Genomic DNA, 144,179 nt, shown 5'->3' with positions numbered 1-144,179 from the left:
TGGAAACGAACTGGGATCCTCTGTCCGACACAATATTCTCAGGGATGCCGTGCAAACGAACCACGTTCTGGAAAAACACAGGAACCAGATCGGAAGAGGAAGGCAGCTTAGGCAAAGGAACCAAATGGACCATCTTTGAGAAGCGATCACATATCACCCAGATAACGGACATGCCCTGAGATAGCGGAAGATCAGAAATGAAATCCATGGAGATATGTGTCCAAGGTCTCTTCGGGACAGGCAAGGGCAAGAGCAAACCGCTGGCACGAGAACAGCAAGGCTTAGCTCGAGCGCAAGTCCCACAGGACTGCACAAATGACCGCACATCCCTTGACAAGGAAGGCCACCAAAAGGACCTGGCCACCAGATCTCTGGTGCCAAAAATTCCCGGGTGACCTGCCAACACCGAGGAATGAACCTCGGAAATGACTCTGCTGGTCCACTTATCCGGGACAAACAGTCTGTCAGGTGGACAAGACTCAGGCCTATCAGCCTGAAATCTCTGCAACACACGTCGCAGATCCGGAGAAATAGCTGACAAGATAACTCCATCTTTAAGAATACCAACAGGATCAGCGACTCCAGGAGCATCAGGCACAAAGCTCCTAGAAAGAGCATCGGCCTTCACATTCTTTGAACCTGGTAAATACGAGACAACAAAATCAAAGCGGGAGAAAAACAATGACCAGCGGGCCTGTCTCGGATTAAGGCGTTTAGCAGACTCGAGATACATCAGATTTTTGTGATCAGTCAAGACCACCACACGATGCTTAGCACCCTCGAGCCAATGACGCCACTCCTCAAATGCCCATTTCATGGCCAACAACTCCCGATTGCCCACATCATAATTTCGCTCGGCAGGCGAAAACTTCCTAGAGAAAAAGGCACAAGGTTTCATAACAGAGCAACCAGGGCCTCTCTGCGACAAAACGGCCCCTGCTCCAATCTCTGAAGCATCCACCTCAACCTGAAAGGGAAGTGAGACATCGGGCTGGCACAAAACAGGCGCCGAAGTAAACCGGCGTTTCAACTCCTGGAAAGCCTCCACAGCAGCAGGAGCCCAGTTAGCTACATCTGAGCCCTTCTTGGTCATATCCGTCAAAGGTTTCACAATGCTAGAAAAATTAGCGATAAAACGACGGTAGAAGTTAGCGAAACCCAAGAACTTCTGAAGACTCTTAACTGACGAGGGCTGAGTCCAATCAAGAATAGCTCGGACCTTGACTGGGTCCATCTCCACAGCAGAAGGGGAAAAAATGAACCCCAAAAAGGGAACCTTCTGTACACCAAAGAGACACTTTGAGCCCTTGACAAACAAAGAATTTTCACGCAAAATTTTAAAGACCAACCTGACCTGCTCCACATGCGAATCCCAATTATCAGAAAAAACCAAAATATCATCCAGATAAACAATCAAAAATTTATCCAGATACTTCCGGAAAATGTCATGCATAAAGGACTGAAAAACTGAAGGCGCATTGGAGAGCCCAAAAGGCATCACCAAGTACTCAAAATGACCTTCGGGCGTATTGAATGCGGTTTTCCATTCATCACCTTGCTTAATGCGCACAAGGTTGTACGCACCACGAAGGTCTATCTTGGTGAACCACTTGGCACCTTTAATCCGGGCAAACAAGTCAGACAACAGCGGTAAAGGATACTGAAATTTGACAGTGATCTTATTTAAAAGCCGATAATCAATACAAGGTCTCAAAGATCCGTCCTTTTTTGCCACAAAAAAGAATCCCGCACCAAGAGGGGAAGAAGACGGACGAATATGTCCTTTCTCCAGAGACTCCTTGATATATGAACGCATAGCGGTATGTTCAGGTACCGACAGATTAAACAGTCTTCCCTTAGGAAATTTACTGCCTGGGATCAAATCTATAGCACAGTCACAGTCCCTATGAGGAGGCAGTGCACTGGACTCAGACTCACTGAAGACATCCTGATAATCAGACAAATACTCCGGAACTTCCGAAGGCGTAGACGAAGCAATAGACACAGGCAGGGAATCCCCATGAATACCCCGACAGCCCCAACTTGAGACTGACATAGCCTTCCAGTCCAGGACTGGATTATGGGTCTGTAACCATGGCAGCCCTAAAACAACCAAATCATGCATTTTATGTAAAACCAGGAAACGTATCACCTCGCGGTGTTCAGGAGTCATGCACATGGTAACCTGTGTCCAATACTGCGGTTTATTTGCTGCCAATGGCGTAGCATCAATACCCCTAAGAGGAATAGGATTTTCTAATGGTTCAAGAGTAAAACCACAGTGCTTAGCAAATGACAGATCCATAAGACTCAGGGCAGCACCTGAATCTACAAACGCCATGACAGGATAAGATGACAGTGAGCAAATCAAAGTTACAGACAGAATAAATTTAGGTTGCAAATTACCAACGGTGACAGGACTAACAACCTTAGCTATACGTTTAGAGCATGCTGAGATAACATGTGTAGAATCACCACAGTAGTAGCACAAGCCATTCCGGCGTCTATGAATTTTCCGCTCATTTCTAGTCAGGATTCTATCACATTGCATTAAATCAGGTGTCTGTTCAGACAACACCATGAGGGAATTTGCGGTTTTTCTATCACATTGCACCGAATTAGGTGTCTGTTCAGACAACACCATGAGGGAATTTGCGGTTTTGCGCTCCCGCAACCGCCGGTCAATTTGAATAGCCAGTGCCATAGTATCATTCAGACCTGTGGGAATGGGAAAACCCACCATAACATTCTTAATGGCGTCAGAAAGGCCATTTCTAAAATTAGCGGCCAGTGCACACTCGTTCCAATGTGTCAGCACGGACCATTTCCGAAATTTTTGGCAATACACTTCAGCCTCGTCCTGCCCCTGAGACATAGCCAGCAAGGCCTTTTCTGCCTGAATCTCAAGATTGGGTTCCTCATAAAGTAAACCGAGCGCCAGAAAAAACGCATTAATATCAGCCAATGCCGGATCTCCTGGCGCCAGCGAAAAAGCCCAATCCTGAGGGTCGCCCCGTAAGAACGAAATAACAATTTTTACTTGCTGAGCAGAGTCTCCAGATGAACAGGGTCTCAGGGACAAAAACAACTTACAATTATTCATGAAATTCCTAAACTTAAACCTGTCTCCGGAAAACAGTTCAGGAATCGGTATTTTAGGTTCTGACCTAGGATTTCTGATAACATAGTCTTGTATGCCCTGCACACGAGTAGCCAGCTGGTCCACACTTGTAATCAAGGTCTGGACATTCATGTCTGCAGCAAGCATAGCCACTCTGAGGTAAAGGGGAAGAAGAAAAAAAAAAAAAAAACTCAGAATCTTCTTTCTTATAATCCCTCTTCTGCAATGCATTAAACATTTAATACTGGCCTGGCAAACTGTTATGACCCCAATGGCGAGGGTCTCAGAGGAACGTGGAAGTCTGCAGAATACAAAAATCCAGCTCATAGGGCAGTGGTAACTGGGTTGACCATATATCTACTCCTAACGCCAACACTAGAAGTAGCCGGGGATCATTCCTACGTTGATTCTAGATGACACGCTCCAGCCGGAGAATCTAGCTACCCCTAGTAGAGGAAAACAAAAGACCTTTCTTGCCTCCAGAGAAGGGGACCCCAAAGCTGGATAGAAGCCCCCCACAAATAATAACGGTGAGGTAAGAGGAAATGACAAACACAGAAATGAACCAGGTTTAGCACAGAGAGGCCCGCTAACTGATAGCAGAATAAAGAAAGGTAACTTATATGGTCAACAAAAACCCTATCAAAATCCACACTGGAAATTCAAGAACCCCCGAACCGTCTAACGGTCCGGGGGGAGAACACCAGCCCCCTAGAGCTTCCAGCAAAGGTCAGGATATAGATTTGGAACAAGCTGGACAAAAATACAAAACCAAAACAAATAGCAAAAAGCAAAAGGCAGACTTAGCTGATATAACTGGAACCAGGATCAGTAGACAAGAGCACAGCAGACTAGCTCTGATAACTACGTTGCCAGGCATAGAACTGAAGGTCCAGGAAGCTTATATAGCAACACCCCTAACTAACGACCCAGGTGCGGATAAAAGGAATGACAGAAAAACCAGAGTCAAAAAACTAGTAACCACTAGAGGGAGCAAAAAGCAAATTCACAACAGGCGTGGGCGTGGAGCAGGGAGAGGACGTGGGGATTCTGTGCCTGCTGCGGGCACCGGTTACTCATCAGCACCCACTTTCACCAGGGAACAGTCGTTCATGCGCAGCTTTGTCACAGAGCACCGTACACCGCTGCTGCGTGAAGACCAAATTGAATCCGTTGTCGGATGGATGGCAGCTAATGCATCGACTTCAATTAGTGCCACATCCTCTCAGACACAGAGCACTGGAGAGCAGCCATCTGTCTCTTCACCACCTGCCAAATTGCCCAGGCAGACAGAGATCCCAGGACAGGAGCCGTCTCTACTTCTGTTCTCTGAATCATCTCTTGGCTTGGAAACAGGGGGCCAGCCAAGCAGCATTGGAGAAATGGAAGAAGAGGCAGGGTGCAGTGATGCCCAACCGCTTTTTCTCTCTTCCTCTGAAGAGGCGGGTGGGCCAGTGCCTCTGGTCACCACATCGCAGGCCGCATCCGCTGATGACACTCAGGTGCCACTTTCTGGTGCGTGCTCTGCTGCTGAGACTACCCAGGAGGAGCAGTTGGGGGCAGAGGGTAGTGTAGATGATGAGGTCCTTGACCCATCTTGGCGTGAGGGACAGGAAGGTGGTGGGAGCAGCTCTGAGGAAGAGATTCCCCGTACGGCCCAAAGAGGGAGAGGGAGGGGGAAGACTGCGGATCCTGCAGCCTCCGCTTTGGCAGCCGTTAGGAGCATGTCTCTTCCAAAAGCCAAAAAGGGCGCTCCCAAGACTTGCAGTGCCTGGTCCTTTTTTGACACAGTTGCAGCTGACATTTGCTATGTCAAATGCAAGGTGTGTCATCACAAAGTCAAAAGAGGTCGAAATGTCAGCAACCTCAATACCTCCAACATGTGGAAACATGTGCGCACCAGGCACCCGGCGGAGTTAGAAAAACACACTGAAGAGCTAGGCCAACCAACAGCGGCAGCTACCACCTCTTCAGCTCGTGTTGCCTCTTCCTCCAGCTCACACGCAGCTGGTTCGGCTTCCTCCCAGGATCGCCGTGGAAGAACCTCTGGCCCTGTTGTCCAGAGACCCGCTGTAATTCCACCCGCAGCACCACTTTCCCAGTCATCCACACACTCCCAGCCCAGTGTACAGCCATCGGTAGTACAGGCATGGGAGAAAAGGCGGCCTTTCTCGTCAAACCACCCACGAGCACAGGCTCTGACTGCAGGCATTGCCAAACTTCTGTCACTGGAAATGCTGTCATTCAGGCTGGTGGAGACTGACAGCTTCCGTGACTTGATGTCATTGGCAGTCCCACAGTACAATGTGCCCAGCCGCTTTTACTTCAGCAGGCAAGCCGTCCCTGCCCTGCACAAGCATGTGGAGGGACACATAAAACACGCACTACTGAACGCCGTCAGTAGCAAGGTCCACCTCACCACCGATGCGTGGACCAGTCAACATGGACAAGGGCGATACCTTTCCCTCACTGCCCATTGGGTTAATGTCATTGAGCCGGGTACAGATCGTGCGAGTGGCGCAGGACGTGTCCTGCCCACTCCAAGGATTGCAGGAATCCATTCTGTACGCATTGACTCCTCCTCTTACACCAGTTCCTCAGAATCATCGCTGCAGGAGCCGTCACAGTCCACCTCCACATGGACCCGTGATGACCGTTTACCTGTTACGAACGACATGAGCACAGCCGTGGCCAAATGTCAACAGGCCGTCTTGAAATTAATTTTTTGGGGGAATCGAAGCCACACAGCGCAGGAGCTCTGGAATGCCATCAAGCAGGAGAGCGATGTGTGGTTTGTGCCAGCGAATCTCCAACCAGGCATGGTAGTGTGTGATAATGGCCGAAATCTGGTGGCAGCTCTGGGCCTCGGCAACCTCACTCACATCCCATGTCTGGCACATGTGCTCAATTTGGTCGTGCAGAGTTTTTTGAGGGACTATCCGGATCTTGATGCGCTGCTGCACAAGGTCCGCCTAGAGTGTGCTCACTTGCGGCGTTCCAGCACTGCAAAAGCGCGCATTGCGGCTCTGCAGCGCCGACACCACCTGCCGGAACATCGCATCATATGTGACCTACCTACCAGGTGGAATTCCACGTTACATATGTTGGAGCGGTTGTGTGAGCAGCAGCAAGCTGTAATGGAGTACCAGCTGCATCAGGCGCAAAGAAGTCGCACTCCGCGCCGTACAGACTTCACAACCACAGAGTGGGCCACTATGAATGACGTCTGCCAGGTTTTGTGTCCCTTTGATTATTCCACGCGGATGGCGAGTGCAGATGATGCACTAGTCAGCACGACTGTCCCCCTTATCTGCCTGCTTGAAAAATCACTGCAAGCGCTAAGGGATGATGTTGTGGAAGAGGTGGAGGATGAGGATTCATCATTTCCATCATCTTCTGGACAGTCAGCGCCACGTGGTTCCTCACAAACGCGTAGGCAGGGGACAGTTTGTGAGGAGGATGAGGAGGAGTCAATGGAGGAGGAAGACATCCATCCAGAGGAGGGAGTTACACAATTGTCCAGTACTCAGTGTGTACAGCGAGGGTGGGGTGATGACGAGCGGGCAGAGATCACGCCTCCAGCAGGGGACAGCGTTTCTTGGGCAGTTGGCAGTCTGCAGCACATGGTGGATTACATGCTGCAGTGCCTGAGAAACGACCGCCGCATCGCCCACATTCTCAACATGTCTGATTATTGGGTGTTCACCCTCCTCGATTCTCGCTACCGGGACAACGTAGAAAGCCTCATCACACCGTTGAACCGGGAGCGAAAAATGCGGGAGTACCAAGACACACTGTTGAATTCCATCATCTTCTCCATTCCAACTGAGAGAAGTGCTGCTAGTGCATTACAAAGCAGCTCAGTGCGTCCAGGCAGTGATGGAGGCTCTGCACAAAGAGGGAGCAGAAGCAGTGCCTCTGCCCAAGGCAAGATCAGTATGGCCCAACTGTGGCACAGTTTTCTGTGCCCGCCACAAAAGTCTACACCATCACAGACAGCTCCAGTCAGCAGGAGGCATCGGTTCCGTCAGATGGTGACAGACTACATGTCTTGCCCTCTTGCTGTACTCCCAGACGGCTCTTCACCTTTCAAGTTTTGGGTCTCAAAGCTGGATACATGGCCAGAGCTAAGCCAGTATGCATTGGAGGTGTTGGCTTGCCCTGCGGCTAGTGTATTATCGGAACGCGTCTTTAGTGCTGCAGGTGGTGTACTAACTGACCGTCGCATGCGACTATCCTCCGATAACGTTGACCGGCTTACTTTCCTGAAAATGAACAAGGCCTGGATCTCGAAGGAATTTGCCACTCCTCTTCCTGATTAAATAATTAGGTGACTGTCTACGTTATCCAGGTCTCCTGTTGTGTTCATCTTTCTACCACCTGAACTTAAATTCCTGGGCTCCAACACCGCCAGTTGAGGCTCAGAAGTGCCGTCTGCACAGTCAAAACATACGACCCAGTGTTATTGGGTTTCAGTAACGTCAGCTGATCCCCAGCTGTGTAGCCGGAAATATGTCCTGCGACCGCCACGCTGACACAACAACTGAAATGTAAGGGAACCTGTCCCCCCCCCCCCAAGGCGTTTGTTACTGAAAGAGCCACCTTGTGCAGCAGTAATGCTGCACAAGGAAAAGGTAGCTATTTTCATTATGCTCCTTGCAAACGCAGAACTTAACACTTATAAAATGTGTCCACTGATACCGTAAAACCGTCCCGGAGGTGGGACTTTCCTTCGTAATATGACGCAGCACAGCTGTCATTCCTACCCCCTCGGCGCCGTGCCCCGGCTCCTCAGCGTTGTTTGATTCCGTCCCGGAGCCTGCGCTGTTATGTTATCCCTTGGCCAGGCACACTTAGCGCTGCCCATCTTCTGACATCATTTGGTGTCAGGCTGGCTGCGCCTGTGCGGCCGCGCTGGCCGAGAGCCCGCCTCGCATTGTCTTCTGATTTAATCCCACTGGGGGGCCTGAGATCCATGGACATGCGCAGTGCATATCTGAACCTCCGCCTCTCACTCATCTCCCTACGCCTTTTTCAGACTGTGCGCCGTCAGCTGATCCCAGGCCCGCGGTGGGATTACATTAGACGACACTGCGAGGCGGGCTCTCGGCCAGCACGGCCGCACAGGCGCAGCCAGCCTGACACCAAATGATGTCAGAAGATGGGCAGCGCTAAGTGTGCCTGGCCAAGGGATAACATAACAGCGCAGGCTCCGGGACGGAATCAAACAACGCTGAGGAGCCGGGGCACGGCGCCAAGGGGGTAGGAATGACAGCTGTGCTGCGTCATATTACGAAGGAAAGTCCCACCTCCGGGACGGTCTCACGGTTTCAGGGGACACATTTTATAAGTGTTTAGTTCTGTGTTTGCAAGGAGCATAATGAAAAGAGCCAACTTTTCCTTTTGCATCTTTTGTGCTGCACAAGCTGGCTCTTTCAGCTACAAAAGCCTTGGGGGGGGGTTAAAGGTTCCCTTTCGACTTTCTCCAATCAGGCTTCGGCCTACATTGTGTTCCTCTGCTTCTCCTGCTGTCCCTGGGCTCCAACACCGCTAGTTGTTGCCTGGTAGTGCTGTACGCACAGTCCCAACAGTCCCTCCTCTGTTATTGGGGTTCAGTAACGTCAGCTGTTCCCCAGCTGTGTGTGTGGCAATCCCTCCTATCTCCTCCACCTCCTCCTCCTCCTCCTGTCCCTGGGCTCCAACACCGCTAGTTGTTGCCTGGTAGTGCTGTACGCACAGTCAACAGTCGCTCCTCTGTTATTGGGGTTCAGTAACGTCAGCTGTTCCCCAGCTGTGTGTGTGGCAATCCCTCCTATCTCCTCCACCTCCTCCTCCTGCTGTCCCTGGGCTCCAACACCGCTAGTTGTTGCCTGGTAGTGCTGTACGCACAGTCAACAGTCGCTCCTCTGTTATTGGGGTTCAGTAACGTCAGCTGTTCCCCAGCTGTGTGTGTGGCAATCCCTCCTATCTCCTCCACCTCCTCCTCCTCCTCCTGTCCCTGGGCTCCAACACCGCTAGTTGTTGCCTGGTAGTGCTGTACGCACAGTCAACAGTCGCTCCTCTGTTATTGGGGTTCAGTAACGTCAGCTGTTCCCCAGCTGTGTGTGTGGCAATCCCTCCTATCTTCTCCACCTCCTCCTCCTGCTGTCCCTGGGCTCCAACACCGCTAGTTGTTGCCTGGTAGTGCTGTACACACAGTCAACAGTCGCTCCTCTGTTATTGGGGTTCAGTAACGTCAGCTGTTCCCCTGCTGTGTGTGTGGCAATCCCTCCTATCTCCTCCACCTCCTCCTCCTGCTGTCCCTGGGCTCCAACACCGCTAGTTGTTGCCTGGTAGTGCTGTACGCACAGTCCCAACAGTCCCTCCTCTGTTATTGGGGTTCAGTAACGTCAGCTGTTCCCCAGCTGTGTGTGTGGCAATCCCTCCTATCTCCTACACCTCCTCCTCCTCCTCCTGTCCCTGGGCTCCAACACCGCTAGTTGTTGCCTGGTAGTGCTGTACGCACAGTCAACAGTCGCTCCTCTGTTATTGGGGTTCAGTAACGTCAGCTGTTCCCCAGCTGTGTGTGTGGAAATCCCTCCTATCTCCTCCACCTCCTCCTCCTGCTGTCCCTGGGCTCCAACACCGCTAGTTGTTGCCTGGTAGTGCTGTACACACAGTCAACAGTCGCTCCTCTGTTATTGGGGTTCAGTAATGTCAGCTGTTCCCCTGCTGTGTGTGTGGCAATCCCTCCTATCTCCTCCACCTCCTCCTCCTCCTCCTGTCCCTGGGCTCCAACACCGCTAGTTGTTGCCTGGTAGTGCTGTACGCACAGTCCCAACAGTCCCTCCTCTGTTATTGGGGTTCATGTTATGATTTTCCCAATGGCAGGGAAATCAAAATAACGAACGGACTAGCTCTCGGGTGATGGGAACTAAAGTGACCGTGACCTGAACCTGACACAACACTGGAAGTAGCCGGGGAGTGTTTCCTACGATGCCCTAGACACCACGCGTCAGCCGGAGATCTAACTACCCCTATCAGAGGAATATACAGGCCTGCCTTACCTCCAGAGATGAACCCCAAAAGGAGATAGCAGCCCCCCACAGATATTGACGGTGAGTCAAGAGGAAAAGACATACGTAGGATGAACAGCAGATTTAGCACAGTGAGGTCCGCTTACTAGATAGCAGAAGTACAGGAAAGAGTCACTTCACGGTCAACTTCAAAACACTACTCAAAAACCACCATCCTGAAATTACTTTAAAACTCCAGTGACAACTCATGCCACTGGAGTGGCAATTCCAGTCCACGAGAGCTTCCAGCTACAGAGAGTCACATTGCAAATAGCTGGACAAAAATAGAATAAACTAGAAACAAAATTCAACTTAGCTGAACAGGATCTTGAGGCAGGAGAATGCAACAGAATGCTACTGATACATTGTTGGCCGGCATCAGACCAGCAGCCAAGCAGCCTTAAATAGGAAACTCCCCTAATGGGTGTCAACAGGTGATCAAGGATAGAAGAAGGCAAATAAGTGGCACTACCATAAAACACCACCGGGGGAGCCCACAAACAGAATTCACAACAGTACCCCCCCCTTAAGGAGGGGGCACCGAACCCTCACCAGAACCACCAGGGCGATCTGGATGAGCACTATGAAATGCACGAACCAAATCAGGAGCATGAACATCAGATGCTGTCACCCAAGAATTATCCTCCTGACCATAGCCTTTCCACTTAACCAGATACTGAAGTTTCCGTCTGGAAACACGGGAGTCCAAGATCTTTTCCACCACATACTCCAACTCACCCTCAACCAGCACAGGAGCAGGAGGATCAGCAGACGGAACAACCGGCACCTCATACCTCCGTAACAATGACCGATGAAAAACATTATGAATAGTAAAAGATGCTGGGAGGTCCAAACGAAAGGACACAGGATTGAGAACCTCCAGAATCCTATAAGGGCCGATAAACCGAGGCTTAAACTTAGGAGACGAGACCTTCATAGGAACTAATCGAGAAGACAACCAAACCAGGTCCCCAACACAAAGACGAGGACCGACACGCCGATGACGATTAGTGAACTGTTGAGTCTTCTCCTGGGACAACTTCAGATTGTCCACAACCTGTCCCCAAATCTGATGCATTCTATCAACCACAGCATCTACTCCAACCTGGAACGGGAGCGAAACATCAGGCTGGCGCAACACAGGAGCAGAAGAAAAGCGGCGCTTAAGCTCCCGAAAGGCCTCCACAGCCGCAGAGGACCAATTAGCAACATCAGCACCCTTCTTGGTCAAATCAGTCAAAGGTTTAGCAATGGCAGAAAAACCCGCTATGAATCGGCGATAGAAATTAGCAAATCCCAAGAATTTCTGAAGACTCTTTAGAGAAGTAGGTTGTACCCAATCACAAATAGCCTGAACCTTAACAGGGTCCATCTCCATAGATGAAGGGGAAAAAATATATCCCAAAAAGGAAATTCTCTGAACCCCAAAAATACACTTTGAGCCCTTCACAAATAGAGAATTAGCTCGTAAAACCTGAAAAACTCTCCTGACCTGTTGAACATGAGATTCCCAGTCCTCCGAAAAAATCAAAATATCATCCAAATACACAATCATAAATTTATCCAGATATTCACGGAAAATATCATGCATAAAGGACTGAAAAACGGAAGGGGCATTCGCGAGACCGAAAGGCATTACCAAATACTCAAAATGGCCTTCAGGCGTATTAAATGCGGTCTTCCACTCATCCCCCTGCTTAATCCGCACCAAATTATACGCACCACGTAGATCGATCTTAGTGAACCACTTCGCCCCCTTTATGCGAGCAAAAACATCAGTCAGTAAAGGTAACGGATACTGGTATTTAACTGTAATCTTATTCAGAAGTCGATAGTCGATACAAGGTCTCAATGAACCATCCTTTTTACCCACAAAGAAAAACCCTGCCCCCAGTGGAGACAAAGAGGGGCGAATATGACCCTTTTCCAAAGATTCTCTGATATACTCCCGCATAGCAGTATGTTCAGGTACAGACAAATTAAACAAGCGACCCTTAGGAAATTTACTACCGGGAATCAACTCAATAGCGCAGTCACACTCTCTGTGAGGGGGGAGAGAATCAGTTTTAGGCTCCTGAAAGACATCATAAAAATCTGACAGAAATGCTGGGATCTCAGAGGGAGTAGATGAAGAAATGGGAACCAAAGGTGCATCCCCATGAATCCCCTGACATCCCCAGCTCAGCACAGACATTGATCTCCAGTCCAAGACTGGATTATGAATTTGTAACCATGGTAATCCAAGTACTAATACGTCATGTAGATTATATAACACAAGGAAACGAATAATCTCCTGATGGTCTGGGGACAGATGCATAGTCACTTGTGTCCAATATTGTGGTTTATTGCTAGCCAAAGGTGTAGAATCAATACCCTTTAAGGGAATAGAAACCTCCAGAGGCTCTAAATCAAACCCACAACGCTTGGCAAAGGACCAATCCATGAGACTCAGAGCGGCGCCAGAATCCACATAAGCATCCACAGTAACAGATGATAAAGTACAAATCAATGTCACGGACAAAAGAAATTTAGACTGCAAGGTACCCATAGAAAAAGATTTATCAACCTTTTTATCAACCTTCTTTATGCGTTTAGAGCATGCTGATATAACATGAGCTGGATCTCCACAATAGAAGCACAACCCATTTTTGCGCCTGTAATTCTGTCGTTCGCCTCTAGACAATACACTATCGCATTGCATATGCTCTGGTGCCTTTTCAGAGGTCACCGCCAAATGATGCACAGGTTTTTGCTCAGAAGATACCGCCATATGGTGCACAGGTTTTTGCTCAGAAGATACCGCCATATGGTGCACAGGTTTTTGCTCAAAAGATACCGCCATATGGTGCACAGATTTTTGCTCAGAAGATACCGCCATATGGTGCACAGATTTGCGCTCCCGTAAACGCCGATCAATCTGGATAGCCAATTTCATGGCATCATTCAGACCTGTAGGCACAGGGAACCCCACCATGACATCCTTCACGGCATCAGAGAGACCTTCTCTGAAATTAGCTGCTAGAGCGCACTCATTCCATTTAGTAAGCACCGACCATTTACGAAATTTTTGGCAGTATATCTCAGCTTCATCTTGCCCTTGAGAAAGAGCTATCAAGGCTTTCTCAGCCAAAATCTCTAAATTAGGTTCTTCATAAAGCAACCCCAAAGCCAGAAAAAACGCATCTACATTTAATAACGCAGGATCCCCTGGCGACAATGCAAATGCCCAACTTTGTGGGTCACCCCGCAATAGAGAAATAACAATTTTAGCCTGTTGCGCAGGATCACCAGCAGAGTGAGATTTCAGAGACAAAAACAATTTACAATTCTCTCTGAAATTCAAAAAACGGGATCTGTCTCCGGTAAAAAATTCAGGCATAGGGATCTTAGGTTCAGACATTGGAGCACGTATAACAAAATCTTGTAAGTTCTGGACCTTTGTAGCCAGGTTATTCAGACCTGCAACCAAACTCTGTGGACCCATGATTCAAACAGGTGTAACCAAAGCCATTCAGAGATTAAGAGGAGAGGAAAAAAAAAAGGCTGAAGACTGCAGTTTAAGCAAGGAGTACAAATAAGCACTAAGGTGCACTTTCCAAACACAGAAGGAAAAAAAACCTTTTCATATCCTTTCCTGCTTTAGTGCATAGTTTTAACACATGTGGGCCGGCCAAACTGTTATGATTTTCCCAATGGCAGGGAAATCAAAATAACGAACGGACTAGCTCTCGGGTGATGGGAACTAAAGTGACCGTGACCTGAACCTGACACAACACTGGAAGTAGCCGGGGAGTGTTTCCTACGATGCCCTAGACACCACGCGCCAGCCGGAGATCTAACTACCCCTATCAGAGGAATATACAGGCCTGCCTTACCTCCAGAGATGAACCCCAAAAGGAGATAGCAGCCCCCCACAGATATTGACGGTGAGTCAAGAGGAAAAGACATACGTAGGATGAACAGCAGATTTAGCACAGTGAGGTCCGCTTACTAGATAGCAGAAGTACAGGAAAGAGTCACTTCACGGTCAACTTCAAAACACTACTCAAAAAACACCATCCTGAAATTACTTTAAAACTCCAGTGACAACTCATGCCACTGGAGTGGCAATTCCAGTCCACGAGAGCTTCCAGCTACAGAGAGTCACATTGCAAATAGCTGGACAAAAATAGAATAAACTAGAAACAAAATTCAACTTAGCTGAACAGGATCTTGAGGCAGGAGAATGCAACAGAATGCTACTGATACATTGTTGGCCGGCATCAGACCAGCAGCCAAGCAGCCTTAAATAGGAAACTCCCCTAATGGGTGTCAACAGGTGATCAAGGATAGAAGAAGGCAAATAAGTGGCACTACCATAAAACACCACCGGGGGAGCCCACAAACAGAATTCACAACAGGTTCAGTAACGTCAGCTGTTCCCCTGCTGTGTGTGTGGCAATCCCTCCTATCTCCTCCACCTCCTCCTCCTGTCCCTGGGCTCCAACACTGCTAGTTGTTGCCTGGTAGTGCTGTACGCACAGTCCCAACAGTCCCTCCTCTGTTATTGGGGTTCAGTAACATCAGCTGTTCCCCAGCTGTGTGTGTGGCAATCCCTCCTATCTCCTCCACCTCCTCCTCCTGCTGTCCCTGGGCTCCAACACCGCTAGTTGTTGCCTGGTAGTGCTGTACGCACAGTCCCAACAGTCCCTCATCTGTTATTGGGGTTCAGTAACATCAGCTGTTCCCCAGCTGTGTGTGTGGCAATCCCTCCTATCTCCTCCACCTCCTCCTCCTGCTGTCCCTGGGCTCCAACACCGCTAGTTGTTTCCTGGTAGTGCTGTACGCACAGTCCCAACAGTCGCTCCTCTGTTATTGGGGTTCAGTAACGTCAGCTGTTCCCCAGCTGTGTGTGTGGCAATCCCTCCTATCTCCTCCACCTCCTCCTCCTCCTCCTGTCCCTGGGCTCCAACACCGCTAGTTGTTGCCTGGTAGTGCTGTACGCACAGTCCCAACAGTCCCTCCTCTGTTATTGGGGTTCAGTAACGTCAGCTGTTCCCCTGCTGTGTGTGTGGCAATCCCTCCTATCTCCTCCACCTCCTCCTCCTCCTCCTGTCCCTGGGCTCCAACACCGCTAGTTGCTGTCCAGAAGTGCTGTACGCACAGTCAACAGTCACTCCTCTGTTATTGGGGTTCAGTAATGTCAGCTGTTCCCCTGCTGTGTGTGTGGCAATCCCTCCTATCTCCTCCACCTCCTCCTCCTCCTCCTGTCCCTGGGCTCCAACACCGCTAGTTGTTGCCTGGTAGTGCTGTACGCACAGTCCCAACAGTCCCTCCTCTGTTATTGGGGTTCAGTAAAGTCAGCTGTTCCCCTGCTGTGTGTGTGGCAATCCCTCCTATCTCCTCCACCTCCTCCTCCTCCTCCTGTCCCTGGGCTCCAACACCGCTAGTTGTTGCCTGGTTGTGCTGTACGCACAGTCCCAACAGTCCCTCCTCTGTTATTGGGGTTCAGTAACGTCAGCTGTTCCCCAGCTGTGTGTGTGGCAATCCCTCCTATCTCCTCCACCTCCTCCTCCTCCTCCTGTCCCTGGGCTCCAACACCGCTAGTTGTTGCCTGGTAGTGCTGTACGCACAGTCCCAACAGTCCCTCCTCTGTTATTGGGGTTCAGTAACGTCAGCTGTTCCCCTGCTGTGTGTGTGGCAATCCCTCCTATCTCCTCCACCTCCTCCTCCTCCTCCTGTCCCTGGGCTCCAACACCGCTAGTTGTTGCCTGGTAGTGCTGTACGCACAGTCCCAACAGTCCCTCCCCTGTTATTGGGGTTCAGTAACGTCAGCTGTTCCCCAGCTGTGTGTGTGGCAATCCCTCCTATCTCCTCCACCTCCTCCTCCTCCTCCTGTCCCTGGGCTCCAACACCGCTAGTTGCTGTCCAGAAGTGCTGTCCGCACAGAGCCAAACACCTCGCCAATGTGTTAGTGGGGTTCAGCACCGCCAGCTGTTCCCCTGCTGTGTATACGGCAACGTGTACTGCGACCGCCACGCAGGCACAACAAGTTAAATTTAAGGGAACCTGTCCCCCCCCCCAGGCGTTTGTTACTGAAGGAGCCACCTTGTGCAGCAGTAATGATGCAAAGGGAAAAAGTGCCTCTTTTCGTGGTGCTCCTTGCACATGCTGAACCTAACACTTATGAAATGTGTCCCCTCCCACCGTGATACCGTCCGGTTGGTGGAACTTTCCTTTGTGATGTGACGCAGCACAGCCGTCATTCTTACCCCCTTGGCGCCGTGCGCTGCCTCCTCAGCGTTGTTTGAATCAGTCCCGGAGCCTGCGTTGTTAGGTTAGCCCTTGGCCATGCACACATTTTGCGCTGCCCGTCTTCTGACATCATTTGGTGTCAGGCTGGCTGAGCCTGTGCGGCCGCGCTGGACGAGGTCCCGCCTCTTAGTGTCTTCTGATTTAATCCCACTGGGGGCCTGAGATCCATGGACATGCGCAGTGCATATCTGAACCTCCACCTCTCACTCATCTCCCTACGGCTTCTTCAGACTGTGCGGTGTCAGCTGGTCCCTAATAGCATGCCACGGCCGTGACGCCGCACAGTCTGAAGAAGCCGTAGGGAGGGGAGTGAGAGGTGAGGATATGCACTGCGCATGGCCACGGATCCCAGGCCCGCGGTGGGATTACATTAGACGACACTGCGAGGCGGGATCTCGGCCAGCGCAGCCGCACAGGCGCAGCCAGTCTGACACCAAATGATGTCAGAAGACGGGCAGCGCAAAATGTGTGCATGGCCAAGGGCTAACCTAACAGCGCAGGCTCCGGGACTGATTCAAACAACGCTGAGGAAGCGGCGCACGGCGCCAAGGGGGTAAGAATGACGGCTGTGCTGCGTCACATCACAAAGGAAAGTTCCACCAACCGGACGGTATCACGGTAGGAGGGGACACTTTTCATAAGTGTTAGGTTCAGCATGTGCAAGGACCATAATTAAAAGAGCTAAGTTTACCTTTTCCAGCATTAGTGCTGTACACGATGGCTCTTTCAGCTACAAACGCCTGGGGGGGGTTAAAGGTTCCCTTTCAACTTGCTCCAGTGCAGGCTTCGGCCTACACTCTGCTCCCTCTCCTCCTCCTGCTGACCCTGGGCTCTAACACCGCCAGTTGGGGCCCAGATGTGCTAGCTGCACAGAGAAAAACACCAGCCAATGTGTCAGTGGGGTTCAGCCCCGCCAGCTGTTCCCCTGCTGTGCAGCCAGCAACGTGTCCTGCAACAGCCACGCAGACACAAGAACTGAAATTGAAGGGAACCTGTTCCCCCTCCCCCAGGTGTTTCTATGTTTTACAGCCACCTTGTACAGCAGTAATGCTGCATGTGTGCAAGGTGGCTCAGAAACTTATTCTCCTTGCCCATGGGGAACTGAACACGTCTAAAATGTGTCCTCTGTGACCATTTAACCGTCCCGGAGGTGTGACTTTCCTTTGTAATGACACGCTGCAACCCCCTTGGTAGCGCTGCCCGTCTTCTGGCATCATTGTTTGGCTGCCTGCGCCTCTGCGGCCGCCTTGCCCCACACAACGCCCCTCGGTGTCTTATTTATTTGGACTGCGAGGGTGTGATTGACGGGCATGAGCAGTGCATATGTTCGCCTGTCCCTCATCTCCTTCCTCCTTCTTCAGACTGTGCGGCTTCATGGCCGTGGCATGCGATAAGGGATCAGCTGACGCCGCATAGTCTGAAGCAGGTGTAAGAACCCAAGCGAGAGGCGAACATATGTACTGCGCCAGGCCATGAATCCCAGCCCCGCAGTGTTTTAACAATGTTAAGACACTGCGGGGCTGGGATTCATGGGCATTGCGAACCGCACCGGCCGACATCAAATGTTGTCAGAGGACGGGCAGCGCTAACAGCGCAAGGCCAAGGGATAACACGACAGCGCAGACTCCTGTGCAACAAATAACAATGCTCAGGAGGCCGCGCAAAGCACCAAGGTGGCATTTTTGTCAGCTGTGCTGCGTCTCATTGCGAAGGGAACTCACGCCTCCAAAACAGTTTGACTGTGTAAGGGCCTAAATGTTATACGTGTTCCTTTCAGCGTGTGCAAGGAGCAAAATTAAAAGAGCAACCTTTGACTTGTGCAGCATTACTGCTGCATAAGCTGTGGCTCTTCTAGTTTGTAACCCCTGAGGGGGGGTTAAAGGTTACTTTTAAAATCGGTTCAATTAGGCTTCGGCCTACACTCTGCTCCACCTGCAGAGCCCGGGCTCCAACACCGCTAGTTGCTGTCCGGAAGTGCTGGCTGCACAGAGCCAAACACCTCGCCAATGTGTCAGTGGGGTCCAGCACCGCCAGCTGTTCCCCTGCTGTGTAGCCGGCAACGTGTCCTGCGACCGCCACGCAGACACAACAGACCCAAAGCTGCCGCCAGTGCAGGCTTCGGCCTACACTCCGCTCCCCCTGCTCCTCCTCCTGCTGACCCTGGTGTTGTGAATTTGGATTCTGGGCTCCCCCGGTGGCTACTGGTGGAATTGAACTGGTGTTTTCATCTTCTTTGTTCACCTGTTCCCATCAAGATGTGGGAGTCGCTATATAACCTTGCTGCTCTGTTAGTTGCTTGCCGGTCAACAATGTTATCAGAAGCCTCTCTGTGCTTGTTCCTGCTCCTAGACAACTACTAGATAAGTTGGACTCTTGTCCATGTTTGTTTTTGCATTTTTGTTCCAGTTCACAGCTGTAGTTTCGTTACTGTGTCTGGAAAGCTCTTGTGAACAGGAATTGCCACTCTGGTGTTATGAGTTAATGCCAGAGTTTTAAAGTAATTCCTGGATGGTGTTTTGATAGGGTTTTCAGCTGACCATGAAAGTGTCCTTTCTGTCTTCTGCTATGTAGTAAGTGGACCTCAAATTTGCTAAACCTATTTTCATACTACGTTTGTTATTTCATCTTAATTCACCGCCAATACAGGTGGGGGGCCTCTGTCTCCTTTTGGGGTATTTCTCTAGAGGTGAGCTAGGACTAATATTTTCCTCTGCTAGCATTATTTAGTCCTCCGGCTGGTGCTGGGCATCTAGAATCAACGTAGGCATGCTACCCGGCCACTGCTAGTTGTGTGTTAGGTTTAGTTCATGGTCAGCTCAGTTCCCATCTTCCAAGAGCTAGTTCCTATATATGCTGATGCTATGTTCTCTTGCCATTGAGAACATGACAGTTTGACCGGCCAACAAAGTGTTAATTGTTTGGGCTGAAGCAGGAGAAAAAGAAGTGTTTAAGGGAATTTTTTTTTTTTTTTTTTTCCCCTCAGAGTTTTGCTGCCTAGCCCTTAATTGCTGTCTAGCTGCTTCTTACCTCCTCTTAACCCTTGAATGGCTCTGTGTCCACCTGTTTGTAATGGATCTTCAGAGTGTAACTGCAGGTTTGAATAATCTCGCCACGAAGGTACAAAATTTGCAAGACTTTGTTTTTCATGCACCTGTATCTGAGCCGAGAATTCCTTGGCCGGAATTTTTCTCGGGAAATAGATCTGGGTTTCAGAATTTTCGAAATAATTGCAAATTATTTTTGTCCCTGAAATTTCGCTCTGCCGGAGACCCTGCACAGCAGGTCAGGATTGTGATTTCCTTGCTCCGGGGCGACCCTCAAGACTGGGCTTTTTCATTGACACCAGGGGATCCTGCGTTGCTCAATGTGGATGCGTTTTTTCTGGCCTTGGGGTTGCTTTATGACGAACCTCATTTGGAGCTTCAGGCAGAAAAAACTTTGATGTCCCTATCTCAGGGGCAAGATGAAGCGGAAATTTACTGTCAAAGATTCCGTAAATGGTCTGTGCTTACTCAGTGGAATGAGTGCGCCCTGGCGGCGACTTTCAGAGAGGGTCTCTCTGATGCCATTAAGGATGTTATGGTGGGGTTCCCTGTGCCTGCGGGTCTGAATGAGTCCATGACAATGGCTATTCAGATCGATAGGCGTTTGCGGGAGCGCAAACCAGTGCACCATCTGGCGGTGTCCACTGAGAAGTCGCCAGAGAGTATGCAGTGTGATAGAATTCTGTCCCGAAGCGAGCGGCAGAATTTTAGACGGAAAAATGGGTTGTGTTTCTATTGTGGTGATTCTACTCATGTTATATCAGCATGCTCTAAGCGCACTAAAAAGCTTGATAAATCTGTTTCCATTTGCACCTTACCGTCTAAGTTTATTCTATCTGTGACCTTGATTTGCTCTTTGTCATCTATTACCACGGACGCCTATGTCGACTCTGGCGCCGCTTTGAGTCTTATGGATTGGTCCTTTGCCAAACGCTGTGGGTATGATTTAGAGCCTTTGGAGACTCTTATTCCTCTGAAGGGGATTGACTCCACCCCATTGGCTAATAATAAACCACAATACTGGACACAAGTAACTATGCGTATTAATCCGGATCACCAGGAGATTATTCGCTTTCTGGTGCTGTATAATCTACATGATGATTTGGTGCTAGGATTGCCTTGGCTGCAATCTCACAACCCAGTCCTCGACTGGAGAGCTATGTCTGTGTTGAGCTGGGGATGTCAGGGGACTCATGGGGATGTACCTGTGGTTTCCATTTCATCATCTATTCCCTCTGAAATTCCTGAGTTCCTGTCTGACTATCGTGACGTCTTTGAAGAATCCAAGCTTGGTTCATTACCTCCGCACCGAGAGTGCGATTGTGCCATAGATTTAATCCCGGGTAGTAAATACCCAAAGGGTCGTTTATTTAATCTGTCTGTGCCTGAACATGCTGCTATGCGAGAATATATAAAGGAGTCCTTGGAAAAGGGACATATTCGTCCATCGTCATCTCCCTTAGGAGCCGGTTTTTCTTTGTGTCAAAAAAAGACGGCTCTTTGAGACCATGTATCGATTATCGGCTTTTGAATAAAATCACTGTAAAATATCAATACCCATTGCCGTTGCTGACTGATTTGTTTGCTCGCATAAAGGGGGCCAAGTGGTTCTCTAAGATTGACCTTCGTGGGGCGTATAATTTGGTGCGAATCAGGCAGGGGGATGAGTGGAAAACCGCATTTAATACGCCCGAGGGCCACTTTGAGTATTTAGTGATGCCTTTTGGTCTTTCAAATGCTCCGTCAGTTTTCCAGTCCTTTATGCATGATATTTTTCGCGATTATTTGGATAAATTTATGATTGTGTATCTGGATGATATTCTGATTTTTTCGGATGACTGGGACTCTCATGTCCAGCAAGTCAGGAGGGTTTTCCAGGTTTTGCGGTCTAATTCTTTGTGTGTGAAGGGTTCTAAGTGTGTTTTTGGGGTACAGAGGATTTCCTTTTTGGGATATATTTTTTCTCCCTCTTCCATTGAAATGGATCCTGTCAAGGTTCAAGCTATTTGTGATTGGACGCAGCCCTCTTCTCTTAAGAGTCTTCAGAAATTTTTGGGCTTTGCTAACTTTTATCGTCGATTTATTGCTGGTTTTTCGGATATTGCTAAGCCATTGACCGATTTGACTAAGAAGGGTGCTGATGTTGCTGATTGGTCCCCTGACGCTGTGGAGGCCTTTCGGGAGCTTAAGCGCCGTTTTTCCTCTGCCCCTGTGTTGCGTCAGCCTGATGTTGCTCTACCTTTTCAGGTTGAGGTCGACGCTTCTGAGATCGGAGCTGGGGCAGTGTTGTCGCAGAAAAGTTCTGACTGCTCCGTGATGAGGCCTTGTGCCTTCTTTTCCCGTAAATTTTCGCCCGCTGAGCGGAATTATGATGTTGGGAATCGGGAGCTTTTGGCCATGAAGTGGGCTTTTGAGGAGTGGCGTCATTGGCTTGAGGGGGCCAGACATCAGGTGGTGGTATTGACTGACCACAAAAACTTGATTTATCTTGAGACCGCCAGGCGCCTGAATCCTAGACAGGCGCGCTGGTCATTATTTTTCTCTCGGTTTAATTTTGTGGTGTCATACCTACCGGGTTCTAAGAATGTTAAGGCGGATGCCCTTTCTAGGAGTTTTGAGCCTGACTCGCCTGGTAACTCTGAGCCCACAGGTATCCTTAAGGATGGAGTGGTATTGTCAGCCGTTTCTCCAGACCTGCGGCGGGCCTTGCAGGAGTTTCAGGCGGATAGACCGGATCGTTGCCCACCTGATAAACTGTTTGTTCCTGATGATTGGACCAGTAGAGTCATCTCTGAGGTTCATTCTTCTGCGTTGGCAGGTCATCCTGGCATTTTTGGTACCAGGGATTTGGTGGCAAGGTCCTTCTGGTGGCCTTCCCTGTCACGAGATGTGCGAGGCTTTGTGCAGTCTTGTGACGTTTGTGCTCGGGCCAAGCCTTGTTGCTCTCGGGCTAGTGGATTATTGTTGCCCTTGCCCATTCCTAAGAGACCTTGGACGCACATCTCGATGGATTTTATTTCAGATCTGCCTGTTTCTCAGAAGATGTCTGTCATCTGGGTGGTGTGTGACCGTTTCTCTAAGATGGTCCATTTGGTTCCTCTGCCCAAGTTGCCTTCTTCTTCCGAGTTGGTTCCTCTGTTTTTTCAAAATGTTGTTCGTTTGCATGGTATTCCTGAGAATATCATTTCTGACAGAGGGACCCAATTCGTGTCTAGATTTTGGCGGGCATTCTGTGCTAGGATGGGCATAGATTTATCTTTTTCGTCCGCTTTCCATCCTCAGACGAATGGCCAGACCGAGCGGACTAATCAGACCCTGGAGACATATCTGAGGTGTTTTGTGTCTGCTGACCAGGATGATTGGGTTGCTTTTTTGCCATTGGCAGAGTTCGCTCTCAATAATCGGGCCAGCTCTGCCACTTTGGTGTCCCCGTTTTTCTGTAATTCGGGGTTTCATCCTCGATTTTCCTCTGGTCAGGTGGAATCTTCAGATTGTCCTGGAGTGGATGCTGTGGTGGAGAGATTGCATCAGATCTGGGGGCAGGTGGTGGACAATTTGAGGTTGTCCCAGGAGAAGACTCAGCTTTTTGCCAACCGCCACCGTCGTGTTGGTCCTCGGCTTTGTGTTGGGGATTTGGTGTGGTTGTCTTCTCGTTTTGTCCCTATGAGGGTCTCTTCTCCTAAGTTTAAGCCTCGGTTCATCGGCCCGTATAAGATATTGGAGATTCTTAACCCTGTTTCCTTCCGTTTGGACCTCCCTGCATCCTTCTCTATTCATAACGTTTTTCATCGGTCATTATTGCGCAGGTATGAGGTACCGGTTGTGCCTTCCGTTGAGCCTCCTGCTCCGGTGTTGGTTGAGGGTGAGTTGGAGTACGTTGTGGAGAAAATCTTAGACTCTCGTGTTTCCAGACGGAGACTCCAGTATCTGGTCAAGTGGAAGGGATACGGCCAGGAGGATAATTCTTGGGTGAATGCATCTGATGTTCATGCCTCTGATCTGGTTCGTGCCTTTCATAGGGCCCATCCTGATCGCCCTGGTGGTTCTGGTGAGGGTTCGGTGCCCCCTCCTTGAGGGGGGGGTACTGTTGTGAATTTGGATTCTGGGCTCCCCCGGTGGCTACTGGTGGAATTGAACTGGTGTTTTCATCTTCTTTGTTCACCTGTTCCCATCAAGATGTGGGAGTCGCTATATAACCTTGCTGCTCTGTTAGTTGCTTGCCGGTCAACAATGTTATCAGAAGCCTCTCTGTGCTTGTTCCTGCTCCTAGACAACTACTAGATAAGTTGGACTCTTGTCCATGTTTGTTTTTGCATTTTTGTTCCAGTTCACAGCTGTAGTTTCGTTACTGTGTCTGGAAAGCTCTTGTGAACAGGAATTGCCACTCTGGTGTTATGAGTTAATGCCAGAGTTTTAAAGTAATTCCTGGATGGTGTTTTGATAGGGTTTTCAGCTGACCATGAAAGTGTCCTTTCTGTCTTCTGCTATGTAGTAAGTGGACCTCAAATTTGCTAAACCTATTTTCATACTACGTTTGTTATTTCATCTTAATTCACCGCCAATACAGGTGGGGGGCCTCTGTCTCCTTTTGGGGTATTTCTCTAGAGGTGAGCTAGGACTAATATTTTCCTCTGCTAGCATTATTTAGTCCTCCGGCTGGTGCTGGGCATCTAGAATCAACGTAGGCATGCTACCCGGCCACTGCTAGTTGTGTGTTAGGTTTAGTTCATGGTCAGCTCAGTTCCCATCTTCCAAGAGCTAGTTCCTATATATGCTGATGCTATGTTCTCTTGCCATTGAGAACATGACACCCTGGGCTCTAACACTGCCAGTTGGGGCCCAGATGTGCTAGCTGCACAGAGAAAAACACCAGCCAATGTGTCAGTGGGGTTCAGCACCGCCAGCTGTTCCCCTGCTGTGTAGCCGGCAACGTGTCCTGCGACCGCCACGCAGACACAAGAACTGAAATTGAAGGGAACCTGTCCCCCCTCCCCCAGGTGTTTCTATGTTTTACAGCCACCTTGTAAAGCAGTAATGCTGCATGTGTGCAAGGTGGCTCAGAAACTTATTCTCCTTGCCCATGTGGAACTGAACACGTCTAAAATGAGTCCTCTGAGACCATTAAAACGTCCCTCAGGTGTGATTTTCCTTTGTATTGACACGCAACAAGCTCCTTGGTAGCGCTGCCCGTCTTCTGGCATCATTGTTTGGCTGGCTGCGCATCTGCGGCCGCCTTGCCCCACACAACGCCCCTCGGTGTCTTATTTATTTGGACTGCGAGGGTGTGATTGACGGGCATGAGCGGTGCATATGTTCGCCTGTCCCTCATCTCCTTCCTCCTTCTTCAGACTGTGCGGCTTCATTGCCGTGGCATGCAATAAGGGATCAGCTGACGCCGCATAGTCTGAAGCAGGTGTAAGAACCCAAGCGAGAGGCAAACATATGTACTGCGCCAGGCCATGAATCCCAGCCCCGCAGTGTTTTAACAATGTTAAGACACTGCGGGGCTGGGATTCATGGGCATCGCGAACCGCACCGGCCGACATCAAATGTTGTCAGAGGACGGGCAGCACTAACAGCGCAAGGCCAAGGGATAACACGACAGCGCAGACTCCTGTGCAACAAATAACGATGCTCAGGAGGCCGCGCAAAGCACCAAGGTGGCATTTTTGTCAGCTGTGCTGCGTCTCATTACGAAGGGAACTCACGCCTCCAAAACAGTTTGACTGTGTAAGGGCCTAAATGTTATACGTGTTCCTTTCAGCGTGTGCAAGGAACAAAATTAAAAGAGCAACCTTTGACTTGTGCAGCATTACTGCTGCATAAGCTGTGGCTCTTCTAGTTTGTAACCCCTGAGGGGGGGTTAAAGGTTACTTTTAAAATCGGTTCAATTAGGCTTCGGCCTACACTCCGCTCCCCCTGCTCCTCCTCCTGCTGACCCTGGGCTCTAACACCGCCAGTTGGGGCCCAGATGTGCTAGCTGCACAGAGAAAAACACCAGCCAATGTGTCAGTGGGGTTCAGCACCGCCAGCTTTTCCCCTGCTGTGTAGCCGGCAACGTGTCCTGCGACCGCCAAGCAGACACAAGAACTGAAATTGAAGGGAACCTGTCCCCCCTCCCCCAGGTGTTTCTATGTTTTACAGCCACCTTGTAAAGCAGTAATGCTGCATGTGTGCAAGGTGGCTCAGAAACTTATTCTCCTTGCCCATGTGGAACTGAACACGTCTAAAATGAGTCCTCTGAGACCATTAAAACGTCCCTCAGGTGTGATTTTCCTTTGTATTGACACGCAACAAGCTCCTTGGTAGCGCTGCCCGTCTTCTGGCATCATTGTTTGGCTGGCTGCGCCTCTGCGGCCGCCTTGCCCCACACAACGCCCCTCGGTGTCTTATTTATTTTGACTGCGAGGGTGTGATTGACGAGCATGAACGGTGCATTTCTTCGCCTATCCCTCATCTCCTTCCGCCTTCTTCGGACTGTGCGGCTTCATGGCCGTGGCATGCGATAAGGGATCAGCTGACGCCGCATAGTCTGAAGCAGGTGTAAGAACCCAAGCGAGAGGCGAACATATGTACTGCGCCAGGCCATGAATCCCAGCCCCGAAGTGTTTTACCTATGTAAAGACACTGCGGGGCTGGGATTCATGGTCATCGCGAAGCGCAACGGCCGACATTAAATGATGTCAGAAGATGGGCAGCGCTAACAGCGCAAGGCCAAGGGATAAAACGACAGCGCAGACTCCTGTACAGCAAATAACAACGCTCAGGAGGCTGCGCTCAGCACCAAGGTGGGATTCTTGACATCTGTGCTGTGTCCCATTACGAAGGGAACTCTCGCCTCCAACACAGTTTGACTGTATAAAGGGCTAAATGTTATGCGTGTTTCATTCAGCGTGTGCAAGGAGAAAAATTAAAAGAGCAACCTTTGACTTGTGCAGCACTACTGCTGCATAAGCTGTGGCTCTTCTAGTTTGTAACACCTGAGGGGGGGTTAAAGGTTACCTTTGAAATTGGTTCAATTAGGCTTCGGCCTACACTCCGCTCCCTCTCCTCCTCCTGCTGACCCTGGGCTCTAACACCGCCAGTTGGGGCCCAGATGTGCTAGCTGCACAGAGAAATACACCAGCCAATGTGTCAGTGGGGTCCAGCACCGCCAGCTGTTCCCCTGCTGTGTAGCCGGCAACGTGTCCTGCGACAGCCACGCAGACACAACAGACCCAAAGCTGCCGCCAGTGCAGGCTTCGGCCTACACTCCCCTCCCCCTCCTCCTCCTGCTGACCCTGGGCTCTAACACCGCCAGTTGGGGCCCAGATGTGCTAGCTGCACAGAGAAAAATACCAGCCAATGTGTCAGTGGGGTTCAGCACCGCCAGCTGTTCCCCTGCTGTGTAGCCGGCAACGTGTCCTGCGACAGCCACGCAGACACAACAGACCCAAAGCTGCCACCAGTGCAGGCTTCGGCCTGCACTCCCCTCCCTCTCCTCCTTCTGCTGACCCTGGGCTCTAACACCGCCAGTTGGGGCTCTAGGAAGACAAGCTTGAATAGGTCCCCATCCTGGTTCCAGTACCGTCAGCTGGTTCCGGGCAGAGCCTTTGGCTTAGGTGCCTCCCTCTGGGTATCCGAGTTCCACCAACGTCAGGTGGTCCTTGGTAGTGCTTTCAGGCATGGGTACCTCCTGCTTAGTAACCGGGTTCCAGTAACGTCAGCTGGTCCACGGTAGTTCCATTGGCTCTTGGACCTTCGGGTAGCCATCCGAGTTCCAGTTCCATCAGCTGTTTCTCGGCATTTTCTCAGCCTTCTTGTACCTTCTGTTACATTTCCAAGTTCAAGACCCTAAAGACGATGACCCGGAAGACCACCCCTAAGATGATGATGACACCAGAGACGACAACCACCGAGATGACGACGACCCTGGAGACGATGACCCTGAAGACGACCCCGGAGACGACGACCCTGGAGACAACGACGACAACCTGGAAGACCGAGAAGCAGAAGAACAAGAGGCTGCAGAACAAAGAGCAGAAGAACATTAAGCATAAGACTAAATATCAGAGCAAAAGATATTATCTAAATTATAAGCAGAAGAAGACTAAGCAGTGTATGGGGGTGAGTCCGTTCCTCCTCGTGGTGCCCCTGGATAAAGCCTGATGCTGCAGGCCAAACTGAACGCGGACAAATGTAACTCTTTTGTGACAGGCAGAACGGAAGGTGTAATCTTCAAACTTTTATAGATAACAACTACGGGAATGCCTGTCACAAATAAGAATATGATGAAGAAGTTGAATACGAAGAAGATAATAGTTAAATAAAAAGAATATGAACAATGTAACAAAAAAAAAAAATAGGTAGAAGATGAAGAAGAAGATGAATAAGGTGAAGAAGTTGATGTCAAAGAAGCTGATGATGAGGATAATGAAGAAGAAAATGTCGGAGAAGTAAAAAAGAAGGTGAAGGGCGTGGAAGTAGTGAAACGTCAATATCTGACAAAATAAGTAAAAAATTAACATAGTCAAAATCTTTCTAACGCCGAACGTCATAAAAAAAATAAAAATCCTGCTATTCTATTTGATTGGGCTAAACCTCTGTGCCTTTAATGTCTCCGCCACCTCCCCCAATACATCCTACATTATTCTTAGTTGTTTTCCTTCATGTAGAATTAACCTACAAGGAAAGAAAGGGTTTAGTTTAATTCCGATATTTTCGTCCCATTGACTTGCATTGGGATCGGGTATCGGTATCGGATTAGATCCGATACTTTGACGGTATCGGCCGATACTTTCCGATACCGATACTTTCCGATATCGGAAGGTATCGCTCAACACTATCAATGAGTGCTTGAAAAAAAGCTGCAGCAGGATTGTAATTTACAAGGCAATAATCCCTGACTAAATGCCTGTCATATACTATATCTACTGCCACACTTCACCGTAGACAAATTGCAGATAAGATATTATTGTAGAATATAGAAGAGATTTCAACCGACCCTGAAAAGATATTTTCTTGTGCATGGCAGCAACAAACTGTGGAAGAACGCAAGTAACACGGCCAGCTTTGATGAATTTATGAGTACATATCCCCGTAAAAACATGAATCAGTCAATGAGTCCATGGAAAGTAGCAGTAGCAAGGCATATAATTTATAAGGCAATAATCCCTGACTAAATGCCTGTCATAAGCTGTACCTACTGCCACATCGCACCCTACATGAATTGCAGATAAGAGCACTATTATTATAAAATATGGAAGGGATTTGAACTGGTCTTGAAAAGATTTTTTCTTGTACGTGGCAGCATCAAACTCTTGGGGAACTCAAGCAACACTGCCAGCTTTGATGAATTTCAGAGTACAAATCACCATAATAAACATGAATCTGTTAATGAGTGCATGGAAAAGAGCAGCAGCAAGGATTATAATTTGTAAGGCAATAATCCCTGACTAAATGGCTGTAAAACAATCTACTAAGTGCCACACCTCACCGTAGACAATCTGAGGATGACGGAATTGGCCCTGAAAAAAGGGATTAGTTTAATGTAGCAGCATCAAGGACTGTTATTTCATCAACCCTGCTGGGGAATATAGTGGAGCGTTTTGCATCTACTCAGCCTGATATGGAGGAGACCAGGATATTCTGTATTACTATGCAAAGTTTCCTGTCTCGGCTGTGAAATCCTGTATGCAGTATGAGAACTTGCTATGTGACGACCACCTGACAGCCTACAAGGCACTGGATCATATACTAAGAGAACCCACTGGCTGTTTTGGTTTCCAAAACTGTTCTCTCAAACAGAAGGTATAGCCTCGGAAAAGCATTTTTTCCCTATTACGAAGGAGTGGGTCTCCTACACTGGTAAAGCGTATGCACTAAGTGCAAAAGATGCCAAAAATTAGAAGTAGGCACTCCAATACCCTTTTGAAGAGATGTAGTGGAGGGCCTCAGAAAAAATTTTTAAGGAGTGGGTATCCTACACTGGTAATGCCCATGAACTAACTGCATGGGCTGAAAACATTTACCCCTGGGGGTATACATATATATCAAAGAATGTTCAGGGTAGGCCTTTAAAAATGACAGCATCATAAGTACTCAAAAAAATTATAGCAAGGGTAGCGTGATCACATTGTTGATATGGTGATGAAGGAGGACACTAGAAAGACGAGATGTTTGAGTGGGGAGGGGTGCATGCAAATAGAATAAAAAAGCACACTGAGTTTGTGTTTTGGGCCAATCCAGCCCTTGTTCATTTTGATAAGAGTCAGCCTATCAGCATTTCCATTTGACAGGTGGTCGTGCCTATCTGTTGTAAAATCCCCCGTGGCACTAAAAATCCGTTCTGACAAAATGCTAGCGGCAGGGCAGGTTAGGACCTCCAAGGTGTAGAGAGACAGTTCATGCCATGTGTCTAGCTTTGACACCCAATAGTTTTAAGGCACAGAGGAATCGTGGAGGACGCTGGTACGGTCAGCAAAGTACTCCCTCAGCATCTTTCAAAACTTTTCCTTCCTTTTCAGAGTACCCCAGGCATCCTGGCTACAGAGAAATACTTCATAGTACGCCGGCGCATGCGAAGTAATGCTTTTCGGCTTTGCTGCAGATGGGCAAAGCATACTGCGCGTGCGCGAGACAAGATTGCATTGCGCACGCGTGAACTATGGAGGACACCTACTCCAATTCCGGAAAATATTGCGGACAGGGGGAAGGATGGGGTGGAGGAAAAAAGAAGAAAAATAGCCCATCGGACCGAAAACAGTGCATTTACATAGGCCTGCCAAATTTAGGTGACAGAGTCGCTTAAAAAATTCTTTGAAGTAAATCCTGATGGAAATCGCTACAAATTGGAGCTGTCAAATAATAAGTCTGAAAAAAATGCTTAAGGAAAAGAACTCTTCCAAAAGACTTCAAAGACTATTCATAAAAGGAAAAGTTCATAAAGGAACCAAATTCCATCTTAAATCTGGTTTTTAAGGTATGTGCACACAGCGTCCTTAAGACACCGGTGGAAATGCCAAGTTTTTCAAGGTGAAAATGCTTCAGGAAAATTGTGGCATTTGTTTTCCTGAAGCGTATTGGCAAACTATAGTTTTGTTATTTTTTGAGACAGCTCCGCCATCGATGTCTTTACTCTATGCGGTTTACACAGAAAGCCACACAGAGAATGGACATATTTCTACTATTAACCAGTTTCCGAATGCACAGACACGACATAAGATGCAACATATGCACAGCAATGACACTTGTTCATTGTGTTTAAAAGCCTCATAAAACTCTGCCTGCGCATCGTCTTAGTCAATATTCTCCAAAGCCAGCGCAATGCAGAAAGCATCACCTCCGGCCTTTATTGTGAAGGCAAAAAAATACAGATATTTGTAGGTTATAAAGTTTCTTTAAATTAATCTTTTTTTATTTTTCCTATTTATGTTTTGTAGATTTGCAAACAATTTTTTCCTGTCCTTATGATTGCTGTTGACAGACTCTCAGGGTCTTCTCCCAGCATCTGTTACATGTTCCCAAGTCACTGGCAAATGGTTGCCATCTAAGTGGCTATTGGTTAGGTGTTTGACTCCTTGTACGCAAGGAGCTGGCATTGGGAAAACTCTTTTGTGCAAATGTTTTTTTGTGACACTATTCATGGGGTTCCTGTTAGAAACCATTTATAGAAAAATTGTGCTGAATTACCAGCTCATTTATTTTTACTAATTTATATAGCACCATTAATTCCACAGCACTTTATAGTCATTGTCCCCATATATATCAGTATGTCTTCGGAATGTAGGAGGAAACCAACGCAAATATGGCGAGAACATACAAACTCTTTGCAGATGTTGTCCTTGGTGGGATTTAAACCCAGGACCACCTCATGGTGCCCCATTGTCACAAGTGTGTCACCCAACCTGGGAGATCCAGGTGTAGAAGATCACAATATATTGTGAATTGCAGATCTTCCATTTGTGTGTTTGTGTTCCATATTAAATGGATCTGGTTTCCTTTAGTGCTGAAGAAGTTAACGACCTCTTCTAGGCTGGTCAGAAACCTTTCAGCTGCTTCTGATCTCGTCATTACCTCTCCCTATAAAACTTGGCCAGACCCTCTCTGCCTTGCCCGTGAAAGCTTTGCTTCCTAGCTCTTTGGAGACACTGTGCTGAATAGGAGTTTGTTGTTGCTACTGGAGATTCGTCTTCTTGTGCTGAGTAGTAAAGCGAAGTGGCTGGACTGGATTTGTTGTAGCAGTGATCTTTAGTTTGCTATAGTATGTCCCTATTCCACATATACAGTGGGGCAAAAAAGTATTTAGTCAGTCAGCAATAGTGCAAGTTCCACCACTTAAAAAGATGAGAGGCATCTGTAATTTACATCATAGGTAGACCTCAACTATGGGAGACAAACTGAGAAAAAAAAATCCAGAAAATCACATTGTCTGTTTTTTTATCATTTTATTTGCATTTTATGGTGGAAAATAAGTATTTGGTCAGAAACAAAATTTCATCTCAATACTTTGTAATCTATCCTTTGTTGGCAATGACAGAGGTCAAACGTTTTCTGTAAGTCTTCACAAGGTTGCCACACACTGTTGTTGGTATGTTGGCCCATTCCTCCATGCAGATCTCCTCTAGAGCAGTGATGTTTTTGGCTTTTCGCTTGGCAACACGGACTTTCAACTCCTTCCAAAGGTTTTCTATAGGGTTGAGATCTGGAGACTGGCTAGGCCACTCCAGGACCTTGAAATGCTTCTTACGAAGCCACTCCTTCGTTGCCCTGGCGGTGTGCTTTGGATCATTGTCATGTTGAAAGACCCAGCCACGTTTCATCTTCAATGCCCTTGCTGATGAAAGGAGGTTTGCACTCAAAATCTCACGAAACATGGCCCCATTCATTCTTTCATGTACCCGGATCAGTCGTCCTGGCCCCTTTGCAGAGAAACAGCCCCAAAGCATGATGTTTCCACCACCATGCTTTACAGTAGGTATGGTGTTTGATGGATGCAACTCAGTATTCTTTTTCCTCCAAACACGACAAGTTGTGTTTCTACCAAACAGTTCCAGTTTGGTTTCATCAGACCATAGGACATTCTCCCAAAACTCCTCTGGATCATCCAAATGCTCTCTAGCAAACTTCAGATGGGCCCGGACATGTACTGGCTTAAACAGTGGGACACGTCTGGCACTGCAGGATCTGAGTCCATGGTGGCGTAGTGTGTTACTTATGGTAGGCCTTGTTACATTGGTCTCAGCTCTCTGCAGTTCATTCACTAGGTCCCCCCGCGTGGTTCTGGGATTTTTGCTCACCGTTCTTGTGATCATTCTGACCCCACGGGGTGGGATTTTGCGTGGAGCCCCAGATCGAGGGAGATTATCAGTGGTCTTGTATGTCTTCCATTTTCTAATTATTGCTCCCACTGTTGATTTCTTCACTCCAAGCTGGTTGGCTATTGCAGATTCAGTCTTCCCAGCCTGGTGCAGGGCTACAATTTTGTTTTTGGTGTCCTTTGACAGCTCTTTGGTCTTGACCATAGTGGAGTTTGGAGTCAGACTGTTTGAGGGTGTGCACAGGTGTCTTTTTATACTGATAACAAGTTTAAACAGGTGCCATTACTACAGGTAATGAGTGGAGGAAAGAGGAGACTCTTAAAGAAGAAGTTACAGGTCTGTGAGAGACAGAAATCTTGATTGTTTGTTTCTGACCAAATACTTATTTTCCACCATAAAATGCAAATAAAATGATTAAAAAAACAGACAATGTGATTTTCTGGATTTTTTTTTCTCAGTTTGTCTCCCATAGTTGAGGTCTACCTATGATGTAAATTACAGACGCCTCTCATCTTTTTAAGTGGTGGAACTTGCACTATTGCTGACTGACTAAATACTTTTTTGCCCCACTGTACCTCTTTTCCTTTGGTGAGTGTTTGTATGATTGTTGCTTCCTGTTATCCCTGTTTTATCTTTGTGCCTTGTTTATCTTACATTTCTGTCCTATGCCTCATGTAGTGGGAGAAGGGACATATCAGGGTTTAACAGGAGCATAGTAGGGACGGAGACTCGGGCCTCTCTACCATCAAGAGTACCCTAGGGATAGGGATAGTTAGGCTTCCAGTTCCAAGGATAATTTGAGCCCCCTTTTTATTACCAAGGACCGTCATAGCGTGACACCCATATTCTAACTATGCCCCTAACTTTTACAGAGATAGTGCAAATCAATTTGTCACAATTTTGCAATAATCCAAATTTGGCCAATGAACATTGTATTATATTGTCCAATGGATTCTACAATTTGTGAGAATTAGTTAACTGGTTGAATTGATCAATTAGCTCAACATGAGTTCATACTTATAAGTCTTTCACAAATGACCTTTGACCCCCTTCCATCATTTATAACAATCTTTCTCGATCCTATAATATCTACCTGTGGATTTTACATTATCTGAATGGACACTGGGTGATAACATTAGACATCTCTATACATATTAACTGTTTTTTTAATGTTTTGTTTTTCTTTCTATGGATTCTAATTTTTCCTTTTGTGGGTTTGACTTTTTTTGACTTTTTTTATATACCACCATTTCACTGCCTAAAATACATACAGATAGAGATCGTAGATAAATCTTAGAATAGCACTAGGTAACATCATCAGTAGACGTTCAGATGGGCTAATTTGGTCATTTAGTTTTTACATAGTTTAAAATATTTTTTATTGATGAGTGAATTTGTTCAAATTCAGATATTTTATTTTGCTCCAATTTATCCAGGAAATTCAATCTTATTGTATGCAAATCGAGTGTCCTTTTGTTATTTTCCTGTTACTTTATTATTATTTTTTTATATATATAAATGATTTTAGAAGCTGCCTTTGTCCATAAACTGAAGTTAGTGATAGGCTTTACAGGAGGCACATGGACCACTGACTGCAGAGGACGAGCTCTAACTCACTGACATCTATAGGACAGTTTTCTAGCAATGATTTGTGAAAATTCCTGAGTAAATGGAGGGAATAGATGATCTGTTACCATCCCTTCCATAGGAGAGCGCTGTGGGCATGCTCTGTGATCTATGCAGAGGTCGCTGTGCAGGGTTAGGAGATAAGCTGCAATCCTGTGTATGTGTGTTATCTCCTGTGCGTAGAGATGAAATCGGTCCTTATTCTGCCCATGTAGGTAAAAAGATGACTGCAGAAAAAAGATCTGTACGGACCAGGAAGTACGAGCCAAATATTAGCGCTAAAGGGGTTGTTCCCAATCAAATATAATTCTTCCCTTGGTTAATTTTGTAAAAAAAAAATGGAATGTGTCATTGGCTGCAACGTCATCTTCACAGCACAGCAGCCAATCAGCGAGCTCAGCAGCTATGACTGAGGCATTCCAGAGTAGCCTTCTTCACTGCTCACTGATTGGCTGCCGCACTATCGACGTGAAATCAGCATCACATTCAATGTAAAACACCACTAGAAGTGGTGAAGACTCACCTGTGGACCCACAGAGCAGGAGAACAGCTCAATTTATTTTTTTTTTAAACAAAATGCTGTGAGGTGCAAATTATATTTGAAGGGGAGCAACCCCTTTATTGGCCATTTAAAGTTCAATATTTCAGTATTAAATATAAATATATATGTTTATAGAAGTTGTCCATTTCTTGGACAGCTTCTTCTCATGCTCCTCGCTTGGCCCCGATAACATAATAAAGCCTATACTCCGCTCCGTGCCAGTGCCGTTCCCGCGGTGTAGGCCCTCACTTTTCCTGGGGCTCTAGTGCAGTGTTGTGACACCGGCACCCAGTAAGCGCTGGCATCACTTTCTCAGCCTTCGGATGTTTTGAGCAGGAAGAGGAAGCCAGGGATCAGCTGCAGCCCGGACTTCCTCTTCATGTTCAAAATGTTCGAAGGCGGAGACAGCGATGCCAGTGCTGATTGGGCACCAAACATCGGGGCCAAACATTTCGATCAAGAAGAGGTTGTCCTAGTACTAGACAACCCCTTTAATTAAAGGGAATCTGTCACCCCAAAAATCATATATGAGCTAAGGCCACCGGCATCAGGGGCTTATCTACAGCATTCTGCAATGCTGCAGATAAGCCTCCGATGTAACCTGAAAGGTAAGAAACACAGGTTAGATTATACTCACCCAGGGGCGGTCCCGGTTCGGCGCCTCCTATCTTCATACGATGACGTCCTCTTCCTGTCTTCCTGCCACGGCGCCGGCGCAGGCGTACTTTGTCTGCCCTGTTGAGGGCAGAGCAAAGTACTGCAGTGCGCAGGTGCCGGGCCTCCCTGACCTTTCAAGTTACATCGGGGGCATTACAGAATGCTGTAGATAAGCCCCTGATGCCGGTGGCCTTAGCTCACATACGATTTTCTGGGGTGACAGCTTCCCTTTAAAAGCTTGATTCATTGCTTTCTGTTAAATTTCTGTTGCCTTTAAAGTGCACATAAATATCAGAGAAAATTGCAAAAAATCTAATGTTCCTAAAAGTAACCCAACTGCACTATGAGAAAGAAAGAAGGGTCGGGCATGTTGAATTTCCACACACCCAATCTTTTATCCCCAAATAACATAAGCTGCTAACAAAATTGTCTGGTAGCATTGTCCCATTTCAACATACGTGCATGCTCATTGCTCAGCCAAGCCAAGGGGAATACATGAGGTATTGTGAATTTCAGTGGCACATCTTGATGACTCAAAGAGCCAAGGATCTCCTCAGGCTACTTTCACACATCAGGTTTTTTGCACAAGGCACAATCCGGCGAATTTAAAAAAAAAAACGGATCAGTTTTTTTCTTTTTCCGCTGGATCCGTTTTTTCGTCATAGAGTTGTATTAGCGCCGGATTGCACCTGATGTCCCAACGTTTCATCGTTTGCCGGATCCGTCAAAAATTAGTTTTCCGGCGGATGGAGAAAACGTCCAGAAAAACGTTTTTTATGTCCGGTGGAAAAACGCACAGCGACTGATCCAGCCAAAAATGTATAAAGCACAGGTAAAAATGGCCGAATCCAGCAACCAGATCCAGTTTATTACAGAAATCATTAATTTTCCATTCTGGAATCTCTCTCTCTCTCTCCTCCACCCCAGAACAGGAAGTCACTATATTTCTGGGTGAAAAACAAAAAACGGATCCAGCAGAAAAACGGATCCATCACACCAGTTTTTCACTATTTGCGACGGATCCGGGTTTTTTTTCAATTTTCCAGATTGTGCCTGAAACCAAAAACCTGATGTGTGAAAGTAGCCTAAGGCTTCTTTCACACTTGCGTCGGTACAGGTTCGTTGCTAAGCGTCGGCGCGACGTACCGACGCACGTTGTGAAAATTTGGTACAACGTGGGCAGCGGATGCAGTTTTTGAACGCATCCGCTGCCCATTGTAAAGTCCCGGGGAAGAGGGGGCGGGGTTCCGGTCACGCAAGCGCGGTAGGAAATGGCGGACCCAACGTACGAAAAAATGTTCCCTTGAACGTTTTTTCATGCCGACGGTCCACCAAAGCACGACGCATCCAGTGCACGACGGACGCGACGTATGGCCATACGTCGCGATCCGTCGGCAATACAAGTCTATGGGCAAAAAAACGCATCCTGCGGGCACATTTGCAGGATCCTTTTTTACCCAAAACGACGCATTGCGACGGACGTCACACGACGCAAGTGTGAAAGTAGCCTAACCAGAAGCCCAACAATCATGGTGTTTGAAAGTCCACCAAGAACGTCTACATTCTAGCAATCTGATGTGGTCCAGGCTCATGGATAACACCCAAACCAATGGCTATCTTCTGATACACCTTGACATCCCTCCAAAGGGTATCAGATGTCTACAAATAAACCTAATCAATGAAAACACCCTTGGGGTATTTACCACCTCGCTTACATCTCTCATCCAATGTTTTATTAGTTCAGTCATCTATATTCGCTTTCATCAGTTTTATTGATCAGGTCTGTGTCATTATTTTTTATGGGATTTTTATGATCACTTGCCTGATTTTAGTATAAGTAACAAATATCACAGGGGTCATACTACTAATCCCAATGATAATTGACATAATGATAAATAATAATAGCTTAGATATATCTCCAGCGTTGGAATCTAACACTAACTGGATAATTTCATAGAAATCAATGGAAATTACCTTAGTTAATTAAGACACATAGAGACGAGGTGGTCATGGGTCATCAGTTAGGAGATGTCTTCATGGTGACTGGATGTGTCATCTCTATGCCATTAACATTGGAAAAACAAAAGGAAATAGGCACCATTGTCTAAAAGTGAATTTACGAATTTCAAAAGTGCTAACATCTCATGGACAATCATATTATAGTGACCTAAGTTCATTTGAGATAAATGTAGTTGGCTGATAAAGCATATCAGCGTGGTGAATAATTTCTAAGAGTAGACATCTGAGATTTAAGGTGTACATTGAGGATGTCCAGTCTTCTACAAACTGAGGGCTTCTAGAAAATTTGTCTAAATCTTACGAGTAGCTGTCAGACCACTTTGGATCATTTCAGTCTTCATGGATCTTGAAGGCTGGCTACAGTATACACCTCAGATATCTTCTAAATAAATGTTCATTCCACCAACAACTCTAACTCCAATCCACCCCATGCCAAACTTGTATGTGCTCCCAATCTAGAGGGAGTAAGATACTGGATCAAGCCTACACATGTTTCTCCTGCCATTGACCATTGGGTGGTAGTCAGGAGGACACCCCCATGCTAATATGACTGTCTGCAAAGGTCAACCAAACGTAGTGGTTTTGTCCATCATTCAACTAATATAAATCGTAATGACCTCTGAGGGGCTCTCTTAGACCTTGGTTAATGTACATTAAAAATCAACAAAGAAAAAAAAAGAAGGATGAATAACATCAAACTGAGATCGTTCTATGTGTTAGAAAATATCAATGTATGAAAATTGGGTGCTGAAATGGATGAGAGAGACCACCCATTATTCCAAGACTCACCCAACTGGCACAATGAAAGATGTCATCCAGTCATGGAAGTGGATCTGTTGAGACCAAAGGCATGTTCACCAAAAAGGCCGTCTATGCTACTACACTGGGGCCATTCAAGAGTGATGCCCCAACTCTGTTTCGATCCATTCCATTGGTGTTGAGAACCTGAGCAGATCTCTTGCATCCATAAGTATTGCATTGTAAGAAAGTAAAGGAGTCATAGAAAAGGAGAAGCAGGGGAAAATATGAGTAGCAGAAACACCATCGTGTGGGAGGGTAGGATTTGGAATTTTTGCGGTGAATATACACCAGTCAACCATTCATTAAGATCACTGACAAGTGAAGTGAAGAAAATTGATTTTGCAATTCAGTTGCATCATTACCTGGAGTAGAGATGGCAATAATATTCACTAAGGGGAGAGGACAAGCCAGTGAAGGCAACGTGATGGGGCAAAGTTAGAAAACTTGACCTCGATTTACCAAGATCTGCATTTTTCATAACGGTCTTGATGAAGGGGTGTGGTGGAGTGTGAGGTGCCTAATTTCTTAAGAGGCATGATGTGGCGTGTGCCTCTGTACCGGCCCATCTCCACCCATGTTTTTCGGAGCTGGTTAATAATGGTGTGAAAACGCCCCCAAATTTGTGACTTTTCAAAGCTTTTTACAACAGTTTTATGGTATTTATGTGACACGTACAATCCTAATAATGTAGACACCAACTGCCTCTCCTTCATGGTAACGGTATTTTTATATTTGCACTGCTTATTTTAGCAGAATAATGGTCAGTCAGGAATGGCCTAAGAAACATGACAAAGTGTGCCACAAGTTGACTCTCCAAATTCCCAGTTTTCAATCTGATTGATCTTTGAGATGTGCTGGAAAAACACATATGATACATTGAGACGGAACCTGTAGGATCTGTGATACAACTGACTACCACTCCATCTTGATACATCATTCTCCTTCTTGCCCGGAAATTTAAGGTTGCTCAAAAGTCTTGAAACCTGAGAAGTGAACCATGAAAATCCCATTATACGTATCTCCGGAGGTTACCATATACTCTATGCTCATGTGACATTTATTCCATAAGCAGGTAGGGTTTACGAGCCAACTCATACTACTACTGAAGACCTTGTCCTTTCATAGTCATTATCTAGAGCATTTTGGCTTCTACAAATTGCAATGTTCCCGTAATATTTCCCTGAAGCATATGAAATCCACTGAATAATGTCACTGAAAATGGCTTTATCATATTACGCGTTCCCTTGAGGAAATGGATGACAGATATTACAAATAGAATAATTATAATGCAAGCTTTACCTAATTACACAGATATTCCTGTGTGCGCACAGAACATCCTCGTTCTCCACTCGCGTGTAGGGTTAGACAGGACAGGAAATGAAATGTATCCTTCTTATCGCGGCAGAGGTGGAATAGGATCATTTCATCCATACTAGCATGTTTCATTCAATTATATTAGCATAAATAGGTAATTGTCTGACATGATTGGCTGGAAAGTATATATCTCCGGCCTCCACTATGCCATTATCATTACCGGCTATGAATTCTCCACCATATCCAGTGGATTTTTCATTCCCCAGGACTAAAACATTCATAGAATATTGAAGACCATAAAATCAAGGAGATCTCTAGGTAAAGTATTTTTAACTTTATTTTTGCATTTCAACTATTTTGGTTGATGCTATCTGTTTTGTGCATATCTCAGCAGATAACTAAGACCAACGCTTCCTAGAAAAAACAATGCTTGGAGCTTCACACTGCCTCCACCAGATTTCTTCTTCCCATAGTGGATCCTGGTGTCAACTTTACCATAAATAAGGGACACACCTCCACTTGTACCTGGCTGTCTACATCATATAAAATAATTCATTAGCCCAACTTGTTCCATAGCCCAATGGTCCAGTTCTAACACTCATGTGCCCATTGCAGACACTTTCAGAGGTACACATGGGTCTGCAAGGCAGTGCAAACAAGTCTGCAGCTACATAGCCCCATATACAGCAAACAATGATGCTTTGCGTGTCCTGACACCTTTCTATCATAGCTGTGATGCTCTATGTGTCCTGACACCTTTCTATTATAGTTGCGATACTGTGTGTCCTGACACCTTTCTATCATAGCTGTGATGCTCTGTGTGTCCTGACACCTTTCTATCATAGCTGTGATGCTCTATGTGTCCTGACACCTTTCTACCATAGCTGTGATGCTCTGTCTGTCCTGTTACTTTTCTATCATAGCTGTGATGCTCTGTGTCCTGACACCTTTCTATACTAGCTGTGATGCTCTTTGTGTCCTGACACCTTTTTATCATAGCTGTGATGCTCTATGTGTGCTGACACCTTTCTATCATAGCTGCGATGCTCTTTGTGTCCTGACTCCTTTCTATCATAGCTTTGATGCTCTGCATGTCCTGACTCCTTTCTATCATAGCTGTGATGCTCTGTGTGTCCTGACACCTTTCTATCATAGCTGTGATGCTCTGTGTGTCCTGACACCTTTTTATCATAGCTGTGATGCTCTGTGTGTCCTGACTCCTTTCCATCACAGCTGTGATGCTCTGTGTGTGTGCTGACTCCTTTCTATCATAGCTGTGATGCTCTGTGCATCCTGACTCCTTTCCATCACAGCTGTGATGCTCTGTGTGTGTGCTGACTCCTTTCTATCATAGCTGTGATGCTCTGTGTGTCCTGACACCTTTTTATCATAGCTGTGATGCTCTATGTGTGCTGACACCTTTCTATCATAGCTGCGATGCTCTTTGTGTCCTGACTCCTTTCTATCATAGCTGTGATGCTCTGCATGTCCTGACTCCTTTCTATCACAGCTGTGATGCTCTTTATCTCCTGACATCTTTCTATCATAGCTGCAATGCTCTGCATGTCCTGACTCCTGAAACCTTTCTATCATAGCCACCATTAATATTTTCATCAGTTTGTTGTACAGTTGTTCTTCTGTGAGATCCAACCAGATGAGCTAGCCCCCTCTCCACTGTACAGTTAGAACATCCCACAACACCTACTATATATTGAGAACAATCCAGAAGACCTGCCACATACCTGGAACACCCTACTACATGACCCAATACCTGCTGTAAGCTTGGAATAGCACACAAGACCTGCTGTTCTAGTCCTTACGTTTCCTGCTTTTGACAGATCAACTTCCAGGACTGACTGCTCACTTGCTACCTAAGATGTCCAACCTCCAACAGGTGTCATTGTCATGAGACAACTCGTGTTTTACACTTAAAGCAGCACTGTTACTAAGTTTCAAAATGCAACCTCCAAGCATTATTAAATACATAGATCTGAAAATACTAGTGTACTTACTTTGAAAATCCTTATCTGAATAACTAAGTAATCTTCTTCAAGGACTAATTTGTAGGTATTGTTTTTTGGGCATTTTTTACTACTAACTTTCCATGAAGAAAAATATGAATCCTTGGGTGCATTCACCTTTTTTTACATGAGCGACGTCATGTGGATTCCGAATATAATGGGTGTCCCATTGAGTTCTCGTTAACCTTGGCATGGAAGAATAATAGTCACAAGATACAGAGAAGAACTTTGTAAAACTTACCGTATTTTTCGGACTATAAGACGCACTGGACTATAAGACGCACCCAGGTTTTAGAGGTGGAAAATAGGGAAAAAAATATTTGAAGCAAAAAAAAACTGGTAAAATTGAATAACATATGGTATATACAGGCAGGAGGATGGGGTAACCAAAGACACCTCTTTATACCTTCCAAAATCAAAGTTCACTTAAAGAAATTTTTTAAAAATTCCATTTGCTAACACGTCTTATTTCCAGTGTTTAATAGCCTCTGTCATTTATGTTCTCCGAGAAGCCTTCTCTGGAAATATCTGTGAATACTGCAAGATGGAGACATTTTATTGGGCATTTGATGTTACTTAATGGGACAGCTATACAATTTTATGTCATTTCTACAAAAAAAAAGTATTTTGGAAGTGTAAATGTCTCCTTTTGTTCTACTTAATCCTTTGGTCTTTTTTACGGGAAATGGACATTTTAATACTCGTTCTTTCTTCTCTTCAGACAAGACAATTTTCCACTTTCTCATTTAGCTTGAAAATTAATTCCCCCAAAAGTCAACATTGTGAGCGCCAGACACGACTGACAGCTAATTACCCAAACCGCACCTATTGTAAAACCGCAAATAATTCAATTAACACGTATTTCAGAACTCAAAGACCAGGACAATCTCTACTGCAGGAGAATCAAGGAAAGAGTAAATGGGGAGGAAAAATTTCAGCCAACAATAGTGTTAGCATTTTCTGGCTATTTTAACCCTGCCCTAACTCGGGTTTGACCCTAACTCCACCGACACCACCTATTTGTGGGTGCAGTTTGTGTTAGCCTCATTAGCTTGAATCATCCCCAAATTTATCCCCTTCCCAATGTAGGATGTAATAGTCCATCCTCCATTGTGTCCACATCAAGAGCTGACCCCGCACCATAACTGGCAGATACCAGGCTGTGTTATCTGCCTGTACATAGCGTCCGGCTGCATCTCTGCTTTTTAACCATTTACAGTAAATGGGTCCATTATTCATTGACAGTGGCACTTAGATGTAGATGTACCAGAGTATACGAGCACCAGGGCCCACCACAACGTGATCAACGGGATCATTAATTAATTATAAATTATCTGACATTATTTTACTTGATTTTTGCACATATTATCTAGACTTTTGCATTCCCAACATGATGGACCTTACCAACCTACCAACCTTATGTGAAAGTCCAAAAAAGGTTAAAAAACCTTCATCCATCACGTTTTGTCTGCTCTTTTCTCCTTCTACAGAAATAAGCACTGATAGAATAAAAATAAAATAATTGCTTCATAGAACCATGTTCCAAAATATGGCTTTTCTTTTGATCCATTTTCTATATTGTGATTATTACTGTGATTGACTTTTGGATACCTTTTCTATAGTTCTGTGATAGATGACACCGATTATGTCCTCAGCGGAAAAATAGAAGGGGAAAAGCAAAAACGTATCCCCTGTATGAGGCCATCACAAGTCTGGATCTATTTGATACATTGTATCTATCACCATGCAGAGAGGAGAACCGGCAATGAGAAGTTAGGCTGCCGGAGATACTTTGTAACATTCTGTAAAAGATATTTCCCGTATATTCCTTTACATCATGTTCTCCACATTCCAACCTTGCGATGATTCAAGCGTTCAGTGCTGCTCGGTGTGGGCGCCAGTCCAGTTTGCGAGGGACGTGTATTTCATCATACGTGTTCATGCTGGCATCGGAGCCCATTTTTTTGCCAAATTATAAATCCCGTGATATTGTTCACAAGATGAGAATGGATTGCAAACCCTCAAGTAAAACCAATTGCCTGTAACGGGAAGAACATAGAGCAATTAGCGCATTGCCAAAAATAACACTAATTATGAGCAAAATTTATTAATAGGGCAAAGTGTTTTTGAAGATATGATGACAAAAATGATAAATAATTTCCAATTATCTGGCATACGCAGGACGGGTCTGTGCAACAGTTCACCTTGTCTTACTAATGGGAGATAAGTCGCAACAGGAAATAAAAATCACAGGATAAAAATGGTCTTAACAAAGAAAAATATTTAATTAGCGTCCGTATCTGTCCGAAAATGATTCAACGACATTATTACTGTATGTCACGCTGCTGCAATACAGATAGGTGCTGGCTCCACTAGATGGCGGTAGAGTGGAAGCAGGACTGCACCTAAACAGAGCAGTGAGGCTACCACAGGTGGCAGCAGAATAGTCAAACAAGCTGGGTCAAATCCTAGACTGTAACGCACTACAAAAGGAATAATCAAACTCACGGTCAGAGACAAGCCAGGAAGTCAGTAACGGTCAGGAGTGGATAAGACAAAAGACAAAAGACAGAATCAGGTCAGGATACAAGCCAAGTCAAAACCAGGGAGTCAGTACACTAAAGGGGAACACGGAGTCAAGACGGAAATAGGGGGAAACAGGGACATGGGTTCAGACGCAGCAGGACAAATCAGAGCAATCAGAGTCAGCTACAGCAGCGTTAGGCAAAAACTATAACTGACATCGCCTGTCAGAAGCAGTGACAATAAATAGCCAACCTGGACCCAGACAGAGGCTGAGAAAGGTTAACTCTTGACATGACCATACCGGGAAAAGGGGAAAACAGGACTCAAAACCCGGTCTGGATCATGACACTGTAATGCGATTTCTATGTCTGACATTATCACCTGTGTGTGTAAACAGTGTTTAAAGAAGGTAATAATAAAAGTATCTCTATTTTTAACATGAATAAGACTCTTCTTAATCTTCTGTAAACTAATTATTGAATTACACTTTGTAGCTGATCTCATTTCTATTCTTAACTTTGCTCTGGACAGACAAGGTGGATTAGTAAAAATAAGTATTAAAAATGTGGATGTTTTTATGTCTTGGGCCTTGGTAGATACAGGCTTATTCAACCTGTTTTATCTGCAGATCCCCAAATGTTTAGGGCTCTGTGACATCATTAAGCATTGAGGTTACCAATACATAAATTCTTATTAGAACAATTTTCAGGTGTCCGGATGGCATAGTAAAGGGGTTGCCTGAAATGTAGCTGAATTTTACAGTATATGATCCATTATCTTTTTAAAGTAAAAACAAGGAATCACTTTTGTAGCATACTTCAATTAAAAAATCCCTTCCCTCTCTACTCTAACGTCCGTGTTTTTTGTTTCTAACATCTGATGATATTTTATTTGTGTCTCCCTGCATGCACTGGGGATTCTCAAATGAGATGTCGTCGTGGGGCTATGATCACTGCCTTAGCTGATGTGCCAACCATAAAATGGATCATAATCAGAGATGACCTTTAAGGGACTGGACTATACTCTGGTATACTGAGCATGCGCCAGATTTCAATTCCAATGCATGCTCAGTATATTGTCCCCACTTGCATTGGGGTTACCTTCATAGCGTATTGACAGTGCACTCCCTCACCAGCTCTGAAGAGAAGTAACGAACGATCCAGCAGTAGAGAGATCCAATGCCAGCTATAAAAAGAAGTGACGAGCTTGTTGGCATGGGAGTGTACTGTCAGTGTTGAACTGAATGTTGCAAATTAGTCACTTCTCTTTAGAGCTGGTGAGGGAGTGCACTGTCAGTGATGAGCTGGCATGAGAGCGTTCTACAGCTGCATTGTCGGTTTTCTTTAGAGCTGATGAGGGAGCGCACTGTCATGGATGAGCCAGCATGAGAAATGCTCCATTGCTGGATCGCAATACTCTTTACGATTGGTGATGGAGCACAGTATGAGTGTGCAATGAAACTAACACAGTGGCGAGCAGGGACAACGTACTGAGCATGAGTCGGTACTGACACAGAGAAGAATTGCCATTGCCCATGCCCTCCCTGATGATCATCCATTTCAGGCAGTGACCGCAGAGGCAGCCATCTGATAATGTTTCATTTGACAATCCCCAGGGCACGCTGGGAGACTGGAACAAAACATCATTGGAAGTAAGAAAAAAATATTGAAAAGTGCTTAGTTTTTTACATTAATGAGATAGTGAATCATTAAATTCAGTTAAGTTCCTGGTTCAAAATGTCACAATATCTGAAAATATTGAGATGAATTTGGGGGGTACCGTTATAAGAGGTGCAGAGATAGCAATCACATCCAAGCTCTGCGGCATGAGGGGACTCAATGTCACGGTCAGTCCAAAAGTAACAAGTGTAATAACACTTTTTCATGCTATCAGGATTCAGGAATCAATATCCTTACTTTCTCTGTAAAGGCGGGAGTGTCAGAGTTCATTGGCACGAGGTCATAAAATGGGACACGATGGGGTGCAAAGTGGGGTGTTGAGTGCAGAGGCTGTACGAAGACAAGATCCATCAACAGCAGCTTACTGAGTGTTTCCAAGTAGATACATCAGAAATTACAAAATCCCCTTCGCTTTAGAATGGGAATGCAAAACTAATATTAAAGACGAACCCTATTAAGGGGTATAAATGTCGTACAGGCGGGTCCTCATCTCATAACACCCATTAGCCAGCCAAAACAGAGTAACAATCGGTAAGATATTCTGTGAATTTCTAGAATAGAATATTCAGTCTTAGAATTTGCCAATCGTCTTGTCGGATCTGACGAGACTCTTGCACTCAGACGAGCATCTTCTCGGAAAATCTCTCAACTCCAATAAAACTTTCTCCATCTCGTCGGCTATAGATTCCTGCATAAAAATGTAAAGCAAATCTATAATTAGGATCTGCATTCTTTATTCTGTTCTTGTGTACCGTGACCCGTGATGTAAACGGCTTATTGTTTTTGCCATAAAGAGGAAAGCATTGAGATATTTTATCATACAAAATTGAAACACAATTTCATTAACTGCTGTAAATGATGTCTCTTTATGTAGAACTAATAAAATAAATATAATAAGCATATAAATATATACTGCACTACTTGGCGATGGCTTTCTTCGGTTGCAGTAGCTTTCCGTCATTCGCACGAGCGATGAAGGGACGTACTTCCCGGGTTATAGCTGCTCCATTAATCTGGAAATCCCTATTACCGACGAACAAATGGAAATACATAGTTTGAGTCAATTTGGTAACGATAACTCAGTGCAAATTCTGACCAAACCGAAATAGCTACAGAGGCTAGAACTGAGTTACAAGGAGTTATATTCTCATGCCAAAGCCAAAGTTAGAGAATAGAAAAAGTTGTGAGAATCTCTAAAAAAAGGCTCTTGGTTCTTCTCACTTTCTAATTTGTAGAGTTAACTTGAGATTATGAGAAGTTGATTTTCTGGATGAACGAGCCATGTAAGAAATATTTTGATAACCCCAGGTCATTCTCACATGGCTCCATTGATTGATAGGAGGCTGAGAATGACCAGTTGTATCTACTTGGTTCTCCTGGCTTCTCTCATTTTATGATCAGATGAGTAATCTTGACTGGATAAATAAGTAATGTAAGAAATGTTGGGATTACCAAAGGTCATTCTCACATGCCTTCATTAATTTGTAAGGAAGTGAGAATGTTCCTTTGTACCTACTTGGTTCTCTTTATTCTTTTTATCTTCTATTTAGCTTTCTTATGTGAATCGGCAGTTTAAGAAATGTTAAGGTTACCCCAGGTCATTCTCACATCATTTGATTGATTAATACGAGAATGAGAACGATGCTTTGTATCTACTTGTTTTTTCCAATGTTCTTATCTTACCCGCAACTGAGCTATCTATATAGTGTGAGAAGTATGAAGAATAGGAATCTTTAGGGTTATCAAGGTCATTCTCACATAATCACATTAGTTTATAGGAGAGGGACGATGGTCTCTTGTATCCACTTAGTTCTTTGGGTTCTTTTTACATTGTATTCAGCTTTTGACAGAGTGTGAGATGTCTATATTATAGTCAATTATGAATGAACAGAATAAGGAATGTTAGGGTTTCCCCTGATTATTCCCATATCACCCATTAAATCTCCGGAGAATCTGAATGATGCTTTGTATCTACTTGGTTCGTTTGGTTCTTCTTTCCATATTCCTATTTTCAATTCAACAGCTTTGGGTTATTAGAGATCATTCTCACATCATTCCACTAACTCCCAGGAGAATGAGAATGACCTGTTGTATCTGCTTGGTTCTCTTACTTCTTTACATCCAATGATTAGCTATCTTTGTCACATATTAATTTCACATTCTGTCTAAAGGAGTCATGTAAGCAATCTTAAGGTTACTCTAGATCATTCTCACATCATTCCATTGATTGACCCTGTAGATAAGAGAATGAGAATGACCTGCTGTATCAGCTTGGTTCCCTTATTCGTTTACAACTACTGATTAGCTACTGTTTATTACTATCATTTCATATTCTGTCTAAAGGAGTAATGTAAAAAAAATCTTTAGGTTACACGAGATCAGTGTCCCCAAATCTGGTCCTCAAAAGCCACCAACAGGTCGTGTTTCGGGATTTCCTTAGTATTGCCCAGGTGATAATTGCATTACTTGTACGGACAATAACTCCATCACCTGTTGGTGACTCTTGAGCACCGATGTTGCGGACAAACGCTCTAGATCATTCTCATATCATTCCTTTGATTTATAGATAAGAGAATGAGAATGACCTTCTGACAATTTTCCCATTACCCCAACTGACCTAACTTCACTGTGGGAGTGGATAACATATTGGATAAAAGAGCAGAATAAGAAATGCTAAGGCTACACGGGGTCATTTTTAGATTATTAATTGATAGGGAAGTGAGGATGATCTCTTGTATCTGCTGGGTTTGTTTGCTTTTTTCCATAATATCATGCCAGCAAGAGACGTTGACATTTTGTCAGATGGAGAAGGCTAAGAAGCGTTACGGATAGCCAGGTCAAACTCATTGATACATTGGAGAATGACAATGATAAGTTCTATCAACCTGGTTCTCTTGGTTCTTTCCCCATTTTTATCCTCACCTCGAGTAAGCTATCTATGCAGTGTGAGAAGATCACATTCTGGAAAATGACCAGAGTAAGAAATATCAGTTACCAAAGGTCATTCTCAACTCATAGGAGGATGAGAATGGTCTACCAGATCTATTTGGTTGCTTTTCTTTCCAGCTTCTATTTTATCAGCACAAGAGGCTTATATTCTGTCTAAAGGAACAGTGATCTACTTGATTTGTATCTACTTGATTCCCATAGTTCTTCTCACCTTCTAGCCTCAGCTGAGACTTCCACTCTGGCCACCTGAGCACAGTTGGGAATATTGGGGATATCTCAGATCATTCTTAGACTTTTCTACTAGTAGGACACCTAAACACCAAGAAAAGGGTCGATGTACACAAAACGACATAAAATTGAATATTTCAATAATTTATTACAATAGGATCATTATATAATAATAAAGATATATATATGTAAAACACAGTCTCGAGTTGGCTTGAAAGCAATTGAACACGTGCAGAGAAGTGTATATCAATGATCATATACTAGTAAAGTGCTGGCAGAATAAACACGAAATTTTTGAGAAAAATGAATCCTTTTTTTGAACAGAAAATAATATTACAACTATCCTGAAAAATTGCTCAAAAAAGAGTGGGAAGGTAATGACAGACAATATATAACAATAAGCTAAATGTTGTAAAGAGCTGGGTACAAATGAAAATAATGTTGGAATAAGAAAGCTCCTACCACACCCCTGTTAACATGCCAAGTGGTCTAAATTAAAGTGTGTAGACTTTTTTATATCCTAGATCTTCAGAGATTGAGATATTGATATATGTTTTATCAAGGCTTCATGAATAAAAACAAAGTTGCCCGACCTTGTCTGTTCCAAGGGCCACAGGTCATGTGTTATCACTTCCAAGGGCTACATTAAAACTTACAGGGGTATTACCATCTGAGACATTTCTGACATATCAAAATTATATGACATAAATGCCTGATTGATGGTAATCCAAAAAATTGGAACCTGCACCTATGAGAAAAATAAAGGGCCCCTTTTACCCACAGTTAGCACTATGGAAAGGACACCATGAATGTGATTCTCCCAATTGTAAAGTAAAATGTCATAAACTAGAGAGACACAAGAAGTGGCGAAATTAAAGTTCGATGGGCCCCGGCACAAAAGTTGGGCCTTGGGTCCTTGTAGCCTTCTAAATTCTTTAAAGATATACGTGTTCACCCCACTTCATTATGTAGTTACGTAGTCCCCCATTACATAGTTCATTATGTAGTCCCCCATATGACAGCGTGAGAATGACAGAGTGAGATTGACCTGTCGTTTATGCTAATTGTTCCATGCAACATTTTTAACAAAAACTACAAAATTAGTTTCTTAAAGTTACAAATATTGCCACCTTTGCATTATAAATGCATTTATTTGCATCTTACTGAAAGGATTTATTAGATGTCGGGCACTACAGACGTATCTTGAATCACCAAAGCCACAATGAAAAATCTATAACCGGGCTTCCCACCATAAATCTACTAACTATGGTGCCGGCATCTTCTCGAGTGGTAAAGAGGACACTTGGCTACCGGAAGCACCATGGTCTGACTGTGACCGCTACCTCTGAACTATCTCTGTTATTAGAATTTGGTCTGTTTTCCTTCATGTCTATGTAGTAGCCTCCCCAAGTTTCTCTTCAAAGGCAGGTTTGATTTGGTTTGAATAAATTCAAATATTAAACTATAACAAATACTGTACACTCACATTTCCTCCCCTGTTCTTACACTTCCACAGCAGCTACCCCTCTGTGGCTAGTCTTCTGGTCTTCTGACCTTCTGTACTTCCTCCATCCCAACAGAACGTCAATTTGAAGCTTATGATTGACCTTACATGGTCACTTGGAGTTTTGACATGTTATGATGGGTTTTTTTACCCAACAGGACCTCATGAGGCCAACCACATGCCTCTGCTTGACGTCACGTAGCTACTTGCATCATCTTTTCCCATTTGAGAAAGTGAGGAAAATCACAGGCAACAGATTGACCTCAAGCGCCATGAATCGAACAAGAACAAAAATCCAGAAGAACAAGACATCAACATGAAGGACCGGGAACCTGTGGCAGAGACGCCAGAGGAAAAGGTGAATAAATGTGAGCATAAAGTTTATTTTACCCTTCTCCTATTCCAAAAGAATGCAGCAAAAGGGCAACTGGCTGGCTGTCATTTAGCCAGATTTTAGCAAAATGAATCCTAGAATACGTGGTGCATGCTCATTGAAGACTGTGACCTCACACTGATCCTAAAAGACAATGAACAAGGTTGGTCAAAACGTTGACCAACTTCGAAAAGTGTGGCACCCTCCAACATGACCTACTCACAGATTTTTTAAATGTAATGTTCCTCACTGCCATTAAGGAGTTTTTAGCTTTTCATATATTTATAAACTTAGACTATGTATCATATTTTGCCCCTACATCTACTATTGTTGACATCAGCATTGGGTTACGCCCAATATCAGTAGCTTTCTAGCAATGTTGTACTTGCAGGAGTAGAGCTAATCCTTGGATGAAAGTCTATGTTCTTCCATTGAGGTGTTGAAATCATGTTTTCGTACCAAAAAATATAGAAGAAAAAAACAACAACACCTAATCGAATGGTGACCGAATGGTAAATCTCGCAGTACATCAGGAAAAACGCAAACAATATAAGACAATCTATTTCCCCTCTTTACTTATGCTTCTTTCCAGAGAAAGAAACATTGTATTCCCCCTTGGTTTGAGTCCTATTATCCTGTACCCCTAAGGTGATTACCTCCATGGTCTAACCTTTGTCCGACCCGGCATTTTCTTTTTTTTTGCACTGGATATAAAATTATAAAATAGAAAATGATATAAACCAGAAACAGTAAAAGCTGACACACAATAACCCCATAGAGTGCGTGATAAAGTAAAGACTCTCCACATAGTGACACTTGTTGTGAATTTGCTTTTTGCTCCCTCTAGTGGTTACTAGTTTTTTGACTCTGGTTTTTCTGTCATTCCTTTTATCCGCACCTGGGTCGTTAGTTAGGGGTGTTGCTATATAAGCTCCCTGGACCTTCAGTTCAATGCCTGGCAACGTAGTTATCAGAGCTAGTCTGCTGTGCTCTTGTCTACTGATCCTGGTTCCAGTTATATCAGCTAAGTCTGCCTTTTGCTTTTTGCTATTTGTTTTGGTTTTGTATTTTTGTCCAGCTTGTTCCAAATCTATATCCTGACCTTTGCTGGAAGCTCTAGGGGGCTGGTGTTCTCCCCCCGGACCGTTAGATGGTTCGGGGGTTCTTGAATTTCCAGTGTGGATTTTGATAGGGTTTTTGTTGACCATATAAGTTACCTTTCTTTATTCTGCTATCAGTAAGCGGGCCTCTCTGTGCTAAACCTGGTTCATTTCTGTGTTTGTCATTTCCTCTTACCTCACCGTCATTATTTGTGGGGGGCTTCTATCCAGCTTTGGGGTCCCCTTCTCTGGAGGCAAGAAAGGTCTTTGTTTTCCTCTACTAGGGGTAGCTAGATTCTCCGGCTGGCGCGTGTCATCTAGAATCAACGTAGGAATGATCCCCGGCTACTTCTAGTGTTGGCGTTAGGAGTAGATATATGGTCAACCCAGTTACCACTGCCCTATGAGCTGGATTTTTGTATTCTGCAGACTTCCACGTTCCTCTGAGACCCTCGCCATTGGGGTCATAACAGTTTGCCAGGCCAGTATTAAATGTTTAATGCATTGCAGAAGAGGGATTATAAGAAAGAAGATTCTGAGTTTTTTTTTTCTCCTTCCCCTTTACCTCAGAGTGGCTATGCTTGCTGCAGACATGAATGTCCAGACCTTGATTACAAGTGTGGACCAGCTGGCTACTCGTGTGCAGGGCATACAAGACTATGTTATCAGAAATCCTAGGTCAGAACCTAAAATACCGATTCCTGAACTGTTTTCCGGAGACAGGTTTAAGTTTAGGAATTTCGTGAATAATTGTAAATTGTTTTTGTCCCTGAGACCCTGTTCATCAGGAGATTCTGCTCAGCAAGTAAAAATTGTTATTTCGTTCTTACGGGGCGACCCTCAGGATTGGGCTTTTTCGCTGGCGCCAGGAGATCCGGCATTGGCTGATCTTGATGCGTTTTTTCTGGCGCTCGGTTTACTTTATGAGGAACCCAATCTTGAGATTCAGGCAGAAAAGGCCTTGCTGTCTATGTCTCAGGGGCAGGACGAGGCTGAAGTGTATTGCCAAAAATTTCGGAAATGGTCCGTGCTGACACATTGGAACGAGTGTGCACTGGCCGCTAATTTTAGAAATGGCCTTTCTGAAGCCATTAAGAATGTTATGGTGGGTTTTCCCATTCCCACAGGTCTGAATGATACTATGGCACTGGCTATTCAAATTGACCGGCGGTTGCGGGAGCGCAAAACCGCAAATTCCCTCATGGTGTTGTCTGAACAGACACCTAATTCGGTGCAATGTGATAGAAAAACCGCAAATTTCCTCATGGTGTTGTCTGAACAGACACCTGATTTAATGCAATGTGATAGAATCCTGACTAGAAATGAGCGGAAAATTCATAGACGCCGGAATGGCTTGTGCTACTACTGTGGTGATTCTACACATGTTATCTCAGCATGCTCTAAACGTATAGCTAAGGTTGTTAGTCCTGTCACCGTTGGTAATTTGCAACCTAAATTTATTCTGTCTGTAACTTTGATTTGCTCACTGTCATCTTATCCTGTCATGGCGTTTGTAGATTCAGGTGCTGCCCTGAGTCTCATGGATCTCTCATTTGCTAAGCGCTGTGGATTTACTCTTGAACCATTAGAAAATCCTATTCCTCTTAGGGGTATTGATGCTACACCATTGGCAGCAAATAAACCGCAGTATTGGACTCAGGTTACCATGTGCATGACTCCTGAACACCGCGAGGTGATACGTTTCCTGGTTTTACATAAAATGCATGATTTGGTCGTTTTAGGGCTGCCATGGTTACAGACCCATAATCCAGTCCTGGACTGGAAGGCTATGTCAGTCTCAAGTTGGGGCTGTCGTGGTATTCATGAGGATTCCCTGCCTGTGTCTATTGCTTCTTCTACGCCTTCGGAAGTTCCGGAGTATTTGTCTGATTATCAGGATGTCTTCAGTGAGTCTGAGTCCAGTGCACTGCCTCCTCATAGGGACTGTGACTGTGCTATAGATTTGATCCCAGGCAGTAAATTTCCTAAGGGAAGACTGTTTAATCTGTCGGTACCTGAACATACCGCTATGCGTTCATATATCAAGGAGTCTCTGGAAAAAGGACATATTCGTCCGTCTTCTTCCCCTCTTGGTGCGGGATTCTTTTTTGTGGCAAAAAAGGACGGATCTTTGAGACCTTGTATTGATTATCGGCTTTTAAATAAGATCACTGTCAAATTTCAGTATCCTTTACCGCTGTTGTCTGACTTGTTTGCCCGGATTAAGGGTGCCAAGTGGTTCACCAAGATAGACCTTCGTGGTGCGTACAACCTTGTGCGCATTAAGCAAGGTGATGAATGGAAAACCGCATTCAATACGCCCGAAGGTCATTTTGAGTACTTGGTGATGCCTTTTGGGCTCTCCAATGCGCCTTCAGTTTTTCAGTCCTTTATGCATGACATTTTCCGGAAGTATCTGGATAAATTTTTGATTGTTTATCTGGATGATATTTTGGTTTTTTCTGATAATTGGGATTCGCATGTGGAGCAGGTCAGGTTGGTCTTTAAAATTTTGCGTGAAAATTCTTTGTTTGTCAAGGGCTCAAAGTGTCTCTTTGGTGTACAGAAGGTTCCCTTTTTGGGGTTCATTTTTTCCCCTTCTGCTGTGGAGATGGACCCAGTCAAGGTCCGAGCTATTCTTGATTGGACTCAGCCCTCGTCAGTTAAGAGTCTTCAGAAGTTCTTGGGCTTCGCTAACTTCTACCGTCGTTTTATCGCTAATTTTTCTAGCATTGTGAAACCTTTGACGGATATGACCAAGAAGGGCTCCGATGTAGCTAACTGGGCTCCTGCTGCCGTGGAGGCTTTCCAGGAGTTGAAACGCCGGTTTACTTCGGCGCCTGTTTTGTGCCAGCCTGACGTCTCACTTCCCTTTCAGGTTGAGGTGGATGCTTCGGAGATTGGGGCAGGGGCCGTTTTGTCGCAGAGAGGCCCTGGTTGCTCTGTTATGAAGCCTTGTGCCTTTTTCTCTAGGAAATTTTCGCCTGCCGAGCGAAATTATGATGTGGGCAATCGGGAGTTGTTGGCCATGAAGTGGGCATTTGAGGAGTGGCGTCATTGGCTCGAGGGTGCTAAGCATCGTGTGGTGGTCTTGACTGATCACAAAAATCTGATGTATCTCGAGTCTGCTAAACGCCTTAATCCGAGACAGGCCCGCTGGTCATTGTTTTTCTCCCGCTTTGATTTTGTTGTCTCGTATTTACCAGGTTCAAAGAATGTGAAGGCCGATGCTCTTTCTAGGAGCTTTGTGCCTAATGCTCCTGGAGTCGCTGATCCTGTTGGTATTCTTAAAGATGGAGTTATCTTGTCAGCTATTTCTCCGGATCTGCGACGTGTGTTGCAGAGATTTCAGGCTGATAGGCCTGAGTCTTGTCCACCTGACAGACTGTTTGTCCCGGATAAGTGGACCAGCAGAGTCATTTCCGAGGTTCATTCCTCGGTGTTGGCAGGTCACCCGGGAATTTTTGGCACCAGAGATCTGGTGGCCAGGTCCTTTTGGTGGCCTTCCTTGTCAAGGGATGTGCGGTCATTTGTGCAGTCCTGTGGGACTTGTGCTCGAGCTAAGCCTTGCTGTTCTCGTGCCAGCGGTTTGCTCTTGCCCTTGCCTGTCCCGAAGAGACCTTGGACACATATCTCCATGGATTTCATTTCTGATCTTCCGCTATCTCAGGGCATGTCCGTTATCTGGGTGATATGTGATCGCTTCTCCAAGATGGTCCATTTGGTTCCTTTGCCTAAGCTGCCTTCCTCTTCCGATCTGGTTCCTGTGTTTTTCCAGAACGTGGTTCGTTTGCACGGCATCCCTGAGAATATTGTGTCAGACAGAGGATCCCAGTTCGTTTCCAGGTTCTGGCGATCCTTTTGTAGTAGGATGGGCATTGATTTGTCGTTTTCGTCTGCTTTCCATCCTCAGACTAATGGACAGACGGAGCGAACCAATCAGACTTTGGAGGCTTATTTGAGGTGTTTTGTCTCTGCTGATCAGGACGATTGGGTGACATTCTTGCCGTTGGCTGAGTTTGCCCTTAATAATCGGGCTAGTTCCGCCACCTTGGTTTCGCCTTTTTTCTGCAACTCTGGTTTCCATCCTCGCTTTTCTTCGGGTCATGTGGAGCCTTCTGACTGTCCTGGGGTGGATTCTGTGGTGGATAGGTTGCAGCAGATCTGGAATCATGTGGTGGACAACTTGAAGTTGTCACAGGAGAAGGCTCAGCGCTTTGCCAACCGCCGCCGCGGTGTGGGTCCCCGACTACGCGTTGGGGATTTGGTGTGGCTTTCTTCCCGCTTTGTTCCTATGAAGGTCTCCTCTCCCAAATTTAAACCTCGTTTTATTGGGCCTTACAAGATATTGGAAATCCTTAATCCTGTATCTTTTCGTCTGGATCTTCCTGTGTCGTTTGCTATTCACAATGTATTTCATAGGTCCTTGTTGCGGCGGTACATTGTGCCTGTAGTTCCTTCTGCTGAGCCTCCTGCTCCGGTGTTGGTTGAGGGCGAGTTGGAGTACGTGGTGGAGAAGATCTTGGATTCTCGCCTCTCCAGGCGGAGGCTTCAGTACCTGGTCAAGTGGAAGGGCTATGGTCAGGAGGATAATTCCTGGGTGGTCGCCTCTGATGTTCATGCGGCCGATTTAGTTCGTGCCTTTCATGCCGCTCATCCTGATCGCCCTGGTGGTCGTGGTGAGGGTTCGGTGACCCCTCACTAAGGGGGGGGTACTGTTGTGAATTTGCTTTTTGCTCCCTCTAGTGGTTACTAGTTTTTTGACTCTGGTTTTTCTGTCATTCCTTTTATCCGCACCTGGGTCGTTAGTTAGGGGTGTTGCTATATAAGCTCCCTGGACCTTCAGTTCAATGCCTGGCAACGTAGTTATCAGAGCTAGTCTGCTGTGCTCTTGTCTACTGATCCTGGTTCCAGTTATATCAGCTAAGTCTGCCTTTTGCTTTTTGCTATTTGTTTTGGTTTTGTATTTTTGTCCAGCTTGTTCCAAATCTATATCCTGACCTTTGCTGGAAGCTCTAGGGGGCTGGTGTTCTCCCCCCGGACCGTTAGACGGTTCGGGGGTTCTTGAATTTCCAGTGTGGATTTTGATAGGGTTTTTGTTGACCATATAAGTTACCTTTCTTTATTCTGCTATCAGTAAGCGGGCCTCTCTGTGCTAAACCTGGTTCATTTCTGTGTTTGTCATTTCCTCTTACCTCACCGTCATTATTTGTGGGGGGCTTCTATCCAGCTTTGGGGTCCCCTTCTCTGGAGGCAAGAAAGGTCTTTGTTTTCCTCTACTAGGGGTAGCTAGATTCTCCGGCTGGCGCGTGTCATCTAGAATCAACGTAGGAATGATCCCCGGCTACTTCTAGTGTTGGCGTTAGGAGTAGATATATGGTCAACCCAGTTACCACTGCCCTATGAGCTGGATTTTTGTATTCTGCAGACTTCCACGTTCCTCTGAGACCCTCGCCATTGGGGTCATAACAGACACTGTTACATATGAAATGTTGAGGTGAGTCAAAAATGTTCTATTTCCCTCAAATACAATTTAAGTAGATTTCTTTAGAAAAAAATAGAATAGTGAGTAATGCACTTTCCCGATGACACAATGTTCCCTATGATGAAAAATGTTTTACTTTGATGAATTTGACTCATTTCTCAGCATCCGAAGGTTCGATCATTTCAATATGACATCTGCAGCTGCCTTTTAAGGTGATGTGTGGTTGAAGACTGTGATTATTATTACCTTGCTGGAGAATTCAGTACCGGAATCAATTATAAGAGCATCTACAATGATGTCTATCCCTCGGGAATCCCCGTCACTTCTAGGCACTACATGTATTACTAGACCCAATGTTATGCTAATTTTGCCTGCTACTATAACTTCTTTAGAAAAAAAAGACAAGGACTGGACATCTAAGTTTAATTCATTGTTCTGCTGCAGCTAAGAATATTTTTCTAGACTGAACAAGAGGTTGTTAGTTAATATTTTGATCAAATTGCATAAGCCCACTGCCATATCACTGCGAATCTCATCTGTGGGTCCATATGCTACGGAGTGTAGCACTGCATGGTGACCACCGTCACAGTGACACTGTGTCAGCAATTGGAGTGGCCCAGGTGCCCAACAACACCTATGCAGACAGAATCACACGACCCCACAGATACAGCACCCCCACAATAATGGCCATTAAAAAGCTCTAACACCAAGTGGACTGATCTAAAAAAACCTCACCTCAATGTGGCCTCGAGGTCGTTGTGCTACACAAATAGAGCAGATCAATCAGATGGGTAACCAATTGTATGTAAAACAATTCTGTCAAGCACAATTTATCAAACAAATCCTCCCAAGAATTTTGTGCAAAAAAGACAATAAATATTAATTAAAATAATTTTTTATTCAATTATAATATTAAAAAGTATCAGATAAATATAACAGCTGATAGAAGTACAATTAATAATAATCTCTAGGTATGGGAACATACAAAAATTATATTAATACAAAAATCCAGGTATTTGCAATAATAAAAATAAAAGACTGACACAAAGGACTCCTGAATGAATATATACTTTAACAATGCAAAATTAATATGTGTATATCTGACTGTGTAAAACGATGTTACATATAAATGCTCCAGCCACAAAATGCATGGGTTACTAGTGCTGAATAAGGAAAGACATATATATCCTAGAAAAAAACAAAAACATCTAATAAAAGTGCAAATTACAAATAAAGTGCAATGATATGTGCATAGCAGCAAACTAAATTTACGCAAAATGTGGTACAACCACAAAAAAGTGCTGAAAGTGCAGTAATAAACTAAGTTTGTGCAAAACCAACCTATATCATATGCTCCAGGACCTATATATATATCCTATCAATCCTATAAACCACTAAAAAGCCCATATAAAGTGCTGCAGTGCCTGAGACTATATATAGTCTGTGTAAAACACAGCCGAGAACCCGTAGAGTGTCGTAGTGCTAAATAGGCAAAAATAGCAATAACCTGGCAAAGTACATATGCGAAATCAAAAGATTATAAAAAATTCCTCATACCCAAATGCTCCTGGATCCCTACGTACGTTTCGGCGTTTGAGCCTTCTTCCGGGGGGCGTATACAATCAAGCCCAGGGTGTGCATATTTAAGCAAATGGCCACCAATCAGAAACCAGATTCTGAGTGCCGGGTGATGTAATGCGGCGCATGCGCAGATGCCCCGCCGCTGAACACATCCGCCCGGCGTCACCAAGACAACGCACACCAAGCCAATCCCCAAGCCACGTGACATGACCGGGGAATCGCCAGGGGCGCGCTACCAAGGAAACAGACGCCGGAACAAATGCGGCCAGCAGCAGGGAAAACCACGCAAGCGCACAACCGCCCGTACTCAGGTCTGGAAAAAGGTGAAAAAACTATTCTAGGTCCGTTTATACCACAATCATAATGGATACCATCCACAAGGACCGCATATTAATAAACCTATAATATAACCAACTAATTGTGTGCACATAAGAATTATATATATATACATAAATCTACACAAAAAATATATATATAATATTATATAGTAAATAAAGTGTATAAAAAAGAAAGAAGAAACATATATATGCTGAATTATACATAAGTATACATAGTGTGATTAATATAAAAAATATATAATAATAATGATAATAACAATGAAAATAATAATAATAAGTGATCAGTACATATTAGTGTATAGTGATGAAATTAATAAATAATTTAATCAATACCATTATATCAAAATATTATAAACACATACATATATAATAAATACAAATACCCATGTTATAGAAAAATATAATATATACTACATGTATAAAAATTATCAGTGATCAGTATATCTAAGTGTATAGTGATATGGACATGACATTAATAAATAATTTAATCAATACCATTATTATAGACACATATATATATAATAATAAATACAAATACCCATATTATAATTATGAAAATTATTATACTACATATATAAACAAATTTTATCATGTGCATAAATATCTTCTGATTAGTTGATAGCAGTAACAAATTCATACAGTCTTCTCACTGCTCATAGGCTGGAAACCAATCCCAGAATAGATAATATAACTAAAAAATATATATAAAAAAAATTATTAGTTAACATGTTAAAACAAAACATAAAATATGCAATGTAATTAAGAATGAATACAAAAGATGATCAGAGAAAAGGTGAGTAGCTTATATTCTCATTAAGACCCAAAGGTTGAAGAGTACGGAGGGTCCAGATCCACCTGGTTTCTTTCTGAGCAAGTCTGCGACTAATGTTGCCACCACGTAGGTCTGAGATAATTCTGTCTATACCAATTACACGAAGGCCGGTTGGATCACAATTGTGATAAATCTTATGTCGTATGTATGAACAAGAGATGAACCGGCTTTTAAAAGACCGTCAATGTTATAAGAAATTAACATTTAACCATCTTACTTCATATAGGGCTCAACTTGGGGGACTATTACAGACTGCACGTGATTCTAATATTATCACTGAAGAGATACAGGAGTTGCTTAACGTTAAAGAACCATCGATACCCACGATATATTTATTACCGAAGATTCACAAAGATCCCACATGTCCACCAGGTAGGCCTATTATTTCTGGTGTTGGAGGCCTAACAGAAAATGTCTGCCGATATATTGATTCCCATTTAAAACCTCTCGTGGAGACGTTACCGTCATATTTATGTGACATGTCTGACTTACTTCGTAAAATAGAGTCAATGGTTATTGATGATGACATGATATTGGTAACTTGTGACGTAGAAACACTGTACACAAGTATAAAACATGATGATGGTCTTAAAGCTTCCAGATATTTTTTAAGTATGTTAAATTTTAATATTGAGGAAATTGATTTTCTTATTCTACTTTTAAATTTTATTTTAACTCATAATTTTTTTACTTTTAATGGCTCCTTCTTCCTGCAGCTCCAGGGAACAGCAATGGGTGCAGCTTGTGCACCCTCTTATGCCAACCTGTTCCTGGGGCTGTGGGAGAGGGAGCATTTCTCTACGGATACCATGGAACGAGTTGTTTTTTGGACTCTGTCATGGTTCCCAATGGCAAGGGAACGTAAAAAACAAATAAGTAACGAACGAGCTCTCGGGTGATGGAAACTCGAGTTGACCGTGAGCTAAATCTACCACACAACTAACAGTAGCCAGGGAGCATACCTACGGCTTCCTATATGCCACGCGCCAGCCGGAGGACTAACTACGCCTGGTAGAGGAAGAAACAGACCTGGCTTACCTCTAGGGAAATACCCCAAAAAATGATAGCAGCCCCCCACATGTAATAACGGTGAATTAAGAGGAAAAGACATACACAGTATGAAAGTAGATTTAGCAAAGAGAGGTCCACTTTCTAGATAGCAGAAGGATACAAAAGAGGACTTCACGGTCAACTGAAAACTAGTGTTGAGCATTCCGATACTGCAAGTATCGGGTATCGGCCGATATTTGCTGTATCGGAATTCCGATACCGAGATCCGATACTTTTGTGGTATCGGGTATCGGGTATCGCAACAACATTAATGTAATAATGTGTAATAGAGAGAATTAAAATTAAAAATATTGCTATACTCACCTCTCCGACGCAGCCTGGACCTCAGCGAGGGAACCGGCAGCGTTGTTTGTTTAAAATTCGCGCGTTTACTTGGTTACGTGAAGTCCCGGCTTGTGATTGGTCACGGCGGCCATGTTGCCGGGACGCGGACCAATCACAGCAAGCCGTGACGAAATTACGTCACGGCTTGCTGTGATTGGTCCGCGTCCCGGCAACATGGCCGCCGTGACCAATCACAAGCCGGGACGTCACTGGAGGCTGGACACGCGCGCATTTTAAAATGTGCGCGTGTCCAGCCTCCCGTGACATCACGGCTTATGATTGGTTGACCGCGGCACAACCAATCACAAGCCGGGAGGAAGGAAAAGCGCGCATTTTAAAATGCGCGCGTGTCCAGCCTCCCGTGACGTCACGGCTTGTGATTGGTCACGGCGGCCATGTTGCCGGGACGCGGACCAATCACAGCAAGCCGTGACGAAATTTCGTCACGGCTTGCTGTGATTGGTCCGCGTCCCGGCAACATGGCCGCCGTGACCAATCACAAGCCGGGACTTCACGTAACCAAGTAAACGCGCGAATTTTAAACAAACAACGCTGCCGGTTCCCTCGCTGAGGTCCAGGCTGCGTCGGAGAGGTGAGTATAGCAATATTTTTTATTTTAATTCTTTATTTTACACATTTATATGGATCCCAGGGCCTGAAGGAGAGTTTCCTCTCCTTCAGACCCTGGGAACCATCAGGGATACCGTCCGATACTTGAGTCCCATTGACTTGTATTGGTATCGGGTATCGGTATCGGATTGGATCCGATACTTTGCCGGTATCGGCCGATACTTTCCGATACCGATACTTTCAAGTATCGGACGGTATCGCTCAACACTACTGAAAACCCTTTCAAAAAACCATCCTGAAATTACTTTAAGACTCCTGTGTCAACTCATGACACAGGAGTGGCAATTTCAGCCCGCAAGAGCTTCCAGCTACAGAGAATCACAAAAACTGCAAACTGGACAAAAGGTACAAAACAAAAGGACAAAGTCCACTTAGCTGATCAGCAGACTAGTAGCAGGAACATGCAACCGAAGGCTCTGGTTACAATGATGACCGGCAAGGAAATGACTGGAGAGCAAGGCTAAATAGGAAACTCCCAAACACTGATGGAAGCAGGTGAACAGAAGAAGCAAAGTGCAAAAAAGTCACCAGTACCACCAGCAACCACCAGGGGAGCCCAAAAAGCGGATACACAACAGTACCCTCCCCTTAAGGAGGGGGCACCGAACCCTCACAAGAACCGCCAGGGCGATCTGGATGAGCCCTATGAAAGGCACGAACCAAATCCGAGGCATGAACATCAGAGGCAGTTACCCAAGAATTATCTTCCTGACCATAGCCTTTCCATTTAACCAGATATTGAAGTCTCCGTCTGGAAATACGGGAGTCCAAGATCTTCTCCACGACGTACTCCAATTCACCCTCCACCAGCACAGGAGCAGGAGGTTCAGTAGAAGGAACCACCGGTACCTCATATCTCCGCAACAACGACCGATGGAACACATTATGGATAGCGAAAGATGCCGGGAGGTCCAAACGAAAGGAAACAGGGTTAAGAATCTCCAAAATCCTATAAGGACCGATGAACCGAGGCTTAAATTTGGGAGAAGAAACCCTCATAGGGACAAAACGGGAAGACAACCACACCAAGTCCCCAACGTGAAGGTGGGGACCAACACGACGACGACGGTTAGCAAACTGCTGAGTCCTCTCCTGGGACAATTCCAAATTATCCACCACTTGTCCCCAAATCCGATGCAACCGATCCACCACCGCATCCACTCCAGGACAATCCGAAGATTCAACCTGACCAGATGAAAAACGCGGATGAAACCCTGAATTGCAAAAGAAAGGAGAAACCAAAGTGGCAGAACTAGCCCGATTATTAAGAGCAAACTCCGCCAACGGCAGAAAGGCAACCCAATCATCCTGATCCGCAGACACAAAACACCTCAAATAAGTCTCCAAAGTTTGATTAGTTCGCTCCGTCTGGCCATCGGTCTGAGGATGGAATGCAGACGAAAAGGACAAATCAATGCCCAACCTAGCACAGACTGCCCGCCAAAATCTAGACACGAACTGGGTACCCCTGTCAGAAACGATGTTTTCCGGAATACCATGCAAGCGAACCACATTTTGAAAAAACAGAGGGACCAACTCAGATGAGGAAGGCAACTTAGGCAATGGCACCAAATGAACCATTTTAGAAAAACGGTCACACACCACCCAGATGACAGACATCTTCTGAGAAACAGGGAGATCCGAGATAAAGTCCATAGAGATGTGCGTCCAAGGCCTCTTCGGAATAGGCAAGGGCAACAACAACCCACTAGCCCTAGAACAACAAGGCTTGGCCCGAGCACACACATCGCAAGACTGCACAAAAACACGCACATCTCGAGACAGGGAAGGCCACCAGAAGGATCTAGCCACCAAATCTCTGGTGCCAAAAATTCCCGGATGACCTGCCAGTAGGGTTGAGCGACTTTCATTTTTTTAAGATCGAGTAGGGTTTTGGGAAACCCGATTTTGTCCGGAGTCGAGTCGAGTGCAGTCGGCCGATTATCACTAAAAGTCGGGGATCGACCGAAACACGAAACCCAATGCAAGTCAATGGGGAAGCATAGTCGGCAGTGAGTGGAGGCCAGGAAAACACCTACAGTGCCCATTTTAATGCCAAAAACATCCATTCTTGTTTCTGAAGCTTGCCAATCTTAATTAACTGTATAATAATAGTTGGGCATAGGGAATTGGGGGAAAGTTGTGGGGGGAGTAGGGCTGGCTCAAGTTTTTCGTGGGCCCAGGAAATGCGGACTACGTCACGGCGGTGTTGCAGGGAAAGGTAAGTATTTAAAAGTTGCAAGTGCTGTGATCCTGAGCAAGCAGGGGGGGGCCCACTCGTTCGCATTGCCACTGGCACAGGGCCCCTCAAAGTACGGCGGTGTGTTTGCATGGTGGGGGCGCCTCCCACCAGCAGCGACACTTTTGCGTACTCTGAGGGGCCCTGTGCCAGTGACGTCGCCAACGAGTATGCCCCCCCACCTGATGAAGGAACCTGCACTTTCATCTGCACCTTCCTCTTTGTCCCTGTGTAAGGTGGTATAACATGCGGGAAGGGGAACCTTACTTTCAGCAGGGACAGATTCTGGCTGTGTAGAGTACAACGGGAATGTAGTGGTCTAGGTCAATGTACCAGCAGACTCATTTAGCAGTGGCTGGGCAATGGGCAGGATGAGGAGGAAACAGATATAGGGCCAAAGAATAAAGTAGGCTACATGCAGTTCAAAATTGGTAACAGGACTAAACAGGCGGCATTGCTTTGTTCAGTGGAGTAGCAAACCCAAGAGCAGCAGACACTGTTTCAAGGGCCTAACCACACTAGTAGGCCAAATGCAGTTTAATATCTGATAGTATAGGGCGAAAGCCAGAATGTGGAAGCTCAGCTTTGTTCAGTTGAGGACAACACCAGGGAGGGGCAGACACCTTTAGTAGGCCGGAAAAGCCTATTGCATTTTTTAAAATGGTAATTTGGAGCAGAAGGTTGAAGCTCAGCTTTATTTAGTTGAGGGCAACACCAGGGAGGGGCAGAAGCCGTTAGTAGGCCCTAACCACCATTTTTTTTTTTTAAAACCACTTAATGAGAGCCGGAAGGTTGAAGCTCAGCTTTATTTAGTTGAGGACAACACCAGGGAGGGGCAGAAGCCGTTAGTAGGCCCTAACCACCATTTTTTTTTTTAAAACCACTTAATGAGAGCCGGAAGGTTGAAGCTCAGCTTTATTTAGTTGAGGACAACACCAGGGAGGGGCAGAAGCCGTTAGTAGGCCCTAACCACCATTTTTTTTTTAAAACCACTTAATGAGAGCCGGAAGGTTGAAGCTCAGCTTTATTTAGTTGAGGACAACACCAGGCAGGGGCACACAGACAGACACCTTTAGTAGGCCCGGAAAAGCCTATTGCATTTTTCAAAATGGTAATTTGGAGCAGAAGGTTGAAGCTCAGCTTTATTTAGTTGAGGGCAACACCAGGCAGGGGCACACAGACAGACACCTTTAGTAGGCCGGAAAAGCCTATTGCATTTTTTAAAATGGTAATTTGGAGCAGAAGGTTGAAGCTCAGCTTTATTTAGTTGAGGGCAACACCAGGCAGGGGCACACAGACAGACACCTTTAGTAGGCCGGAAAAGCCTATTGCATTTTTCAAAATGGTAATTTGGAGCAGAAGGTTGAAGCTCAGCTTTATTTAGTTGAGGGCAACACCAGGGAGGGGCAGAAGCCGTTAGTAGGCCCTAACCACCATTTTTTTTTTTTAAAACCACTTAATGAGAGCCGGAAGGTTGAAGCTCAGCTTTATTTAGTTGAGGACAACACCAGGGAGGGGCAGAAGCCGTTAGTAGGCCCTAACCACCATTTTTTTTTTTAAAACCACTTAATGAGAGCCGGAAGGTTGAAGCTCAGCTTTATTTAGTTGAGGACAACACCAGGGAGGGGCAGAAGCCGTTAGTAGGCCCTAACCACCATTTTTTTTTTAAAACCACTTAATGAGAGCCGGAAGGTTGAAGCTCAGCTTTATTTAGTTGAGGACAACACCAGGCAGGGGCACACAGACAGACACCTTTAGTAGGCCCGGAAAAGCCTATTGCATTTTTCAAAATGGTAATTTGGAGCAGAAGGTTGAAGCTCAGCTTTATTTAGTTGAGGGCAACACCAGGCAGGGGCACACAGACAGACACCTTTAGTAGGCCGGAAAAGCCTATTGCATTTTTTAAAATGGTAATTTGGAGCAGAAGGTTGAAGCTCAGCTTTATTTAGTTGAGGGCAACACCAGGCAGGGGCACACAGACAGACACCTTTAGTAGGCCGGAAAAGCCTATTGCATTTTTCAAAATGGTAATTTGGAGCAGAAGGTTGAAGCTCAGCTTTATTTAGTTGAGGGCAACACCAGGGAGGGGCAGAAGCCGTTAGTAGGCCCTAACCACCATTTTTTTTTTTTAAAACCACTTAATGAGAGCCGGAAGGTTGAAGCTCAGCTTTATTTAGTTGAGGACAACACCAGGGAGGGGCAGAAGCCGTTAGTAGGCCCTAACCACCATTTTTTTTTTTAAAACCACTTAATGAGAGCCGGAAGGTTGAAGCTCAGCTTTATTTAGTTGAGGACAACACCAGGGAGGGGCAGAAGCCGTTAGTAGGCCCTAACCACCTTTTTTTTTTTAAAAACCACTTAATGAGAGCCGGAAGGTTGAAGCTCAGCTTTATTTAGTTGAGGACAACACCAGGCAGGGGCACACAGACAGACACCTTTAGTAGGCCGGAAAAGCCTATTGCATTTTTCAAAATGGTAATTTGGAGCAGAAGGTTGAAGCTCAGCTTTATTTAGTTGAGGGCAACACCAGGCAGTGGCACACAGACAGACACCTTTAGTAGGCCGGAAAAGCCTATTGCATTTTTTAAAATGGTAATTTGGAGCAGAAGGTTGAAGCTCAGCTTTATTTAGTTGAGGACAACACCAGGCAGGGGCACACAGACAGACACCTTTAGTAGGCCGGAAAAGCCTATTGCATTTTTTAAAATGGTAATTTGGAGCAGAAGGTTGAAGCTCAGCTTTATTTAGTTGAGGACAACACCAGGCAGGGGCACACAGACAGACACCTTTAGTAGGCCGGAAAAGCCTATTGCATTTTTTAAAATGGTAATTTGGAGCAGAAGGTTGAAGCTCAGCTTTATTTAGTTGAGGACAACACCAGGCAGGGGCACACAGACAGACACCTTTAGTAGGCCGGAAAAGCCTATTGCATTTTTCAAAATGGTAATTTGGAGCAGAAGGTTGAAGCTCAGCTTTATTTAGTTGAGGGCAACACCAGGCAGTGGCACACAGACAGACACCTTTAGTAGGCCGGAAAAGCCTATTGCATTTTTTAAAATGGTAATTTGGAGCAGAAGGTTGAAGCTCAGCTTTATTTAGTTGAGGACAACACCAGGCAGGGGCACACAGACAGACACCTTTAGTAGGCCGGAAAAGCCTATTGCATTTTTCAAAATGGTAATTTGGAGCAGAAGGTTGAAGCTCAGCTTTATTTAGTTGAGGGCAACACCAGGGAGGGGCAGAAGCCGTTAGTAGGCCCTAACCACCATTTTTTTTTTTTAAAACCACTTAATGAGAGCCGGAAGGTTGAAGCTCAGCTTTATTTAGTTGAGGACAACACCAGGGAGGGGCAGAAGCCGTTAGTAGGCCCTAACCACCATTTTTTTTTTTAAAACCACTTAATGAGAGCCGGAAGGTTGAAGCTCAGCTTTATTTAGTTGAGGACAACACCAGGGAGGGGCAGAAGCCGTTAGTAGGCCCTAACCACCATTTTTTTTTTAAAACCACTTAATGAGAGCCGGAAGGTTGAAGCTCAGCTTTATTTAGTTGAGGACAACACCAGGGAGGGGCAGAAGCCGTTAGTAGGCCCTAACCACCATTTTTTTTTTTTAAAACCACTTAATGAGAGCCGGAAGGTTGAAGCTCAGCTTTATTTAGTTGAGGACAACACCAGGCAGGGGCACACAGACAGACACCTTTAGTAGGCCGGAAAAGCCTATTGCATTTTTCAAAATGGTAATTTGGAGCAGAAGGTTGAAGCTCAGCTTTATTTAGTTGAGGGCAACACCAGGCAGTGGCACACAGACAGACACCTTTAGTAGGCCGGAAAAGCCTATTGCATTTTTTAAAATGGTAATTTGGAGCAGAAGGTTGAAGCTCAGCTTTATTTAGTTGAGGACAACACCAGGCAGGGGCACACAGACAGACACCTTTAGTAGGCCGGAAAAGCCTATTGCATTTTTTAAAATGGTAATTTGGAGCAGAAGGTTGAAGCTCAGCTTTATTTAGTTGAGGACAACACCAGGCAGGGGCACACAGACAGACACCTTTAGTAGGCCGGAAAAGCCTATTGCATTTTTTAAAATGGTAATTTGGAGCAGAAGGTTGAAGCTCAGCTTTATTTAGTTGAGGACAACACCAGGCAGGGGCACACAGACAGACACCTTTAGTAGGCCGGAAAAGCCTATTGCATTTTTCAAAATGGTAATTTGGAGCAGAAGGTTGAAGCTCAGCTTTATTTAGTTGAGGGCAACACCAGGGAGGGGCAGAAGCCGTTAGTAGGCCCTAACCACCATTTTTTTTTTTAAAACCACTTAATGAGAGCCGGAAGGTTGAAGCTCAGCTTTATTTAGTTGAGGACAACACCAGGGAGGGGCAGAAGCCGTTAGTAGGCCCTAACCACCATTTTTTTTTTAAAACCACTTAATGAGAGCCGGAAGGTTGAAGCTCAGCTTTATTTAGTTGAGGACAACACCAGGGAGGGGCAGAAGCCGTTAGTAGGCCCTAACCACCATTTTTTTTTTTTTAAAACCACTTAATGAGAGCCGGAAGGTTGAAGCTCAGCTTTATTTAGTTGAGGACAACACCAGGCAGGGGCACACAGACAGACACCTTTAGTAGGCCGGAAAAGCCTATTGCATTTTTCAAAATGGTAATTTGGAGCAGAAGGTTGAAGCTCAGCTTTATTTAGTTGAGGGCAACACCAGGCAGTGGCACACAGACAGACACCTTTAGTAGGCCGGAAAAGCCTATTGCATTTTTTAAAATGGTAATTTGGAGCAGAAGGTTGAAGCTCAGCTTTATTTAGTTGAGGACAACACCAGGCAGGGGCACACAGACAGACACCTTTAGTAGGCCGGAAAAGCCTATTGCATTTTTTAAAATGGTAATTTGGAGCAGAAGGTTGAAGCTCAGCTTTATTTAGTTGAGGACAACACCAGGCAGGGGCACACAGACAGACACCTTTAGTAGGCCGGAAAAGCCTATTGCATTTTTTAAAATGGTAATTTGGAGCAGAAGGTTGAAGCTCAGCTTTATTTAGTTGAGGACAACACCAGGCAGGGGCACACAGACAGACACCTTTAGTAGGCCGGAAAAGCCTATTGCATTTTTCAAAATGGTAATTTGGAGCAGAAGGTTGAAGCTCAGCTTTATTTAGTTGAGGGCAACACCAGGGAGGGGCAGAAGCCGTTAGTAGGCCCTAACCACCATTTTTTTTTTTAAAACCACTTAATGAGAGCCGGAAGGTTGAAGCTCAGCTTTATTTAGTTGAGGACAACACCAGGGAGGGGCAGAAGCCGTTAGTAGGCCCTAACCACCATTTTTTTTTTTAAAACCACTTAATGAGAGCCGGAAGGTTGAAGCTCAGCTTTATTTAGTTGAGGACAACACCAGGGAGGGGCAGAAGCCGTTAGTAGGCCCTAACCACCATTTTTTTTTTTTAAAACCACTTAATGAGAGCCGGAAGGTTGAAGCTCAGCTTTATTTAGTTGAGGACAACACCAGGCAGGGGCACACAGACAGACACCTTTAGTAGGCCGGAAAAGCCTATTGCATTTTTCAAAATGGTAATTTGGAGCAGAAGGTTGAAGCTCAGCTTTATTTAGTTGAGGGCAACACCAGGCAGTGGCACACAGACAGACACCTTTAGTAGGCCGGAAAAGCCTATTGCATTTTTTAAAATGGTAATTTGGAGCAGAAGGTTGAAGCTCAGCTTTATTTAGTTGAGGACAACACCAGGCAGGGGCACACAGACAGACACCTTTAGTAGGCCGGAAAAGCCTATTGCATTTTTCAAAATGGTAATTTGGAGCAGAAGGTTGAAGCTCAGCTTTATTTAGTTGAGGGCAACACCAGGGAGGGGCAGAAGCCGTTAGTAGGCCCTAACCACCATTTTTTTTTTTTAAAACCACTTAATGAGAGCCGGAAGGTTGAAGCTCAGCTTTATTTAGTTGAGGACAACACCAGGGAGGGGCAGAAGCCGTTAGTAGGCCCTAACCACCATTTTTTTTTTTAAAACCACTTAATGAGAGCCGGAAGGTTGAAGCTCAGCTTTATTTAGTTGAGGACAACACCAGGGAGGGGCAGAAGCCGTTAGTAGGCCCTAACCACCATTTTTTTTTTTTAAAACCACTTAATGAGAGCCGGAAGGTTGAAGCTCAGCTTTATTTAGTTGAGGACAACACCAGGCAGGGGCACACAGACAGACACCTTTAGTAGGCCGGAAAAGCCTATTGCATTTTTCAAAATGGTAATTTGGAGCAGAAGGTTGAAGCTCAGCTTTATTTAGTTGAGGGCAACACCAGGGAGGGGCAGAAGCCGTTAGTAGGCCCTAACCAAAGTTGAAGGCCAAATGCAGTTTAATTTCTGATACTATAGGCCGAAAGCCAGAAGGTGGAAGCTCCGATTTAGACAGTGGAGGACAATTTGAATTAGGGACTGCAGACAGACTTAGTAGGCTGTCCCCTGTGGACCATGCATCCACCACATTAACCCATTGCGCCGTAATGGACACGTAATCTTCCGTGGCCATGCCTACAGGTCCATGCGTCTGTTGTCAGGTGCACCTTTGTACTCACAGATTGCCAGAGTGCATGGACAATGCGGTCTTCTACATGCTGGTGGAGGGTTGGGATGGCTTTTCTCGCAAAAGAAGTGTCGACTGGTTAGCTTGTAGCGTGGTACAGCGTAGTCCATCATGGCCTTATTAATAGTAAATAAAATATATAACTAGGCTCTATGAACTTTTAAATAGGTTCCAGGGGTACACGGGCAGCATTGGTGTGGTCAGTGGAGGAGTATTGCAAGTAGGGGCTGCAGACAGGCTATCAAAGGCCTAAAATAACAAACAGTAGGCAGTCATGGCAGTTTTACATCGGTTACATGGATACACAGGCAGGCACTCCAGGCAGCATTGTGGTCAGTGGAGGAGTATTGCAAGTAGGGGCCGCAGACAGGCTATCAAAGGCCTAAAATAACAAACAGTAGGCAGTCATGGCAGTTTTACATCGGTTACATGGATACACAGGCAGGCACTCCAGGCAGCATTGTGGTCAGTGGAGGAGTATTGCAAGTAGGGGCCGCAGACAGGCTATCAAAGGCCTAAAATAACAAACAGTAGGCAGTCATGGCAGTTTTACATCGGTTACATGGATACACAGGCAGGCACTCCAGGCAGCATTGTGGTCAGTGGAGGAGTATTGCAAGTAGGGGCCGCAGACAGGCTATCAAAGGCCTAACATAACAAACAATAGGCTCATGGCAGTTTTACAGCGGTTACATGGATACACGGGCAGGCAGCTTGGTGGTCAGTGGAGGAGTATTTAAAGTAGGGACCGCAGACAGGCTTCAAAGGCCTAACATAAGAAAATGGGCTGGCTGTAGGCACTTTATAATTGGTTCCAGGGGTACACGGGCAGCAGTGGTCTGGCCAGTGGAGGACTAGTGGAAGGAGGGACCGCAGACAGGCTTCAAAGGCCTAACATAAAAAAACGGGCTGGCTGTAGGCACTTTATAATTGGTTCCAGGGGTACACGGGCAGCAGTGGTCTGGTCAGTGGAGGACTAGTGGAAGGAGGGACCGCAGACAGGCTTCAAAGGCCTAACATAAAAAAACGGGCTGGCTGTAGGCACTTTATAATTGGTTCCAGGGGTACACGGGCAGCAGTGGTCTGGTCAGTGGAGGACTAGTGGAAGGAGGGACCGCAGACAGGCTTCAAAGGCCTAACATAAAAAAACGGGCTGGCTGTAGGCACTTTATAATTGGTTCCAGGGGTACACGGGCAGCAGTGGTCTGGTCAGTGGAGGACTAGTGGAAGGAGGGACCGCAGACAGGCTTCAAAGGCCTAACATAAAAAAATGGGCTGGCTGTAGGCACTTTATAATTGGTTCCAGGGGTACACGGGCAGCAGTGGTCTGGTCAGTGGAGGACTAGTGGAAGGAGGGACCGCAGACAGGCTTCAAAGGCCTAACATAAAAAAATGGGCTGGCTGTAGGCACTTTATAATTGGTTCCAGGGGTACACGGGCAGCAGTGGTCTGGTCAGTGGAGGACTAGTGGAAGGAGGGACCGCAGACAGGCTTCAAAGGCCTAACATAAAAAAATGGGCTGGCTGTAGGCACTTTATAATTGGTTCCAGGGGTACACGGGCAGCAGTGGTCTGGTCAGTGGAGGACTAGTGGAAGGAGGGACCGCAGACAGGCTTCAAAGGCCTAACATAAAAAAATGGGCTGGCGGTAGGCACTTTATTATTGGTTCCAGGGGTACACGGGCAGCAGTGGTCTGGTCAGTGGAGGCCTAGTGGAAGGAGGGACCGCAGACAGGCTTCAAAGGCCTAAAATAACAAACAATAGGCTCATGGCAGTTTTACAGCGGTTACATGGATACACGGGCAGGCAGCTGGTGATGAGTGGAGGAGTATTTAAAGTAGGGACCGCAGACAGGCTAGCAAAGGCCTAAAATAACAAACAATAGGCTTATGGCAGTTTTACAGCGGTTACATGGATACACGGGCAGGCAGCTTGGTGGTCAGTGGAGGAGTATTTAAAGTAGGGACCGCAGACAGGCTATCAAAGGCCTAAAATAACAAACAATAGGCTCATGGCAGCTTTACAGCGGTTACATGGATACACAGGCAGCTTGGTGGTGAGTGGAGGAGTATTTAAAGTAGGGACCGCAGACAGGCTATCAAAGGCCTAACATAACAAACAATAGGCTCATGGCAGTTTTACAGCGGTTACATGGATACACGGGCAGGCAACTTGGTGGTGGTGAGTGGAGGAGTATTTAAAGTAGGGACCGCAGACAGGCTATCAAAGGCCTAAAATAACAAACAATAGGCTCATGGCAGTTTTACAGCGGTTACATGGATACACGGGCAGGCAGCTTGGTGGTCAGTGGAGGAGTATTTAAAGTAGGGACCGCAGACAGGCTTCAAAGGCCTAACATAAGAAAATGGGCTGGCTGTAGGCACTTTATAATTGGTTCCAGGGGTACACGGGCAGCAGTGGTCTGGTCAGTGGAGGACTAGTGGAAGGAGGGACCGCAGACAGGCTTCAAAGGCCTAAAATAACAAACAATAGGCTCATGGCAGCTTTACAGCGGTTACATGGATACACAGGCAGCTTGGTGGTGAGTGGAGGAGTAGTGCAAGGAGTGTCTGTCCCAGTACTCCCAAAATATAAATAGATGTTAATGTCTCGCAAAACAACCACAACAAAAAAAAAGGTGGCATACTTAGGTACAGGGGTGGGCTCATCTACTGAGTTTCTGACATAGTAATTTGGCAGTAACTATTTAATGGTGCCAATATAGGACACAGACACAGACTACTTTAAGTTGCATCATAGATGTCTACAAATTTGTATTGTCAGTGCCAGACATTGAATGATGTCAGCGAATAGACTAAAGATTGGTGGAGCTGTGCGACATAATTTTGGACGTGGTAGAGCACATTTTGAGCTGGGGTAGGGGGGAACTCTCTTGAGGCCGGCGGGACCGCCCCAGGGCCCCTCATGTTACAACGGTGTGTCTGACGTTGGGTGCGCACCACCACCGCCAGAGACACTACATTGTACTATGAGGGACCCAGTAGCAATGCCGTCAACCAAAAGCGAGCACACCCACCTCTTCAGACAAACAGCAGTCTCACGGGTGCTTGCGCCAAGTCGCGATACCACGGCCCCGTGTGGGGAGTTTTGCCATTTAGGGAGGTGTAAACATGTCGTATGCTGTACAATCAGCTGCAGCAAATTAGACATTAGAAAAGTAATTCACAGGCAAGAGCCTTTCATAGGAAAGCTAGGTGTCGGCCGGGCAAGGTGGGGCAAAAGATTTCGAAATCCAGTTGTGGTTCATTTTAATGAATGTTAGATCGTCAACATTTTGGGTAGCCAGACGAGTCCTTTTTTCGGTTAATATTGAACCTGCAGCACTGAATACTCTTTCTGATAGGACACTTGCTGCCGGGCAAGCAAGCTCCTGCAATGCATATTCTGCCAATTCTGGCCAGGTGTCTAATTTGGAGGCCCAGTAATCAAATGGGAATGACGGTTGAGGGAGAACATCGATAAGGGATGAAAAATAGTTAGTAACCATACTGGACAAATGTTGTCTCCTGTCACTTTCAATTGATGCAGCAGTACCTGTCCTGTCTGCGGTCATAGCAAAATCACTCCACAACCTGGTCAGAAAACCCCTCTGTCCAACGCCACTTCTGATGTGTGCACCCCTAACACTCCTAGTCTGCTGCCCCCTGGAGCTCGTGTGAGAACGATCACGTGCGCTGTGTGCTGGGAATGCCTGAAGCAAACGGTCAACAAGAGTTGATTGTTTGGTTGCTAATATTAGTTCCAAGTTCTCATGTGGCATAATATTTTGCAATTTGCCTTTATAGCGTGGATCAAGGAGGCAGGCCAACCAGTAATCGTCATCGTTCATCATTTTCGTAATGCGTGTGTCCCTTTTTAGGATACGTAAGGCATAATCCGCCATGTGGGCCAAAGTTCCAGTTGTCAAATCTCCGGTTGTGATTGGTTGAGGGGCAGTTGCAGGCAAATCTACGTCACTTGTGTCCCTCAAAAAACCAGAACCCGGCCGTGACACGCAACCAATTTCCTGTGCCCCCGGGAAAGGTTCGGCATTAAAAATATACTCATCCCCATCATCCTCCTCGTCCTCCACCTCCTCTTCGCCCGCTACCTCGTCCTGTACACTGCCCTGACCAGACAATGGCTGACTGTCATCAAGGCTTTCCTCTTCCTCTGGTGCAGACGCCTGCTCCTTTATGTGCGTCAAACTTTGCATCAGCAGACGCATTAGGGGGATGCTCATGCTTATTACGGCGTTGTCTGCACTAACCAGCCGTGTGCATTCCTCAAAACACTGAAGGACTTGACACATGTCTTGTATCTTAGACCACTGCACACCTGACAACTCCATGTCTGCCATCCTACTGCCTGCCCGTGTATCCTCCCACGAATAAATAACAGCACGCCTCTGTTCGCACAGTCTCTGAAGCATGTGCAGTGTTGAGTTCCACCTTGTTGCAACGTCTATGATGAGGCGATGCTGGGGAAGGTTCAAAGACCGCTGATAGGTCTGCATACGGCTGGCGTGTACAGGCGAACGTCGGATATGTGAGCAAAGTGCACGCACTTTGAGGAGCAGGTCGGAGAACCCAGGATAAGTTTTCAATAAGCACTGCACCACCAGGTTTAAGGTGTGAGCCAGGCAAGGAATGTGTTTCAGTTGGGAAAGGGAGATGGCAGCCATGAAATTCCTTCCGTTATCACTCACTACCTTGCCTGCCTCAAGATCTACTGTGCCCAGCCACGACTGCGTTTCTTGTTGCAAGAACTCGGACAGAACTTCCGCGGTGTGTCTGTTGTCGCCCAAACACTTCATAGCCAATACAGCCTGCTGACGCTTGGCAGTAGCTGGCCCATAATGGGACAACTGGTGTGCAACAGTGTCATCTGCCGATGGAGTGGTTGGCAGACTGCGTTCTGTGGAAGAGCTGTAGCTTCTGCAGGAGGAGGAGGAGGAGGAGGGGGTGCGAACGCCTACAGCCAACTGTTTCCTAGACCGTGGGCTAGGCACAACTGTCCCTAAATTGATGTCGCCTGTGGACCCTGCATCCACCACATTCACCCAGTGTGCCGTGATGGACACATAACGTCCCTGGCCATGCCTACTGGTCCATGCATCTGTAGTCAGGTGCACCTTTGTACTCACAGATTGCCTGAGTGCATGGACGATGCGCTGTTTAACATGCTGGTGCAGGGCTGGGATGGCTTTTCTGGAAAAAAAGTGTCGACTGGGTAGCTCGTATCGTGGTTCAGCGTACTCCATCAGGGCTTTGAAAGCTTCGCTTTCAACTAACCGGTAGGGCATCATCTCTAACGAGATTAGTCTAGCTATGTGGGCGTTAAAACCCTGTGTACGCGGATGCGAGGATAAGTACTTCCTTTTTCTAACCAGAGTCTCATGTAGGGTGAGCTGGACTGGAGAGCTGGAGATCGTGGAACTTTCGGGTGTGCCGGTGTACATGGCAGACTGAGAGACGGTTGGAGACGGTATTGTTTCCGCCGGTGCCCTAGATGCAATATTTCCTCCTACAAAACTGGTGATTCCCTGACCCTGACTGCTTTTGGCTGGCAAAGAAACCTGCACAGATACTGCCGGTGGTGCGGAAAATGGTGGCCTTACAGTGACGGAAGGGATGTTGCGTTGCTGACTAGCTTCATTGGCCGAGGGTGCTACAACCTTGAGGGACGTTTGGTAGTTAGTCCAGGCTTGAAAATGCATGGTGGTTAAGTGTCTATGCATGCAACTAGTATTTAGACTTTTCAGATTCTGACCTCTGCTTAAGCTAGTTGAACATTTTTGACAGATGACTTTGCGCTGATCAGTTGGATGTTGTTTAAAAAAATGCCAGACTGCACTCTTCCTAGACTCGGATCCCTTTTCAGGGATTGCAGACTGAGCTTTAACCGGATGGCAACGCTGTGCTCCAACAGGTTTTGGCTTTGACACGCGTTTTGGGCCAGATACGGGCCCGGCAGATGGAACCTGTTGCGATGTTGATGCCTGCTGCGGCCCCTCCTCCACCTCCGCTTCTGAACTACTGCCGCCTGCACCCTGTTCCCCCAATGGCTGCCAATCGGGGTCAATAACTGGGTCATCTATTACCTCCTCTTCGAGCTCGTGTGCAACTTTGTCTGTGTCACTGTGTCGGTCGGTGGTATAGCGTTCGTGGCGGGGCAACATAGTCTCATCAGGGTCTGATTGTGGATCTGTACCCTGAGAGGGCAATGTGGTGGTCTGAGTCAAAGGAGCAGCATAGTACTCTGGCTGTGGCTGTGCATCAGTGCACTCCATGTCAGAATATACTTGTAATGGGCATGGCCTGTTAAATGTTTCACTTTCTAAGCCAGGGACGGTATGTGTAAAGAGCTCCATGGAGTGACCCGTTGTGTCGCCTGCTGCATCCTTCTCTCTTGTTGTAGTTTTTGCTGAGGAGGACAAGGAAGCGACTTGTCCCTGACCGTGAACATCCACAAGCGACGCGCTGCTTTTACATTTACCAGTTTCGGAAGAGGAGGCAAAAGAGCTAGAGGCTGAGTCTGCAATGTAAGCCAAAACTTGCTGTTGCTGCTCTGCCTTTAAAAGCGGTTTTCCTACTCCCAGAAAAGAGAGCGTTCGAGGCCTTGTGTAGCCTGACGACGAAACTGGCTCCACAGCTCCAGACTTAGGTGGAATATTTTTATCCCCACGACCACCTGATGCTCCACTACCACTACCATCATTACCAGCTGACAATGAACGCCCACGACGACCTCTTGCACCAGACTTCCTCATTGTTTTAAAATCTTAACCAAAGTAACTTTATTTGTTGCTGTCAAACAACTTACACGGTGAGCTATAACTTCAGTATGATTTCAATATCCCTTAACAGGTTGGTGAGACCACAAGGAAAATCAGGCACAATGTTACACACTCTGTTTTCTGTGGCACAAAATCACAGAGATGACACACACGCAGGACTGTCACTCAAGCACTAATGTCAATATTAATCTCCCACCTAATTTATGTTTTTTTTTTTTTCAGGGAGACTTTAGAAACCAAATAATATTAAAAAAAAAAAAAAAAAAAAAAAAAGGCTTTCTATGGCCCACAATTAGAGAGAGAGAGGTGGCACACCCAGGAGTCAAGACTGGCACACAAGCTGAAAGGGCAATATTACTCTCCCACTGTTTTTTGTATGTTTTTTTTTTTTTTTTCAGGGAGACTTTAGAAACCAAATAATATTAAAAAAACCAAAAAAAAAATAGCCTTTCTATGGCCCACTGAATGAGAGAGAGAGGTGGCACACCCAGGAGTCAAGACTGGCACACAAGCTGAAAGGGCAATATTACTCTCCCACTGTTTTTTTATGTATTTTTTGTTTTTTAAGGGAGACTTTAGAAACCCAATAATATTAAAAAAAAAAAATAAATAGGCTTTCTATGGCCCACTGAATGAGAGGGAGAGAGGTGGCACACCCAGGAGTCAAGACTGGCACACAAGCTGAAAGGGCAATATTACTCTCCCACTGTTTTTTTAGGTTTTTGTTTTTTTTTCAGGGAGACTTTAGAAACCAAATAATATTAAAAAAAAAAAAAAAAAAATAGGCTTGCTATAGCCCACTGAATGAGAGATAGCACACACAGCAGTGGCACACAAGCCCTGACTGAGGCCAATATTTTTCTCCCACTGATTGATGTAGTGTTTTTGTGTTGAGGTAGATTTTAGAACACAAATCACGGAAAAAATAAATAGGCTTTCTATGGCCCACTCAGTGAGAGATGGCACACACAGGGATGGCACTGTAGCAGAAATGCCAATCTTAATCTCCCACAAAAAAAAACAAAACAAAAAAAAAAACTGTCCTACAATTACTATCTCCCTGCAGTAATGTAAGCCAGGTATGGCAGGCAGCAATAGGAGTGGACTGATGCACAAATTAAATAAAAAGTGTGGACAAACAAAAAAGATAGCTGTGCAGAAAGGAAGGAACAAGAGGATATGTGCTTTGAAAAAAGCAGTTGGTTTCCACAGTGGCGTACACACAGCAATACAGCTATCACGGAGCCTTCTAGGGCAGCCCAATGAGCTACAGCGCTGAGGGGAAAAAAAAAAAAAAATAGCTTCCACAGTCCCTGCACACCGAAGGTGGTGTTGGACAGTGGAAATCGCTGCAGCACAAGCGGTTTGGTGGTTAGTGGACCCTGCCTAACGCTCTCCCTGCTTCTGACGAAGCGGCAGCAACCTGTCCCTAAGCTCAGATCAGCAGCAGTAAGATGGCGGTCGGCGGGAACGCCCCTTTATAGCCCCTGTGACGCCGCAGACAGCAAGCCAATCACTGCAATGCCCTTCTCTAAGATGGTGGGGACCAGGATCTATGTCATCACGCTGCCCACACTCTGCGTTCACCTTCATTGGCTGAGAAATGGCGCTTTTCGCGTCATTGAAACGCGACTTTGGCGCGAAAGTCGCGTACCGCATGGCCGACAAGCACAGGGGTCGGATCGGGTTTCATGAGACGCCGACTTAGCCAAAAGTCGGCGACTTTTGAAAATGATCGACCCGTTTCGCTCAACCCTACCTGCCAGAGTAGAAGAATGAACTTCCGAGATGACTCTAGTGGTCCACTCGTCAGGAACAAACAGTCTACCAGACGGACAACGATCAGGTCTATCCGCCTGAAATTCTTGCAAAGCACGTCGCAAATCTGGAGAGACAGCAGACAAAACCACTCCATCCTTAAGGACACCAGCAGGTTCAGAATTCCCAGGAGAGTCAAGCTCAAAACTCCTAGAAAGAGCATCTGCTTTCACATTCCTAGAACCCGGTAAGTACGAGACCACAAAATTAAACCGGGAAAAGAACAACGACCAACGTGCCTGTCTAGGATTCAGGCGCCTGGCAGACTCCAAATAAATTAAATTCTTGTGATCAGTCAAAACTACCACCTGATGTCTGGCACCCTCAAGCCAATGACGCCACTCCTCAAATGCCCACTTCTGTTGTGAATTTGCTTTTTGCTCCCTCTAGTGGTTACTAGTTTTTTGACTCTGGTTTTTCTGTCATTCCTTTTATCCGCACCTGGGTCGTTAGTTAGGGGTGTTGCTATATAAGCTCCCTAGACCTTCAGTTCAATGCCTGGCAACGTAGTTATCAGAGCTAGTCTGCTGTGCTCTTGTCTACTGATCCTGGTTCCAGTTATATCAGCTAAGTCTGCCTTTTGCTTTTTGCTATTTGTTTTGGTTTTGTATTTTTGTCCAGCTTGTTCCAAATCTATATCCTGACCTTTGCTGGAAGCTCTAGGGGGCTGGTGTTCTCCCCCCGGACCGTTAGACGGTTCGGGGGTTCTTGAATTTCCAGTGTGGATTTTGATAGGGTTTTTGTTGACCATATAAGTTACCTTTCTTTATTCTGCTATCAGTAAGCGGGCCTCTCTGTGCTAAACCTGGTTCATTTCTGTGTTTGTCATTTCCTCTTACCTCACCGTTATTATTTGTGGGGGGCTTCTATCCAGCTTTGGGGTCCCCTTCTCTGGAGGCAAGAAAGGTCTTTTGTTTTCCTCTACTAGGGGTAGCTAGATTCTCCGGCTGGAGCGTGTCATCTAGAATCAACGTAGGAATGATCCCCGGCTACTTCTAGTGTTGGCGTTAGGAGTAGATATATGGTCAACCCAGTTACCACTGCCCTATGAGCTGGATTTTTGTATTCTGCAGACTTCCACGTACCTCTGAGACCCTCGCCATTGGGGTCATAACACACTTCATGGCCAAAAGCTCCCGATTACCAACATCATAGTTTCGCTCGGCGGCCGAAAAGTTTCGCGAAAAGAACGCACAAGGTCTCATCACTGAGCAGTTGGAACTTTTCTGCGACAAAACCACCCCCGCTCCGATCTCGGAAGCATCGACCTCAACCTGAAAGGGAAGAGAAACATCAGGCTGGCGCAACACAGGGGCAGACAAAAAGCGGCGCTTAAGCTCCCGAAAGGCCTCCACGGCAGCAGGGGACCAATTGGCAACATCAGCACCCTTTTTAGTCAAATCCGTCAGAGGTTTAGCAACGCCAGAAAAACCAGCTATAAATCGACGATAAAAATTAGCAAAGCCCAAGAATTTCTGGAGACTCTTCAGAGAAGTAGGCTGCGTCCAGTCGTAAATAGCCCGAATCTTGACAGGGTCCATCTCAATAGAAGAAGGGGAAAAAATATACCACAAAAATGAAATTTTTTGAACCCCAAAAACACACTTTGAACCCTTTACACACAAAGAATTCTCCCGCAAAACCTGAAAAACCCTCCTGACCTGCTGAACATGAGACTCCCAGTCATCAGAAAAAATCAAAATATCATCCAAGTACACAATCATAAATTTATCCAAATATTCCCGGAAAATATCATGCATTAAGGACTGAAAGACAGAAGGTGCATTAGAAAGGCCGAAAGGCATTACCAAATACTCAAAATGGCCCTCAGGCGTATTAAATGCGGTCTTCCACTCATCCCCCTGCTTAATTCGCACCAAATTATACGCCCCACGAAGATCAATCTTAGAGATCCACTTAGCCCCCCTTATGCGAGCAAACAAATCAGTCAGCAAAGGCAACGGATACTGATATTTGACTGTAATTTTATTCAGGAGACGATAATCAATACAAGGCCTCAGAGAGCCATCCTTTTTAGAGACAAAGAAAAAACCGGCTCCTAAAGGTGATGAAGAAGGACGAATATGTCCCTTTTCCAGGGACTCCTTAATATACTCGCGCATAGCAGCATGTTCAGGTACAGATAGGTTAAACAAACGACCCTTTGGAAATTTACTGCCAGGAATCAGATCTATGGCGCAATCACAATCCCTGTGAGGAGGGAGTGAACCAATCTTAGGCTCTTCAAAAATATCACGATAATCAGACAAAAATGCCGGAATCTCAGATGGAATAGATGACGAAATGGACACCATAGGAGTGTCCCCATGAGCCCCCCGACATCCCCAGCTTAACACAGACATAGCCTTCCAGTCAAGGACTGGGTTATGAGACTGTAACCATGGTAATCCAAGCACCAAAACATCATGTAAATTGTACAACACAAGGAAGCGAATCACCTCCTGATGGTCTGGAGTCATACGCATAGTCACTTGCGTCCAGAACTGTGGTTTATTACAAGCCAAAGGTGTAGAATCAATACCCTTCAGAGGTATAGGGACTTCCAGAGGCTCTAAATCAAACCCACAGCGCCTGGCAAAGGACCAGTCCATAAGACTCAGAGCGGCGCCCGAGTCCACATAGGCATCCACGGTAATAACTGATAATGAACAAATCAAGGTTACAGACAAAATAAATTTGGACTGTAAAGTGCCAATTGAAATGGACTTGTCAACCTTCCTAGTACGCTTAGAGCATGCCAATATAACATGAGCAGAATCACCACAATAGAAGCATAATCCATTTTTACGCCTATAATTCTGCCGCTCGCTTCTGGACATAACTCTGTCACATTGCATTTTCTCTGGCGTCTCTTCAGAAGATACCGCCAAATGGTGCACGGGTTTGCGCTCCCGCAAACGCCGATCAATCTGAATTGCCATTGTCATGGACTCATTCAGACCTGTAGGCGCAGGGAACCCAACCATAACATCTTTAACGGCATCAGAAAGGCCCTCTCTGAAATTTGCCGCTAAGGCGCACTCATTCCACTGAGTAAGCACAGACCACCTACGAAATTTTTGGCAGTATATCTCCGCTTCATCTTGCCCTTGAGATAGGGCTATCAAAGCTTTTTCAGCTTGAATCTCCAAATTAGGTTCCTCATAAAGCAACCCTAAAGCCAGGAAAAACGCATCCACATTGAGCAACGCAGGATCCCCTGGTGCCAATGAAAATGCCCAATTTTGAGGGTCACCTCGCAGCAAAGAGATTACAATCTTAACCTGCTGGACAGGATCTCCTGAGGAGTGAGGTCTGAGAGAAAGGAATAATTTACAATTATATTTGAAATTCAAAAACCGAGATCTATCTCCGGAAAACACCTCTGGTGTAGGGATTTTAGGTTCAGAAATAGGAGCATGTATAACAAAATCTTGTAAATTTTGAACCTTCATAGCAAGATTATTTAAACCTGCAGCCAAACTCTGGACATCCATGTTAAACAGCTAAGGTCAGAGCCATTCAAGGGTTAAGAGGAGGTAAGAAGCAGCTAGACAGCAATTAAGGGCTAGGCAGCAAAACTCTGAGGGAAAGAAAAAAAAAAAAAAATTCCCTTCAACACTTCTTTTTCTCCTGCTTCAGCCCAAACAATTAACACTTTGTTGGCCGGTCATATTGTCATGGTTCTCAATGGCAAGGGAACGTAAAAAACAAATAAGTAACGAACGAGCTCTCGGGTGATGGAAACTCGAGTTGACCGTGAGCTAAATCTACCACACAACTAACAGTAGCCAGGGAGCATACCTACGGCTTCCTATATGCCACGCGCCAGCCGGAGGACTAACTACGCCTGGTAGAGGAAGAAACAGACCTGGCTTACCTCTAGGGAAATACCCCAAAAGATGATAGCAGCCCCCCACATGTAATAACGGTGAATTAAGAGGAAAAGACATACACAGTATGAAAGTAGATTTAGCAAAGAGAGGTCCACTTTCTAGATAGCAGAAGGATACAAAAGAGGACTTCACGGTCAACTGAAAACCCTTTCAAAAAACCATCCTGAAATTACTTTAAGACTCCTGTGTCAACTCATGACACAGGAGTGGCAATTTCAGCCCGCAAGAGCTTCCAGCTACAGAGAATCACAAAAACTGCAAACTGGACAAAAGGTACAAAACAAAAGGACAAAGTCCACTTAGCTGATCAGCAGACTAGTAGCAGGAACATGCAACCGAAGGCTCTGGTTACAATGATGACCGGCAAGGAAATGACTGGAGAGCAAGGCTAAATAGGAAACTCCCAAACACTGATGGAAGCAGGTGAACAGAAGAAGCAAAGTGCAAAAAAGTCACCAGTACCACCAGCAACCACCAGGGGAGCCCAAAAAGCGGATACACAACAGGACTCGGTTTATTGATGATATTTTTTTTATTTGGCGTGGTACTCCGGAGGAGCTTTTAAATTTTATCAGTGTTTTAAATTGTAATCAACTCAATATTAAATTAACATGCAATTTTGATTTTAACCATGTCGATTTTTTAGATGTCACAATTCAACGTGATAATTTCGGTATCCTACAAACTGATATTTTTCGTAAAAAAACGGCCGTTAATTCGTTGTTACATGCTTCTTCAGCACATCCCAAACATGTCATCAATGCCATTCCAACCGGGCAATTTTTGAGACTTCGGCGTCTATGTCGTCATTTGATGATTTTAAATTGCGAGCTGATGACATGAAAAAGAGATTTATTGATCGAGGATATAGCCATAGAAGTATCAAGAAGGTTTACTACCGTGCCATGAAGACTGAACGTGGGAGTTTAATCTTTCCAAAACATAAATCACAGAATGACACTAGAGTTAGACTAATTACGGAATATCACTCACAGTGGGGCATGATGCAGGATATTTTATCTAAACATTGGACCATACTCACCAGTGATCCCATTTTGAGGGCATACTTACCAGAGCGACCCTGTATAACAGCACATCGGGCCCGTAATCTAAAAGATCATCTAACTAAGAGCTTTTATCCAATCAACACTCAATCTACTCTGTTTCCCTCAATAATTCCTAAACCCATTGAGAAATGGGGTTGTGCTCCATGTGGCAATTGTATTGCTTGTTCCAACATAGATCATGCTTCTACTTTTGTTGGTTCGGATAAAAAATTTTACAAGATAACACAGTCTATTACGTGCAATACTAAAGCTGTTGTATATCATGCCACATGTCCTTGTCAAAAAATATATGTTGGGCTCACAACCAGAAATTTAAAGTTGCGTGTACGAGAACATGTTAGAGAGATTATTGCTGCGGAAAAGGAAACAACATTAGAATATCTGAAAACCTTACCAAGGCATTTTAAGATTTATCACAATTGTGATCCAACCGGCCTTCGTGTAATTGGTATAGACAGAATTATCTCAGACCTACGTGGTGGCAACATTAGTCGCAGACTTGCTCAGAAAGAAACCAGGTGGATCTGGACCCTCCGTACTCTTCAACCTTTGGGTCTTAATGAGAATATAAGCTACTCACCTTTTCTCTGATCATCTTTTGTATTCATTCTTAATTACATTGCATATTTTATGTTTTGTTTTAACATGTTAACTAATAATTTTTTTTATATATATTTTTTAGTTATATTATCTATTCTGGGATTGGTTTCCAGCCTATGAGCAGTGAGAAGACTGTATGAATTTGTTACTGCTATCAACTAATCAGAAGATATTTATGCACATGATAAAATTTGTTTATATATGTAGTATAATAATTTTCATAATTATAATATGGGTATTTGTATTTATTATTATATATATATGTGTCTATAATAATGGTATTGATTAAATTATTTATTAATGTCATGTCCATATCACTATACACTTAGATATACTGAACACTGATAATTTTTATACATGTAGTATATATTATATTTTTCTATAACATGGGTATTTGTATTTATTATATATGTATGTGTTTATAATATTTTTATATAATGGTATTGATTAAATTATTTATTAATTTCATCACTATACACTAATATGTACTGATCACTTATTATTATTATTTTCATTGTTATTATCATTATTATTATATATTTTTTATATTAATCACACTATGTATACTTGTGTATAATTCAGCATATATATGTTTCTTCTTTCTTTTTTATACACTTTATTTACTATATAATATTATATATATATTTTTTGTGTAGATTTATGTATATATATATAATTCTTATGTGCACACAATTAGTTGGTTATATTATAGGTTTATTAATATGCGGTCCTTGTGGATGGTATCCATTATGATTGTGGTATAAACGGACCTAGAATAGTTTTTTCACCTTTTTCCAGACCTGAGTACGGGCGGTTGTGCGCTTGCGTGGTTTTCCCTGCTGCTGGCCGCATTTGTTCCGGCGTCTGTTTCCTTGGTAGCGCGCCCCTGGCGATTCCCCGGTCATGTCACGTGGCTTGGGGATTGGCTTGGTGTGCGTTGTCTTGGTGACGCCGGGCGGATGTGTTCAGCGGCGGGGCATCTGCGCATGCGCCGCATTACATCACCCGGCACTCAGAATCTGGTTTCTGATTGGTGGCCATTTGCTTAAATATGCACACCCTGGGCTTGATTGTATACGCCCCCCGGAAGAAGGCTCAAACGCCGAAACGTACGTAGGGATCCAGGAGCATTTGGGTATGAGGAATTTTTTATAATCTTTTGATTTCGCATATGTACTTTGCCAGGTTATTGCTATTTTTGCCTATTTAGCACTACGACACTCTACGGGTTCTCGGCTGTGTTTTACACAGACTATATATAGTCTCAGGCACTGCAGCACTTTATATGGGCTTTTTAGTGGTTTATAGGATTGATAGGATATATATATAGGTCCTGGAGCATATGATATAGGTTGGTTTTGCACAAACTTAGTTTATTACTGCACTTTCAGCACTTTTTTTGTGGTTGTACCACATTTTGCGTAAATTTAGTTTGCTGCTATGCACATATCATTGCACTTTATTTGTAATTTGCACTTTTATTAGATGTTTTTGTTTTTTTCTAGGATATATATGTCTTTCCTTATTCAGCACTAGTAACCCATGCATTTTGTGGCTGGAGCATTTATATGTAACATCGTTTTACACAGTCAGATATACACATATTAATTTTGCATTGTTAAAGTATATATTCATTCAGGAGTCCTTTGTGTCAGTCTTTTATTTTTATTATTGCAAATACCTGGATTTTTGTATTAATATAATTTTTGTATGTTCCCATACCTAGAGATTTATTATTAATTGTACTTCTATCAGCTGTTATATTTATCTGATACTTTTTAATATTATAATTGAATAAAAAATTATTTTAATTAATATTTATTGTCTTTTTTGCACAAATAGAGCAGATGATTGGAATGGCGTGACTGTGGGCTTATACACTTTGATCAAAGTCTGAAGGACTTCGTGTTTAGTTTTGTAAATTTTCCTTTGCTATCGTAGATCTAATATTTAGATGCATGGTCAACATTTTTTCTCTACAGCTATGGAATATTTCAGTCTGTCACTCATTTTTGCTTGATACCAGCATTCCCCCCATTTTGGCAAAATCTTCTTAAATTAGCAGGAGACTGCAAAAAAGAGTCTCGACCATTTTGTCCTCAGTCTGTTGCCCAAGATCTCATGGAAGCTAAGTTTTCTTAGATCAGTTCGCTTGGTGAAGGTGCTGTGTGGAGACCATTGTTGCTGTTGTACTGTATTCATGGGGTTGCGTGACTTAGAGCTACGAGACTTTGTCTTTCAGCATGGGTACTGTTGGACACCCGGGTCGCTCACTGGTCAGGTCTTCCCCAAATAGAGCAACGAATCACAACAGAGGTTCCACGTGATGTGGCAGTGGGCTTATATATTTTGATCAAAATGTTAACTAAGAACTTTGTGCTTAGTTTTGAAAATGTTATCTAGCTGTATTAGATCAATGTATAATATTTGCGGTCCATAGCTTTTTTTCTACAGTTTATGGTAGTTTTTACTTTAGACAGTGCTATGTGAAAATTTGCTCATAGGAACAGGAAAACAGGTTCTCAAATTGTAAAGTAAGTCATTGGTAACTGCCAAAACAGTGATGTGCTGTTTGTGACCATTGAAGAAATGACCGAGTTAGACCGCATATTTTTATCCTTGTGTTGTCCACCAGAACAATGGTTTCCCTAAATCTATGAACTCCAGGCTGCCACTAGTTCATAGTAAAAAGGTGCTGCTATTAGCATCTGGAGAGCCACATATGGCTTCTGGACCACTAGTTGGTGGACTCTAAATATAACTGCTGGAAAATTCTATGAAAAGCTTATTAAGAAAAAAAAATAATTTTCCAAAGTCGACAACCAGTTTACGCCGACATAAAATCAGTTCTATCCTGTATTCTAAAGACTACCCTCAACTATATGAGTTTATATGTCAAAATCCAACTAATATTACACTTAAGAGTTATTGCTTATATTACAAGCTATACAAGCTATAAGACTGGTGAAAGTCTGACCCCTGGAATCCCAAACATGCTCAAGAACTGGGCTCTAAATTGACCTATGGAACTGCGAGAGGTTGCTGAGCACACCTTGGAGCCTCATCGATCAGCAAGTTATTAATTATCCTGTGGATAGGCAATATATTACAATGGTGGGATAGCCTTTTAGGGAAACCCATTCTAATTTCCTCTAAAGAGCCAGAATGTCCACAAATGTCTTCATAAAACTATCGAATTGGACCGAAAGAGAAATCATTCTCACTATATGGCAAAAATGCCTAATGGTTTGACAAAAATGCTAAAAAAACCCATTCTAAATGGATAACACATGGTTGGACAGCATCTGCCATTACTCAAAGGCTATATGAGCTCTATAAGGTTTTATTAACTAAAAATGGATTTAAAAAAATCCTAAAACTGCTATGCTTTGTGGCAACATGGATCAGTTTTCTTATTGTTTTGGCTCACCGGGTGAGGTGAATCCTCCAAGCTCAAGGTCCAGGTGGGCACACATGCCATGGGTGTCAGTGCAGCAGGTATGTGAGGCAAGTGGAAAACAGGTAATGGAAGCCGTGAAGACTGCAGGCAGACATGAGACCGGGAAGCAAGTAGCAGAGGTACTGGATGCTGCAGGCAGACAGGAGACTGGGAAGAAGGCAGCAGAGGTACAGGAGGCTGCAGACAGACAGGAAACCAGGAAGCAGGTAGCAGAGGCACTGGAGGCTGCAGGCAGACAGTAGACTAGGAAGCAGGTAGCAGAGGTACTGGAAGCTGTAAGCAGACAGGAGACTGGGAAGCAGATAGCAGAAGTACTGGAGGCTGCAGGCAGACAGGAGACCAGGGAGTTGAGATATGGGAGGCTTCAGGACTCAAGACCACTAATAGTCTTAATACCAAGACACAAGTGTGTGTCTGGGTGGGCCCTAGCAGATGATCACATGGGAGCATGCCTAGCCACCTTTAAAGCCCAACATGAAGCACAACAGAGATCAGTGGACCTGGGTACCTGGAACAAAGCCCACATACAGGTCAGGTGTGTTTTTGAAGATCTTAATAGAATTATAAGTATTCAAAGTGGATTTCCCTTTTAAAGATCCTCATTTATTCCTTATGATACACAGAGCATCTCTATAAGGAGGACCCAGAACATACATGCATTACCTATCTATTGGTTAAATTGCAAACTGTGCAATACTTCTTTTCCCCTGTGGAGGCACTGCAGGGTCACTGAATACTTACTATCAGGTTTTCAAAAAGATTACAGCATATCTGTAGGATTACGTACCAAAGAAGACATACCCTGTGATCAGCTTTGGAATGATGTAACCTTCTAGGGTTAAAAATATCTGTCCTATCTGTGGATGGGTCAGTCAACTATCCTACAACTGGAAGAGATATCTGTGAGCCACTAGACCTTATCAAACCAATAAGTTTTAAACTGGATATAATGTTAGGGAAAACTTTGGAAGAAGAAGATGAGGTCCATGTTGATTATTCATTTTGTCATGATTCACAAAGCTCTATAAGGAATCTTCATATAGCTAAAATCCATGCATTAAGAATCAATAAATCAGGAGATATCAAGTTCAAACTGTAAATTACTTCATGATTTAGTTTAAGCAAAAACTAAATAAAAAACAAGACATTACAATTGAAAGTATACCAAAGAAGTATCAAGTTCTAATAAACTTTCATATGTGTTATCGAAACTGGATGAGCTTGTCCACGTAGAAAACACGTTGGATCTTCAAGAAGAAAATGAAAATGTATTCCAGGTATCGAAAGCCAAAGCTGATTTACAAACTTTAGAGTTCGAATATAGAGAATCAAATCTTAAGTTCAAGACCCCATTTGGCGTTGGATTATCAGTTCACCACCACCAAAATATCATTTACGAAATATATTGAAATATGTATTTGAATGGTGTAGTGGTTTTTCTTCCAGTGAGTTCATAGTCTGAGCTCTTCTACACACACAGCAGACTTATAACGCTTTTTGTAATTTTTTGAAAGTGTTATCACTTCTTAAAAAATAAGACATTCATGTCTGCGCTCTACTGTCTTACAGCTCTCAGCATTTTGTACCCAGATGTAACTCTCCTATACTTATAGAGCAAATTAGTGGTCATCTTCCACACTCAAGGCTCCGATTCCGAGAAGTGTATTTATCAGAACTTGTTTGGTGGAGAGGTACAGCTTCACTTCGTCGTTGTCAGCATGATGCTTTTAGTTTTTGGAACTGTACTCGTCTTTAGAAAGATTTTCCTTTTGTGGTTAAGAGGATTAAAATTGAAATGTTTTTACAAATCTCTTGCTGATGGAAATTAAAAAAAAATGAAAAAGAAACATGGGGGTTCGAAATAAGATAAAGTCAAGTCTGAAAGCTCATCGATTGGTCAATAAATTACGAATCCAAGCAAAGCCACCCAGGTTTATCAAAGAAATTGTGTCCTCATGCTGACGGCATTGAGAACGTGAAGGTTGATGGGACATTAAGGGATCAGGGACTTCTAACTATATATGGCAAAAATTGCCACTACTTTAACAAAAATTTCTAAAAAGACTTACAAGTTGGAAACACATGGTTGAACATCTTCTACCATTACCCAAAGGCCATTAGCTATGTACAGTATTGGTTTACCATCCACATCCCCGATAAAAATGGACAAAGTGTCACAAAATGTATATGGTATACTCGCGCCTCTGTGGCTCCATTGACAAGAATTTGCAAATTTCTATCATATTGAAGATATTATAACGAGTTCCGAGTAAAAAAAAAAAGATCTTCTAATTTAAGATCTTCATCAATCGTCGATATCTTCATACCTCCAATTAGGGACACATTGACACTTACATGATTTTTTTACTAGGTGGTTTCTAAGAGTATTGATTCTCAATCTGGAGACTATATTACAGTACTCAACATAAATGAGTACACCCCCTTTGAAAAGTAAGATTTCAATCAATATCTCAATGAACACACAAACAATTTCCAAAATGTTGACAAGACTGAGTTTCGTAAAACATTTTTAAACCATAATTCTAACATCTATGGTATTTTTTCCATTCTTCAGAACGAGGTCTTTTAGAGACTGGTTGCTGGACGAAAAGTGATGACAACTTGTCTCTTCTGATCTCCCCATAGGTGTTCGGTTGGGTTCAGATCAGAACTACTACAATACATTTTGTTCACCTTTCTGTTATAATTACATTTTTAGCAACTTTTTTTGTCAGGTTGAGTAATAAACAGCAATTTAGATGGGCAATAACTTTTTTTACATATATGTAGCTATTTTCTTTCTTGATATCGCTTTATTTTTTTATTTAACACCTTGCGGCTGCTCTCAGGTCAAGTCCTTGGAAAGTTAGGGGGGCATTTCAAAACTAAAATATTTAAAAAAAATTTTGTTTGATGATTTTTCCTGGGGCTAACATAGCAAACCCAACTTCCTGGCTGCACAGCAGAGCTGACCTGGGTCTGGTGAGAACCAGCATCTCCTGCTCCTTCTCAGCACCTGGTAATCACATGATCAGTTCTTCCTATACTGTGTACACAGCACTTGTTCAATGCTGCGCATTCAGTGATCAGGAAGGCAGAGATGGTAATACACCGCCTCTGCCTTCTCTGCGGGGAGTCTGGCTGTGTCTGACAGTGGCTCCCCACTGCTCTCATTGCAGCTGCAAAGGACATTATAAAACATCCTTAAAGAGTCAATGTGTTTAGAATAATGTAATATATTATGGCTAGATATTTTAGATAAATTATGTTCACTTAATGGAAAATATATTCACAAATACAAATATAACTTACCATTTAAAATGGTTGCAGTGAGGATCGGACCGAAGTTAGATACATGTATATGTCAGATAGAGTCTTTATGCACACTCAGATCAATAAACAGTAAGTACAGAGTTTACAATTAAAAAATTTTCATGTATACTCTTCCTCCTAGTGGTACAGGATAAGTACCTGGTAGTTTGTGATGAAGTCCGATATTCCGTAGGCAAAGTCTTGTGTGTGCTCTCTCTTAGGCGCCGCCCCGGCTGGCAGGGAGAGCTGATAGTGAATATCTTTCTCTGCTGGACGGATCAAGCTTCTTACCAACACGTTTCAGAAACTTCGGTTCCCTTCCTCCGCGATGCTCACTGCAAAACTCCTCAAAAAGAAACTAAATAGTTGAAAAAATAGATCCATCCTATATTTGAGCCCAATTCACAGTGATATTTTTCAAAAATGATCCAAAGAATGGGAAATGTATTTTTTTTTAAATCTTTTTCTTTGTTATATTTTTGTCGTTCTAAAATAAAAAGTAAATCTCTTTTGATAGTTGTAATTCTTAAAATGCATGAATTGTAAGAAAAGCTTTGTCTGAAGTCACATTTTTGGGATGGTGACAGTTTTCTATAGTTTCTTTGTTTCATATATATGCAAATTAGCGGCGGAGAAATGAGAACTAGTTCTCCAGTGCCACCTACAGAAGAGGCCGCTTTACGCTAAGTTCTCACGATGGGTGTTTGGAACGTTTTTTTGGCACCAATTACCTAAATTCGGCTTCTTGCATTTTTTCATTTATTGCTTTTTTTTTTAACATGCGTTTATTGTTGTTTTTTTATTTCTTTTTGATATGTCATGTTTTAAATAAAACTACATTGATTTGGAAACTTCCTGTTTGCTAAGTTACAATGCTTTGATAAAAATTTAATGATAAAATGATTGCATTTCCAATTCAGAAAAGCGCTTTTAACAGGCACGTGCTTTTTATCTGCAGATTTTCCTCATCTCATTCCAATCTATGTACATACAGTATATCTGGTGGAGGCAAATTTGTGGAATCCCTTAACTGAAAGCCATGAATAGGCAGTGTAAGCGGTTTATACCTTGTGGGAATAAAAGGACAAGAAATAGGAAAAACCCAATGTGGCTGAACAAAGAAGTAAGACAGGCAATTAACAGTAAGAAGAAAGGATTTACACTACTAACGCAGGATGGCACCGCTGAAGCTCTAAAAATTATAGGGAGAAAATACTTTATCTAAAAAACTAATTATAGGAAACAGAGGAGCACATTGCTAAGGAGAGTAAAACTAACCCCAAACTTTTCTTCATCTATATCAATAGTAAAAGAATCATAAGTGAAAGTGTAGGAAAGAATGTTTGTAGATGACGAGGAAAATCTAATATATTTAACACCTTCTTCTCTACGGTATTCACGGTGGAAAATGAAATGCCGAGAGACAAAGAAAACCCCAATATTAAGGGTCACCAATCTAACCCAAGAAGAGGTGCGAAACCGGCTAAATAAGATTAAAATAGATAAATCTCCGGGTCCGGATGGCATACACCCATGAGTACTAAGAGAACTAAGTAATGTAATAGACAAGCCATTATTTCTTATATTTAGAGACTCTATAGCGACGGGGTCTGTTCCACAGGACTGGCGCAAAGCTAATGTGGTGCCAATATTCAAAAAGGACTCTAAAAGTCAACCTGGAAATTATAGGCCAGTAAGTCTAACCTCTACTGTTGATAAAATATTTGAAGGGTTTCTGAAGGATGTTATTCTGGATTATCTCAATGAGAATAACTGTTTAACTCCATATCAGCATGGGTTTATGAGAAATCGCTCCTGTCAAACCAATCTAATCAGTTTTTATGAGGAGGTAAGCTATAGGCTGGACCACGGTGAGTCATTGGACGTGGTATATCTTGATTTTTCCAAAGCATTTGATACCGTGCCGCACAAGAGGTTGGTACACAAAATGAGAATGCTTGGTCTGGGGGAAAATGTGTGTAAATGGGTTAGTAACTGGCTTAGTGATAGAAAGCAGAGGGTGGTTATAAATGGTATAGTCTCTAACTGGGTCGCTGTGACCAGTGGGGACCGCAGGGGTCGGTATTGGGACCTGTTCTCTTCAACATATTTATTAACGATCTGGTAGAAGGTTTACACAGTACAATATTGATATTTGCAGATGATAAAAATCTATATAAAGCAGTTAATACAAGAGAAGATAGTATTCTGCTACAGATGGATCTGGATAAGTTGGAAAGACCTCTTTCAGGTCTCGTGTCTCTTTATGCGGTAAATATATTTTGAGTAGTGTTGAGCATTCCGATACTGCAAATATCGGGTATCGGCCGATATTCGCTGTATCGGAATTCCGATACCGAGTTCCGATATTTTTGTGATATCGGAAATCGGAATCGGAAGTTCCTATAATTTCCCAGGCGTGTGCGGTGCGTATGGTTCCCAGGGTCTGGAGGAGAGGAGACTCTCCTTCAGGCCCTGGGATCCATATTCATGTAAAAAATAAAGAATGAAAATAAAAAAATGGATATACTCACCCTCGGACGGGCCCTGGCTCTCACCGGTGCAAGCGTCTGCCTCCGTTCCTAAGAATGCAGTGAGTGTAGGACCTGCGATGACGTCGCGGCTTGTGATTGGTCGCGTGAGCGGTCACATGAGCGGTAATGCGACCAATCACAAGCCGCGACGTCATCGAAGGTCCTTCACTCTGCATTCTTAGGAACGGAGGCAGACGCTTGCAGCGGTGACAGCCAGGGCCCGTCCGAGGGTGAGTATATCCATATTTTTTATTTTTATTCTTTATTTTTTACATGAATATGGATCCCAGGGCATGAAGGAGAGTTTCCTCTCCTTCAGACCCTGGGAACCATCCAGGATCGCTTCCGATATTTGTGTCCCATTGACTTGTATTGGTATCGGGTATCGGTATCGGCGATATCCGATATTTTTTGGATATCAGCCGATCCAATCCGATACCGATCCTTTCAAATATCGGAAGGTATCGCTCAACACTAATTTTGAGGTCTTTCCATGGCTGCATATCACACCCGCAATTATTAGGCATTGTAATTAGGTGTTTTTTGGTTTGACACTAGTACCAACGTTAGGGTTTCACCCTTGGTACTATTACCTTCAGTCCTCCATATATATGATCTGTATGCGAGGTTGTTTATATGCACGTAGCACTTTCCATATGGGTGCTTTCCCTTAGGTTTTCCTCATATATACTTCTCTTAATCATTGTGCTTATTTATGTGACATATAGCCATTTTATGGCATACTTAAAATTTGCATTGTTACTGACACATTGATATTATTATATATCTACATGTGACCTGTTTTAGATCGGAGGTAATTTTTTACATCTTGATTGAATTGTGTATTATAGCTTGAGGTTTTTTTTATCCGTTTGATTAAATAAATTGATATGTGTTTTTGAACTATACATTTTTGTGGCCTGTCTTAATTCCTTAGGCGTGGTCTTTGTGTGTCTAGGTTCTTCAAAGTAGCCACCTTTTGCTTTGATGACTGCTTTGCACACTCTTGGCATTCTCTTGATGAGCTTCAAGAGGTAGTCACCGGGAATGGTCTTCCAACAATCTTGTAGGAGTTCCCAGAGATGCTTAGCACTTGTTGGCCCTTTTGCCTTCACTCTGCTGTCCAACTCACCCCAAACCATCTTGATTGGGTTCAGGTCTGGTGATTGTGGAGGCCAGGTCATCTGGCGTAGCACCCCATCACTCTCTTTCTTGGTCAAATAGCCCTTACACAGCCTGGAGGTGTGTTTGGGGTCATTGTCCTGTTGAAAAATAAATGATGGCCCAACTAAACGCAAACCGGATGGAATAGCATGCCGCTGCAAGATGCTGTGGTAGCCATGCTGGTTCAGTATGCCATCAATTTTGAATAAACCCCCAACAGTGTAACCAGCAAAGCACCCCCACACATCACAACTCCTCCTCCATGCTTCACAGTGGGAACCGGGCATGTAGAACCCATCCATTCACCTTTTCTGCGTCGCACAAAGACACGGTGGTTGGAACCAAAGATCTCAAATTTCGACTCATCAGACCAAAGCACAGATTTCCACTGGTCTAATGTCCATTCCTTGTGTTTTTTAGCCCAAACAAGTCTCTTCTGCTTGTTGCCTGTCCTTAGCAGTGGTTTCCTAGCAGCTATTTTACCATGAAGGCCTGCTGCACAAAGTCTCCTCTTGACCGTTATTGTAGAGATGTGTCTGCTGCTAGAACTCTGTGTGGCATTGACCTGGTCTCTAATCTGAGCTGCTGTTAACCTGCGATTTCTGATGCTGGTGACTCGGATAAACTTAACCTCAGAAGCAGAGGTGACTCTTGGTCTTCCTTTCCTGGGGCGATCCCCTTGTGAGCCAGTTTCTTTGTAGTGCTTGATGTTTTTTGCCACTGCACTTGGGGACACTTTCAAAGTTTTCCCAATTTTTCGGACTGACTGACCTTCATTTCTTAATCATGGCCACTCGTTTTTCTTTACTTAGCTGCTTTTTTTTGCCATAATACAAATTCTAACAGTCTATTCAGTAGGACTATCAGCTGTGTATCCACCAGACTTCTGCACAACACAACTGATGGTCCCAACCCCATTTATAAGGCAAGAAATCCCACTTAATAAACCTGACAGGGCACACCTGTGAAGTGAAAACCATTCCCGGTGACTATCTCTTGAAGCTCGTCAAGAGAATGCCAAGAGTGTGCAAAGCAGTCGTCAAAGCAAAAGGTGGCTACTTTGAAGAACCTAGAATATAAGACATAATTTCAGTTGTTTCACACTTTTTTGTTAAGTATATAATTCCACATATGTTAATTCATAGTTTTGATGCCTTCAGTGTGAATGTACAATTTTCATAGTCATGAAAATACAGAAAAATCTTTAAATGAGAAGGTGTGTCCAAACTTTTGGTCTGTACTGTATATAAGGGGACAATACAAATATCTTTCCAAGAAAATGTTTATACCAAGGAAGGTGACGGTCACAAGGGGGCATTCTCTGCTTCTGGAGGAGAGAAGGTTTTTCCACCAACATAGAAGAGGATTCTTTACAGTTAGGGCAGTGAGAATCTGGAATTCCTTGCCTGAGGAGGTGGTGATGGTGAACTCAGTCAAGGGGTTCAAGAGAGGCCTGGATGCATAACAATATTGCATCTTACAGTTAATAGGTTCTTTAGAAGGACTTAGATCTGGGGATTAATTCTGATGGAATATAGGCTGAACTGAATGGACAAATGTCTTTTTTCGGCCTTGCTAACTATGTTACTCTGTCATGGTCTTATTAGGTTGTCAGCTCAAACTGGGGGATAAGAGGTTACAAGGGTGAGGCCCCTTCGGGCCACATACCTGCAGCCATTCCCTGCAATTTCATGTAATATGTCATCTTGGTTAGTAACAGGTAATTACTTTTTTATGATTGATTTGATCTCATTGAATTGTGAGCTGAACGATGTTGATAAAGTAACTTGGAAATGTGTTTTTTTATTATTATTGTTAAAGGGACTTATCATGAGATACAATGGACCTGGGTGTCTTTGCTACCTTATTGAAGGTATGGGAAATGTCTCGATTCCCGTAGGCCCTGTTTTTGTGTCGTTTGTTTATGAATTTGCTCTCACAAATGAAAGAATCATTTGTGGAGCAAATTCACTTAGCTCGATTAAACTCACCCTATGGTATGGCACGTACGGTGTGGTGAGGATGTGAAGAGGAAGATAATAGAACAGTGTCGCCAGAAAAATCTTTTCTGTATACAGATGCTTCAACTCTGTTGGCAATGGAATTTCCAATTAAATACATGTCCAAAAAATGACTTTTTACAGTTGGAACATCAACAGTGAATTTGAGATTCAGTTTGTTAGAATTCAAATAAACGTTGGAAGTTTTCAACATCAGTGGAACTACCCTGCCGTACAAGTAGCAGGTCATCCACATATCTTCCAAAGCAATCAATGGCATCAAAGAAAGGATTGTGGTCAGTAAAAATGCATAATTCCTCCCACCATGATATGGATAAAATAGCGAAGGAAGGGGAAAATCTCGAACCCATCGGGGCACCCAGTGTTTGAAGAAAAAATTGAAAATCAAACATGAAAAAAATTGTGATATAAAAGGTATAAAAAGAATTTGATACTGAAATGTTTAAAATTAAAAGAATAATTGCTGTATTTACCCAAATGAAACTGAATGGCTTTAATAGATAAATTTGGTGGAATGGTGGAATGTAAATTGACCACATCACATGCGATTAAAGTAAACATTTTTTGGCACTGAAATTTATCATACACCTGTAGAACTGATGTGGTATCTGTCACGAGTGTGTCAGATGCTGCAGAGGAGGCACTCTGTAATGCATTTGGCATTACACGTGCCTCCTTAATCATTCTGACAGTTGGACCGAGCGGCAACCTCCCTCCGGCTCTAGTTGACACTCCTGGTCTTGGGTGTTTATAAATCCCCAGTCTGCTGCAGAGAGTCGCCAGTAATATTCACATTTTTCCCTTGTGAAGGTTTGGAGCTATAGCAGTTGGTTAACTTCCTCTCTGGAGCTGTTTGAGGACGTTTGGTGTTACCTCTCTGAGTTTGCTCAAGCTAAGTTCATTCCCCTTCTCTGTCTACCTTTTGTCTTTATTGTAGTTTACAGTGGGGATTTACCAGTGTCATCCCCACCCCTCCATATCCAAGGCTTTGCTCTAGGGAGATACAGGGCTTAGGTTTCCTGCTCGACTATTGGTGAGGAACCAATTTAGGGATGGTAGGGCAGGTAGGGTGTTACCAGACCTGCCTAGGGGTCTCCACTCACCCTTTACCTAGTGTCTGGGTTTCCTTCTCCTCATCCCTTCGTGTTGCACTTAGTCTTTCCACATTGTGCACGACAGTATCTTTGAGGTAGCCTGGAATTCTAGTAACTAAGTGTTGGAAATGTTCACCCACCCATAGACTTAAATTCTCATTGAGGGACCCAATGCCAGAAATAATAGGACTGAGGGGGGAAATGTGCCTTTGTGTGTTTTGGGAAGCACGTGAAAAATAGGTGTTATAGGATAATCAGGTAAGAGCCATGTATGAAATTTACCATTAATGATGCCGAATCTTACACATTCATCCAAGATTTTGGACATTTTGCACTTGTATGGCAGGGTAGGATCAGAAATCAAAGGTCTATATGTGGATGAATACGGTGCCACACAAAAGGTTGATACATAAAATGAGAATAATGGGGATAGGGGACAATATGTGTAAGTGAGTTAAGAGCTGGCTCAGGGATAGGAAACAAAGGGTTATTAGTGGAGCACACTCGGACTGGGTCACGGTTAGCAGTGGGGTACCACAGGGGTCAGTATTGGGCCCTCTTCTTTTTAACATATCTATTAATGACCTTGTAGGGGGCATACAGAGTAGAATCTGAATATTTGCAGATGACACTAAACTCTGCAGGGTAATCAATACAGGGGAGGACAATTTTATATTACAGGATGATTTATGTAAACTAGAACCTTGGGCTGATAAATGGCAAATGAGCTTTAATGGGGATAAATGTAAGGTCATGCACTTGGATAGAGCAAATAAGATGTATAACTATGTGCTTAATTCTAAAACTCTGGGCAAAACCGTCAATGAAAAAGACCTGGGTGTATGGGTGGATGACAAACTCATATTCAGTGGCCAGTGTCAGGCAGCTGCTACAAAGGCAAATAAAATAATGGGATGTATTAAAAGAGGCATAGATGCTCATGAGGAGAACATAATTTTACCTCTATACAAGTCACTAGTGCGACCACACTTAGAATACTGTGCACAGTTCTGGTCTCCGGTGTATAAGAAAGACATAGCTGAACTGGAGCGGGTGCAGAGAAGAGCGACCAAGGTTATTAGAGGACTGGGGGGTCTGCAATACCAAGATAGGTTATTACACTTGGGGCTATTTAGTTTGGAAAAACGAAGGCTAAGGGGTGATCTTATGTTAATGTATAAATATATGAGGGGACAGTACAAAGACCTTTCTGATGATCTTTTTAATCATAGACCTGAGACAGGGACAAGGGGGCATCCTCTACGTCTGGAGGAAAGAAGGTTTAAGCATAATAGCAGACGCGGATTCTTTACTGTAAGAGCAGTTAGACTATGGAACTCTCTGCCATATGATGTTGTAATAACAGTGATTCATTACTAAAATTTAAGAGGGGACTGGATACCCTTCTCGAAAAGTATAATGTTACAGGTTATATATACTAGATTCCTTGATAGGGTGCTGACCAGGGAACTAGTCTGATTGCCGTATGTGGAGTCGGAAGGAATTTTTTATGCTAGGCTATGGGTTGAACTAGATGAACTTAAAGTCTTCCTTTAACCTTAATAACTATGTTACTATGTTACTATGAGGTTGTGAGGTACTCCAAGACTTACAGCAGAAACCATCAGGACAGCTGGACTACATGTAACCTGTCTGTCCAAATACCCAGGAGACACAGTGACGCATAGAACCTGGGTCGTGATAGAGACCCTGTAAAAAGGCTCGAGCCACCTGTCATACGGGTTTGTGTCCTACCTTTAAGGAGGACAGAGAGGACTGTGAGGACCTTGCCAGAAGCCATAGGCAGTAAGGGACTACAACACCATCGCGCTACTAGGACGGCTTCTAACTCCACCTGGTAAAGGGGACTCTGAACTTGCTTTCAAGCTGGCCAGACCCTGACTGTACCTGTGATCTGGTGCCCTGGACTGTGGCGGCCTGAAGTCTTCAGTAAACCAGGTAAAGAGAATGCAAATCGGTGTCCTCCGTACTTTACTGCACCACCCACCATCCTCATCTATACACCGGGAGCCCTGGGGACCTACTTCACCTGTGGGAAGTTATACCATCTCTGCTGCCTTAACATCACCCCAGTGGACCCCTTTAAGCAGCGTCGGTCCCCACTGACCGAATACCACAGGTGACGTCACAAACACAAACTTTATTCAAAACCCATTTAAAGACATTCCCTTTTACATGGGCTCCCAGGGCCATGGATCGGGTCGCCACCACCGTGATATCCCCCTCTAAGTACCAGACCTGGTACCGAGTACCCCACGGCCCTGGCGGGTGACTCATTTTGGCATCGTGAACAGGATGGACCAACCCTAAGAATCGGGTCATGTGTGCCTAAGAGACTGTGTTGTGCTGAGAGACTGTGAACTGTGAATTGCCGCCAAAACCACTGCCAATATAGCGCCACAAGGAGTGCAGGAGAAGAAAGGCGGGCCATCATGGGCGGAGACCAACTGCGGCGAGAAAAGCCATAAGTGCCCCCTTCAACTGTTACTATATGATGAGGACATGTCCATCAGCCCGGGAGGTCCGCTTCCTCATCTGTTATGGTGGGGACCAGTAAGAAAAAGAAGCTCCGCCCCCAGAGAACAGAGCAGGAGCAGGGCGGATGTGCAGCTGCGGACCCGGAGGAAAAGATGGCGACTGGTGGCCACCCAGAGGGTGGAGAAGCAGCCGAGGACTGTCCCAGATGATGGGAGGAGGACCTGGACCTACCGGTGCTTGAAGATCTGGACTTCCTGGGAGCGCAAGTGGAGGAACTGAGCCGCCAGCTCCTGACTACGGAGCTGGCTGCGGTGAAGTGATGGAAGGTGGCCATGCGCAGGAAGACCATGCTGGAGGAGTCGCGGCCTGTCCTGCGACCAGAGACTGCAATTTCAGCAGCGGAGCAGACCATCACTGGAAGGATCACATCAGAAGCAGGTAAGGAGAACGACCCTGCCCTGGTGACCGAACCTGCTCCAGTGACAGCTCCTGCCCCAGTTACTGCATAAACCGGCAGGACAGCTGGACTACATGTAAACTGTCCGCCCTAATACCCAGGAGACACAGCGGCGCATAGAGCCCGGGTCATGATAGAGACCTGTAAAAAGGCTCGAGCCACCTGTCACATGGGTTTGTGCCCCACCTTTAAGGAGGACAGAAAGGACTGTGAGGACCTTACCAGAAGCCATAGGCAGTAAGGGACTACAATACCACTGCGCTAGTAGGAATGCTTCTAACTCCACCTGGTAAAGGGGACTCTGAACTTGCTTCCAAGTCCCTGCCTATACCTGTGATCTGGTGCCCTGGACTGTGGCTGCCTGAAGTTTTCAGTAAACCAGGTAAAGAGACCGCAAATCTGTGTCCTCCATTCTTTACTGCACCACTCACCATCCTCATCTATACACCGGGAGCCCTAGGGACCTACTTCACCTGTGGGAAATTATACCATCTCAGCTGCCTTAACATCACCCCAGTGGACCCCTTTAAGCAGCGTCGGTCCCCACTGACCGAATACCACAGGTGACGTCACAAACACAAACTTTATTCAAAACCCTTTTAAAGACATTCCCTTTTACATGGGCGTCCAGGGCCATGGACCGGGTCGCCGCCACTGTGACATCCCCCTCTAAGTACCGGACCCGGTACCGAGTACCCCACAGCCCTCGTGGGCGACTCACAAGCAAACATATATAGAGGAAATGATCCAATCAAACAGATTTCACAAACTTGATTACATTGTTAATGCACCAGGAGTGCATTTGACTGATGTGGTAGAAGAACTTGCAAAATGAAAAGAAAAGAAAGAAAATAAAAATATTTAATAAATATAAAATATAAAATTAACACTAGCATTCAAATCAGCTTTCACCTCTGCTAAACAGGTCTACTTTACATCCCTTGTATCTTCCTTATCCCACAACCCCAAACAGTTGTTCAACACTTTTAACTCCCTCCTCCGCCCACCATTGCCCCCTCCAACTTCCCTAATCTCTGCCGAGGACTTTGCCACGCACTTCAAAAATAAGATAGAGCAAGCAAGGCAAGTCTTTGTTGTCCGACCACCACAACCCCTTTGTATACCAGACCAATGCCCTAACCCCATAACTTCCTTCTCCAAAATCACTGAAGGACAGCTTGCTCATCTTCTCTCCAAATCACACCTCACCACTTGTGCCCTTGACCCCATCCCATCCCACCTCCTCCCCAACCTCACCACTACACTTATCCCATCCTTAACCCATCTCTTCAATCTATCACTAACTTCTGGTACCTTCCCCTCTGCTTTCAAACATGCCACAATCACACCTATCCTCAAAAAGCCTTACCTTGACCCAAGCGCTATGTCCAGCTATCGCCCCAAATCTTTGCTCCCATTTGCTTCCAAACTACTTGAGCAGCACGTCCACGCTGAACTTTCCTCTCACCTTGCATCTAACTCGCTCTTCGACAACCTACAATCTGGCCTCCGTCCCCACTATTCCACTGAGACTGCCCTGACCAAACTTACAAACGACTTACAGCTGAAGCTAACACACAATTCTCTATACTCCTCCTTCTAGACATGTCCTCTGCCTTCGACACAGTTGAACACTGCCTCCTACTACTGATCCTCTCTTCCTTTGGTGTCAAAGACCTTGCCCTATCCTGGATCTCCTCATACCTTACCAGCCACACATTTAGCTTTTCATACTCCCATACTACCTCTTCAACTCGCCCCCTTTCTGTTGGTGTCCCTCAAGGCTCTGTCCTAGGACTCCTTCTCTTCTCAATCTATACCCTTGGCCTGGGACAACTCATAAAGTCCCATGGATTCCAGTACCACCTTTATGCTGATGACACTCAGATCTACCTCTCTGGCCCAGATGTCACCTCTCTGCTCTCCAGAATCCCAGAGTGTCTGTCAGACATATCCTCCTTCTTCTCCTCTCGCTTCCTCAAACTCAATGTGGACAAATCTGAACTAATCATCTTTTCTCCTTCTCACACACCTTCCCTATCTGATCTCTCTATCACAATAAATGACATCACACTTTCGCCTGTCCCGGTAATCCGCTGCCTCGAAGTAATCCTTGACTCTGCCCTGTCCTTCAAACCGCACATTCAATCTCTCACCACTTCCTGTCGCCTCCAGCTCAAAAATATTAGGGCTTGTGCATGTCCTAATCATCTCCTGCCTCGACTACTACAACATCCTTCTTTGTGGCCTACCTTCTAACACTCTCGCACCCCTCCAGTCCATTCTTAACTCTGCCGCCTGACTAATTAATCTTGCTCCTCGCTACTCTCCTGCATCCCCTCTTTGCAAATCCCTTCACTGGCTCCCAATTTCCCAGCGTATCCAGTTTAAACTACTAACACCGTATATTTCTGAACTAATCTCTCAATATCTTCCCTCACGTAATCTCTGGTCTTCCCAAGACCTCCTTCTCTCCTCCACGATTATTCGCTCCTCACCCAATCACCTCCTATCTCCTTCCCCATAATCCTGCAGAATGTATGCCCACAAGGGCAGGGTCTTCTTCCCTCAGAATCAGTCTGCCATTGTTAGTTTTCTTTACTGTAAGTGATATTTGTATCTTGATGTAACCCCTTCTAATGTACAGCACCATGGAGTTAATGGTGCTATATAAATAAATAATAATAATAAAATAAATTGTTTCTAAAGTTCATCCCTTTTGGATAGTTAGTGTCCAACTTTAAGATTCAAAAGGCTTCTCTAATGGTAAGTTGTTTTGTCTGTTGCCGCCATGTGTGGGATGGACAACCTTTTCAAAGCCCAAAAACGCAAAGTGTGTAAGGTCACCTTTGTGGACATTCACAAAATGTTTGAATGCTCCTGAATAAGAGATATTTTTATTGCCGACATTGGACAGATGTTCAGCTATTCTTGTTATTTTGTTTTATTTTTTTTTTAATTTATGGATAGTGCAGCCGATGAATCTCAAATTACAAGAAAGACATGTGCTACAATAGACGACATATTTTCAGATCCTATTTTCAGATTTCTAATCCTACCCTGCCATGCAAGTGCAAAATGTCCCAAATCTTGATGAAGGTGTAAAATTGGGCATCATTAATGGAAAATTTTGCACATGGCTCTTACTTGTTTACCCCATGACACCCATTTTTCCCCATAAATTAAAAAAAGAATGCCTGCTGCCATTTTCCGCGACCTGCTTTCGGTCGGTAATTCACGCAGACTTAGAGAGAGTTTGGCCCCAAGCATAGATTCTCAGCTAGAGACATTTGTAGAGACATGGGGAAACAGCGGGTGCTCTAGTCCGCTGGCCCGAGACCACATGGACCAGGGCTCATCCCACTGAACACCCTTTCTTCTTTTCCCGTGGGCATAATACTACTCAGACAACACAGGGTGAGGGTAAAAAAGCATGGCAATATTTAATTGAAACACAATACAGACAATAACATATAGAACAAAGTCTCAGTAAAATACCCAAGATGGTGCAAAATTATAGCCTCACCATTCCGCTGACTCACTAGGATTAGAACAGCTTGACTTTGGAGATTCCAGGGCTGACTAACCCCAGCTGTGGCAAGCACAGAGAGGAGGTAATGACAATCTTAGGAAGCTGACCGAGAGCAGTGAGATATGTGGCCAGGTGACCTGATTGTCCCAACCTGGATTCTTCAAGACATCTCTCAGAATTCAGCAATGGCCAATAGAGCTGATCTGTGTTCTTCCAGTTAGGGCCATATTCCCCAAGGTGACATCCTGTAGAATGTTCCTGGTTGTGGTCTTGTAAAGTCCCTGGACTCTCCTATATATAGTTCACATCTGTTGTCCTTCAAGGTATCATCCAGAGGTCAAGAGGAAGGTGTGATGAGACTAACTCGCATTGTTTGACTATTTAATCAATCTGCATAGTTCCTTCCTCTCTGTTTTGCAGGTTAACAAGTCACATGATCCACACAATGTTCAATCAACATATTAAGCAAACATCCATTGTTCAATGATCCTGTATCCCTGTTTTGCAAAGATACACAGTAAGTTACAATAAGCATCAATTGAGAAGTCAACATAAAGATAATAGTCTATGTCTTTGTGCCTACTGAATTTATATCTGGCATCATTAAAAAGAAATGCTGTGTCCTGACAACATTGTTTACTATTAGGACTGAATGAAACATATAGATAGCCTAACAGAATTGTAATATTAGAGAATTGTTAAGTTTGTGAATGGTTGCATTGCACCACTGCAGGGGCCACCTCTTGCACCCATCTAATTACAACCTTGTCCTTGGCTAACTCTCGGTCACTGCATTAGGTGGAACCACAAATTAGAGTGTATCCAATAGAACATCCTGTGCTTATCAGTTGGCTAGGTGTGTGAAATGTAACTGTGATTCTTGCGTTGTTGGGGTAACTCTGGTTCCATTGTTAGTAAAAAGAAGTACTAAACAAATTGTCTGGTTGTGTTCTTTGTCCTTGGCCCACTATATTCCGGGAGAAACCACCTCGGTACATGGCCTACAGGAGTAGGAGAAATCAGATACAGTGGTCTTCTGGCTCTTCTCTGGATAAACCTGTAACAGGGGGTGTACTCATTTATGCTGAGCACTGTATATGTGTGAATATACCTGAATATCTGTATGTATCCAAGAACATATGTATGTGTGTATGTGTAAGTGTGTATAGGTGTGTGTCTGCCTACACAAGGAGAGCAGTGAAAACAAAGGCCATGTATTGAAGATTAGTGCCGGTGATACAGATTTGTGTCCCCCAGGAAGATGATGGCACTTTATTATGTGACAATAGACATCACAGAGGAATCTGGACATTGTACAGAAACAGAAAATCCAATCTCGCAAACATTTGATGTGCGACACAACATGACTGCGTGTTGTCATAGTAACACAGTCAGGCGGAAAATGGCACATAGATCAGTACCACATCACATCCAGCCACAGGAAGAAAGCCTTCCATATTCCTACTACAATAAGGTTAATTACAGATGTGACATCCTCTGCGATGAGTACACTTACACAACACGCTGGATGACCCAGGAGCACAACGTGGAGGCACACATGCCAGGGGCCCAGCGGAAAACAGGGCATTACATTGTTCCGAGGTCTGTATGACAGAAAATGTGCAAAAAAAACCTTTAATGTTTACAAATGCCCGGAATGGAAGGGGGGAATGGAAGCAAATCTGTCAGCTATCTCTCAGATAACGCCCTACTTGACCCTCTATAATCTGGGTTCCGCTGTTTACACTCTACTGAAACTGTCCTCACTAAAGTCTATAATGATCTACTATCAGCTAAATCTACTGGATCTCTCTGCTGCATTCAGTACTGTGGATCACCAGCTCCTCCTCACTATGCTCTGCTCTATCGGGCTCAAGGACACCGATCTCTCCTGGTTCTCCTCCTACCTCTCTAACTGCTCCTTCGCTGTATCTTCTGCCATCTCTTACTCTGCTTCTCATCCCCTCAATATTGGCGTTCCTCAGGACTCAGTCGTAGGCCTTCTCCTCTACTCTCTATGCACCGCCAATATTGGACAAAACATCAGCAGATTTGGTTTTCAGCACCATCTCTATGCTGATGACATCCAACTATAGACCTCTTGTCCTGACATCACCCCCACCCTAAACCAAAATACCACAAAATACCAGGTATTGTCTGTCTGCTGTTTATAACAATGTCCCTCCCTCTATCTGAAACTGAATCCCTCCCAAACCGAACATCTCGCATTTCCCGCTTTACTAACCCAATATTGCAATTACGTTAGGAGGTTCAGCCTTAACTCCTCTGCAGCATGTTCATTTTCTTGAACCTTCCTTCCTTCACTATATCCTATCACTCTCTCAATTGACCCGCATCTTAAAAACATCTCCAGAATCCAATCTTTTCTCACCTTTAAAGCTGCAAAAACTCTTACCGTCACTCTTATTCACCCTCGTCTGGACTACTGCAATTCTCTACTGACCAGTCTCCCTCTTACTAAACTCTCTCCTCTGCAATCCATCTTGAATGCAGCAACCAGGGACATATTTCTGTCCAGCTGCTACACCGATGCCTCCCCCTTGTGGCAGTCATTGCACTGGTTACCCATCTGCTACAGAATACAACATAAACTCATCACTCTCACCCGCAAAGCCCTCCATAGGTCTGCACTGCAGAATTTGTGGATACCTCCCACACTACCGATTATTGAAGACATCAATTCAAAGAAATGTATTAACTTACGTTTTTTTCAGAAAACAACCACACACCACTTATTTATTGTAATGATGGCCAGACCATAGTCTTGTTCTGCCTATTGTGCCCCCCTATTTCCTTATAGGTTATAGGCAGTGAGCCGGACCCTCACTCCTCATATAACAGGTGAACTATGTGTTAATTTGCAATGTCTTTATTCTCTGTACATACCCCAGATTAATAGCAAACTGCTGCGGAATATGTTGGTGCTATAGAAATAAATTATTAAAGTAAAGAAAAAAGGGAAATGAAAAAGGGAAAACTGTACTGAGGGAAAAGAATGGAAAAAGGAAGAAAAGAACAGAAGAGAAAATAAAAAAAATGAAACAGAAAAAAACTGGAACAGGGAGGAAAATAAAGGGAAAGGTCAAGAAGGAAGAAAGTAAAGAAAGCTAAGAAAGACAGGTGGTAAAAAGGAGAAACATAAAACTGAACTCCAAGAAAGGAGAAAGGATGGAAAGAACAGAAAAGACAAGAAAGATTGCAGGAAGGTTGAAAAAAAGATGAAAAATGAAGAGAACAAAAATCTCAAAATAAAAAGAATAAAAAGGAATGAAAAGTTTAGTAAAGAAATGTCATAAAAGATAAAAGAAAAATGAACATAAAGAAAAAGCAAAGAGAGAGAAAATAAATGGGGAGGAAATAAGAGTGAAAGGAAACGAGCAAATGGAAAGGAAAGGACAAGTACGGGAAAAGGGAAGAAACTTAAATGGAAACGGGAAGAAGTGGTGAAGCAAAAGTAAATGAAAGTGAATAGCAAAGAAAAAAGTAACAGAGGGAAAAAAGAGTAAAGGTAAATGGGTGATACAGAGATAAGGAAAGAGAAACAAAGGGGAAATGAATGAGCAGAATAGAAAAAATAAGGAGGGAACTAAAAGGAAAAATGGAGCAAGAAGAAGAAAGATAGGTGGAAAACAAGAAGGAAATAGAAGGACAGCGGAATAAAAGGAAAGAAAAAGGTGAAGACTGCAGAGAGAAGAAAGGGGAACTGAAAGGTAAATAAGTGTAACAAAAGGAGGATGAAAGGGGTAAAAGATAAAGGAAAGGAACATCAAGTAAAAAGGTAACAAAAGGAAAATAGAGGAAAGGTCAATTTAATCGAGATTGAGAAAACGAAAACAATAAAGGAATTGCTCAATTTTATTCCTGAACTTAGATTGTTTACATTATAAATGGCAAAAACAGATCCTCACTACAAACATCTCAGAGATAAAGCGTGAATGACGGAAGATTTTATATTACTTTTTTATAGATTTATTTATTTTACTCTTTATACATGTCATCACTGTCACAGAGGAAAATTAAAATCCATAAGACCTCTCCAGAAGAAAGAAAGAACTGACACTTCAAACTCTTTTTGAAGTACATTATTTATCGGACTATAAAATGTACTTTTTTCCTCAAAAAATGTGAAGGGGGTGTCTTATATTCCTGATGTACCTGTCTGGCTGTGGTGGGGAGGTGGGAGAGCGGTAGGAGGCAGGAGCCGGTGGCTTTGGCTTACTCCCATGCCCGCTGCTAAAGAGAAATGAATATTCACTGCATTCCATGCCCATGGGCATGGAGGACGGTGAATATTTATTTCTCTTTAATCACGTACAGGCTGTTGGCTGCAGCTGCCGGCTTCCTGCAGCTGCCAGGCTTTCTCCTGTCTCCGTTACTTAATGCAATGAATATTCACTGCTGTCCACTCCCATAGGCGTGGAATACAGTGAATATTCATTGCCTTTAGTAGTGGGGACACGAGAAAGCCTGACAGCTTCAGGAGCTGGTGGCTTCGGCTAACACTGTGCCCGCTATGAAAGAGCAATGAATACTCAATGCTCTCCATGCACATAGTCCTGGCATGGATAGCACTGAGTATTCTGGCAGCTGTCCTCAGCTTGGAAGCAGCGCATCACTTCTCTGCATGCACTGCTTACAAGCATAAATCAGCTGCTGGCACCGGAACAAGATGATGCAAGGGAGTGCAAGGAAGGTAAGTATAATTGTTTATGGGAATTTTTTATGATTTTCTGATGCGGCCATGCATACAAGGATAGGGATGAGCCATGCATACCAGGATGGGGATGAAGGCCAATAATACCAGAATAAGGATGGGGCCATGCATGCCAAGACAGAGATGGAGGCCCTGCATACCAGGATAGGGATGAGGGGGCCATGCATACCAGGATAGGGAGGAGGGGCCATGCATACCAGGATAGGGATCAGGGGGACTATGCCTAACAGAATAGTGATGAGGAGGCCATGCATACCAGGATAGTGATGAGGAGGGCCATACATACCAGCATGGGGATGATGGGGACTATTCCTACCTGGCTAGGGATGAGGGGTCCATGCATACCAGGACAGGGATGAGGTAGACTATGCATACCAGGATAGGGATGAGGGGGACTATGCCTACCAGGATAGGATAGGGATGAGAGGGCCATGCATAAGAGAATATGGATGAGGGGGCCGTGCATACCAGGATAGGGATGAGGGGGACTATGCCTACCAGGATAGGATAGGGATGAAAGGGCCATGCATAAGAGAATATGGATGAGGGGGCCGTGCATACCAGGATAGGGATGAGGGGGATGTGCATACCAGGATAAAAATTAAATTAAATTTTAATAGCTCTGTTCCTCTTGCTGTGTAAACCGCACCCCTGAACCCACACACTACCTGTAATGGGTGTCCAATCGTCCTGTATAAATGATTGGTGGTGGCAGCTACTAGTTATTTTGTTATTACGGAGCTGGCAGTGACCCTACCAGGATATATATACACATATATTCTATGAGTTGGAATCGGAGGTGTATATACCATACGTACACTAGTATTTCACCAATAACCGGCCTAATAGTGGAAGCAACCGTGGCCTCATCTGTTGTGAATTCTGCTCTTGGGTTCCCTCCGGTGGTTGTTGGTGGTAATGCAGTTGTCCCTGGGTTGCAATCTTGGTCAGGTGTCTCTGCTGATTGCAGCTCTAACTGGGATATTTAGGTGTGCAGGATTCATTAGTCCTTGCCAGTTGTCCATTGTTCTTGGAGGTGTTGCACCTCTGGTTCCTCCTGCCCTGCTGCCAAGTCAGCAAAGATAAGTGTCTGGTTTTTGTTTCTGCAGCACACATGCTGTGTGCTTTACTATTCAGTGCTATTCATTGTTTTTTCTTGTCCAGCTTAGACTGTGTTAGGATTTTTTCAGTCAAGTTGGATTCTCAGGAGATGCAGATATACATTCCATGTCTTTAGTTAGATGGTGGAATTTTTGTATTATCTGCTGTGGTTATTTTTAGGGTTTTAATACTGACCGCTTAGTATTCTGTCCTATCCTTTCCTATTTAGCTAGAGTGGCCTCTTTTGCTAAATCCTGTTTTCTGCTTGCGTGTGTCTATCCTCTCCTACTCACAGTCAATATTTGTGGGGGGCTGCCTATCCTTTGGGGTTCTGCTCTGAGGCAAGGTAGAATTCCCATTTCCATCTATAGGGGTATTTAGTCCTCCGGCTGTGTCGAGGTGTCTAGGATGTGTTAGGTACACCCCACGGCTACTTCTAGTTGCGGTGTCAGTTTAGGGTTTGCGGTCAGTACAGGTTCCACTTACTCCAGAGAAAGTCTCATGCTGCTCCAAGGTCACTGGATCATAACACTTGCCCATCACTCATCAGCCAATTGCATAATTGTCCTGATGATTGGAGGCAGCGGAGTTGTGGTCCCTTGACAACTGGTGGTAGTGGAGGGATCTGTGTAATCTCGCCAGTGTCATCTGTGACAAAGAAGTAACAGTGTTGGGTTCAGCGTGATGCTTCTGGCTATGTATCCTTGACATATCACTGTCCCCATCGGGGGTTACCATCTATCAGTATGTATTTGTTGTGTGGGAGGAAATCCACAAAAACACGGGAAGGACATAATAACTCCATGTAAATGTTGTTCTTGGTCGGATTTGAACCCAAGACCCCAGGGATGCAGAGCAACAGGGCTAACAACTGCGCTACCGCACTTGACTTTTGAATATGGGACAGACCCCCACTCCATCTTAAAACAACCATAACTACAGTAAAACAAGGTACAAGAATAAATACACAAACATTATTTTGGTTGTCAAAATAGCCACAGCTTAATTTAAATCACAGGATTAAAACAACCACAATAGGAGTCAGGTGGAGTGCTAGTACATTAGGATTCACAAGTACTGTGATACCCCCAGCTGTCTGAAATACAGCACCAAGACAGACAGCCATAAAGGGGTGGCACTTACTGGCTTGCCATTCAAGCTGAGCCAGTAAACTTTCAGGGCACCAATGACCCTATTATCCTCACTCCTGTGCTAATCACTGTGCCCGCCCCTGATTGACGTTACCATTACGATGTCCTTGAGGCTGGCCACCAAAGCCAAGCCTGTTCACCACCATGAGGTTTTACACCCTCTATTAGTTAAAATGAGTCCACCTTAACTTGTCCGCAACTTCCACCTGACTCCTAAACTGCAAAGCTATGACGGGTTATAAATTCCAAGTCACATTTGACACTGTCTTTTTTTTAATAAATCACTTTTGTAAACTTATAAGCTAGAAGTCACTGCAAAAGCACTAAGGGGGCTAAACTTGACAAATCTCCGACTCACAAAGAGTCATCCTACAGTGCTCAGGAGAGGAAAACCCCCCTGTGGAGGAAACCTCTAGGGAACCATGGCTGAAGCATTGCCCTTCTTTTGGGATTAGAAGGTTGATGGTAATGTTAACTCTTTTTAGCCATTATAAAATTGGACCTGATACATGGTATACATTGGCAAATTCAAAAAATACAATAAAGCATTCATCTCAGTACACAAGCAATAATTAAAACGTTTTAGGACAGTGATGATAACAGGGCGGGAGAGCGGGTGATGTTTCCTTCAGTACATCCGGTGAGAGAAAGAGGGAGAGAGACAGATTTACCTCCTCTATATAAGCCCCACCCCCCTCACAGTAACACACCAGGAACAGACATACTGCACTCCTTCAACTTAAAGCAACATCACTCTTGCTTAAAATCTACACCACTATACAAACAAAGCTGCAGGAGTTAAAGGTCCACCCCTCCCAAAGTCATGTCCTCCTCCGTTTAGTGCTCCGGTGGTTTCTAGATAATTGGCAGATAATACCAAACTAAGTTTTGCAATTTATCATCAAAGTTTTTGCATACAGCACCATGAACCAGGCATCAGTAACTGACCATTACTGCGGACACCACTGTGTTCACACCATTAATAGACTTTAATAAATCTCTGCAGGTTCCTCTATACTTCAAATCAAAGCTTTTGCGTTTAACACACATTGAAAAGGCTATTAGTATTTTCTTTTTTGAGAGGAGAAATCTCTTTGAGATGTTTTATTCTTTACCTTTTTTGTTATAAGGTTTTGTGCTGAGAAATTAAAGGTTTTTATTATATTCATGTGAGTTTATGTAAGTACAGTTATTCCAGGTCATCACTCCCCGAACGTGTGATACATCAGTAACAGACTGTATTACATATAAATATACATTTAAGAGAGCATTAAAGAGTACCTGACTGCTCAAAAATTAATTTGATAGTATTCACAAAAACAATATAAAGCCCAAAGGCTTCCGTAAGTAATGGCTTACACAACATACAACAAGATATATACATGAGGAAAAACAATTTCTGATCTTTATATAATTCATTTATTAGACTCTATCTCAAATTTTCAGTTGTCTCTGAGCTGGTAGGTATAGCCTGGCTGCTATGATATCTCCCAAACACAGACAGCAGAAACAGACATGATTGATTCCTACTCCTCTTTCTCTATATAGCAACTTTCCAAAAGCAGAAGCATTAAGGATATTATACAGCAACACTGAGCAGTGTAGCTGTGAATCTATCTCTGGATTGAGAAATTTTAACCAGAAAGAAACATGGAGGACATTTTACACCAGTACTGAGCAGTGTTTTTATGAATCCTGCCGTATTGTGATTTAAAACATTAGAAAGCAGCAGTTTGGAGGATATTATACAGCAGCACAAAACAGTGTAGATGTGAATTCAACTCTTGGTGAGATAAAAGACAAACTAGAAAGGGGAAGCATGGAGGGCACACTACAGCAGTACTGAGCATTGTAGCTGTGAACCTGTCACTTGTTTCTCTCTCTCTTTGTTATACACTTCTCCTAAAACTTTTTAATAAAAATATAAAAAGGAAATATATTCACTATTTCTATGTTATATAAAAAATAAATTAAAATAGAAGTTTAATTAAAAATAAAAGCTGAAAAGCATCACAAATATTGATGAGCGAAGAAATTCCGAATTTCAAATTTGACAATTTGCTCGTATTTGACTAGGAAATTTCATTCGGAATTCGAATTGAATTGAATTTTCATTATTATATTCTGAGGTCTTCTCTGATCCCAGAGCATAATAAGCATAAATAAATAAAAATTAATAATATTCACCTCAACGTCCACTCGTCCTCTTCAGCTTTTCCATCATCGTCACTAGGTTCAAAACTCAGGCGTCAAACTCAGCACCTGAGGCACTGATCAGGCTTCAGGCGTCATGACGTGTCGTGATGTCAGAGGACTTGAACAGATTCATTCCTCTCAGATCATAAGCCAATGTGGTGCAAATAAAGCCAAGGGCAGAACTTTGGCACTTGTATGGGACTTGTGATTATTTTCCCGATTTTTGGGATGTAAGTCGAATTAGAGGAAGTGGTGAGTGGCTAGCTTGACTGTTTCGGAGAGTAGCTCCACCCTGGTGACGTTTTACTGTGGCTCCAATACAGCGATCAACGTTTTTTTCCTCCCTTTTCTCAACTATCTTAGACGAAAGAAGACCATGTTTGTAAACTTGTCACTGTCTTATATAAATGGTCGATGAAAGGTCTGGGGACCTCTCCCCAAGTTTCCTTCAAGAAAGTTGTTCTGAAATATCAAAAATAGCACCTCCCCTGTTCACAGGATGCGTGTGGTATTACAGTTACATATATTGCAAAGGAGCAACACTGCAACCTATGGAACGGTGTGGATCTGCTTCTGGAAGACAGTGGCCATGTTTTTTTTTTTAAATCTCGGACCGCCCTAACTTCAATCAACATCTGACCTATAAAAAATCCCTGTCCAGAACACTGAACTGAAGGGAAGCCCCATAATTTACCAACCTCTTAGCTACGGAAACATGGGGATTTCGGTGCTCAATGAATAATCCGGCAGCAGATCTAAGTTGGGCATGAGGCCACGTGGGAAGCTTAATTTTTGTAAATGCAGTTTCCAGAAAGACCAGAACTTGTCTCTTGCCTCATTCAGCATGAATTAATTCTCAGCTTTGTGTCGGGTAATTGGCCATTTTTGCCTGTTCACGAGCTAAATATTGAGCTCTGTGGACTCCGGCTCTGTTTTCCTAGCAATGTACATTATAGTGCCCAAGGAAAGCCTTTCACAGCCTCAAAACAAACCAAGACTAGGTGGTTTCCAATTAGCCATGATTTGTTATAAGTAAATTAAAATAATTGATGTGGCTGCATCGTCACGGCCGATAAATGGAACGCCACAATAGCTCAGGATCAGATTTGCAAAATGTTTTTTTTTTTTTGTCTCCAGGAGAAATAACGAAATCACCTAGGCAGTTACACCTATCATTGGGTTGCATTGATTTCTGCAGAAGAACTCATTATTCATCTGCCCTATGAGAAGTAGACAAGGCTCACTGCTATTAAACTATCAATTGCCATATTGGTGAAATATGTAAACAGAACCGACGCCTCGCCAGAAATGAGCCAGGCGAGCGCTGGTTACAGGTAATTAGAGCGGCTGATTACTGAGAATTTATGGAAACCTTATATATCTGATCTTTATGGCTGATGAAGATCCGGTTCATGTGAGGGCACTGAGCTAAAACTGGGCGACTATAGCGTGTAGCATGTATAACCTGGAATCCAGGTCTTTCCTAGGCTTTGATGGAGTCAGAGCTACAATAGAGCAGAAGAGAGTTGACCGGACTCATCAGGGCACTTGTTACTCACCAGTCCCGGCTCCAGCACTGGGCTTTGCATCCTTCCTACCCAGAAGCCAGCTCCTTCTTTTCTGGTGCACTGTAGGGCATATATAAGAGTTCAGCTCAGATGTCAGTCTGTCAGGCCTTTTAGCGCGTCTGAGTATTCAAGTAGAAAGCCATTGTCACACTGCAGCACTGCAGATAAATGCAAACTCCAATAGATGGCAGCAGAGTGGAAAGAGGGCTAAAATACCTGCTCAGAGCAGACCAGCAGAACTGCAATGAGGCTACCACCAGGTGGCAGCAGAAAAGTCAGACAAGCTGGGTCAATACCAGAGAGTAGCGTAGTACCAGGGAAAATCCCAAACACAGAGACAGAGGAGCACCAAAAGGTCAGTAACGGTCTGTAGCAGAAGTACAGGAGGGAAGAGACAGAATCAGGTCAGAGCCAAAGGAAAGTCAAGTACTGGGGAATCCAAACACACAGGGACCCACAGAGTTGGGGTGAAAAGAGAGGAATGAACAGATGCGGGCAAAGAAAACTAAACGCAGCAGGACAAATCAGGGTCTCACCAGAGCCAGCTACACACGCCGTAGGCAGGAAATTTAACTGGCACTGAATACAGGGAACAGCATACATATATAGCAGACTTGACACAGGAACGAGGCTGTGAAAGTTAACCTCTGACATGACCAGACGGGGAAAGGAGAGAAAAGACCCAAAACCTGGTCTGGATCATGACAGCCATGTTGCTACTTTGTGCTGCCAACCTTGCTAAGCCTCCTGACAAACGTAGCCCTGATATAGCTGTGATCTGCAACACATTTCATTAATAGTGCCTCCAGACAAACATGCCTCTGCTAGTCTGCACACTCGGCACTGCTATACCAAAGTGCCTATTTGTTTGCAAAAATTCAAAAAAGGGGGGGGTTGTTAATTGTAGAATGAGAATACACATGTAGGTAGTATATGTTTCTCAGAAGGGTATAAAATGGAATAAATAGAAGGAAGTGTCCTCTACTAACATCAGATGTGTATTTATGGATCTATTGTGGACTCATCGGTGAACATACATGCAAAGCAAGAAGAAAGAAATGAGGAAGCAAGTCCAATTGTGTAGTTAAAAAAGATTACAATTTAATTTCGTCAAATACATAAAAGGTATGGGGTGGGGAGAAAAAGTACAATGGACGCAAATTCAAGACAACACTCACAAAAAAATTATAATTATTGTTGAAAACATGTACTTAATTAGAACAGATAGTTGCCATGGAAGCCATATGCTGATGTGGAAATCAATATAATTACAGGTGAGAAAGGAAATTTATTAAAGTGGTGCTATAGCTAAATAGGTATGCTGGCATCAACACTGTGTGAATTGACCTTTAAGCTATGCAAATGATCTTAAGTGTACAGTCTAAAGTATAAGCAGCGTGAGCACTTAGAAAAAGTGCATGTGCATATATCTCTATAGGAAGTTCAAAGTCACAAAACAATGCTGTAAAAGGAATATGCATGGTATATATCATAAGGATTGTCTGTAGGCTATATCCAGTAATATGCATAACATAAGATCCTTAATGGACTGTACCTGTATGGCAAGGAGGAGTGAGTGTGGCCATGAAGCCTCTTCTCCGACGCGCGTTTCGGCATCTGCCTGACTGCCATGCACTTTACAAAGTGCCTATTTGCCAAAACACCATTACTGCTCTAAGATGCTGTCTGCACACTCAGTTATTCTGCACCAAGGTACCTGTAGCCTAACAGCTCTACTGTTCCAAGGCTCACACTGTATCAAGGTGCCTAACTACAATCAGAGCTCCGTTTTTCAATTTTTCAAAAAAACACTGGTTAAATGAAAGCTGCACCATGATAGGTTGCAATGGGCAACAAAAACAACAAAGGTTTGGAGCCAAGAGGACACAAAAGTGAGAATATAACAATACCCATGTATATATGCTCATTGTCCAGATGTTAAGATTTTAGAAACAATTGAGGCAAATTCAGCGTCCTGGGCCAAAACCCTGCCACAAATGGGCAGTTCCAGAGCAGTTTCGTGAGGAATCAGGGCGGTACTAAAATGTCCGTAACTTTCCAACCAGAATTTTTGTAACTGTATATCTAAAATGGATACAAAATTGTATGAAGGATTATAAAAATTTACACCGGGGGTAGGAACAGACAATAATTACGGACCATGTGTCTCTTTCTGTCAGCTCTGCCCCTCTTGCCACTTTTGTGTCACGGTACAGTGTGGAGAAGTTGCAAATGTTATCTGCTAATGGACGAAAGAAGGTAGTTGGGAGAAGAAGGTGTTTGTGGGAAATGTAGTTTACAGTGGTCACATGAGCAGCACTGAAGGGCAACCCACTGAGCTGGAGCCAGATAATATGTGAAGGCATGGTTGGGATACTTTACAGAGGTTGTCATTTATCTGTCCTGGCTCAAGCACCGGGCCTTGCTTCCTTCCCTGTGACCGACCCTCTACGTGGCAGTCTGCATCGGATTACTATGATAGCCTGACAAACAGTCCTGTTTTCAGCACCCAAAGCCTTTTATGCCCGGCTCAAGCAGCCATGTTCTGTCTGAGTATTGAGAAAGAATTACTCTCTGATACTATGTGTTTGTCAGGAATTGTTTCATCTTCTAATTAGCTTAGCTTCACCCAGATGTCTAATTATCTTTTGCTACTCCCGACTTGTATTTAACTCCCATTGTTTATTTCTAGGCTCAGTTCAGCTGAGTACACAACGGTCATTCTGCAATCAAGTTTACCGATAACCAACTTCTCGTTATGGGATTACTCACACCTCACTTTCAGCAAGCGATAACGTATTTCTACTATTCACCATAACTTTTCAACCAAGTTACCAGTTGCCTATTCATCTATTATTGCTGTGTGAAACCACATCTCTGCAAGCTAGAGCCAGTTTTCTATTGCATTTCTGCTATTTACCACTTGCCTGCTGCAAGTTCCTGATTGCCTGTACATCTACTGTGTTTCCGTGAGTATTCTCACATTTGGCTTTATCTGGCACTTCCTGCTTTGCTTGTATGTAAGTCATCCTGCATACCATGCTGGCGCAGGTGCTATCCGTCAAGACCCACTCTACTGCTCCGTCATCTATGGTCCGTGCTGCTCACCTGGACATATGGCGTAGAGAATTCACAACACCAAGTGGGCCCTTAACATAACGGAGAGTTGGAAAAAAAAATTTTTTGAGATAAACTTTACAAAAGACTGTGCAAATTGTTAAATGTAATATCTGCAAAACCATTATGAATTGCATACCCAACTTAAGAAGTAAAATATGAAATTCCCTTTTAGATATGTCCCATGTTGCACTCTGTCCTTCCCAAAATGCAAAAATGTCATTTTACAGCACAAAATGGGACAAAATAGGCTCAATGCAACCCAAAATGATACCACCATGTTTCTGCTGCCTGGTCTGTTGCCTACAATGGATGCCTGTTGTGACATAGAGTGGCTGGCTATGCTGTGTAAATATAACAAAGACTGCAAATTGCAAGAGAAAATGGTCAGCCTCAAGGAGAGTGTTAAAAAAAATCCCAATCACACACTTACTTATCCCATTTTTCATTAAAAATACTTTTCAAAAACTCGAGTAGTTTTGTTGCCAATGTTCTCTTATATATTTTCTTTTGGGAGCAGACACTAAAGTTATACAATAAATCAGTTTCTGAGGCTCAACCCATTGTAGATAGTTTTTTCAAATCAAATAGTAAGTTACTGTAGATCACTTTCTAACAGAGTGGTTGCAATTCTCGAACAACGTGATATCACCTCTAAACCCAATGAAAATGTATTTCCCCCTTTTTAAGAAGAAGGCATTACAATAGTTGTCATGTGAACCTTTGACTTTTGCATAGAGTGGTTGCACATCTTGAAATTAGTTGATGTCACCTCTGTAAATTCAATATAAATTCATAATTACTGTAGGAAAGCAAGGTATAAAGTCCTGGATTGGAGGTATGTGTCACTGAGATGGCAAGCCTCAGTGATACAAGTCCTGGAGGTGAGGTTTCACCAACATTAAGTTGCTGGGAGGTTTTTAATGGGACTGGTGTCACGCCGCAGCTATGCAGGTAGATGCACGCTCCACTAGATGGCACTAGAGTAGAGGGAAGACTGAAACACTTGCCAGAGCAAATCTGCAGCAAGGCTACCACCAGGTGGCAACAGGGTAGTCAAACAAGCCACGTCAAAACCAGGAGAGTAACGTAGTACAAAGGGGAAAATCAACTCAGAGTCAGAGAGGCACCAGAGGGTCAATACCAGAAGGAAGCAGAAGTACCAGGAGTAAAAGACAGAGTCAGGTCAGAGACAAAGCCGAGTGAAGTGCAAGAGAGTCCAAACACAAAGGGGAAACACTGAGTCGGAACGGGGGAAGAGGAATAAACAGACACGGGAACAGTCAGGGATCGCAGCAGGACAAATCGGGATATAACCAGAGTCAGCTACTCACGCCGTAGGCAGAAGCTATAACTGACACCGCCTGCAGGATGCAACAGAGCTAAATAGCAAACCTGAACCCAGAATGAGGCAGAGCAAAGTTAACCCTTGACATGATCAGCCCGGAAAAAAGGCAGACAGGACTAAAACCCGGACTGGATCATGACAACTGGATTTTGTATCCAGGTTTTATGAGTGACCAGAAGAGCTTGCGTGGGAATGGTCAACCCCAGATTTCCAGTCCAGGTTTTCCAAGTGCTTTATAAGGCATCTGAGCAGACTCAGAGCTGTCTGTGTAAGGGAGGAGAAAAGGACCTTGTTGTGCTAGTCAGTCTCTAAAAGTAGGAGAGACCGTGGACTTTATTCTAAAGGGGAGAGCTCAAATCTGTTATGGAAACTGTTTTGATTATTTTGTCACACCTTTGTACTTAGGAAAGTCTGTTTACATTTGTGAGATGTAATCGTTTATGGACTTTTAATAAATAGCTAAGTCTTTATAAAAAATGGTGAAAATTACTGGATATAAGTGATATAAAGGACAGAAAAAATATTCCTCATACTGTATACTCACCCAGGTCAGATTTTTCTGAAAAGTTACCGAAAATGACAGACAGATTTTAAAAGCACAATGGGAGTCACAAGCTCTTAAAAACGGAGTTACCTGTGAAGAATAAGAAAGAGAAGAAGAAATATTGAGGGAATATTGCAGAGGACAGGGTGAAGAATGAAGTTAACTAGAAGGTTTAGAAGTTTTCTGTGAAGGCATAGACTAATATATTTAGTAATGTTCTAAAGGGTAAAAACTTCTCGTAATTGTAGGGATGTTTCAGAACTTATCCTTTGTAACTTCTCATCAACCAAGACATGACTTCTTTGTACCTGAGATAATCGGCCTAATAAAACATGTTTACAGCAATGAAAATTTAGTAGGCAATTTTATTCTGACTGACAAGAATTTCTCATTAATCCGGTTCCCATGGGAAATAAGCCCACATTCTCGTTATCAAAAATAAAAATCTACAAAAGTTTAATTATTATTGGAAAATTTATCGTGTGATCCGAGGAGAAAAAATATAACAGCTTTATAAGCTCAGAACACCAGCGATGTCTAGAATGTGAGATTATATGAGGGTCAAATGCTTTATAATCCTATAAAAAATCATCAGATGTGACAATAAAGCGTGACCATGAAAAAACAGGTCAAAACCTCTCTAGTTAAGTCTACATTATTGGTAGTGGTAAAAATAGCAAAATGGAAACATCTTTGTCCATAAAGAGACAGTATTAAACGGTACTAGTTATATTTTATATAAGGGCAGTATTATAGTAGTTATATTATATATAGGGGGCAGTATTATAGTAGTTATATTCTTGTACATAGGGGCAGTATTATAGCAGTTATATTCTTGTACATAGGGGGCAGTATTATAGTAGTTATATTCTTGTACATAGGGGCAGTATTATAGTAGTTATATTCTTGTACATAGGGGCAGTATTATAGTAGTTATATTCTTGTACATAGGAGCAGTATTATAGTAGTTATATTCTTGTACATAGGAGCAGTATTATAGTAGTTATATTCTTGTACATAGGAGCAGTATTATAGTAGTTATATTCTTGTACATAGGAGCAGTATTATAGTAGTTATATTCTTGTACATAGGGGGGCAGTATTATAGTAGTTATATTCTTGTACATAGAGAGCAGTATTATAGTAGTTATATTCTTGTACATAGGGGCAGTATTATAGTAGTTATATTCTTGTACATAGGGGGCAGTATTATAGCAGTTATATTCTTGTACATAGGGGCAGTATTATAGTAGTTATATTCTTGTACATAGGGGTAGTATTATAGTAGCTATATTCTTGTACACAGGGGCAGTATTAAAGTAGTTATATTCTTGTACATAGGGGCAGTATTATAGTAGTTATATTCTTGTACATAGGAGCAGTATTACAGTAGTTATATTCTATATAGGGGGCAGTATTATAGTAGTTATATTCCTGTATATAGGGGGCAGTATTATAGTAGTTATATTCTTGTACATAGTGGACAGTATTATAGTAGTTATATTCTTGTACATAGGAGCAGTATTACAGTAGTTATATTCTTGTACATAAGGGGCAGTATTATAGTAGTTATATTTTTGTACATAGGAGCAGTATTATAGTAGTTATATTCTTGCACATGGGGCAGTATTATAGTAGTTATATTCTTGTACATAGGGGGCAGTATTATAGTAGTTATATTCTTGTACATAGGGGCAGTATTATAGTAGTTATATTCTTGTACATAGGGGCAGTATTATAGTAGTTATATTCTTGTACATAGGAGCAGTATTATAGTAGTTATATTCTTGTACATAGGAGCAGTATTATAGTAGTTATATTCTTGTACATAGGGGGGCAGTATTATAGTAGTTATATTCTTGTACATAGAGAGCAGTATTATAGTAGTTATATTCTTGTACATAGGGGCAGTATTATAGTAGTTATATTCTTGTACATAGGGGGCAGTATTATAGCAGTTATATTCTTGTACATAGGGGCAGTATTATAGTAGTTATATTCTTGTACATAGGGGTAGTATTATAGTAGCTATATTCTTGTACACAGGGGCAGTATTAAAGTAGTTATATTCTTGTACATAGGGGCAGTATTATAGTAGTTATATTCTTGTACATAGGAGCAGTATTACAGTAGTTATATTCTATATAGGGGGCAGTATTATAGTAGTTATATTCCTGTATATAGGGGGCAGTATTATAGTAGTTATATTCTTGTACATAGTGGACAGTATTATAGTAGTTATATTCTTGTACATAGGAGCAGTATTACAGTAGTTATATTCTTGTACATAAGGGGCAGTATTATAGTAGTTATAATTTTGTACATAGGAGCAGTATTATAGTAGTTATATTCTTGCACATGGGGCAGTATTATAGTAGTTATATTCTTGTACATAGGGGGCAGTATTATAGTAGTTATATTCTTGTACATAGGAGCAGTATTATAGTAGTTATATTCTTGTACATAAGAGGCAGTATTATAGTAGTTATATTTTTGTACATAGGAGCAGTATTATAGTAGTTATATTCTTGCACATGGGGCAGTATTATAGTAGTTATATTTTTGTACATAGGTACAGTATTATAGTAGTTATATTCTTGTACATAGGAGCAGTATTATAGTAGTTATATTCTTGTAAATAGAGGGCAGTATTATAGTAGTTATATTATTGAACATAGGGGCAGTATTATAGTAGTTATATTCTTGTACATAGGAGCATTATTATAGTAGTTATATTCTTGTACATGGGGCAGTATTATAGTAGTTATATTCTTGTACATAGGGGCAGTGTTATAGTAGTTATATTCTTGTACATAGGGGCAGTATTATAGTAGTTATATTCTTGTACATGGGAGCAGTATTATAGTAGTTATATTCTTGTACATAGGACCAGTATTATAGTAGTTATATTCTTGTACATAGGGGCAGTATTATAGTAGTTATATTCTTGTACATAGAGGAGCAGTATTATAGTAGTTATATTCTTGTACATAGGGGCAGTATTATAGTAGTTATATTCTTGTACATAGGGGCAGTATTATAGTAGTTACTGTATATTCTTGTACATAGAGAGCAGTATTATAGTAGTTATATTCTTGTACATAGGGGCAGTATTATAGTAGTTATATTCTTGTACATAGGGGCAGTATTATAGTAGTTATATTCTTGTACATAGGAGCAGTATTATAGCAGTTATATTCTTGTACATGGAGCAGTATTATAGTAGTTATATTCTTGTACATAGGTACAGTATTATAGTAGTTATATTCTTGTACATAGGAGCAGTATTATAGTAGTTATATTCTTGTAAATAGAGGGCAGTATTATAGTAGTTATATTATTGAACATAGGGGCAGTATTATAGTAGTTATATTCTTGTACATAGGAGCATTATTATAGTAGTTATATTCTTGTACATGGGGCAGTATTATAGTAGTTATATTCTTGTACATGGGGCAGTATTATAGTAGTTATATTCTTGTACATAGGGGCAGTGTTATAGTAGTTATATTCTTGTACATAGGGGCAGTATTATAGTAGTTATATTCTTGTACATAGAGGAGCAGTATTTTAGTAGTTATATTCTTGTACATAGGGGCAGTATTATAGTAGTTATATTCTTGTACATAGGGGCAGTATTATAGTAGTTACTGTATATTCTTGTACATAGAGAGCAGTATTATAGTAGTTATATTCTTGTACATAGGGGCAGTATTATAGTAGTTATATTCTTGTACATAGGGGCAGTATTATAGTAGTTATATTCTTGTACATAGGAGCAGTATTATAGCAGTTATATTCTTGTACATGGAGCAGTATTATAGTAGTTATATTCTTGTTCATGGGAGCAGTATTATAGTAGTTATATTCTTGTACATAGAGGAGCAGTATTATAGTAGTTATATTCTTGTACATAGGGGCAGTATTATAGTAGTTATATTCTTGTACATAGGGGCAGTATTATAGTTATATTCTTGTACATAGGAACAGTATTATAGTAGTTATATTCTTGTACATAGGGGCAGTATTATAGTAGTTATATTCTTGTACATTGGAGCAGTATTATAGTAGTTATATTCTTGTACATAGGGGCAGTATTATAGTAGTTATATTCCTGTACATAGGGGCAGTATTATAGTAGTTATATTCTTGTACATAGGGGTAGTATTATAGTAGTTATATTCTTGTACATAGGGGCAGTATTATAGTAGTTATATTCTTGTACATAGGAGCAGTATTTTAGTAGTTATATTCTTGTACATGGAGCAGTATTATAGTAGTTATATTCTTGTTCATGGGAGCAGTATTATAGTAGTTATATTCTTGTACATAGAGGAGCAGTATTATAGTAGTTATATTCTTGTACATAGAGGAGCAGTATTATAGAAGTTATATTCTTGTACATGGGAGCAGTATTATAGTAGATATATTCTTGTACATAGGGACAGTATTATAGTAGTTATATTCTTGTACATAGGGGCAGTATTATAGTAGTTATATTCTTGTGCATAGGGGCAGTATTATAGTAGTTATATTCTTGTACATAGGAGCAGTATTATAGTAGTTATATTCTTGTACATAGGAGCAGTATTATAGTAGTTATATTCTTGTACATAGGAGCAGTATTATAGTAGTTATATTCTTGTACATAGGGGCAGTATTATAGTAGTTATATTCTTGTACATAGGGGCAGTATTATAGTAGTTATATTCTTGTACATAGAGGAGCAGTATTATAGTAGTTATATTCTTGTACATAGGAGCAGTATTATAGTAGATATATTCTTGTACATAGGGGCAGTATTATACTAGTTATATTCTTGTACATAGGGGCAGTATTATAGTAGTTATATTCTTGTGCATAGGGGCAGTATTATAGTAGTTATATTCTTGTGCATAGGGGCAGTATTATAGTAGTTATATTCTTGTGCATAGGGGCAGTATTATAGTAGTTATATTCTTGTACATAGGAGCAGTATTATAGTAGTTATATTCTTGTACATAGGGGCAGTATTATAGTAGTTATATTCTTGTACATAGAGGCAGTATTATAGTAGTTATATTCTTGTACATAGGAGCAGTATTATAGTAGTTATATTCTAGTACATAGGAGCAGTATTATAGTAGTTATATTCTTGTACATAGGAGCAGTATTATAGTAGTTATATTCTAGTACATAGGGGCAGTATTATAGTAGTTATATTCTTGTACATAGGGGCAGTATTATAGTAGTTATATTCTTGTACATAGGGGCAGTATTTTAGTCGTTATATTCCTGTACATAGGAGCAGTATTAGAGTAGTTATATTCTTGTACATAGGGGCAGTATTATAGTAGTTATATTCTTGTACATAGGAGCAGTATTATAGCAGTTATATTCTTGTACATGGAGCAGTATTATAGTAGTTATATTCTTGTTCATGGGAGCAGTATTATAGTAGTTATATTCTTGTACATAGAGGAGCAGTATTATAGTAGTTATATTCTTGTACATAGGGGCAGTATTATAGTAGTTATATTCTTGTACATAGGAGCAGTATTTTAGTAGTTATATTCTTGTACATGGAGCAGTATTATAGTAGTTATATTCTTGTTCATGGGAGCAGTATTATAGTAGTTATATTCTTGTACATAGAGGAGCAGTATTATAGTAGTTATATTCTTGTACATAGAGGAGCAGTATTATAGAAGTTATATTCTTGTACATGGGAGCAGTATTATAGTAGATATATTCTTGTACATAGGGACAGTATTATAGTAGTTATATTCTTGTACATAGGGGCAGTATTATAGTAGTTATATTCTTGTGCATAGGGGCAGTATTATAGTAGTTATATTCTTGTACATAGGAGCAGTATTATAGTAGTTATATTCTTGTACATAGGAGCAGTATTATAGTAGTTATATTCTTGTACATAGGAGCAGTATTATAGTAGTTATATTCTTGTACATAGGGGCAGTATTATAGTAGTTATATTCTTGTACATAGGGGCAGTATTATAGTAGTTATATTCTTGTACATAGAGGAGCAGTATTATAGTAGTTATATTCTTGTACATAGGAGCAGTATTATAGTAGATATATTCTTGTACATAGGGGCAGTATTATACTAGTTATATTCTTGTACATAGGGGCAGTATTATAGTAGTTATATTCTTGTGCATAGGGGCAGTATTATAGTAGTTATATTCTTGTGCATAGGGGCAGTATTATAGTAGTTATATTCTTGTGCATAGGGGCAGTATTATAGTAGTTATATTCTTGTACATAGGAGCAGTATTATAGTAGTTATATTCTTGTACATAGGAGCAGTATTATAGTAGTTATATTCTAGTACATAGGAGCAGTATTATAGTAGTTATATTCTTGTACATAGGAGCAGTATTATAGTAGTTATATTCTAGTACATAGGGGCAGTATTATAGTAGTTATATTCTTGTACATAGGGGCAGTATTATAGTAGTTATATTCTTGTACATAGGGGCAGTATTTTAGTCGTTATATTCCTGTACATAGGAGCAGTATTAGAGTAGTTATATTCTTGTACATAGGAGCAGTATTAGAGTAGTTATATTCTTGTACATAGGGGCAGTATTATAGTAGTTATATTCTTGTACATAGAGGCAGTATTATAGTAGTTATATTCTTGTACATAGGAGCAGTATTATAGTAGTTATATTCTAGTACATAGGAGCAGTATTATAGTAGTTATATTCTTGTACATAGGAGCAGTATTATAGTAGTTATATTCTAGTACATAGGGGCAGTATTATAGTAGTTATATTCTTGTACATAGGGGCAGTATTTTAGTCGTTATATTCCTGTACATAGGAGCAGTATTAGAGTAGTTATATTCTTGTACATAGGAGCAGTATTAGAGTAGTTATATTCTTGTACATTGGGGCAGTATTATAGTAATCTAAAAAATTTCAGAAAATCTGTGTTGATCCCCTGTGGGTCTATTCACTCGTTTGCAAGACTGGCAGAATATTTGGTTATTCCAAAGTTTGCTGCTTCAATATTTATAGTGGCAATTTGCATTATCTTTAGATTGTTATGAAGAAAGATTTGATGAGTTACAGAAAATTACAAAGTCATTCGTCATCACAAAACATAAATCACAAAAACTCTGCTTGTAAAATTTCCATGAAATCAACGATATATTGGATCATCTAGAACTTCTAAGACAAAGGTTATATAGCTGTGATAAACGCTTTAGGACACTCGAGATAATTCAGAAAGTGCCAGGAGCATTTCATCCTCAGTGCAGAGCCTGCTCAGGAATGGCAGCAGGCAGGTGTCACTTCATCTGCACACATTGAGACAAATGCTTTCAAAGGCTGCATGATGTTAAGAAAAGCAGCAATGAAGCCACTTATCTCCCAGAAAATCATTAAGGACAAACTGGCTTTCTGCAAAAAGTTCAGAGATTCGACTGCAGAGGTCTGGCGGAAAGTTATTTTTTCTGATGAAGCCCCTTCATTGTCCAGAGAAGAAGAGGTGAGCTCAGCCATGAGTCCTGAGTCAGCCAACAGTAAAGCCTCCTGAGACCATTCATGTGTGGGGGCTTCTCATCCATGGAGGGGGATCACTCACAATTTTGTCTAAGGACATTGCCAGGTAAAAAGAATGGAATCTAAAACTCCTCCAAGAGCCACTCCTAACAGTCCAAGACAATGTGGTGATGATCGCTTTTCCCCCCATAATGGAGACCATGACACAGGGCAAAAGTGATAACTAAGTGGTTTGGGGAACAAAACTTTGACATTTTGGGTCCATGGCCAGAAAATTCCCCAGATCTCAGACCCATTGAGAACCTGCTGAAAATCCTCAGAAAATCGACAAAGAAAACCGAGACTTTGTGATAAACTCCAAGCTCCGATGAGACAATCTGTCAACTGTTATCCATCTGCCGTGGCGAGGGGCAGAAGTGTGGAAACACTAGGGGCTGCATATATTGAGGCTTTACAGAAACTTCATGTCTTTGTCAAAAAAAAGATTAAAATGTTATGGAAGCCTTATAATTGTATTTTAGTATCTGTAGAAACATTTAACTAAAAGAATGAAAAAAAACCTGAAGAACCAAAATGTGAAATCCAAAATTTGGGTAAGTCTCAAAACTTTTGGCCACGACTGCAGACTGTAGTAGGGTAGCGAGTATGCACCCTAATAGGGGAGTCTCAAGCAGGTGCTCATCTCCTCCGACATTCATCTAACCTAACAGGGCACATAGGCGACGCGGTCCTAACCCTCTTAATTCCTGAAACTATGTTCTTATGCAATTAATATTGTAATAACCTACCTAGGGCCTGAACCGCACTTACAGACTTCACTTAAGCCTAAATTAGATCTGAACACGCGGCTTAATTAAAAAATAATTGGCTTAATCTTTATTGTTGTAAATCTCAGGACGTGGCTCGGCGTTTTATTAAAAAATCCGATGTGTATAATTATCATTCTAAAGAGACGGTCGGTTCAGATATCAGAGCAAAAAAAAATCATCATAATAATGAAATTCTTCTGTGAAATGTTGTGACAAGCGAGCAGAAACAATATTTGGAATTAATGAAACATCATCATCGTTATGAAGACATGTGACGGCGATCCGAGAGCGCACAGCGCTAATTACGTGACAATATTTCCAGCTCATTGCGGCTCCTCTTAACATGACTCCTCATTATTAGCACATTTCACAATTATTACAATAAAGACTGCCACGTGTGCTACCTCGCTGCGCTTTTTACTATTCCGCCTCCTGGTGAACAATTCATTCTACTGCTCCAGAATCTGAATTCTGCTCTATATATTGTGCACACAGATATTGTCAATAGGGCCAATGGTGTAATTTGACTCCAATGGTCCCAATGCAAAATTTGGATCTGGGCCCCCAACAGCATGTTTGTCAAATCTATGGACCCTCGTGGGCTCCTTCCTGTATAATGTCCCTAATACTGGGCTCCTTCCTGTATAATGTCCCAATTCTCGGCTCCTTCCTGTATAATGTCCCCATCCTGGGCCCCTTCATAGTATAATGTCCCTATCCTGATCTCCTTTCTGTATAATGTCTCATCCTGGGCCCCTTCATGGTATAATGTTCCCCATCCTGAGCTCCTTCCTGTATAATGTCCTCCATCCTGAGCTCCTTCCCGTATAATGTCCCCATCCTGGGCCCCTTCATGGTATAATGTCCCCCATCCTGGGCTCCTTCCTGTATAATATCCCTAATACTGAGCTCCTTCCTGTATAATGTCCCAATCCTGGGCTCCTTCCTGTATAATGTCTCCATCCTGGACTCCTTCTTGTATAATGTCCCCATCCTGTGGTCCTTCCTGCATAATGTCTCCATCCTAAGCCCCTTCATGGTATAATGTCCCCAGTCTTGGGTCCCTTACTGTAATTATGTCTGCCATCCTGACCACTTCCTGTAACAATGTCCCCCGTCCTGGACCCCTTCTCTGCATAACGTCCCCTATCCTGTTCCCCACCCTGTTATAATATCCTGCCTCCTAGGTCTCTTCCTATAATAATGTTCCCCATTCTGGGCTCCTTCTTGGTATAATGTCCATCCTAGCCCCTTCCTGTAACAATGTCACCTATCCTGGTATATTTTAATCATCCTGGGCACCTTCCTGGAATAATGACCTCCATCCTGGACACCTTCCTGGTGTAATGTCATCCATCCTGGGTGACTCCCTAGTATAATAACCCCCATCCTGACATCATGCTTCCCATCCTGCTGGGCCCCTTTCTTGTATAATGCTCCCCATCCTGGGACAATCCTGGTATTATATTTTCCATCCCGGGCCATTTCCTTTTCTATTGCTCTCCATCCTGGCCCCTTCCTGGTATAATGTTCTGCCGCTCTTTTTCAACGCCTTAATAAAAAAGATTCTTCTTATTTTCCTATGCTCCCAAGAAATGTGGTGACCTCTTATCTAGCTGACTTCCGTGTGGCCTCTGTGTGGCAATACACCGCAGCTGTCCTCAGACGCACATTCAGCTGATGTATGTGCAGCGGCCCCCAAATGCAGGGCAGCGGGGTACTCGGTACCGGGTCCCTCAGTTCTGCTAAGGGGCGCTGTTGTGAATTCCGTTCTCGGGCTCCCTCCTGTGGTCATGAGTGGTACTTTGTGAGTTCTGTTCTTGGGCTCCCTCTGGTGGCTTTGAGTGTTACGGCTGGTCTGTAGCTGGACTCCAGCTGCCTCGTTTCCTGCTAGGCTTGCTGCCTATTTAACTCCACTTGGACCTTTACTTGTTGCCTGCTGTCGTTGTATTCAGTACTGGTTGAGATCTCTCTGGGACTTCCCTTGTGACCTGTCTCCTTGTGGAGAAGCTAAGTTCATGCTAGTCTATTTTTTCTCATTGCTGTTTGAAAATGTTTCTCAGTATATGATGAGTTCAGTCCAGCTTGCTTATATGCTATTTGATTGCTAGCTGGAAGCTCTGGGGTGCGGAGTTGCGCCCCTCACATCGTGAGTCGGTGTGGGGGTCTTTTTGTATTCTCTGCGTGGATAATTTTTGTAGTATTTTATACTGACCGCACAGATTCCTTGCTATCTTCTGACTATTTAGTTTTTAGCGGGCCTCATTTGCTAAAACCTGTTTTCATTTCTGTGTTTGTGTTTTCCTCTTAACTCACCGTTATTATTTGTGGGGGCTGCTCTCACTTTGGGGAAAATTTCTCTGAGGCAAGTGAGGCTTTGTTTCTCTCTAGGGGTAGCTAGTTTCTCAGGCTGTGCAGAAGCGTCTTGGCCGAGTTAGGAACGCTCCACAGCTGCCTATAGTGTTTGTTGATAGGATCAGAATTGCGATCAGTAAAGTTCCCACATCCCCAGAGCTTGTCCTATGTTTTGGTTTACCTATCAGGTCAGTTCATGTGTTCCTACCACCAGGACTATAACAGTACAGCAGGCCCTTAAAGTGTTAATGCATCACAAAAGAGGGATAAGAGAAGCTCTGAGGGGTTTTTTTTCCTCTGCAGTGTGTTTAGCCTCTCTCCTCCCCTTAATCTCTGGGTGGTTCAGGACTCAGCTGCAGATATGGACATGCAAGGTCTGTCCTCTTGTGTGGATCAGCTCGCTACAAGGATACAAAGCATTCAGGATTATGCAATTCACAGTCCTATGTTAGAACCTAAAATTCCAATTCCTGAGCTGTTCTCTGGAGATAGGTCTAGGTTTTTGAATTTCAAAAATAATTGCAAATTGTTTCTTTCTCTGAGACCTCGTTCCTCTGGTGACCCTGCTCAGCAAGTTAAAATTATTATTTCTTTGTTACGTGGTGACCCTCAAGATTGGGCATTCTCTCTGGCACCAGGAGATCCTGCATTGCTAAATGTGGATGCGTTTTTTCTGGCGCTTGGATTGCTTTATGAGGAACCTAATCTAGTGGACCAGGCAGAAAAGATTTTGCTGGCTCTCTCTCAGGGTCAGGATGAAGCAGAGGTTTACTGTCAGAAGTTTAGGAAGTGGTCTGTGCTCACTCAATGGAATGAGTGTGCCCTGGCAGCGATTTTCAGAAAGGGTCTTTCTGAAGCCCTTAAGGATGTTATGGTGGGGTGCCCACGCCTGTGGGTCTGAATGAGTCAATGTCTTTGGCCATTCAGATTGATCGGCGTTTGCGGGAGTGCAAACCTGTGCACCATCTGGCGGTGTTTTCTGAACAGAAGCCTGAGTGTATGCAATGTGACAGGATTCTGACCAGAATTGAACGGCAAAATCACAGACGTCAGAATGGGTTGTGCTTTTACTGTGGTGACTCCACTCATGTTATCTCTGACTGTTCTAAGCGCACAAAAAGGTTTGCTAAGTCTGTCACCATTGGTACTGTACAGCCTAAATTCATTTTGTCTGTTACTTTGATTTGCTCTCTGTCATCCTACTCTGTTATGGCTTTTGTGGATTCAGGCGCTGCCCTGAATTTGATGGATTTGTCATTTGCCAGGCGCTGTGGTTTTATCTTGGAGCCATTGCAATTCCCTATTCCACTAAGGGGAATTGATGCTACGCCATTGGCCAAGAATAAGCCACAGTACTGGACTCAAGTGACTATGTGCATGACTCCTACACATCAGGAGGTTATTCGCTTTCTAGTGTTACATAATTTGCATGATGTTGTTGTGTTGGGTCTGCCATGGCTGCAGGTTCATAATCCAGTCCTAGATTGGAAAGCAATGTCTGTGTCAAGTTGGGGTTGTCAAGGGGTACATGGCGATGTTCCTTTGGTGTCAATTGCTTCTTCTACTCCTTCTGAAGTCCCTGAATTTTTGTCGGATTACCAGGATGTATTCGATGAGCCCAAATCCAGTGCCCTACCTCCTCATAGGGATTGTGATTGTGCTATAAATTTGATTCCTGGTAGTAAGTTCCCTAAGGGTCGACTTTTTAATTTATCTGTACCAGAACATACCGCTATGCGGACTTATATAAAGGAGTCTTTGGAGAAAGGGCATATTCGTCCGTCCTCGTCACCTTTGGGCGCTGGGTTCTTTTTTGTGGCCAAGAAGGATGGTTCTCTGAGACCCTGTATAGATTAGCGCCTTCTAAATAAAATCACGGTCAAATTTCAGTACCCTTTGCCTCTGCTGTCCGATCCGTTGCTCGGATTAGGGGGGCTAGTTGGTTCACCAAGATAGATCTTTGAGGAGCTTATAATCTTGTGCGTATAAAGCAGGGCGATGAATGGAAAACAGCATATAATACGCCCGAGGATCATTTTGAGTACTTGGTTATGCCTTTTGGGCTTTCTAATGCCCCTTCCGTGTTTCAGTCCTTCATGCACGACATCTTCCGAGAGTATCTGGATAGATTTATGATTGTGTACCTGGATGATATTTTGGTCTTTTCTGATGATTGGGAGTCTCATGTGAAGCAGGTCAGGATGGTTTTTCAGGTCCTGCGTGCCAATGCCTTGTTTGTGAAGGGCTCTAAATGTCTCTTTGGAGTCCAGAAGGTTTCCTTTTTGGGCTTTATTTTTTCCCCTTCTACTATCGAGATGGATCCAGTTAAAGTCCAGGCCATCTATGACTGGACTCAACCTACATTGGTGAAGAGTCTTCAGAAGTTCTTGGGCTTTGCTAATTTTTACCGTCGTTTCATCACTAATTTTTCTAGTGTGGTTAAACCTTTGACGGATTTGACTAGAAAGGGTGCTGATGTGACGAATTGGTCTTCTGCGGCCGTTGAGGCCTTTCAGGAGCTGAAGCGTCGGTTTTCTTCGGCTCCTGTCTTGCGTCAACCTGATGTCTCTCTTCCCTTTCAGGTCGAGTTTGATGCTTCTCAGATTGGAGCAGGGGCTGTCTTGTCACAGAGAAGCTCTGATGGCTCGGTGATGAGACCATGTGCTTTCTTTTCTAGAATGTTTTCGCCTGCCGAGCGGAATTATGATGTTGGTAATCGGGAGTTGTTGGCAATGAAGTGGGCATTCGAGGAGTGGCGACATTGGCTTGAGGGAGCCAAGCATCGCGTGGTGGTCTTGACGGATCACAAGAATTTGATTTATCTCGAGTCTGCCAAGCGGTTAAATCCTAGACAAGCTCGTTGGTCGCTGTTTTTCTCCCGTTTTGATTTCGTGGTTTCGTACCTTCCGGGCTCAAAGAATGTGAAGGCTGATGCCCTTTCTAGGAGTTTTGTGCCTGACTCTCCGGGAGTTTCTGAGCCGGCTGGTATCCTCAGAGAGGGGGTGATTTTGTCTGCCATCTCCCCTGATTTGCGGCGGGTGCTGCAGGAATTTCAGGGAGATAGACCTGACTGTTGTCCACCGGAGAGACTGTTTGTCCCGGATAGATGGACCAGTTGAGTTATTTCCGAGGTTCATTGTTCTGTGTTGGCGGGTCATCCTGGGATTTTTGGTACCAGGGATCTGGTGGCCAGGTCCTTTTGGTGGCCTTCCTTGTCGCGGGATGTGTGTTCCTTTGTGCAGTCCTGTGGGATTTGTGCTCGGGCCAAGCCTTGCTGTTCTCGTGCCAGTGGATTGCTTTTGCCTTTGCCTGTCCCGAAGAGGCCTTGGACGCATATTTCCATGGATTTTATTTTGGATCTTCCAGTCTCTCAGAGGATGTCTGTCATCTGGGTGGTTTGTGATCGTTTTTCTAAAATGGTCCATTTGGTGCCCTTGTCTAAGTTGCCTTCCTCCTCCGAGTTGTTTCCACTGTTTTTTCAAAATGTGGTTCGTTTGCACGGGATTCCTGAGAACATTGTTTCTGACAGAGGATCCCAGTTTGTGTGTAGATTTTGGCGGTCCTTTTGTGCTAAGTTGGGCATTGATTTGTCTTTTTCGTCGGCCTTCCATCCTCAGACGAATGGCCAAACCGAACGAACTAATCAGACCTTGGAAGCTTATCTGAGATGTTTTGTTTCTGCTGATAAGGATGATTGGGTGACTTTTTTGCCATTGGCTGAGTTCGCCCTCAATAATCGGGCTAGTTCTGCTACTTTGGTTTCGCCTTTTTTTTGTAATTCTGGTTTTCATCCCCGTTTTTCCTCGGGTCAGGTTGAGCCTTCTGACTGTCCTGGGGTGGATTCTGTGGTGGATAGGTTGCAGCAGATTTGGAACCACGTAGTGGACAATTTGACGTTGTCACATGAGAAGGCTCAGCGCTTTGCTAATCGCCGTCGCTGTGTGGGTCCCCGACTTCGTGTGGGGGATTTGGTATGGTTGTCATCTCGTTACGTTCCTATGAAGGTTTCCTCTCCTAAGTTCAAGCCTCGGTTTATCGGTCCTTATAAGATTCTGGAAGTCCTTGGCACTGTGTCATTTCGTCTGGACCTCCCGGCATCATTTGCTATTCATAATGTGTTCCATCGCTCGTTGTTGCGGAGGTATGTGGTGCCTGTGGTTCCTCAGGTTGAGCCTCCTGCCCCGGTGCTGGTTGAGGGAGAATTGTCTCTGTACCAAGTCTCTGGTACCAAATATTCCAGGATTGCCCGCCAACACCGAAGAATGAACCTCGGAGATGACTCTGCTGGTCCATCTATCCGGGACAAACAGTCTCTCTGGTGGACAGCGGTCAGGTCTATCCGCCTGAAACTCTTGCAGCACACGTCGCAAATCTGGGGAGATGGCAGACAAAATCACCCCTTCTCTAAGGATACCAGCCGGCTCTGAATCTCCAGGAGAGTCAGGCACAAAACTCCTAGAAAGAGCATCAGCCTTCACATTCTTCGAACCAGGCAGGTACGAGACCACGAAATCAAAACGAGAGAAAAACAACGACCAACGAGCCTGTCTGGGATTCAGCCGCTTGGCCAACTCGAGATAAATCAAATTCTTGTGATCAGTCAAGACCACCACACGATGCTTAGCTCCCTCGAGCCAATGTCGCCACTCCTCAAATGCCCACTTCATAGCCAACAACTCCCGATTACCGACATCATAATTCCGCTCGGCAGGCGAAAACTTTCTTGAAAAGAAAGCACATGGCTTCATCACAGAGCCATCGGAGCTTCTCTGCGAAAAAACAGCCCCCGCTCCAATCTCGGAAGCATCAACCTCCACCTGGAAGGGAAGTGAGACATCTGGCTGACATAAGACCGGAGCCGAAGAAAACCGACGCTTCAGCTCCCGAAAGGCCTCCACAGCCGCAGAAGACCAATTAGTCACATCAGAACCTTTCTTGGTCAAATCCGTCAAAGGCTTAACAACACCAGAAAAATTAGCTATGAAGCGACGGTAAAAATTAGCAAAACCCAAGAACTTCTGAAGACTCTTAACAGATGTAGGCTGCGTCCAGTCATGAATAGCCTGAACCTTGACTGGGTCCATCTCAATAGTAGAAGGAGAAAAAATGAAACCCAAAAAAGAAATCTTCTGGACTCCAAAAAGACACTTTGAGCCCTTCACAAACAAAGCATTGTCACGCAGGACCTGAAAGACCATCCTGACCTGCTTAACATGAGACTCCCAATCATCCGAAAAAAACAGAATATCATCCAGATACACAATCATAAACTTATCCAGATATTCACGGAAGATGTCGTGCATAAAGGACTGAAAGACTGAAGGAGCATTAGAAAGTCCAAAAGGCATCACCAAGTACTCAAAATGGCCTTCAGGCATATTAAATGCAGTTTTCCATTCATCACCCTGTTTTATACGCACAAGGTTATACGCACCACGAAGATCTATCTTGGTGAACCAACTAGACCCCCTAATGCGAGCAAACAAATCAGTTAACAATGGCAAAGGATACTGAAATTTGACCGTGATTTTATTCAAAAGGCGATAATCAATACAAGGTCTCAGGGAACCATCCTTCTTAGCCACAAAAAAGAATCCTGCACCAAGAGGGGATGAGGACGGGCGAATATGTCCCTTCTCCAAAGACTCCTTTATATAACTCCGCATGGCAGCATGCTCCGGCACAGATACATTGAAAAGTCGTCCCTTAGGAAACTTACTACCAGGAATCAAATTTATAGCACAATCACAGTCCCTATGAGGAGGTAGAGAAATTAGTTTGGGCTCCTCAAATACATCCTGGTAGTCTGACAAAAACGTAGGGACTTCAGAAGGAGTGGACGAAGCAATTGACACCACAGGAGCGTCACCATGAATTCCCTGACAACCCCAACTTGACACAGACATAGCTTTCCAATCCAGGACTGGATTATGAGTCTGCAACCATGGTAGACCCAATACGACGACATCATGCAAATTATGCAGTACAAGAAAGCGAATCACCTCCTGATGAACAGGAGTCATGCACATGGTCACTTGTGTCCAGTACTGAGGTCTATTCGTAGCCAATGGTGTAGAATCAATTCCCCTTAGTGGAATAGGGAATTTTAAAGGCTCCAAATCAAAACCACAGCGCCTGGCAAATGACCAATCCATCAGACTCAGGGCAGCACCTGAATCTACAAAAGCATTAACCGGGTAAGATGACAGGGAACAAATCAGGGTAACAGACAAAATGAACTTAGGCTGTAAAGTACCAATGGTGACAGGTTTATCAACCTTTTTTTTTGCGCTTAGAGCATGCTGAGATAACATGAGCTGAGTCACCACAGTAAAAGCACAACCCATTTTGCCGTCTATAATTTTGCCGTTCACTTCTGGTCAGAATTCTGTCACATTGCATAGATTCAGGTGTCTGTTCAGAAGACACCGCCAAATGGTGCACAGGTTTGCGCTCCCGCAAACGCCGATCAATCTGAATGGCCAGAGTCATTGACTCATTCAGACCTGCAGGCGTAGGGGACCCCACCATGACATTCTTAATGGCTTCAGAAAGACCTTCTCTGAAATTTGCAGCCAGGGCACACTCATTCCACTGAGTAAGCACTGACCATTTCTGAAATTTCTTTCAGTACACCTCTGCTTCATCTTGCCCCTGCGAGAGGGCCAATAACGCTTTTTCAGCCTGGTTCTCAAGATTAGGTTCCTCATAGAGCAATCCAAGGGCCAGAAAAAACGCATCCACACTAAGCAATGCAGGATCCCCTGGCGCCAATGCGAAGGCCCAATCTTGAGGGTCACCACGCAAAAAGGAAATAATAATCTTAACTTGCTGAACGGCATCACCAGAGGAACGAGGTTTCAAAGAAAGAAACAACTTACAATTGTTCTTAAAATTCAGGAACCTGGATCTATCTCCAGAAAACAACTCCGGAATAGGTATTCTAGGCTCTGACATAGGACTGTGAACAACAAAATCCTGAATACTTTGAACCCTAGCAGCAAGATGATCCAGACTGGAAGCCAAGCTCTGGACATCCATGTCAGCAGCTGAACTCAGAGCCACACCAAGATTAAGAGGAGGAGAGAAGCCAGCCACAGCAGCTAGACACACGGCAACAACAACAACAAAAAAAAAATTCTCAAGGCTTCTTTTCTCCTGCTTCTGCCATGCAATTAACACTTTTATGGCCGGCTGTACTGTTATGATCCTAAGTGGCTGAGGATCACAAATAGACCAGCAAGTGAATAAACTTAGGACAAGCTCTAGGGAGATGGTAACTGGACTGATCGCAAATCTGAACCTATCCAACACAACTAGAGGTAGCCGGTGAACGTGCCTAAAAAATTCCTAGACGTCTCGAGCCAGCCTGAGGAACTAGCTACCCCTAAAGAGAAAGAAAGACCTCGCTTGCCTCCAGAGAAATAATCCCCAAAGATATAGAAGCCCCCAACAAATATTAACGGTGAAGTAAGAGGAAGGCACATACATAGGGATGAAATCAGATTCAGCAAAAGAGGCCCACTAGTACTAGAAAGCAGAAAATAGAGCAGGGGTCTATGCGATCAATAAAAAACCCTTACAAAATATCCATCCTGAGATTTCAAGAACCCACGCACCAACTAACGGTGTGTGGGGAGAAACTCAGTCCACTAGAGCAACCAGCAAGTGAGGGAATCACATTTTTAGCAAGCTGGACAAGAACACATGATAAACACTGCTGATCAAAAAATGAGCAAACAAAACTTAGCTTGTCCTGGATGGACTGGGAGCAAGGTAGTCAGAAGGAATCTGAGTAGCACTGATTACATCGACAGCCGGCAACAAGTGGAAGTGAAACAGAGCTATATAGGAACCCCCCAGAGGACAACGAACCAGCTGATAGCCAGAGACCAGCAGGACAACAAACAAAGCCACCAGGGGGAGCCCAAAGCAAAAGTCACACCATACCACCAGTGACCACAAGAGGGAGCCTGAAAACAGAGTTCACAACAGTGTTCCATAGGTCTTTGTTGCGGAGGTATGTGGTGCCTGTGGTTCCTTCTGTTGATCCTCCTGCTCCGGTGTTGGTCGAGGGAGAATTGGAGTATGTGGTGGAGAAGATCTTGGATTCTCGTATTTCGAGACGGAAGCTTCAGTACTTGGTTAAATGGAAGGGCTATGGTCAGGAGGATAATTCCTGGTTTGTTGCCTCTGATGTCCATGCTGCCGATTTGGTTCGTGCCTTTCATTTGGCTCGTCCTGATCGGCCTGGAGGCTCTGGTGAGGGTTCGGTGACCCCTCCTCAATGGGGGGGTACTGTTGTGAATTCCGTTCTCGGGCTCCCTCCTGTGGTCATGAGTGGTACTTTGTGAGTTCTGTTCTTGGGCTCCCTCTGGTGGCTTTGAGTGTTACGGCTGGTCTGTAGCTGGACTCCAGCTGCCTCGTTTCCTGCTAGGCTTGCTGCCTATTTAACTCCACTTGGACCTTTACTTGTTGCCTGCTGTCGTTGTATTCAGTACTGGTTGAGATCTCTCTGGGACTTCCCTTGTGACCTGTCTCCTCGTGGAGAAGCTAAGGTCATGCTAGTCTATTTTTTCTCATTGCTATTTGAAAATGTTTCTCAGTATATGATGAGTTCAGTCCAGCTTGCTTATATGCTATTTGATTGCTAGCTGGAAGCTCTGGGGTGCGGAGTTGCGCACCTCACATCGTGAGTCGGTGTCGGGGTCTTTTTGTATTCTCTGCGTGGATAATTTTTGTAGTATTTTATACTGACCGCACAGATTCCTTGCTATCTTCTGACTATTTAGTTTTTAGCGGGCCTCATTTGCTAAAACCTGTTTTCATTTCTATGTTTGTGTTTTCCTCTTAACTCACCGTTATTATTTGTGGGGGCTGCTCTCACTTTGGGGAAAATTTCTCTGAGGCAAGTGAGGCTTTGTTTCTCTCTAGGGGTAGCTAGTTTCTCAGGCTGTGCAGAGGCGTCTAGGCCGAGTTAGGAACGCTCCACGGCTGCCTATAGTGTTTGTTGATTGGATCAGAATTGCAGTCAGTAAAGTTCTCACATCCCCAGAGCTTGTCCTATGTTTTGGTTTACCTATCAGGTCAGTTCATGTGTTCCTACCACCAGGACCATAACAGGGCGCCCAATTAAAGATGTAGGTGTAGGTGTAGGTCGCAGTAAATGACGAGGACACAGGGTTGCAGTCTCTTTACCTCTTTACTGAAGGCTTCGGAATCCGCAATCCAGAGCACTGCTAACAGGGCTGGCTGAGGCTTATAGGGACCCTAGAGACGCCCCTCTCCCACAATTGCCTCCGTTGTCTTCATTAGGTGTAAAAGGTGAGACAGCCAACCTAAAGTTAACTGCCCTGCCGTAGTTCAAAGTAATGCGTAGAGTCTATTACTTCCTCGGCGTTCCGGCCACCGGCTACGCACCTCAGTAGGATCAGTATAGGAATCCATGATGTTATATTTGTCTTTTTAAATGTTTTTAAATCGTAGTGTGTTGGTTGTGTTCTTTGGTTGACATTATAAATAAAATTTCTGAAGTTATTTTTACATACACGTGTATATATGAATTTTCTGTTACTGTTTGGTGGTTCCCTGTATATAGCATGACATCTTTTTCTTGGTGTTTATGAATTTAATTGCAGGTCATGCTTTGGGTTGAACCCCTATCCATTGTTACTATATTGGATGGTGCCCTCCACCCTAGTTTTGCACCTCAGTAGGATGTTGCCGATCTCGGGGCACGACTCCTTCTGGTTCTATCGCCTTTGTGCTGTGATCTTGTTTCTCACTTCTCCACAATATACTTCGCTTCTTGTCCTTTCTTAAGATGCCGCTGCAATGAGGTGCAGGCACGGCTCCGTAACGATCTGTCCTTTTGCTAGGCCACTGTCAGGATCCCACCCCTGACAGGGACCCCCTGAATCTTCCCAAGTAACGCTCTCCTCTCACTAGATGTTACCTAGGCAAAACCCAGTCAGCTTCTCCCTAACTTCCTATCCAACCCCCAGTTTTACCAGAGTGTGAGGAGTGGCCTAATACATATAACCTTTTGCTCCCCCTGGTGGCCAGAGTGTGAAGTGTAATGTGTGACTGTGATACCTGGTCAGGTGAAATCCTTTAGTGCAATCAGACGTACCATCACCCCCCTTAGCGGCGGAGCGACGTACTGCAACGACTAGGACTCTGGGGCGCTGCACCCCCCCCCCCCCCGTTAAATCCAGTACTCCCGGACTGGTAAAAGAAGAACAACAATACATGTTAGCAAAAGACATACAAAATTTTGGAATGCTGTAAACAAGTAAATTTTAACAGTGCTTCCTTTTTGGGAGGTGAGAACACTTGAACGTTACAAACAGAAACATATTTACATTGTGCTTAAGGTTTTAAATAACACTTATAATTAACTAACTATAAATAACTATCATTACCCAGCCGGGCATTCTATCTACTAAGTGCAAATTCTGAACAATAATTTAACTCTTCCTTTAAGGGCGCAAGGGCAGGTACCCACTAAAGGTATGCTATAAAACGCTATAGTACAAATTAACTTTTCCTTATCTTCCTAAGTACAGATTCACCAACCATCTTCTTATGGCTTTCCGGAGGACTCACTAACCCCTACGGGTTTTAGCAGCAAAAACAGGAAAAACAGTTTTAAAGAACTATTTACAGTTTCGTTGTTCCGAGGTTTACTCTGGCAAAAGCAAAGGTCTTACCCTGCACACCATCCTCCCCGGCCGGGAAATGGTGGAGTCTGGGTTCTGCTCAGGGGTCTGCACAGCTGGGTCAGGAACAGCGGTTGTTTCTGTTGGGGGTCCGGTCTCCTGGGCTTCCGGCGTCGCTGGGAGAACGGCGCACCGCTGAACGTTCCGAGCCCACCAGCTAGCCCCCCTCTGATACCGATCACAAGTCATGGCATCTCCAGGGCGCAGATCACGGTCAGCGTCTTCCCGTCCATAACAGGGTTCCACCTCGTCTCTGTCGACGCGGTCCCTCACGGGTAATCCGATCTCCTGCACCGACCCTTGTCCGTCCCGGAGGTTGAAAGCCACAACCACTCCCCATTTCAGCGGGGGGTCATCCAAGTCCTCCTTCAGGTTAATCAGGACTGTCGGTCGGGCCTCCTTTCTCCACGCAGCCACCAGGCGCCGCCGATGTTCCATCCAGGACAGGATCCTCAGATCCTGTTCCCGCGGCCCACGACCCGGCGGTGGGGTCCTCGGGCCCTCGGCGACCGGAGCGGGTGAAGAGGGGGATATGGGGGACAGGCGGATCTACGCAGAGCAGCCGAGCCGAGAACTCACATGCGAGTGGGCTTCGCGGCAGCGCGGCAGCTGCCGGGCCTCGGCCGCGGCCACCCAATCATCCGTCGACTGGCTGCTGGGCCTCCCTCTGGGCAGCTCTGCGACGGTCAATCCCCTCAGCAACGATGGATCCGGGTTCACTTCTGGGGATGAGACCCTGTGCCGGGTCGGCATGTCCCCACGTGGCTGCCTGGAGGTCGCCATGTTTGTCCCCTCCTCTGAGTCCTCTTCCCGCGCTCTCTTTCGGGGGTGGCCCTGTCTCCATGGCCTCCACCCTCCATAGAGAATGAGAAGGCGGACCTCAGCTGCTGACGAACATGTCCTCAGGATACAGCAATACTTAGACTGGGCGGCCATTGTTCTTCGCGCTCTTCAGTTTGTCCACGCCCACAAATCCACGCCCTTCTTCTTCTCCTGCGCTCCTCGTTGCGCTGTAATGGCGGCGGTTTTGGCGGGAACTTTTGGCGGCAAATAGCAATACACCGTCTTTGCAATAAATCACAATTCAAGCACAATTCAGTCACAGTTCCAAAACACACATGACCTGATTCTCAGGCTTAAGTAGATCCTGTTCATGATGCCAAGTTTGGAGCGGCCCCCAAACGCAGGGCAGCGGGGTACTCGGTACTGGGTCCCTCAGTTCTGGGGATGTCACGGTGGCCCGACCCGGTCCGTGGCCCTGCTAAGGGGCGCCCAATTAAAGATGTAGGTGATGGTGTAGGTCGCAGTAAATGACGAGGACACAGGGTTGCAGTCTCTTTACCTCTTTACTGAAGGCTTCAGCATCCGCAATCCAGAGCACTGCTAACAGGGCTGGCTGAGACCGGCTGGTCTGAAGGCACATCCAGAGTTCCCTTTGCAGGTGGAGATCAGTAGCCTACCTACTAGCGCCTGGGCGTTGTTGTACCTCCCTGCTGAGCACCACAATCAGATGTACCATCACTCCCCTTAGCG

The sequence above is a fragment of the Ranitomeya variabilis genome, chromosome 6 (genome assembly GCF_051348905.1).
Source record: "Ranitomeya variabilis isolate aRanVar5 chromosome 6, aRanVar5.hap1, whole genome shotgun sequence".
In the NCBI taxonomy this organism is placed as follows: Eukaryota; Metazoa; Chordata; class Amphibia; order Anura; family Dendrobatidae; genus Ranitomeya; species Ranitomeya variabilis.
This window is presented reverse-complemented; position numbering follows the sequence as displayed.